The 111,736-nt window shown below is 44.7% G+C and overlaps 7 protein-coding genes and 1 long non-coding RNA gene across 19 annotated transcripts; 7 read left to right on the plus strand and 1 right to left on the minus strand.

Moving 5' to 3' along the window:
• Positions 1-42,406: 42,406 nt before the first annotated feature.
• On the plus strand, positions 42,407-54,816 carry LOC125709074 (uncharacterized). 2 transcript variants are annotated; one of them, XR_007382598.1, is made up of 3 exons: positions 42,407-42,769; positions 51,997-52,673; positions 54,112-54,816. It is a non-coding gene; the product is annotated as an uncharacterized LOC125709074 (long non-coding RNA). The 2 variants fall into 2 exon arrangements; XR_007382599.1 differs by lacking the exon at positions 42,407-42,769 and adding an exon at positions 50,639-50,936.
• Positions 54,469-59,603, minus strand: prdx6 (peroxiredoxin 6). The gene is made up of 5 exons (XM_048977137.1): positions 59,379-59,603; positions 57,076-57,232; positions 55,768-55,914; positions 55,218-55,364; positions 54,469-55,065 (listed from the first exon to the last, which is right to left on the minus strand). The coding sequence occupies exons 1-5, from the start codon at positions 59,468-59,470 to the stop codon at positions 54,937-54,939; spliced, it is 672 nt and encodes a 223-aa protein (XP_048833094.1). The 5' UTR covers positions 59,471-59,603; the 3' UTR covers positions 54,469-54,936.
• Positions 59,604-62,657: 3,054 nt separating this feature from the next.
• On the plus strand, positions 62,658-66,722 carry plpp6 (phospholipid phosphatase 6). Its single transcript, XM_048977132.1, has 2 exons — positions 62,658-63,535; positions 64,108-66,722. Exons 1-2 carry the CDS (start codon positions 63,031-63,033, stop codon positions 64,473-64,475), a joined length of 873 nt encoding a protein of 290 aa, XP_048833089.1. The 5' UTR covers positions 62,658-63,030; the 3' UTR covers positions 64,476-66,722.
• A 105-nt stretch (positions 66,723-66,827) lies between these two features.
• LOC125709060 (flavin-containing monooxygenase 5-like) lies at positions 66,828-72,520 on the plus strand. Its single transcript, XM_048977099.1, has 9 exons — positions 66,828-67,300; positions 68,108-68,242; positions 68,355-68,543; positions 69,286-69,451; positions 70,023-70,165; positions 70,336-70,535; positions 70,617-70,972; positions 71,310-71,382; positions 71,485-72,520. The coding sequence occupies exons 2-9, from the start codon at positions 68,111-68,113 to the stop codon at positions 71,897-71,899; spliced, it is 1,674 nt and encodes a 557-aa protein (XP_048833056.1). The 5' UTR covers positions 66,828-67,300; positions 68,108-68,110; the 3' UTR covers positions 71,900-72,520.
• A 3,202-nt stretch (positions 72,521-75,722) lies between these two features.
• On the plus strand, positions 75,723-81,815 carry LOC125709058 (golgin subfamily A member 6-like protein 22). 2 transcript variants are annotated; one of them, XM_048977096.1, is made up of 3 exons: positions 75,723-77,170; positions 77,243-77,335; positions 80,407-81,815. In XM_048977096.1, the coding sequence occupies exons 1-3, from the start codon at positions 76,841-76,843 to the stop codon at positions 81,715-81,717; spliced, it is 1,734 nt and encodes a 577-aa protein (XP_048833053.1). In that variant the 5' UTR covers positions 75,723-76,840; the 3' UTR covers positions 81,718-81,815. The 2 variants fall into 2 exon arrangements, with proteins under 2 accessions (XP_048833053.1, XP_048833054.1); XM_048977097.1 differs by lacking the exon at positions 77,243-77,335.
• Positions 81,816-83,536: 1,721 nt separating this feature from the next.
• LOC125709065 (golgin subfamily A member 6-like protein 22) lies at positions 83,537-109,930 on the plus strand. 10 transcript variants are annotated; one of them, XM_048977120.1, is made up of 4 exons: positions 86,234-87,068; positions 97,631-98,335; positions 98,873-99,055; positions 109,075-109,930. In XM_048977120.1, exons 2-4 carry the CDS (start codon positions 97,934-97,936, stop codon positions 109,825-109,827), a joined length of 1,338 nt encoding a protein of 445 aa, XP_048833077.1. In that variant the 5' UTR covers positions 86,234-87,068; positions 97,631-97,933; the 3' UTR covers positions 109,828-109,930. The 10 variants fall into 10 exon arrangements, with proteins under 10 accessions (XP_048833079.1, XP_048833081.1, XP_048833085.1 ...); XM_048977121.1 differs by lacking the exon at positions 86,234-87,068 and adding an exon at positions 94,567-95,031 and having other exon boundaries at positions 98,264-98,335; XM_048977122.1 differs by lacking the exons at positions 86,234-87,068; positions 98,873-99,055 and adding an exon at positions 83,537-84,082 and having other exon boundaries at positions 98,264-98,428; positions 109,054-109,930.
• Positions 87,215-92,764, plus strand: LOC125709059 (golgin subfamily A member 6-like protein 22). The gene is made up of 2 exons (XM_048977098.1): positions 87,215-87,791; positions 91,377-92,764. Exons 1-2 carry the CDS (start codon positions 87,372-87,374, stop codon positions 92,664-92,666), a joined length of 1,710 nt encoding a protein of 569 aa, XP_048833055.1. The 5' UTR covers positions 87,215-87,371; the 3' UTR covers positions 92,667-92,764.
• On the plus strand, positions 88,131-89,017 carry LOC125709072 (golgin subfamily A member 6-like protein 6). The gene is made up of 2 exons (XM_048977138.1): positions 88,131-88,307; positions 88,749-89,017. The coding sequence occupies exons 1-2, from the start codon at positions 88,143-88,145 to the stop codon at positions 89,004-89,006; spliced, it is 423 nt and encodes a 140-aa protein (XP_048833095.1). The 5' UTR covers positions 88,131-88,142; the 3' UTR covers positions 89,007-89,017.
• Positions 109,931-111,736: the final 1,806 nt, after the last annotated feature.

The following is a 111,736-nucleotide window of genomic DNA, read 5'->3' on the forward strand; positions in this document are numbered from 1 at the left end:
ATTGTAGGAGTCACCTGGGAGACATCAATGAAGCAGCAAATACTGACATGGCACCGCAGAAAATAACCAAACAGCTTCTTTCACATTTCTGCCACATGTCCACAATCCACCAACCCCTCTCCGCTTGGCTGGCACATCTCTCCTTCTCCCCCCTCCCTCGTTTTCTTTTCTTTTTTTTCTCATTTTTTATTTTGGTGAAACAGAACACCCCGCTGTGCAGAGGCACCCCCCCCCCCCCCCTTCACGCCACAATTCGTAGCAGATGTTTGAGGGCAGCTCACCACAGAGCTCACAGTATTGGGAAAATGCCCTGGGCCACAACAGCAGTGAGGGGGGGGGGGGGGGGGCGGGGCGGGGTGAAAGGGGCGGGGCCTATAAGCCAAAACAACCCTGTTGCTATGATACGCAAATAACAAAATATGCTGGGGCATTACCAAGAGTGCCAGTTTAGTTCTATGTATCAGTATGCAATGAGAGCAGTACCCTATAGATGAGGCTCACATCCTCATCTGCTGCTAGGGCTCTGTGTTTGGGTCACGCCGGTGTTTCAAACTCCAGAGTGCTTCCCCGATTGGGTTCTTTTACCACGCCACACCCCCTGCACTGCCATCCCCACACTGGTAATTGTTTTAGTTTTTTTTCCCCTACTTGCTCATCCTCCCCGATGAGTTAAAGCACCTCTCCACATATACTGAGCTAGAATCAATGTAATTAATTAGCGGCATAATTAACATCTATCGCCTCTGCTTGACTCACTATTGGCCTTCGCATTGCAGGTACCATCCTGCTCATATTTGAACAGTAAAACGTAACGATTGCCCTTGTGACGGCTGTGTGCCGTGCTGCTGGTCTCTTGTGACAGGAAGTCATACAGGAAGTGACACGTCTGCGTGTCTGTCCTTCTTCCGTAGGGCGTTATGCGTTTGTCGTGACCGAAACTACACAACGTAGGGATGGTGAGGGCGGAGGATAGAAAGACATGCAGGAGATAACAAAATGGCTACCAGATTATGGATGGACAGCGGCCTGGTGGGGGTCGGGCATCAGGAGCAGAAGCTGATGGGGGCAGCTTTGAGCAGCGGCTTGGGGGTAAAGGCACTGGGGCAGAACTGGGGTGAAGCTTATAGACTGGTTGGGGGAGCCGTGTGTGGCCCAGTGGGTTAGGAGCTCTATGATTGGAAGGTCACCGGTTTAAATCCCAGAGTTATGCCACAGTTGGGTGCTAGAACAAAACTCTTAACCCTTAACCCCCAATTTCCCCAGGGACTGGCCGATAAATAAAAAATATTTTTTAAATGTAAATTCCCGAGAAGCCCTTCCTCTCTGCTCTAAGACCGCCACAGAATCCATCTCACCTGCATTCTTGTGGTGTCATTTTCACCATGTTCCCCTCCTACAGGTGCTTTATCCATCAGCAAGGGGAAATTGTGTCATTTTCACATTATCCCATCTTGTCTTCCCACAAAGAACATGGACATGTATGCAGAAGTGAGTAAAGTTTGGTGTCAAGAGATTTGTTCCAGCAACCCTGGGGCAGCCACAAGAGCCTTACTCAATGACCCAGCAAAGTTACAATTACTCTGCAAGCTGTGGGATTCAAGCTCACAACCACGTGGATGCAGGCACAGATCTCTAGCCCATGGAGCTACACCCTGCCCCCAATTCTGGGTGAATGTTCAGTGCCCATTAATAATAACGCTCTGACATCTCAGATGCTTTCATGTTCCTTTCCTCCCACTTTATCGGGCTTGCTGTTAGACAGCAAACCAGCTACTCTGCATGATTGATGATGTCATACCATGGCCTTGTGTGTGTGCGTTTTTTGACAGTGGAAGTTTTCCAACACTACCCAGCACCCCTGACCATAAATAAGATCCTTTCCTCATGGATCACGCTTTATCTGTGCCTAGCATCCCTGCTACCCCCCGCTTCATCACAATCTTGGTTGCGTTGTGGGGGAGATGGGGTCACGGTTAGGTTGAGGGTACCTGGTACAGAGCCCCCCCCCCGGGACTCTAAGCCAAGAATCACAGAGTATCTCAATACGGCCAGACCTTCATCCCAGACAAATTAGACAGGGTTTAAAAAACATTAGGGGCTGAATTGCTCTTTATCTCAAGCTTATCTAAGTGGGTCGTGGTTCCTTGCCTGAAACTCACAGTCTGGCATTTCCAGGAAAGCCCCCCCCTTTCTTTATTAAGTGGCTCAGTATCCCCCGGTGAGTCCTGTAAATGAATAATGCAAGTCCTCGATTCCTAGAATCCTGAAGGTAAGGGGAACAGCAGTCAGATGTAAGACGTAGACGGAGGGCCTCTTACTGCATGAACAGACATACGGGTTAATAAAAAAAAAAAAACACACACACACACAGAACAAAGGGTTTCTGTTTGTCACGGACTGGATCCTGACAATATTGTTATAAGTTACCGCATGTTATGTTTATAAAATGTTGGCCGATTAATATTAAGTTAAGCCTAGTGATGGTGATGAAGCGGATATCATATGAATGACATTTAGGTATTTCCCTTCCACTTTGAAGTAGCATTGTTTGAAATATGGATTCGATCCAGGATTGTCCATGGATTGTACCATTACAATTGTGTGATTGGGAAGGGGAAGGGTGTTCACAATTTGTTGGGTAAAACCAAGTTTGGGGGGGGGGATCTTTGCACGTTACAATAACATTGATATTTTTATTGATATCCTTGTTGGTTTTATGAATAAATCTGAATAAAATTGTGGTTTTGTATGGTATATTTGTATATAACTGTGTATGTGGGATGTATTGTATTGAGGATGATAATTGTTAGATTAATTGTCCCAATGAGAGGGGTTGAAATCTGTATAAACCCCGGAGAAGGTGCTAAAGGGGGAAGTTGTTATGGATCCAGGGGCTGCCAGGATATAGCCTGTTTTAGGTGATTATTTTTTGTTATTGCTTTGTATTTGTGCACTTCTGTGAGAGAATAATAGATTTTTGCACCCTTTGGAACTCCATGGCCTTCTCTGGTTCCTGAAGCCTCTGACCTCTCAGCCATTCGTAACACTGTTGCTGTAGCGGCAGGTATCACCTGAGAGGTTATCTTATCTTGTCTTTTCTTAACTTATCTTATCTTAAGCCTGTGTGCAGAAGGTCACTGGTTCAAACTCAGCACATCTGCAGGTCCTTGAGCAAGACCCTTAATTCCCAGCTCCCTGGGCGCCCCAACAGGTGGCTGCCCTTCATGGACAGCTTACTCTTCAAAGAGCAAGTTGAGGGAGGTATAAAGACAGTTTCCCCATGGAGATCAATAAAGTGTCTATCATTATTATTATTATTCAATCAGTCAATCATCATAAATCAACGACAGACAACGACAAACTCTCTCGCACTGGTACTATCAAACACGTCTAAATACACAGAGTAACTGCGGTCATGGTGGCTCAGGTATGAATCCCAGATGTTTGTTTTGCAAGAGAGTGTGACTGAAAGGTGAGGGGAAGATTCCGGAATTTATTTCATGGGCTTCAACAGAACAAGTTGCTATTCAAAGAGATCCCATCTCACATACCGGTAACCCAAAGCTCATGTTTACCCAACAAGGGGTGTCGTTTAGCATGTAGTTCAGCAGGTAAGGGATCCATGACCCGTTCAGAGAGTCGTAGGTCAAATCCCGTGGCCAGCTGAGTAATCATATTACTGTTGGGCCATTGAGCGAGGCCATTAACCCCAACGGCTCTAGGGACAACAGCCGACACAGCACTGCGACCCCAAGGTTTGCGGATATGTACCTTGCTTTAGCTGAAAGAGGCTACTGCGTGAACATAGGTACTTCTTGAAGGTGGCCTTACTGAGTTCACGTTTGGTTGTAATTCAGGCCCACAGCAGACCACGCTAACACATTGTTGAACGTTATTCGCTCCCAAAGGCTTACGAGGCTGCTTACAAGGGACCAACTGTACGGCACGTTAGCGCGCAATTATATGCTTTGTGCTACGAGATTGGGGTAATTAGCCGACGGATGTCACACAAATGGGGCTTCTTGTTCTTGTAATGAAGTGTGTGTTTATGCTGAGCCGCTCCCCCCCAGGGGCTTCACTGCTGAGAAGTTTCTGGAAGAAGAATGGTGCAGAACCCGGTGATGTTTCATGGGATGGCGGGCAGGTACCTGAGCATTTTCTTGGAACAAGGATCCAGTCTCTTAAACTGTGTTTTTTTTTTTTTTTAAATCCTGCTATTGTTAGTTTTCTGTATTTTTTGCATGTTTCTTTAGCACAACCCTGAACAAAGTTAGACTGATGAGTCATTTCCCTTCCTTTCAGGGTGATATAAATGTTTTAAATCAAAATGACGCTTCGTCTCATCTTTTTCCCCACAAAAGATCTTATTTTACTGAATATTCCTGGAATGTGCTTGCAGGTAATGCTCCCGGACACAGTGATGTGACTATTAAAGTTCCAGCCTGTCATGAAGATCAGAGTCTCAGACGCTGAAATTCAGCATCCAGCGTCTGTACTGCAAAGATGCTGCCATTTTCATTTTACTAATAAACCATCACCGATGTTGTACTTATACTGTCATTGCTAATCCAAGCTTTGATAAGAATACTCATCATCACCAGTTAATATGTAATCCTAAAGCCTTATTATACTGAGTAGAATGTCAGCAGAGATTAACAGTCTTTCAGTTGGTAATAACAGAATAATCTTATTTATTACAGAGGCCTCACAGACTGACTTTATTCATGACTAATGAGGATTATGGAAAGTATGGTCATTTGAATTTGAGTATTAATTTTGAGTATCGGGCAGTAAACGAGTGTGACAGCATGAATGTGAGCAGGGGAGGCCGTCTGGATGACATCTCAGAAGTTCTCCCTCTGATACGCAGCTGAATCTCACTCTTTGTCTGGGCTTGGGTTCGAAGGTATGGCTGTGGTGGGGGGGGGCAGGTCCCCTGGCGGGCCCCAGCACGCACCTCCACAATGGCTCTTTGTGAGGAGCGTCGTCAGACCTCCTCCTGCCGCAGTGAAGCCTCCTTTTTGGGGCCGTGGTGTCTTTTTGAGACATCGCATGCCGGCAGAGGCTATGCTGTTCCTCCTCCTTAGCGGAGGTGGCAGGAGATCCCTGTGTGTCTCCTCTGGTTCCAGTCCAAAGATCTCAGTTACAGATACTGGTTAATTCAAGAGCAATTATTTATTACTGCATATAAAAGATATTATTTACTATTGAAAGTAATTTAAAATTCTATTATGAAAGCTTATATACTCAGACAGCATGCATACAACAAGATTTAAGATAGGATTGTTGTTAAATAATCACATTCCATCTAGTCCTCTTAACACTGTTTTAATTATTACATACGTTAATATGTTTTTTGACGAGTGCTTTTTTCCCCCAGTAATTTAGTTTTTAATCTGATAGGTCTATTGATGCTGGTTCTGTGATATTGCCAATATTTAAAATAATAAATGCATAATCAATTACATTGTTTGTTTGGTGTATGGTTTTAAACTGTATGCCTACATGTGAGGGAAACAGAACAAATCTACTGTACGGTGGTTAAATATATATAGTATAGACCTATTATAGGTTAAATAGCCTAATCACAAAAAATAACAGCAGGCTAGACGTTGCATAGTAATCACATTAACATCGTGCTGCTGTTGAAATACATCGGACAGACAGACTCAGTGTCGTTTTAGTCGGCCGGCCATCTAGACGAGCGTCACCTTCTCGGTGTGGCGGGGGCCACCGCGATGGCTGAATGGCGGCATTGTGACGTCGCAGCGATCCCGGCCGCGCTATGAAGTGAGACACTCGCTGCGGGCGGCGGAATGTGAGAATAACAGAGGTCTGTACGGGGGCCTCTCACACCCCCTGTTTCCGAGTGGTACGGGGGCAGAAGGTCACGGGGGGGGGGGGGGGGAGAGAAAAGCAGCCTCAGCTCTGACCACGGGCGATCGCCATTGTGTGGGAGATGCATCAGCAGAGCTGCCTGTGTAGGAAGTGGCCGGGGTACGGGAGAGAGCAGAGATCGAGCAGATCCACCCGCAGATTAGATAAAACCATCAGCCTATGGTCAGGAAAACCGCCTGGCACGTTTGTCGCACGAGATACGGGTCGCGTTCGCAAATGGCTCGGGCTGGAGTGTCAAGTTTGAAGGGTCAGGTTGAGAGCAGCTGCGAGACAGAGAGAGAGAGAGAGAGAGAGAGAGAGAGCGATATTGTACTGTATCCTCGAATCGCAGCAGGGACTGGCTGAGATGAACAGGATGCATCTCCCCAGTCCTCGGCCACATCAGATAAGCTCCTTCCTTCATGTGGAGCTGCAATGGTGTGAAGAGCCTAACAGGAAATGGGGAATTCCTATCAAAACACTGACTAATCCTCCATGCTGAGAGGCAGAGGTAACAGGACGCAATCCCAGCTCCTCACTAACCCCCACTTCCATGCCTATTTGGTTTTAACCAGCTAATCAGGGTGACCTTTTTGTCTGGCTTATCTGTACTGAGACCAGATGTATCCTCCTATAGCACAGCGTTTTCATTCCCCCTTTGGGGGAAGCCGGAGGTGGGAGGTAGGGTACTTCATGGCTTGGTAGCCATCTTTAAAACTCCTTGGATTACTCTCAGGGTCCGTGTTGCTCTCCAGTATAAAAGAAAGCTGGGATGGATAAACAGAGGAGGCTTTTGTTTGCCTAACTGACTGGCAGCCCGTGTAACAAGGTCAAGTCACAGAACCTGAGCATCTCTCAGAGTCCTGACGGACATGTCTTGAGTTGTTAAGAACCTGGACATGCTCTGCTCTCAGATCCATTCAGACGTACCCCTATCACCAAGGTAACTGCTCAGTCTCACAAACCCATGATGAGAATAGCTACAAAGACCAAAAAAACTCAGGCCTAGGTGATTTTCATTGGCTTTTTTAATGTTTTTGCCAAACTCGTTTTATCTGGTTTTAAAGTTAAGAACAACAGCTCCCATCCAAACATCTGAACTTCATCAGGTTCATTAAGGGAAGAAACCTGCTTTCAACCAACGTTTACAACTTCGGCACTTGGATAGCAGCCTAATATGTAGGTCCGTCCAGGCGTGCCTGACTTGAGACCTGACTACTACTGAGTGTTGTAACACAGGCCAGCTTGGGCATAAACAAAGGCGATCATAACGAGAGAGGCAGAGTAAAGTCTGACGTCCTTTCATTTTCATATCTGATGACACCGAGAGCGGATTTCCCAGGGAAGGCCCTGTTCATTGTATGCGTGAAAGCAGCACCTGTTCCTCCAGCAAGGAATGGCGGCTCCAGAGAGCTGAGGGGAAAACCGGAGTCCAGAGGAACAGCTCTGCTGGGAGATTAGATTACGGAAAACAATGAGGTCTGGAAACGACAAGGTCAAGGGTGAGCATCAAAGAACAGCGATGGAGAACTCTCACTAGCGGGCTTGGCGTCGGAGCGTCAACGTCACGCCGATGTCACGCCCTCCGGCGGGCCTGATCCTGTTAGCGGCCTCTCGGGTTACACACCCAGGGGATGGCCCCTTCTCACTAGCGAATAGATTGCCATGTGTGGTCAGTTGTAGACTAGCCCTGAATAATTTAGCAAACAGGCAGGGAGCCGGTAGAGGACAGAGTATTGGCTGGGGTGAGGTGTTTTCTTTCTTGACAAACGAGGAGACGACTGACTCTCCGCCAACCCCCCCCTCGGCTGAGACGTCATGTGACCACCAGGAGATCCCTCTGCGCCACAGTCACATGACTGACTAGAAATGCTCTCCCCCACCAGATCCTGCTTCCCAGAAGAGGCACTGCGCTGAGGTCCAGCACAGCTGTCCTAACTGTGTTCCTGATCCGTACACTGCGCGGGGGGGGGGGGGGGTGTGACTTGCACCTTAGGACACAGCACTTACCGGAAGACCATTCCCCGAAGAAAATTCCCTATCCCAGACCTCCTTAATGATCAGTACGGTTATTTATTAGCTATCTGTTATGGGGCTAATGCTCGGTGTCAGGTGACACATGACCTGTTCAGCGGTGGGAAGGCAAGGTGACCCTGGGGAAGCCTGAATGAGTTAGTAAGCACCTAACCACCTAGCTCATGACGTCCCAAGGGCGCTAAGTGCTAGTCCGCTAGCCTGCCGGTGGCTTATAAATCTGAGAGCAGCTGCGGCCTTGGTAATTCCTACAGCGAGTTTCAGGGGACCCCGCCCCCGTACGCTTTTCAGTCGACTGCACTTACAGTAAGACTCTGTAGGGGATAAAACTCTATCTAAGTCATGATAACTGTCACAAATGCCTGGGGTTACCCTCTGCGAAAACGCTGCATTATTGAAGACTCGTGTACGGTGCTATATCACAGAGACAATTTAATCACAGAGTTATTTAAATCTTAAAAATATGTCGGGCTGGTGTTCTTTTATGGCCATATACTATACTCTGTGTGTTGTATGTTAGGTATTTTTTAATACATGGGGGCTCCCCTCGTGGGTGGGAGCGACGGTAAAAGTCGTTGATGGGGGGTGGGGCTGTGGTTACGGTAAATTTTTCTCTTATGGGGGTCGTCCCAGATCCGCCTCAATTCAAACAATGGTTTTATTAAATAATTTTACCAAATACTGAACTCAAGTGCCCTCCATTTTGTGTTTGCCTTAAAGCCTGTTAACATGTGTGATTTCTCTGAATTCTTCCAAATTTAAATAAGTCAGCCATTTATTTTATACACAAAAGCTGTCATATGCAGGGGTGCATATTTCTGTAATAATCATAACTGACACTTTTTATTGATCCCCGTAGGGAAATTGTCTTTACACCTCCCACAACTTGCTCTTTTTTCATAGAGGAAGTTGTCTGTGAAGGGCTGCCACCTGTAGCCGCGCCCAGGGAGCTGGGGGTTAAGGGCCTCGCTCAAGGACCCACAGGCTGAGGCTGGGTTTGAACCTGTGACCTTCTGATTACAGGCTTAGCCCACTGAGCCACACGCTGCCCCCCTGTAGTGGCTATCACCACTATCACCTAAGTGTAGTTCGATCGTAAGGTTGGGTGCAACACGCACCTTAAACTTTACTTTGAAGCTAGCTAGCTTAAAACTAGCGCCGCATGCTTTGTCAGTTGCACCGCTGATTACACAGAATTGCGTTTTTATCATGGGCAACCAATCAATATCACTGTCTGGTATTTCCAAAACCAACTCGCTGTTCCATACGGTTGTTTTGGTGATATATAGCTACCGATGTATTTTTTATGTATTTGTGAAAAGTATTTTGGGCAAATTTGTATTGGAATCTCGTAATGTGGGGAAGATGGTGGCACAGGAGGTAGTGCTTTCGTTCGGCAACTGGAGGGTTGCAGGTTCGAGCCCTGGTTCCTCCTGACCCCATCAAAGTGTCCTTGAGCAAAACACTGAACCCCAAATTGCTCCCGGTGAGCAGGTTGGCACCTTGCATGGCAGCCTCCGCCACCGGTGTGTGAATGAGTGTGTGGATGGGTGAATGTGAGGCATGAAATGTAAAGCGCTTTGAGTACTCATAAGGATAGAAAGGCGCTATATAAATGCAGTCCATTTACCATAATGTGTCGCCATCAGCGGTGGAATATAAGACGTGTGCTTGTTAGGTGGAATTTGGGCACGGCTGGTGCAGCCCAAACGCAAATGCGTATTTATTCTATGTTCATTCGCGACGTTTTGACAAGAAATGATTGCGCATTTTAGCTTTTACACCACGAAAGAAGTACAAATTAGCCGCATAAAGGTTACAATGCAGGGTAATTTCTTGTCATAACAGCGCGAATGCACATGCAATAAATGCGCATTCGCGCTGCCACAAGAAATCGCTACACTTTGTTCTTACATGGAGCCCTGGATCATATGTCAACCGTTGAATCATCAAACTGTCATACGCTGGGCAAAACTCGCACTGCCAGCCGTGGTGCACTCGTGGTCACATATTTGTGGAACAGTAGTAAAGTCAGTTAGTCGTGAGTCGGCAACGAGTTATACATCTAACAGATAGTGGCAGTCTGATCTTACAAACCCCCCTATTGTAGTCATTCTACATGCTGGCTCAGTTACCTGGGTTACATTAAAGCTCGGCCACTAGTTCACTAACTTTAGAGTCGTGATCGTAAAATACTTGGTTGTCAAAGTTTTCGTTCTTTTAATCATTTTGCCTTCAACTGATTATTCTAGCCATGCTCGAGGAGGTTATCCCGGCTAAGGCAGGAGGCTGGGGTACACCCTGGATGGGGAGCCAGTCTGTCGCAGGACGGACCCATGTATAGACACACACAAACACAGGTCAGTCATACCATTTTTGAAAAATTATATTCACTTACTGTAAATTAACTGATATTTTTTCAATGTAATAAAGCCAGTACATTGATAGTCAGAATGTCTGAGGTCTGGGATGGACTAATGTGGACTGACTTTGTCCCTCTATCAGCCCCTAAGCGCCCACTGTGTTCGACTCAGATAACTTGTCGTCCTGTCCGGCCTTCGCCCCCCCGGCCGCTGACCCCACCGTGGGTGTAATTGGCTTTGTGGAGCTTCAGTGTTCGTTGGCGAGAGCCAAATAATTAATGTTTCTGCAAAGGACCCGTTTGTCAAGGACGCTAAGTGGCATTTGGTAATCCGTGCAGGACTCAAGGACATTAAGCAGAGAAACGGGACAGATTTATGATAATTATGCAGATGGTGACAGCCATCCGAGAATGGCCAGAATTCCGGCCTGAGCTGCTGGATCTTGCATTTATAGGGAAGCAGGTGGAGAAGATGCCAGCAAGATCTGCTTCACTGAAGGTATTCTGTAGCAGTTTGATGCTGCTTAATATTTCATACAAATATTTCCTCCAGAAGGAGATGCGGATGAGGCAGGATTAATGAAATTTAAAAAGATATCTTTTTATGCGAAATCAGTCTCTTAAAGTAAGTAAACAAAATCATTCCATTTCACACACAGTTGACACACACTTCTGCTAAAATGGGGCCATGTTTTCTTGATACTGATGTACCAGGAGCTCAGTACACGGACAGGCCATGTAAACTGAAGATGATGAAGGTCTGGAATGAGCCTCCCAGGGCATTGCGTTGAGCTCCGGGCTTCGCTGGTAATGCATGCAGCGTTGACTCATCATTCTGTCACCACGTTCCTGGAACCCCAGGTGTTGGTCGCTGTCTGGAATATCTGCAGTACCATCACTGCCAGGCAAAGGTCCTCCGTCAGAGTGAATCAGCAGGGTAAGGTGATGGCAGATAGCAGATACACTCAAGCCCGATCATCATAAGGGCAGAAACGCGGCGCATGCGTGACAGAGGCATGAGTCCAGGGTATGTTCACTGATGGAGAATGCCGGCACCAAACCTAACATACTGGGCTCTGAAATGTGACGGAGGTGGATGGATGGATGGATGGATGGATGGATGGATGAATGGATGGATGGAACACACCTAAATATTAGTCCAGTCAATACGCAAAATTATGTATGTCGTAAAAAGTAAATTCATCGTAAAGTAAATGAAGATGATGATTCTGCTGATGCACCTGCTTTGATTAAAGTCACAGTAATTGTTGGGGTGTGAGAAACAAGGTCTACATACTGTATGTTATTCTAAACTAATAAATACTCTTAAATAAAATGTCGTTGGAGACACTTCAGGAAATGGAAGGTATGAATGCATAAATAGCAATAACGAATTTGTCAATTTCGGAGAAAAGAATCGGTCCCTGGAGTGGCATGGAACGTGTGTGTCCCTGCAGGGTGGCTCCCTGGCCTGTGTCCTGCCCCCCCCAGGATGGGCTCCAGGCTTGCTGTGTCCCTGCCTCAAATGGGGTCTGCGGATGATGGATTGACAGATGATTTGTTGATGAGGTGATTAAAGGTAAAGGTGACGGTAAATAAAAGGTTGTGGTTTTATATAATTCAAGGTTGTTACTCATGTTACAAACAACAAATGTTTTTTGACAGCAGATGAATCATCCATCGATCCATCTTCCAAATGTTTATCCTGAGTAGGGTTACTGGGGTAGGTCTGGAGGCTATCCCAGACTGCACAGGGCACATGGCTAGGGACACCCAGGGCAGCATACCAGTCCATAACAGGGAAAACACACGCTACAGGAAATCAGAGAATCCAATTAGTGTAATCGATGTCTTTGTGGGAGGAAACTTGCGTGACACATGAGAAAACGAGAGAGCGTTCGAAATTCACACGCGCAGAAACGAGAAACAAGATTTAAACACCCAGCTCTGGAGGTGCGAAGCAACAATTTTACCTATTGAGTCATCATGCCACCCAGAACAATGAATCAGAGCAAAACCAAGAGAAGATCCACTGGAACCGGGGCGAAAATTCAGTTATGATGTGATTCTTGCTGCTCTGCACTCTTGTCAGAATTTAAATAAAATTTCTCCATCCATAAATGTTTATTCAGTGTAGCGTGAGCAATTAAAGATCGAAACCTGCATCACCACTGGGAGAACGTCGGAGGAAACGCCACATACGGGGTCTATAACGGTGTAGCGAGGAATCAGTACTGAGAGCCTTGTGCCGCCCCTTAAGTAACAAATGAGACACAAAAGAGCCGAGAACCCATGTCCTTCTGAACACCATCTGCTTTCCAGCTGCAGATGCTCACAAACGTGCAAATGCCACACAGAAGCCAAGGAGTGGGATTCGAGTCTATGATCCTTGGAGGTAGGAGTCAACACTCCTTTCAATATTCATTATAATATTCATGGTGAAAGGGCCCCGTTAAATAAAATGCACAGATCCAGATCAGCATGTGAAGCTGGTGGGTGGGGGGGGGGGTGTTTCATCCACCTTGTTGCTGATACTCACTCCACCGGGAAGGTCTGCAGCAGCTGTCCACATCTCTGGCCAGTCACTGGGTCCCAAACACAACACTGCACTCTTTGTGGCTGTTCTAACATCTGTATTTATTACAGCAAACATACACTAATCAGCATCTCCTCCCTTCCTGGGTTTGTGGACATACCGCCATCCAAGCCCACTCTCGAACCCGGGTAAGTAATCACAGCGGCACCACCAGGGCACAGGGTCTTACGTTTTTTTTTTTTTATCGACTGATACAAAACGCCAGACTCTTCCCATCGCTATTGTTTTGTTCCTTAGCTGATAACTTTTTCCTAAAGTCACCTGAAGTCTTTCCATTTGTCAATTTCGACAGCTGGATATTGTACTGGAGCAGTCCAGATTGAGAACTGGGCTTAAGGACACATACAGCAGGTCCTTTCCTGTGGAGTGGAACCAACAACATCCAGTTCTCAGGGGCGTGCCCCTGTAGCGTACTGTGTTGAATATTTACAAAGATGATTACATGATTTGTGTGTAGTGGGTTTCAGGGTTTTTCTGTGAATTTCCCACCTTCTTAATGTCGTATTTTTTCTGTGAATGTTCATGGCAGCTGTATTTTCACACTTGGCTCAAACATGTTTGTGCAGAAAAGCTTGTTTACTATAAAAATCTGCCAAACAGCTGGTACCAAATGACCCTTTTTCTTCCTCAGGCGTAATCGGCGCGGTGCGGCAGGTGCATTAAAAGCCAGCATTACGTAACATTTTCCATCTTATCCCTTTTAGTTCCTGTTCTTTCCGATTTCCCAACAAAAGCACAAGACAACATTGAAACTTCCTGCTTTCGAAGCTCTCAGAGGGCAATATACTGGAAACACACATGGGCGGTGGGGGGGGGGGTTCGGCAGAGGAGTTGGGCCCGTGACCCCTCGTTGCTCGGCAACACAAGGCCCTGACGCTGTTGGGGCATTTCAGGGACGCCCGGCACAAGTTTTGACAGACTCCTCGTGGCGGCAGATGGAGGAAAGCAGGGAGCGAGGAACTTCCGGGTCTTTTACAGCCATCTAGGGAAGACGTCTGCACAGTTTCTGAAAGAAAGACCAGAAGCAGTTAGGACTTCCTGCACTCATGTTTTTGCGGATGAGGCCTGACTTCAAAAGATAAGACTCACCGACAAGCGCAACAAATATTCCCTCAGCAAAACATGGAAGAGGAAAAAAAAACTTAGCTAAAAGAGCCCCCGGTTTCATATAGGACTGTTTAAAAACAAATGGCCCATTTATGACTTCCCTTCCATGGGAACAGAGAAGCCTCAGCATCTGTGATTGCTCTCTGAGATCGAAAATATGCCCTTATTATTAGATTGGTGCGCTTGCCAGTCTTTTGCGTAATATGGAAGCCGTGCTGTGACATCTCAGTCAGGTCCAGTCCTTTTTCCACCGGACGGGAATGCCCGGCACGCCCCGAGGAAAGCCTTCACTGGCGGCTACAGTGCTCATCGCCGTGGATACGCAGTGAAGCCCCTCCATGTCAGGCCACGTGACTCCCCAGCAGGTGGCCTGATTCCAGAGCACTGAAGGACAGATGAAAGAATGGGCGGTGGGCCCAGCTCACAGACAAAACCACCATAGCTAAATTTACCCGGGGCAGTGCTGTCAGCGGAGACGACCACATGGAAGGTACTGCAGCTCTAGCAGGATGCTTCGTATGTCGCGGAAAAAGCCCATGCTGTCAGCACTCGCTAATGCTCAGGTGTTTCCAAAACCACTGCCAGTGATCACTGGCAGCATCTGCTACAGAGAACTGGATTATGGGATCCCATGAAAGGCACGTTCTGCACTGCGGATGATAAGCTGAAATTCCCCTAAATATGGACGTAATATGCACAACGACCATCGATCCCAAGTTCAGTATTCTAATAAACACCATTAATAGCCTCACCTATCCAGCTCGATATGGCGCAGACGTACTGGGAATGATTTGCTTGTCGTAAATTACATGTGATGTAATACTGCAATAAAAAAAAATTTCATATTGTTTGTATGAAGAATTAATAAAATGCAGATTATTGTATAAATAAAACAGCAAATAAAGTATGGCATGTTCTGAAAACTGCAACTGTAAAATTAAGAAAATAAATGCCCTGATGTAACCAAGTATGTGTAATATACCCAAGACAGAACGTTCTGGAAAAATGGGGTCTATATGATTGACAAGAGTCTACATGGACAGCACCTAGTACTAATAATACACATCATATGGCTAAATGAATATATAATCGTACACTATCAGTCAAAGGTTTATGTACACACTGAGATTTTCTGCATTTGCGTGTTACTCAATTAACATTTACAAAAAAAAACACTGCTCAAATATTTTTTGCTAGCAGATAAATTTACAGTATTTTCACCATTTGAATACCTTTATTAGCAAGAAAATGTCATAGCTTTGATTCATCAAGGTGACCTCCTCTGACAGTTATAACAGCTGAGAAAATCTGAGGCATTATTTCTACAAGGGACATCAAATGAAACAGTTTGACTATCCCATCACCACACAACCAGTTAATACGATGTCAGACATGCACTGTTACACACTCTTTCCATGTTAGAGAGGAAACTTGTTTTATTTGACTTATACTTTCATTTATAGTTGTTCACTCAACATTCCAATGCTTAACAAGAATTTAAAAAAAAATCCGGAGTTTATGAAATAAATGGAAAAGTGGTATAAACCTGTGGTGTGTAAAATCCTTTAACTGGTGGTGTATAAATGTATAATTTAATGGTAACTTACCAATGTTTCTGCCAGTGCCTCATTTTACTATTCGGTTGATTAATTTAATGCTCCAAGCCGCTAATGTCACTAAGACGGTTCATGATAACGCTTGAGATTTGCGTGATTTAATTCTGACCTTTGGTTCAAATGGACCTGACCCAAAATGTCAGTGGATACCACAGAAAATCAATTTTCTTAGCAACGAAAGCAAAGCTAGTGTTCGTACTTTTACTATTTGTGTTCTTTGGCCATACGGGGTTTAATGTCAAAATGTCAGCAAAGCAAATGAAAATGTCGCTTATGTACATTACATGCAATCTGATTAGAACATAATTTACCCTTAAATACTTCACCGAAGAAAAACACATGCTATATTAAACAAAACATATTACCCAACTTGAATGTTATGATGTCAGGATGTCTACTTGCGTGTTTAATGTCCTTGGTTCACATTGGATTATCTGTGCACACACACACACACACACACACACACACACGTATACCTTATCCCTGCCTAGTCTGCAATTCAGTCAGAACATCATAGCAGCCTGTTCATGTGCTGCAGACACTTTAAATATGGACGAGAGAGTAGGTTTGGTTTCAGCACTGGAAGGGGCCAAACATACATGGTTCTCCCACAATATTAGTAGGGAAATTTCTCTACCATCCATACCCTAATCTATACCTTTGATTTTGGATGTTTTGGTTTTGCTACATTGCTATCAGCTTGTCATGATATCCCACAATGCCTCTGAAGAAAGAATGAGCACAGATACTCTATAGCTCAGATAGAGTACAGAAGTGGATTCAAACCAACTCCGTATAGATACAGCACTGCTGGATGATATCCATTCAGTAGAAATACCACTTATGAAGTACCCTCGTTACCCCGGGAGGGATTTTCTGAGGCTAAATTCATACCCAGAGCAGCGTATTGCAAAGTCAAGTCATATTAGTATATACTTATCAAAAAAATAAAGTTAAACACGACACTAACATCCAGTACGGATCCGGGCGGCTGGATAAGGCCAAGGGGACGCCGATGTAACACCTGGCTGCGGCAGATAGATGGTCATTTCCAGAGGGTGGGACTGGACTGAGTGTCGGCCAAATGAGAACCAGAGATGTTCTGTCGTGTGAGGGGTGCGGCAGTGCGCCGTACCAGTGTGCCGTACCAGTGCGCCGTACCAGTGTGCCGTACCAGTGCACGCTTCCCAACCTGTTCTGACTATGACATGTTCGCTATTATTGCATCTAATCTTAGACTGGGATTATTAGTGATATCCCTGTAATGGTCCCATTCAGCTTGTACCCCTGCCCAGTGCCCTGACATGCCTGGAACAAGCACCCTGTGAAACTGACAGTTGTAAGATGCATAGATAGTTATTAGTTGTAGCTAAGTTAAGTTTTCGAGCCTTTGAAAATAAACGTTGTTTACAAAACTCTGCTTTCCAGACTTCGGCTGTGCGGTAATAACTGTGTTCGTGGATTAAATTAAGTTGCATTTACAGCTGATTTACCTCTAAAATATCACAAAAATGTCCTGGATATGGCTTCTCATACTTTATGCCTGAATATTATATCGCTACGTCGTAAGGAAGCACAGGAAAGACTAGCAGCATATGAATACCGGCAGCGTATCATTTTATTTAAGCATGGAAGCCACTTAAGATAGCGACAGCCGGTGAATCCGCGCCGCACTCCGCTGGCCGTGCCCAAGTTCAGCTGCCAGGGCTTACTTTTCCGTTTTAGTTTTTCTCAGCTGCTTTCCCTGCTTATCTCAGCCCGCCCTGAGTTGTGCGGAATAAGCATGAAGTATTTGTGAGATTCTCTGTGAGCCTCTTAGTCTGCGATCTCCTGTCGCTCAGCGGACATCAGTGGCGTCCGCGTACTCTGCTTTCTCCGTGTGTCACTCTCATTTTACTGCCCCACGGTTTCACAGCACTTCATACCAGGGACACTCTGCACATTACATGTCGTATTTCATATATTCATTCTTTTTATTTATTTTATACTTATTTCTTTTACGTATACTATACTCACCCAAATGTTCCTTTTTCAGTCGTTTTTGTATTTATCTCATATACATTACATAAATGCCTGTCTCTACAGTAGTCTAGATAGTCTGCCTTGATGGTTTATGAGACTTGTTTTGTGCTGCATAATCCTGTTACATGTTACTGACTGCGTGGCGTCAGTAAGATGTCCTATGCAGTGATGTAGAAAATGCAAATAATCCTGTACACTGAACAAGCCGCGAGCCGTACTGTTCTCCTAAACCATTTGGCCCTATTACACGCAGACACTTTGAAGAAGACTGTATCGCACAGAAACGTTATGCTTTTATACTTTACCCGTTCATGCAATTTATATCCTGATGCCGATAATTTAGTGTGATTAAAATCAAAGAGCCGTTGACCTGCTGAGATTCAGGATGGTCCAGATCAGCGTAAAACATCGTGGAGAGGATGAACCTTGAGGCGTCGTGACGGATGACTTGCTTCCATTAACGTTTGTCTGCTTTACCGCTTCCCTGCTGATGAAATAGTTTGCTTATCTGTATTTTTTTTAATTTATAAAGGATGACAGGTAGGCGTTCATAAATATTGTGCAATGAGGCCTGCTGCAGGCAGGAAGCGGAACCTGTTTTGTTTTGCCCTGTGCAAATCTCTCTCTTACAGGAGCCCCTTTCCACCACATGAATTTAAAAAAAAAACACAAAACTGTTTTTTTTTTTATCTGCAATTATGATGGTTAATATTTATGTTGTCATATTAACAGTTACTGATCTTTGTCTCTGAAATGACTTAACATATGCATGGGATTTGGTTTTCTGAGTTTTGTTTATAACATAGACCTATCCTTATCATAAGAATATAAGAAATTTACAAAAAAGAGGAGGCCATTCTGCCCATAAAGCTCGTTTGGGGAGAACTTAACGAATAACTCAGAGCTGTTAAAATGGCCCCAGTGACTACTTACACACTACATGATGGGCACACACACACACACACACACACTGGCTTGCAGAAGATAACATTAGAGTTACGGGCCTGAGAGTGACAGGCCTGAGAGTGACAGGCCTGAGAGTGACAAGCCTGAGAGTGAAGCGCCTGAGAGTGGGTTTGCAGCAGTGGTAAAGTGAGGTGGTGTGCCGAAATGATGATTACACATATGACATAGAAATACCAAAATGACATTGATTCTGCAAGTTTTGTTGAAGTATATGGCCAGCTTAAGTATTCACCCAATGAATGTGAGTCTGATCTTTTAGGGTGGAAAGCATGTGTACAGCAGCCACAAAATACAGATATTTTCTCTGGTAAGTATATTCATCCCTAAAAAGTGAGCAGCTCCTATAACTCGGAGCTTAATTTCATTAAGTTCGTAATGTCTCAGTATCCTTGACAGCCTGATTATCCGCGTCACACCAATGATTATCAGCTAAAAATACACCGGTGGCATTCCTCCGCAGCTCCGGGTACGGTGGGGAAGATCGGGACGCGACTCCATCTCCGCCGGCAGCCTTCGGCTGCAGCGCAGGCGTGGAGCCAGACCCATGGGAGCAGCTTTGGCCCTGTGCGCTGGCCGGCGGGAGCAGCGACCCCCCCTCCCCCCCCCCAGCTGGAATGCGGCCCAGTGGCGGAGGCCCTCCGCTACGCCACTACCTTATAAAGATTGACTCAGGTTACAGAGAGAAACGTAGCTTTAAACAAACGGCGAGTTGTCAGAACTTGGACTGGTGGCACCGTTACAGGAATATCAGGCTGAAGACAGGATGAGCCACACTGGCACCGCTTGGCTTCAAACCTCCAAATGGATCATCTTAAAGAGCCATAGATAAAGGGGATATTTGGACTATAATTACAGCGATGTCGCTGGTATATTTTCCCCACTGTCTACACACTACACAAACAGTCCCTTTAGTGTAAACATATTCAGGTAGATCTTAAAGTGTTTATGGCGAAGATGAAATGGACATCGAATGTGGATCCATATTCGGTATCTTCTGTCCTGCTCGCGTCGGATGGCTCTCTTTGGTCAGGAGATGTCATAGCTTTGTGTCTGTGCTGGGAAGCTTGTCCTGCCCCCATGAACATGACCCCAAATCCCACTGTTATATGTTTAAAACATTGTCTGAGGTTGAAAGGTGATATTAGGCGCATTCGAAGCTTTATTGCCCGCATGTGGTATATGATGACTACATGTATTGTAGACTTTGGGTTTCCACCTCTGTAGAGAAATCAAAAGCCATCAAAGAGAGCAATTGTACCATTTTGATTGTCTTAAACCAAACCACTGCACACTGAAAATGAAAACATAGAATAAACAGTATCACTGCTGTTTGTCTATTCAGTCTAGACTCTGGTGAGCCACTATGCAAACAGAATTGCTAACTTGGAGCATTTCTTAAAATTGTAGTTTAGCTTCAAAGGTAACTGGCACAGACTAATTTGATGCAGCTGATTTTGTACATTGCAGACTGAAATCAGACTCTGCAGGAGTCCATCCATCCAGCCACACTGTATAACCGTATAGCTGCACAGCGATGGATAAATGGATGGATGGATGGATGGGCCCTTGCAGGGTGTATTTATGTATTCCAGACAGCACATGGAACAGTACTTTTCCATCGAATTCATGCCTCTCCACAGACTTCTCATAGTGAAATACCATTTTTCCTCCAAGTTCCTCCAAGTCCTGGTAGCAAGGCACCAGTATCAACAGCAAGAACAGGAAGATAAAGCTTCCAGGCTGATGACCCTGCAGGCTGAAATCACCTCCAAACTCCTCCTTGTGGTTCCACAAGGTGAATCTGGCTGCTTCTCATTCCAAACCACATTTCTCTCATTCTCACAATGCCACTGATCTCCATGTATGACTGATGCAACCAGCAACTGAATGACACCATCTTCCCAGCCTTGGCCTCTCTAGCCACCCTCCCTCACCTCTGCTCCCCTGCCTAGCTGGGTCACTGTGTGTGGGCTGGGAGGGGGGGGGGCAGCATGTGCTCATGGAGGTCCATCACTTTTGAGCAGCTGGGGGCTGCAGTGGGCAGGCATTGCCCAAGCCTGGGGACACGTCACAGACGGGGCAAGGTCGAAAGATCAACCATGGCTTAATGTGGGACTGCAAAACCAGACCCTGTTGAAGGCAGTAGTTGGTAAACCTTTGTAAAATTTTATGTATAAACAGGTATGTAATTCATTTCTAATTATTGTTGATTATTAATGTTAATTATACTTGCAACATGTAATGGATATGAAGTTGCATACATAGGAGCTCATTGGGTTGGGTGTCTATGTTTGTCTTCGGAAGGTCAGGAGGTTGATTCCTGGGCTCAACAGAGTAACTGCATCTCTGTCGGGCCCTTGAGCAAAGACCCTTAACCCACTGGAAACTGCTCCAAGCTGCCACTGCGCTCCATCTCACGTTTCCCTCTCGCCTCTATATGGGCGTCTGTGTCTTAAAAAGGAGAGTAAGATGGGACCTGTGAGGGCTTAAGCATTCCGACGTGCTCATACAAATGGCAAATAAAGCTTTGTGTCGTCCGTCTCTCTGGAGTTTGGAGGGGGTTCAGATCAGGTAGCTGTAGCATTCTGCGCTATCTCAGCACGCCTTCCCGCCGTCTTCCCCCCCCCCCCCCCCCGAGTCCTGGCGAAGGACAAGACCCGCAGAGCCTCCCCCCCTCCTGCTTTCTGTCAATGGTACGTTCCCTTCGCAGGAGCCTGACTCATTTCCTGGCTGGCTGTGTCAATTAGTTTTATGGATTTGAGATTTACATTATGACTGCTTGGGGAAAGTGCATTCTGTTTTCCCATAAAAAGCTATCTAAGCTCGCAGACGCTTGGGCAAGACGGGTGAAATGTGACCGACTCTTGCAGACAAAACAGAACGATCAAGAAAAGATTTTCAAAAACCAACGGAGAAGTTAGATTTTGAACTGCAAATGTCTTGAAAGAAATTGCTGAAGTATCATGTTTTAAAAACAGTTATACCCTCTACTTGGCTGATTTTCTCCTGCTCTTTTTTTACAGAGGCAGATGAAGCTTCCTGTTTCCCAGAATTCCTCGGTCTCCTGGTTTGCAAAGCACCTTTCCCATTGGAGGATCGAGTCACAATCACCAGTGATCACACTGAGGCCATTCGCAATAAGTGTTTGGGAACCCCAACCCTCAGATAGTCCACATTCTGTCTGGAAGTCCCCCAGCACCAGGTTAGGAAACACTGCATAGAACATGTACTATCTTCATTGAAATTAACCTTTATTTGCCAAGTACACAAGCACAAGAAAATTAGAATGTTTTTTCACTTATTCCATCTCACCCCCTTTTTTAAGACACAGGCGTATATAAACAGAGGTAAAGTTGGGTTCTGAGCATGGGGTCAGTCATTGGCATTTTTTGGGGGTTTAAGGATCTCGCTCAAGGGCCCAATGGACATGTGGCTACTATGCAGACCAGGGGATCCGAACTGGCAATATTCACAAGCACTGAGCAACACATCACCCCCAAATCCTCCGTAAACATGATACATGAAAATCATCCACAGATAGGAACCATATGCTGTGCTGTCAGGGCTCTTGCTCTGGCCCAGCAGACTAGGTCAATGTAGGCAAAGAAAGACCCCACCCCCTGCTGGGGTGATCCGAGACCCTTTGCCATCGCTGGTCTTCTGAGCAAGACTGGGGCATCTACGTAGTCAGATCCCCTCTGCCGTTCCCTGCTGGGGCTTCCTGAAATCCCTGCCCCCCCACCCAGCTGTGTTTACTTTCAGTCATTAAAGATCAAACTTTATACTGCGTAGTTTATTGATTCTTTTTTAAGGTGAGTATATAATTGTTTGCGTTTCATTCTGACTCTGGTTCCCTTTCAAAGCCATTTATGTCGGCTGTTTTCATAAGAAGGCGTGAGCGAGTGTTTAGATGGACGCCGTCTTTCTGCTTGTCGTGGCTTATTTTCCGTAAGCAGCCTCCGTAGCCCGATGCTCTCGCAGGGAACGCAGATAATAAACATGCTCATTCTCCAGCCAGCCGGCATTCCTGAGCTCTTCTTACTCTGCGCTGAGGCCGGGAGCAGATGTAACTGGCACCGGCAACGCTTAAGAGACACGGCTGCCTCCGTGGATCGTTTCATGCTGAAAGAGATCCCTTCTCACCCAAGCTAAAAAGTCCTTTTCTCTACAGTTAACAAAAGGCAGGAGTGAAAACATACCCCCCCCCCAAAAAAAAAAAAACCTCCAGCCTCTGAATGCGGGCCACTATAGCGACCTACGGTGAAACCCGAGCCTTAGACTGTGTTTTCTATTTCGGGAAGGTGATCTCAGCCTTTGCTGAGCGTGTTCCCCTTGGCCAGCCCTCTATGGTTGGCGCACGTGTTTCTGTTTCACGTGGAGGGAGCCCGGAATTAGCCACTGACCCGGGCCTCCACGCAATACCCCGAAACCAGCGGCGAGGAATCGAGCCGGTCATCAGAGTGCCTGAGACGCCCCCGTGGAACATTAAATCACACTTTAGCGCTAAAACGCCCAGGCTGGGAGAGATGGAGCTGGGACATTAAGGCTGTTCCATCCAATAACGTTACTCTGGGGCTTCATCCTGGAAGTGCTACATGTACTTTTTTCAGCAAACACGACATCTACCAAACAAAGCAAGAACCTAACTTAGAAAATGAAGAGCGTCTCGTGCTCAGTTCACACATGAGCAGGATAACCATGGTTCAATACACACACAGACATACATGAGCACAGGCATATAAGCAGCAGTGACACAAAAGACACACACACACACACACACACACAAAGAGAGTTTCCAGCTGGAAACCTGAGCCTCTTGAAAAAGGGTGGGGGGTGGGGATGGGTTGGGGGGAGGATCGGTGCGATAGTTGGACTCTCTCCAATCAGATAGTGTGTAAGTCCCTCCTTTTACAGGCGGACTGTGACATGCAGCAAGGGGCGGATATGGGGAGCAGTGCTGCAGCTGCGAAAAGGTCATGCATGCATACGGCAGGTCACGCACACACAAGGCCACGCAGCGCTGAGAGCTCGCAGAAGCACGTCCGTGCCGGACCGAGGTCCTGCACAGCAAAGGACCCCCCCCCCCCCCCCAAGTGCTACTACACTCTATAGCAATGTGGAAGTAGTAGGTGCTGCTGCGTCCTCATAATGTAACATCATGTAAAATATATTATGAGTATATGGGTCAATAGCCAAAACAGTCATTTATATATATATATATGTATATATATGTTATACATCTATCCATCCATCCATCTCCTAACCACTTTTCTAGGCTAGGGTTTCAGTATAATCATTAAAAATAACAGCATCTGCTACTGGCACAGAATTATATTTGGTATCAGCGAAGCAAATTCTCTGCCACAGAATGATGAAAATTTGCATCTGTGACATTATTTCACTTTTTCGGCACATGGTGTGAAAATAAGAAGAGACCCATTTCGTACGAATGCTCAGCACCGCGCGATTTGCATGGACACTGCTGCTGTTTCGGCCCGCCGTCACGGTCGTCTGGAATTTTGCCTGCAGTAGAGTCAGATGTTCTGGTGAAAACCCCGACGCTGCTGCGCTCCTGTGGCGTGGGGGCCTGTTTGCCAGGGCGTAAAGCGAGCCGGTGAGGGGCTGTTTATTTATTTATGTTGCTGAAGGTCAGAGGTGAAGGCTGCCCCAAGCAGTGCCTGATTATTAATTAAAGGTCCTAGGGCCACGCCTGGCTCAGGCCGGCCGTGTTTTCATTGCCGTCTGGATTTTCTCCGTCAGAGTCAGAAAGGCCTTTTCCAAGCTTTCCCAGACTGTTTTGTTTGCTGGCGATAATTGAAACCAGTCAGTCTGTGGTGTGTGTGGAAAGGGGCTTGGCAGTGTCGTTCACACACACACACACACACACACACACACAGAAACTCCTTAAACATTTCTGCCAGTGCTCAGAAGCGTAAGCAGAGATCGTCTCCATTTTTTTAGCTCACAATTATTCAAATGAATGGAGAGATCACAGTATACGTGCTGACTATGTAACGTAAGACCTTAGCACGCCAACATTATGTTAGCGATGTGTTTCTAGTATTTAGGCACCACTCCCTTATTTCAGCAAAGCTCTGTAAGGTTCCCAGTAAGGTTCCCAGTAAGGTTCCCAGTAAGGTTCCCAGTAAGGTTCTGTATGACCCCGTAAAGCCCTGAATAAGGCAATAAGCTCAACATGAGGCAGTTTGATAGATGGATGTCAAAGCACAGTGGGGAACAACACAGTGGTCTGCTGATGTCTTCCCTCTGTCAGGATTTAAAGACCGAAGCACTTTGAAGAAAATGGCCACTGAGGTGTCAGGAGTAGCTGCCTCAGTGACTGTAGGCATGCGTCAGTGATCAGGCATTTCCAAAGGGTAAAACTTTATACAAGTCAATCTCCAGGTGTTTTTATTTTTTCTAAATTCTCAAGGACCGAGTCGGTGACGTGGGGGTGGGCTATAATTAATGGGGGGGGGGGGTTTGTAACTCGGCTGGGTTTCGCCCTACCATCTGAGTCATGCTAAGCCGGCATTGGCCCGTGGGATTTGCACCGTCGCTCTCCTCAGATCCCCATGAGAGTCGTCGCCCCCCCCCCCCCCACCCCGCGGCCTGATCCCCGCAGCCTGCGGCAGTGTGACAGCTGCCCTTGAACTGAAAATCTGAGTGAAACTCCAGCTCTAAGTACTGGGTAGCATCTGGGCTAACTTGTTGGCAGACGTTGCCTCATGACTGTTTTCCAGAGAGTCACATTGTGGGGGGGGGGGCTTGTTGTCGTTAGACGGTGCTCGGCCCCACTGCTGAGACAGTGGTTATCATGAGTCATTCCCCCCCTGGTTTTAGCATGGTCCAGCATCACTGAATCGGTCACTCCAGAGGACTGTGCCAGGCAAAACAATAATAATTTTAAAATCTGCAAAACACACATGGTCTTGTATTCCTAAAAGCAGAAGTCAGACCCGAAGATGTATTATTTTGTATTATTCAGAACCTTGATTTACCCAAAAGCACTTGATTGCTGTTTAAATGGATGTTCATGTCCTGACAGCAATACTCTGATCTGTCCATGTCATGGGGGGGACCTGTTATCACACTGAGCTACCCGCTGCGGGCGAGTTGTGCATCACCTTGGCCGTGACGGTACCGGCTGCCGCCCCGTTCGCCCGCAGCTCCCGATAATGGACCTCCTCGTCCCAAGAGGGCGTCCACTTTCTGGCTGCGACTGAGCAATCAGGACATGGGGATCCAAATGAGCTGAATGAAGCTTAAATCAAAAGCGTCTTCCGGTACTTTCTGTCAAACGGGTGCATGAGCTTTATCAGGGAAGCTCCTGTTACTACCCCCCCCACCCTCGCCATATTAAAACTGTTAGCTTTGGACAAAACAACATCATCATTAGTATTAAGTGAAGACATGATTATGGGCCTGCCTATGACAAATGTAGATTTAGTGAACTGTACACAAAAGCTGTATAGAGTTACGAAAAAAATGAAATTGGATTTGTGCCCCTGATTCATGGCATTTTCATCTCCTGGGGAAACTAAGATTTTTAAAATCTTGGCCTTGTAACTCCCTCGTATGAAATAAATTCCACTGTTGACCCCTTAATGACATTTCCTTCCCTCATGCAGTGGACCACATGGTTGCAGAACACTTGTAAAATCCAGTGATCACAGGAGAAGGGGAATCCACAGCATGGCAGCCATGCGGGCTCATCATACAGTGCCGGTGCTCTCCGAGGTTAAGTTCTCTATGCTTGTATAAATTCCTTCTTTGCAAACTGCTGTTTCGTGTTGATTTTTTGTACTTTTTTTTTATTGATTTCTGTTTGTTTTTATGTAGTTTTGTTTAGTTTTGTGTTTTGCATGCTGTCATTTTTGTTTGTAATTTGATATTATTATTATTATTGTAATTGGTATTTAATTGTGGCTCTTGAAGTGTTCTTTCGATCTTGGAGCCACATTCAATGGCGAAAGTGAAACTAACCAGATCAGCCCCTGTCTGTCAGTAAGGACTTCACTCCTTCTTCTTGTAATGCGCTCCTTCACCAGAAGGCCACTCCCATTTTGACCTTTAACTGTGGACTTTTTCCCTCCCCTGACTTCTAGTTACACTGGTGTGGTTCCCCGCGCCGCTGGTCTCGCGCAGGACCCCGACTCCCCACCACAGGGGTTCCCGGCCGCTCCGCCGCCCGCTCTCGGCCCCTTTTTGTGGCCCCCCCTGCCCACTCGCCACACGTCTGCGGATCCCGTACTGTGGTGGCCGTGACCTTTTCCATCTTCTAGAAAACCCCATGCACACATGGGTGAATCACTTGCCGGAGCCAGATACACACACATCTACGCAGTTTCCCCAGAAGAACGGTAAAGGCTGGAGCTCTTCCTGAGCAAGTGTGAGAACGTAATGATCTCAGGAGCTTTTGTTCTGTACTGGATACCACGCTACTATCATGGCTGTCATGGTCATGGTCATTATATTTGCTGTCTTTCTTCATATGGGTCTCGAGTCTGTTGGTGCCCCACTGGAGAACAAGTCCCTGGCTGGGGATCCCTAGCAGAACCATGAAACACGTGTGATGCTAATGAGAACGACAGCAGGTCTTTCTGCTGCGGACGGCTCTGCTTTACTCGCACACTCCACGTCTAGCGCTCGGCCTGCCGTGGGCCTGTTCAAACGCAGTGGGGTGAATTCCATCTGTTAGCCAACCCAAATAACCGAATAATAACCGACAAACCTAAAACCAAAAGCACATAAATGAGAGAAAGCTGCCTCTGTTTGAACATCTAAAGGAATGACACTCTCTGTTGTCTTTAGGCAGTGTGTAACGCTCTGTGCTGTAATCTGAAAATCTCTGGTTTAAGTCGGGGCCTCTGCAGAAAAATCATGTGTATGGGCCCTGGAGCAAGGCCCTTAACCTCCCAGCTCCAGGGGTACCGCAATGGTTAAACCTGTGCTGTGACCCCACCCCCCCCCCCCCAAGTTATGAAGAGCAAGATGGGACAGGCAAAGAGATGAATTCCTACAGTATGTACTTGTACAACGGGCAATATAGGATTATACTTTGTTGAAGTTCTTTGTCTTTCGAAGTGGCCAGAAGTCTCTGCGTTCAGTGGGCTTGTTGGAAAAAAACGACCCGGCCGAACCTAGAGCGGGGGGCGCCCTCGGCGACGGCGGTGAATCGCGGGTGGGGGGGGGAGGCACGCAGCTACATGCCTAATAAGGAAGTGGCTTGCTGGTCCTCATGTTTATTTTGCCGGGACACCGCTGAGGGATTCAGGAGCTGCCAGTCCTGCCGGCCTGTGGTCCTTCCTGGCAGCCTCCCACAGAGACCCTCTACCAAGCTGCCCCCCCAGCCCTGCTTCCCGTCATATTTTAGGCTCCGTTTGGTGGGGAGGAGGGGCTTGCGTCGACGCCACGTCCGCCTACCCGCATCGCCAGGACCCAGGTCCAGTGGCACAGATGCAGCGGAGGAAGCGGCCACATCCATCTGAACTATAAATCCAGAAAAGTAAACTTCTCCTGCTCTGAAGGGCTGTGATATCGGCGAAATCCTGGGTGCACTTCAAAGAGGCGTCAGCTGCATCTCGTTCATATGAAAAATATTGACTGAACATTTTTTTGCTCTGACTAGTGGTATTCGGGGTAAAAAAAAAAAAAGATCCCATTTGGACTGAGTGTTCTTGTTTTCTTTAGGATGATTTAGGTCGTTAAATATGAAAGGCCTTTATATACTTTGGACTTAATGTCCCTTTTTTGATTTAAAAGCAGCCCATTTCCAGCAGTATAAGAATTAGGATTATTGTTGCTTTTAAAAATAACGATCACAGCAAACGGCAGTTTAAAAAACCCATTAATTACCCCCCCCACCCCCTGTGTGACTGTCTGCAGGTTAGTCATGCCTGATGGGTGCTGTCACTGCAGGGGGGGGTCGCTCAGTCTGACACGCTTGCGCTCTTTCCGCTTGGGTGGGAGAGCCGCAGTCTTTGTAGCGGGCCACTGAGAGGAGGTGACTTCGGAGTACAGGGTTCCATCCAAAAATGATACATTCAGCAGCTGGGTAATTATATTTTATATTTACATAGCCTTATAAATGCCCGTCCCCAGCACTGCCTGTCCGAAAGGAGCACGTTGTGGGTTTGTTATCCACTTCTCTGCCCCATCCATTCATCCCGCTTCTGTAACTTCCCATCTAGTACAGAATCACAGCGAGCCTGGAGCCGACCGCAGGAAAACACAGGACATGAGGCAGGGGACACCCTGGACGGAACAGCAGTCCATCACTGCAGGTGTCGGTGAGTCACAGACATTCAGGGGTCACTCACAGACACGGCAGCGGAGTCGTGACGAAGCACAATTAGCACAATCCATGGGGAGCCTGGCGACCAGCTTCCGGTTTCTTCTCTGGATCTTTCCATGAAGAAGCCGTCATGATATCCCAACACCTCGTGGCTGGAAACACGTCTAAATGTGGGCAGGTTTGAGCATATCTAATTTCTCCTTCCCTTGGCTTCTTGGCTTAATCGGCCTGCTCCTTGGCTACATTCCTACAGCATCCCAAGCTTCATTAAGCAGACATCTCCATATTGCAGCCCGGGAAGTCCTGCATGTTTCCAGTAAAGGGCACTATTGAGAAGAGCTGGGTATTCCTCACCTTAGCAGAGGTGAACTTGGGGTGAGCCCAGGGAAGGTGGGGCGCGGATAAAGTGCTTTTGGATCAGTGCCGAGGGAATGCAGTGTGTCTGGTAATGAACTTCGGTCAAAATATGTCAGCAGTGTCAGGTAAAGCCGTCATTCCAGGCTCTTCACTTCCTCACAGAGAGGAATAAAAACAAGCAAGCAGAGAGGAGAACTGCTCACTCTTTGACCCCGGAACATTAAATACAGTGAGTGTCACTCTCAACAGCCTGATCCAGTGGGTAGCTTAGTGGGTCACACTGACGTGGCTGTGATCAGAAGGCTGTCGGTTCAAATCCCAGGGTTGATAGATGATGTCACTGTTGGGCCCTCCCACCTGCTGCAGGAATTGGCTGCCCATTCCTTGAAAAATTCCTCAAAAATGCAAATCGCTTGGTATAAAAGCATCTGCTAAATAAGTATGTTTGTGTTAAAGAATCAAATTGTATAAGATGAATGTAAATATGTACAGCAAGTGGGATACATCCTTAGAAAAAAGCAAGCGATTTTCAAATGGGCCTTTGTTCACGTGGCCCGGCCTGGGAGCATATTGGCAGCAGTGGCCTGGGGATGTCGATGCCTCGCCGGGAATCACTCACGTTAGCAAGGCCTCGAACGCACTCTGTCCGTCAGTCCTGCCTGTCTTTCAGAATCTGCAGAAAGGAGAAGAAAAAGAGCGTGACAGCGAGAGAAGGAGAAACTGCAAGCCGCCGCTGCCTGTTCCTGTGTGAAAGCATCTCGTGCGAAAGCGGAGAGAGTGAGAGAACATGGTCAGCGAGTGGGAGACGGACACGCCCCGTCCCCGATTGGCCCAAAGGTGGGGAACCAGGAAGGACCCACCCCAAACGGACTCCCCCCCCCCCTGCCCGCCCTGGATGTGACTGTGAAGAAAACCCCCTGCCTGTGCAGAGATTACCCCTTTTCACACCCCCACCCCAAAGTAATTTTAGTGGGCTTTTAGTGGGCTTGTTACCAGCAAAGCTTACATTCTGGTAAACACTAATCACCAAAAAAAGAAAAAAAAATGTCTTACGTTACTGTCCTGGGCAGAACATTAAAGAGTCACCACTTAGGGCGCTGTCTCTTTAAAAATACAGCCATTCGACTAGAACGATACATGGCCCTGTAATTAGCGAATGGCCTTTAAATGAACAGAACATGCACGTAGCTTGCAATGCCAGTGAATTCCACATAAAACCATGTAAAACCGAAAGAAGCTAAAGGTCATTGGGCTTCTCTAGTCCGAACATTTGGAGAGGATGCACTACACCCCACGCTCTGTGGCGGTGCTAAGGATCCAAGAAATAGCTAAACTTCATGTTTAATGTGTCCCTGCAGCTGCCGCTCTCGCACTGTTCATTAACACCAGCGCCCACTACAGGTCCGCGCAGGAATTTCTCCTTTTTATATATATATTTTTTTTTCTTTTTTTCATGAGCTATTGACTTCAGCACGAGTTAATAAGCATTCATGTCGGTACCCTGACCTTCTGATCATGTCAGGGCCGTGAGAGCACACACACACATTAGGGATCATGGAAATCAGGCATAGATTCCTATTCCTGAGGTTACGGGCACGAGGCAGGGAATACCCCAGGATGGGGCACCAACCTATCACAAGACAGCATCCTATCACATGATACTCTCACACACCATTTACTCACTCATGAGGTAACAACTCCAGTTCCATCTTCTTGGCCCATGGGGGGGGGGAAACTGGAGCATCCGGTGGAAACCTAGCAACGACACCGGGAGAAGCTCCACGCACATGGAGCCATAACAGAGATTCACACCATAGTCCCAGATGTGCGAGGCAGCAGTACTAACCACTGCCCCACTTTGGCCCCATGCTGCCCTATAGATATATATAGATAGATATATGAAAAAAATGTAAGATATACACAAAAACTGACTGAAATCGGAAATATAGCGAAGCGCAAAGTGTCACTGGGTTCTGTGAGGCTGTAGTGTTATTGCTCAGCATTGCAAAGGGACAGAAAGTGTTGGGGGAGCTCGGTGACAAGAAAGTCGAACGGCAGGGCACCAGCTCCGACGACTGTAGGCCGCAGTTTCTGTTTTGTATGATTTTGACGCAGTTTGGTGGTCGGTCGCGACACTGCAACATACAGAGTGCGGAAAGTGCCACGTCAGAAGCGCATTGCTGAGTCGAGGGACCGCTGCACGGCAGCCGCATCCCATAATGCGCCAAGACTAAGCTCAGCGAGACGTTTTTATTCATGCAGATTTTTTTTAAACACGAGAAGTGAAATGTTCCGCTCTGAGGCTGTCGGCACAAGAAACTGAAAAATACATGTCAAATAGCAAGGTGAAGAAATGCATTTCATATAGAAGGGTCACACAGTCTTTTAGAAAGCCTATGAAATGTGGATTAAGTAGCATGTAGCGTGTATATCAGCACAACGTTTATGTTAGCATCACGTTAGCATCATGTTAGCATCAGTTAACCAGCGATTAACTTCACGTTAGCCTGATTGTTGGCAACCTGTGCTGTATCACCCCAGTGTGGTGCTCCTATCTGTTGCCCAGGATCATTGATTCTCGAAGGCTAGTGTGGTGGAGTGAAGGTGGCTGATTGGCTACATTCCCAATTGGTCATTTAATGGGCATTCCTCCGTATAAGAGGGTGTAAGGTGTGGTGCTCAGGAAGCTCCACCCCTATCCGGGTCCTTTTGGTAATACTTCTGCAGTTTGTACAGCGGTGCTTCTGAATGGATTAAGTGGCAGTAGTGGTGACCATCTTGCAGCTTTTAGTAGTTCAGCTTTTAGCGGCGAATGCTGCCGTTCAAGCGAGACCTTATCACAGCTGCAAGCGGCACGATGGTGGGTTAGCTTTTTGATTGATGTTAGTGTACCAGTAAACTGTCCTTGGAGTGGCCTGGATACATTGCTGCTGTTTATTGCTTCTGATGTTGCTGCTGTGGATTCACCTTCGCCGGACACCTCTCCAGTTCGTAGATTTTTGTCATACATTTCGGAGAATTGCTGTGCTCTCTTACAGGCTTCATTTCGTCGTTGGGATGGACTGCAGAAGCGTTCGGGACTGTAATTTTGTGTCCTGTTAAATTGCCTGCGAAAGCGATCTGTCTTGTATCGGTTCCCGTATTTATGCGTATTAACTTTTCTGAACTGACCTGCGGCATTATCTTTTATCAGGTACTGGGGGGTGAATCATGGGGAGGCAGGCGCCCTGGCGGTGAGATTTTGCTCTGTGTATGGTTGCAGTTCTGCATTGTGTGTGTAGTGTGTTTTGATTTTCGTAAGTTTGACTCCCACTGGTGCCTCCCGGAAGTATACGGTAACCTGGGTAATGTGTGTTGCTGGGGCAGAGCCTGGGGTCTGCTTTTTAAGATGGTGACTTGTAAGGGAGTGTGGTTTACCTCACTGCCATAGTCCTGCTCGTACTCAGTGTATTGCTTTTAAAAATAAATATATTTATGTACTGGCATAAATATGGTCGACCCTATATGCCTGTAGCGTTAGGCTCGGAGGAGAGCTGCTGTGTGAATATCCCTGGGCGAAAGCCCTAGGGAAGCATAGTTGGCTATTTTGCTGGCTTATTCCATCTCTTTTATTCTCCACCACTTTGCTACACTAGCATACTCTAACTACTTATGTCTTGCATATTTGGTAAAAAACAGTGAATGAACCAATAAGGTTATGCAATAGATATCTGAATCTTCCAGGGATGTTGGGTGTGATTCCCATTTTCCCGTCCATAGTTTCCCTGAAGTCTCCCCTTTCCATAGAAAAACAGACCTTCCTCTCTCCCATTCTGCTTGCCATGTTGGAGGTTGTCCATCATGGAAAAGCACTGCTGCCTGACTGGCTACTGACACCAACCTAATTGTACAGCAAAGCTCAATTTTATCGAATTTTACTGTTCCGTTCCTCATTTGAGTTTCCCCTCTGGGGGGAAATAGTGGTTAAAAAGGGAATTTGGCCCCTCTGTCACCTTCACAGTGCCTCTGGGATTTGAGACATTGCTAGTCAGTCCTCAATTCTGCTGGTGCTGGTTCAGTATCACATTGTCACCAGGTCTGAATGAGCCCCCAGGATGTCCCCATGCAATCTGACCACGAACCAGACTGTGGTTAATCTCCCACAAGTACACCTCCTCATTTGGGGGAGTGATGTTCCCAGCACACACTGCTGATCAGATCAACATAGTGGAGAGTTCCGTTGGCAGGGGTGGGTGATGAGTAAGGTAATTTGTGATGCAGGTGGGTGGGAAAAAACCCACCTTAATGTCCTAATGCTATTGTTCATGTAGGGCAGAGGGGGGTGTTTTATGGCTCAGTGGGTTAGGCCTCTGTGCCTGTGATCGGAAGGTCATCGGTTTGAAACCCCTTGCTCAGCAAAATAGTGGCATTACCACTGGGCCATTGAGTAAGGCCATAACCCCTCTGAAAAAACTCCAGGACTGACAGATAAATGGCCGACCTTGTGCTCTGACCCAAAGCTTTCACTCTCACCTGTATATTTGTGTGCGTTTCAAAGGGGGGGGGGGCACATGAAGCCGAAAGCATTCCAATGTACCTGTACTCCTGCTTGCATAGGGACCTGATGGAGGCGGTGGGGGTTATCTGTGCCCCATATCCCCATTAGTGAAACATGAGCCAGCGCACTACTCTCTGTGTGACTCAGCCATCCGGGGGGGGGGGGGGGGGGCCTTTCTGAGGGAATTTTCATTGTAGGCGATTCTTCTTCACCTTTTTCTCATAATTTATTTCTTATAATGGAAGCGAGGATGGGACGGATCACCTTACTTAGATACTTAGTTATTTCATTGCGATACGTTTAGAAATTATTCCCAGCATATTTTGCCAGCAAAATTCTTTTTCATAACTTAACAAAAACAACATTTTGGACTTTTCTGTGTTTCGAGAGGAACCCTCTTCATTTGTCTAGGTGCTGTTCTAGCTATACTTTCAGGTTTGTTCCCCCTTTCACCGCCGTCCCACATCGCAACTTCAAGAAAACACTAGTGGAACGTTCCATCGTCGTAAAGCGGGTGCTTCCTGTGCAGGCCAAACGTTTTGCACTAAAGCTATGAGCTCCAAAAAGAAACCACCATCTTTGCATAACCACAGAAACACAGTCTTCCCCCCACCCCCCCGCCAGAACATTTTGGCTGCTCCATTTCTTTTTTTTCCAGACTCTGTCCTTGAACAATACACAAGTAACGGAATGTTGTTATTAAAGATGTTCATGCTTTCCTCTCCGCCTCTCCCGAGCTCCAATCAAAGCATCACCTAACCAGCTTTACCCAGAAGCGTCTGAAGATGTGCATGCTCTCCTGGGGCCAGTTATCTTCAGTTTTGTATATTTATACAAGTAACCAGGAGCGAATGGAACCAGGACAATGACACGCAGACATGATAGCGCTGTGCAGGCTTGTAATCATCTACAAAACCATACTCTTCTTTTCCATGCGAGTCCTCCACTGGATCCATGCCTCACCTTCTGGGCCACCGTCCCCTCAGTCTCCAGCTTACGTGGAACTTCACCCCCATGCTTGGGACCGGCCTTTTATTGCTGGTTCCCCTTATAATGTCTCTGGGGTCCTTACACTCCAATCCCACCCTCCGACACTGACCCTCCAATAAGAGGGTGGATGATTAGGAAGTGTTAGAAATATGATTAGAAATATATATAATATGTTTCGTATGTCCAAGCACTCTGTATACTAGTATGTTTATAACCGAAATAATAATTAATAGTTAAAAGCTAATAGTTTACGACTATTATCTATCCATCCATCCATTTTCCATACCCACTTGGCTAACGCAGGGGTGCAGAAGCTATGGATGTAAGGCTGGGAATAACCCAGGATGGGGTGCCAACCCGTCACAGGGCTCCAGAAATATATGACATAATTATATGTCAGCTTTTATACTTATAAACATCTATTATACTGTCTATTTGTGTCTGCCTTCTTTTGTAAGTATCACAGCATATTGAATTTCCTTGCACAATAAAGATGTTCTATTCACTCTGTTCTCTCTCTCTCTCGTTATTGACCTCGGGATACATGCAGCCCCGACACCCGAGCCCCCACCCTGATGCGCCCCCCCCCCCCCCCCCCCAAGGCCAATTGCCCGCCCTGTCATTCTTCCCTGTTAGAGTGCAGTCGGCCTATTTCCTTTGCCGTTTTGTCAAACCACCTCATTGGCGGCCCCCAGATGAATCGACTTCCTGCCCTCCTTGCGCTACGCGACTTCGCTAGCGGCTCTTACCGACCACCTCGCCGCGACGAGCGTCCCGATGGCACTATGGGATTATGACATTATGTACTTTATTTTACAACTTGACTTGTTTATTTCACACCTTGGAACTCTGTCTCCATGGGGAAAAGCAGTAATTAATTTCTGTGCTGCTGTGGGTTCATGACTCAAGGTATTGCGCTTGAGTCACTCCTATTCTGCGCTATTGTTAATTACATTAGAAGCGCCGCGTTGCTGAGTCAGCGTGCGATCGATACAGCATTCAGGTACGATCATTTATTGATACACAAAGCCCAGTCATTTCATTGTCCCTTCCCTGTCTCGCTGTGATGGTGCTCCAGTATACGTTTCGCACTGAAGTGGTGAGCATTCAAAAGGCTCCTCGGGGATGGAAATACGAGACGTCACGGTTACCACACAGACTGAGAGTAGCAGAAACCTAAGCGTATCTCAGTGTCTTTGGGAGCTGTCTCATCCAGTGCCCCAGTGCGGTGATTAAAAAGTCCCACTAATATAGGGGGGGGGGGGTCCCCTCCATTCTGGAGACCCCCAGAGAAAATTGGATCCTTAGGCGACATTTGATAGGGCCCGTGGCCCCCCACTACGGATACTATAAAATACTACAAAGTACTATAATACTATAAAGTTCTATTTAAAGTACTATTTTTGGTGCACTGTGGCTGTGCCCGGAGACCTCGACACAGTCAATCGCGATAAGTATTTAAAGCTGTGGTTTAGACACGGAATAAAAGTCTTAGCGCTGAATGCTAATTCGCACACACCCAGAGATCTTTTTTTCAGAAGACATGAGGGACGGTGAGAACCTGTTGGGGCCGTTTTAAAATGGGTAAAACCCACAGGCCGCCTTCACCGTGCCTCTTCTGATTTCATTGTGCCGAAACGCTTTAGACCCAGGAAGGCGAGAAATGCGGGGAAGTTAAATCGAGCCTTGCCGCTTTGTGTTACGTCACACAGACTTTCAAGGCGTGTCTGGTGCAGCCAATCGTGTCGAAGTTTCGCATTGAATTTACTGTCCGCCGTCTGAAGTGAAAGCTGACCTCTGGCTGGGCGTTGCCATCCTGCCCACACTTCCCTGTTTCCCACCCCATGTCCAGGTTTGGGGTTCATCCGCACCAGACACGGCGGTCCCTGTGTACAAGAAGGCTCCAGTAGCTGCTGATGGTGACCTTGCTGACCTCACGGGCTCAGAGCTATTTAAACCAAACTAACGCAGAACCCAGAGATGGAGATTAGGCGCCCTGACCTCACAGCTACCTCCACTGTTCTGACGCTTCTCCTAAACTTAACCACTTCCTGAACTGAGGTTCCTGCGCTTTACCGTTCCTTTTTAACTTCAGAATCAGAGATTAAAAGTCTTAAAATTAAGAGAAAAAAGAAAGAGTCAAGGATCTGCAAGCACACGATTAAAACTCAAATACTCAAGTTTATCTTTTTGGGAATATTGTGAATCGCAATAATGACCCCTTTACTTTTCAACTTCTATTGCAACTTTTCACTTTACTCATACGTAAATCCAGACTTGTGCAAAAAGATACATAGAGTTTACAGAAAATCAAAAGCAAAAAGGCAACATATACCTGTAAATAAATTTTATCTTATCTTTTATCTTTGAATTTATTTCACATGTTCCTTAGTACATATAACTAGTATATTTTTGGCTAATGTGTTTTTTTGCCAATTAGCAAAATGTACGTATGGCTTTGTTGATTGGATCATTTACGTCACATGAGAGCTGCCTGTATCACCACTGTCACTCAGATTAATCTCACCTACTGTATATAGTTCATGTTTTTTCTCTTTTTATCATTGGTCTATTTATATTTAAAAAAAGATAATCAGAACCTATTGCTGTCAGCCTTGAAGGGACAGCCTCCTGTTGTCATTCACACAATGAACCCCCCCCCACTCCCACAGAGAGTGCAGGGGAGGGGGGTGTATGAGGCCTTCAGCTCTATCATATTTCATGCTACCAGATGCCGCCGCTGTACTGCACTGTGGCTGTAATTGATTTTGTAATAAACGTCACTGAAACATCCAGGGAGATTAACTGCACTTTTCCTGCACAGGCAGGGGGTATCAGTGGGCAGTCCTACCCCCCACGTTGCTGCTCCCCCCCCCCCCCCCCCCCCACACTGCTACTCCAGATTAGGGGCAGCTTTATTCAGCTCTGCCAATCACTCTGTGGGACCCTGTGGGTTATGATTCTGTGTCTGTCCCCGGTTCGAAACCCAGGGCAAGAAGAGTGATTCCGGTACTGTGCCCCTGAGCAAAGGCCCTAATCCTAATTACTCCAGGGACCACCTGAACCTGCCTTCTCAAAAACGCTCATCACTTTGTGTAAAAGTGTCTGCTAAATAAATAAAATGTATAAATGGAGTATAAATCAGAGTGTGATTCTAGATCCATAGAATCTTTTTGAAGCATTGCATTGGTTTTTTTTGATTGTACACATATTTTATATGACTTGACATTTGTACAAAACTGTACGTCAGTGTAAAACCGGGCCGCCATTGGGCAGCATGGTGGCCTCATTCTGCCGGGGTTGCGGGTTCGAGGCCTGACCCAGCTCCCCAGCTCTCTGCTTCTGGATGTTCTCCCCATATCCATCTGTGGTATCTCCAGTCCCAAAACCAAAGGTTTAGGAGAAATCCTTTGTGTGATTTACTCATACTGAGCATCTGCCCCTGCGATGGACACAATATCCCATCTGGGAATGTCCTGGGCAAAGTACTATATACTACTATACCATGCATTTCCCCAACCAATCCTCCACTCGTCCAGAGGGTCATGGTCTGTATTTTTACTTTCTGGACCTGAACTAACCACCTCTGGCCCAGGATAGGCTCCAGGTTCAGCATGACCCTCTACTGGATGAGTGGTTTGGAAAAATGCATGGTATATCGTAGCTTGCAGAATTATATTCATATTAGGTTTTACAGCACATAAATCTAGTAAGGAAGCTGATAACTGCAACCAGAAGGATGCACTCAAACAAAGCAGAACAACTAAATATCATTTATTAATGATAATCTGCTCCGTTTCAGCAGTCAGAAGATGAATGGATATATCATGTGACGTGGCAGTGCCACACGGTGGGGGGGCGTATCGAACACATCGCCACTGGCACTGCTGCCCCGGAAAGGAAACGTCACAGAGCGAATTCGGCCAATAAACATCCGGGGAAAAATGGAGATTCCGGCTGGTTTGGTGACTCTGGGTTGGCGGCTACTTGCCTGTGGACCAAGGCCAACAGGAACAGCTCAGAAAGCAGTCATGGATGATTCACTGCAGAAGGGAGGGAAAGCGAGCAGCTTTGTCTTCCCCGGTGCCAACGCATCCACCCCTCTCTCCTACCTTGGTACTAAAGCCGAGCAATCAAAAAAAATCACCCAGCATGCTTCATGAAGACCCTTTTCTCCGCCCACCTTCCCATCCATAAGGTCGTTTACCCTTTGATGTGATACGGCGACACTGGAAGCCACAGGCGGACTGTGAACGTCTCGCATATCACCACCCACACGGCCTCATAAGGGTCCTACCTGTAACACACACGTACGAAACACGGCGCAGAAACAAACGAAGGCAGAAACTGAGATGCAGTTCGGTTATTTTTGGTCAATAGAAGGTATAAGACGACAGGAATTGTGTTTCCCACAACCCTGCATTTGTTCTTCGTTAGTAACACCTGACTTGCCCTTGATATTAAAGCCTTTTTTGGTCCTGCGTGTGTGACACACGTCACACAGAATCCCTCAGCAGCGACAAACGGGGGGGCTCAGCTACGCTCCCACACACCCCTGCGCAAATCAGCCAGAAATTTTTATTTGTCACGAATGCATCTTTCTTTATAAACTGAAAAAAACAGAAAATGAACAATCGGAATAAAATTTTTAGTGCAGCTGATTGTCACAGAAACACACCTGTCACAGAAATGTGATGAAACCCATTATCTATAAAACAACATCAGGTGGGTGATTCATCAGGTGGATTTTTCTCGACTTGGCAAAAGAGGGACGCATTTCTAGTCCGTATTTGAAGGAGCCTTTGAAACGGGACGGCCTGGTCTCACCACTGTGACGCATTCAGTCTTCGAACGCAGCCTAAGAAAGATGCTACTCCTGTTGGCATTCACACAATACCTGTTGTCTAATAGCAAGATAGTGCCTTGTGAACTTCTCTGCTATGGACCAATGGGAGGACAGAGATTTTGCAGATTGGCAGATACAGCCAATGTGTCTTAAAGGTAGATTGATTAGAGTCAGAACGGAATCCAATTAGTCACTAGTGGTTTGAACTGTGAGATCAGGGCCAATTCCTAGCCCTGACCAATACCCATATGTTCCTCAAATACGAAGTTTCTAATTTATGTTTTGGCACAAGTCTTTCTGTAACATGGCTTGTGAGTTTTAGACCTGTTTTTATATTCAGCTATTCTTTTCAGTCAGAAGCCATTTTTGTGCTTTCTTTTTAAGGAACTATACCCATATGTTCCTCAAATAGATAGATTTTGGTAAGCAAGCCTTTGGCTTTTCTTTAGTAAGAGCAGCTGACACGTGGAGGCAAAGGTACAGACTTTTCACCCTCAGTCAGTCACTCAGAGCTGGGCCTTACCTCCCTCACTCATCATATCTTACAAAGGTTTCCAGAATATTCCGTGCTCATCTTTTGTTTTATATAAAGTTTTTTATCTTGAAGTTTTCTCTCTGGCCATGTGACCAGTGCTCTTGTCACCCTCCATAAGCCTCCACTTTTCATGCGCGACGTTTTTTGTGTGGTCTGATGCATTTCGCTCATATGTTCCGGGCTCCATCGCATGCGACAAATGGAAGGCGCATGCCCTGGTCGTATCCGCAAAACCGCAACGTCTCTGGTTAAGATGATAGGCTGTCAGCCTCTGGGAGATGTAAAATGGAAAATGGCACCGGCCCAAGATTCAAAAAACACCCCCTTTGCCTGCCAGCTACTCATTTTGCACAAGTGCCCTGGTACGTTCAGCTGCAGATAGATGCCCGTCATTGTCAAGCTGCATTAAGTCATACTTATGGCCAAAAAAATAAAGATCCGTCTTGCGAAAACGCCCGTTTGGTTCAAAGACCCTCTAGTGAGGCAGTATGAGATTTGCAAGGTTCAGCAAACAGTAACAGAGCTCAGAGCTGAGTAAACAGGGCTCATTTAAACTGGATTTCCTTCTCGATGCCAATAAAGATAAACGATTACCGGGCTTCATAAAGTGCAGATTTTCTGGTTAGTCAGTCAAACAAGTTGGGCCCTCAGCGTCAAAGAGATGCATTGTCTGAGCTTATCTTTCCATCTCGACATGGGGGGGGGTCAACTGCATTGCATATAAAGCTCATTGCCTCCCAGGCTTCTAACCTGTGATTTATGTTCACCTCACAGCCCCACGTTGCATAAAGAATTGACAGAAAGAATGCGTTCAAAACAACCCTGAGCCCAGGAGCTCCTTCTCTAACCCCACGGTCCAGGTAGGAGTCTCCACCTCACTGAAAAAGCCCCCACCTGTGTGCGCCTTACATGCCAGGACAGATCTTGATATTTCCCTGTCAGTTGCAGAAAAAATGACAACGATCCTTCTCTTCTTACTGCTGAATGCCCACCAGTGATAGTTTAACATTAGTATCATTCACAAAATAAGAAGGGGTGTTCAAGTTAAATGGCATGGAGAGAGATGGGGGTCCGGATCTCCTCTGGGCCTTTTCTTGGCTCTGAGACGGTGAATGCCAGTACAGTCAAAGTGAACGTCAGTCATGATATGTTAAGCTGCACTTTGCTGTCATTCCCTGCTTTGAACATCTGGATATAGCTGTGGAATCACTATGATTTCGATTATATTTCTTTGGTTATTTTTTTAAGTTAGTATGTGAAGGAAAATCTGAGTGTTCCAGACCAAACTTTTGATCGACTTTCATTGGTCCTTGACATTTGTGAATGAAATGCCTGTTGTCTGATAGCAAGATAGCGTCTTGGGAACGTCTCTGCTATGGACCAATGGAAGGACAGAGATTTTGCAGAGGGGAGGGACCAGGGCAGCTTGCAGCCTATAAAATGGGGTTCAGCTCCGACTCATATGAGGCTTCTGGGGGGGGGGGGGGGGGGGGCTGACAGAATGTGCCAACATCTACATTATTTTGACTGGAATCCATTTCTTTCTCAAATTGGATCCTTAAAGACCAGGCTACTCAACAGATACACATACAGCAGACATACGTAAATATTTATTTATTCATCTGACCCTTTGTACCATCACCTGTCGCCTTACTGCTAATTGCACACCATTTATTTATATTTCATTTATGCTTTTTGTATAATGTTTAATGTCTAACATCTTGTTTCTTTATATTTATGTACCCTGTCCACAGTCCTGGGGGGCATTCCACAAAGTAGGATATCTTCATTAGCCAGATAACTTAAACCAGATGTAAGGATTATCCAATAGGAATGTCACTTACCTCTCTTCCTATTGGACAGTTTTCACATTTAGCTTAAGTTATCCAGCTAACCGGGAAATCCTGCTTTGTAGAATAGCCCCCTGGAGCTTTGTTTGTGACAAATAAAAGAATATTCAGAATATTCACAAGTCTCAAACTTAAATTTTAAAGGTAAATATTCTAAATTAATATGGGTTTGTGTCCTAGAAGATAAAACTTGTGTTTATATCTCATTAGCAGGCTGAGCTTCTGGTCAAATAGAATTTGGCCTGTAATCCTGTTATAAATAAGTCAGCTGGTAAACACAAGCTGGCTTTGGCTGGGTTTTGAAGCTGATGGTGATGGGAAATCCCTGTCAAATCTCCCAGGCCCCTATTTTTAGACCCAATCCTTGATGAAAAGTCACACGGCTTCTGCGGAACTCACCCCCGGTGCCCTGACACACAGACGACTGGACCGGACCCGGCCGGCCTCGTTTCGGGTATCGGTGGATCCGGTGATGCTGGCGCAGAGCCAACTGCGGTCACAGTGCCTGCATCTCACCGCACCGTGTCCCCGAAGCGTGTTTTTAGATGAGGAACTTCCTGTACCTTGACACTTTGTTTTATGGCCGGGTGTTGTCGCTAAACTAAACTCCGCCAAGGCTGGCCCGGTACATCCTGTCACAAGAGCAGGGTTCAGGGCCGCGGGTGCGAGATGCCAGGCCCGACAGAGAAGCCAAGGCAGTATAAAAATCAAGGTGTACTGTACATCCTTCATCGAGCGAGCAAATCAACTCCATAGACGCACATTCACAGAGATTTGGTGAGAGATTTTACAATCTATAAATCACGTAATAAATGCATGTTGGACGCTGCCAGGGAACTTCACGCACTGCTTACCTGCCCAATGGGCCTTTGTTGACTGTGTGTGTATGCGTATGTGTGTGTGTGTGTGTGTGTGTGTGTGTGTGTGTGCTGCATGCAAAAACATCTGTTTATTATCGAATGCCTTCGCCCAGCTGGCTCGTGCTGGAGGTTTACGCCCCCAAGATCGTTCCAGAACTTTGCTGATTTACTGCTATGCTTGACCCATATCCCTTTCCGTACAAGTATAAACAGATGCAGATTTAATTTCCCCAGATGACCTGTCTGTGGGGCAGTCCGCCTTTGTCCCCCCTCCTCCTTTAAAAACCCCATGCTTGAGAAAGAGGGGCTCTTAGCTCACTGGCAGATTACAAGAGTAATTAAGTTGGTGGTGCTTCGTGATGCGTAGCGACTCGCCATTGCTTGGGGGGGGGGGGGGGGGGGGCAGGAGCGGGACAGTAGGGGGTAGCAGAAGGAGCGGAGGCGATCAGGGCAGCGGCCAAGATTGTGGCCTTTCGCTGGGGTAAATGTCAGGCAGAAATAGCCTCAGAGGTCAGACGGGAGCGGAGCGTCGTGGAGTAAGCTGTCGATGGGGCAGGAGGAACCGAGTGACGTCCAGTAAACAGAGTTGGCCACGAAAGCCTCTCAGATACACATCCACCCGGTTGCCCTGCAATGTGGAGAAAGCACACAGTGCAGGGCTCTGCACCAATCAGCCGACCCCAAAGGATGCACCCGTGCGACGGCGCGTGAACCTCAGTGCTAGGGGTCTTTTTCTTAGGGGGGAATGATGCTTTAATCGATTGCTCTGGCCTGACTCAAGATAACCTTTATCCATGTGGGAGGAGTTGCACTTTCAGGGCACATGCTCTGCTGAATCAGGGAAAATGCAGGTTTAACCCAACCCCTTCCTAAACTGAGCACCCGTCCTACAGCAATTTTTATCCGTAGTTTGCGATGTCCGTACAGACGCCTCTCACACTTGCACATCCTCTGAGCACCAAGTGGGAATGACGTTGGGTGTGTCGGGTGACGTGGGGGATCGGCTGAGCTGTTGGTGTAACATTACCTGACTTCGCCTGGGATTTCCTGAAGTGCGCCAGGCATGTTTCATGGCATTTTTTCTGCCAAACAGATATATTATGCAATCATACACTTTATTTACATGGGCAACAGGCATAAATAACACAAGAAAGCGGCCAGTGAGGAGAGTATGGTTTTCCAGCTTCCATCCATCCATAATTCTTCCATCTCCACATCGGATAATAAACGGGAGAAGCAGGGATGGGACCCCAATGGGAAGACGTACTGGTAACCGGGACGGCGACATAAATGGGGAAGTGTCACTTGACAACGCTCCCTTACGTGCTGACTTGAAAGCCTTCAAATGGCCAGGCAGTCTTCAGCAATTATTAATCGCGTCACTTCATTCCCGTCTGTCCAAAGCTGGGCTTGTGTTAGTCCAGCCACAGGGCTAGTTTACCTGATCCGGCTCTGGTGTCCTTCCGGTCCGGCGTCACAGTGAGAGGCCCGGCCGTCACGCACGGATTCACATTCCCGCTCCTGCTCTATATCAATAAGATGAGGGGTTTTCCCTCCACATTTCCACCCCTGTCTTCTCAATTATACCCCTGCGATTGATTTAACCAAAGCTGAAATTCAGTATACATCTTCTAACACACGCTAATCTTGTTTTTCTTTCTCCAAGAAGTGCCCAGGGCCTACGTTCCAGGAGAATGATCTCTGCTGGGTTTTTCCTGAGGTTTACTTCATTGAAAAGCATGTTTACCAATCACCACTTAAATCTTTCACATCTTTCCCAGTCACCGACACCAGTTTTGTGAGCCACTCTGTATCCGCAAAGCTCTTCCTTAAACTTATTCTCCTTCGAAAGGCTTTAGTTGTTTTTTGTGCGTCTGCCTCGTGATTTGTTTTTCTGGCCTTTCGTTTTACGATCATGGGTTTAATTGATTGGTCCCTGTGAGCCTGCTATTCCATTATTGGGATAAAAATGCATAAAACAGCTCTGAGCTTCTCTGTGGTTAATCTGCTCCACAGCCTGCAGTATGCGACCTCCTGTCAAAATTCCTGCACAGCCATCCTGTTCTTGTTAGTGATTTTCTGTTTTTCAGTTCCAAAGTGCCTGAATATGGTTAAGAATCCACTCCAGAACAAAAATATTATCATCACAACCCCGTTCTTCCCTTCCAACACCCTCTGTCCGTGTTTTGAACAACCAGAAACCTTTTGCTACCCCTTTGTTACTAAATAACCAGTAGGCCTGTTTTGTAAGTCTGTGATGAAAGTGTTTGAGGAAAAAACGGTATGGAAATCGCAATGCATCCCATCATTTAAAGCGTGTGACCCTGGCTGTTAGCTGGGTTTGAGTTGTCAGTGTGTTGTTTTCCGTTGCCGAGGATTTGGGGGAAGGAGACGTAAAACAACGCTAATAATCTCTGCCGCTTGGGACTCAAATAATGGGTTTAACAAGCATGACGTGCAACATTTATTAAGTCCCAGGTGTGTCATATAAACGCACATGTAAGCTTTATTTCCTTGAAGTTCTAGTGGTGCACCCGCTCTACTGAGACACCGGGAGGCGCTCCAGTGCACATCACACTGAAGACTCAATCTGCAAAGCAAGACATACACATGTTAAATGATATATATGTTTCTATATATGCATATATATAACATTTACATAAAAACAAACAATTCAGGCATGTCACACATTTCAATCTGTTTTAAGTTTTTTATCTGTTACTATCTACAGCACAGTCATTCACACCTTTGAAAAAAGATTGAATAACAAATATGAATAAATTAAATCAGTTATACTGTCTCAATTGTTTTGAAATACATCCAATTTAGATATTTATAGCCTCAAGATAAGTATTTGAGGTTCTATTCAAGGTAAACGATCTGCTGAGCATCCCTCCAATGTCCACTATGTGAGCGTGGTTAGAGTTACCATATAAGAGGACATGTCCGGGGATCCTAATATTAATGAGCTTTCATGTTCACCAGCCAATCAGGTAGTACATCTCTCATAAATATCAATGAGTTTTCCCTGACCACCCTGTGAAACGAAAATTTGTGTTCAGGGAAACCCGAGCCTTACACATTACTGTTGTTTTACAAACTACGCACCATATACAGGTCTTTTTCAACAAAAGTTGCGCTAAGCTAAAGTTTGTTAGACTTCAAGTAAATGACGCAATTCACTGTTCACATGAAAACAAAAATAAAATGTCAAAGTACCAGTGGTTTCTGGATGCTGACGTCACTCGTGATCAGCGTGACGTGTATATCATTAAATTTTTAAAGTAAACGTGTGCACAAGCCTTACAAACGCTGTGTGTTACAAACGCTTACAAACGAGTGGCTGCTGTATATCAAATATTGGGGCCTTTTCCTTCACTTGGTACTCCACTGTAACTCCACTTGTAGCAGCGCTAAACCTAGACAAACCGCCGATTTTTGAAACACTGCCCGGACGCCTGCACAGGGGCCCAAGAGGAGGATGTGTCCGGGAAAACCCTGACGGACGGTAACCCTAAGCCTGGTGACAGACCAGCTGGGAGAACTGGGGAAAGGCTACCCACGAGTGAAGTGGAAGACCAGCCGTGTGTGGTGTGAAAGTATGGCTGTGAGTGCAGTGAAAAAACCAGCTGTGAGCATTATGAAAGATCAGACGTGAGCGCGGTGAAAGACCAGCCGTTAGCGTGGTAAAAGATTGGCCGTGAGCATGGTGAAAGGCCAGGTGTGAACGTGTTGATGGGCCCAGAAAGAACAGCCATGAGCTTGATGAAGGACAGAGATCCAGGAAACGAGCGTGTAAATGCAGTACCGGTCAAAGCCCATGTGGCAGCCTAGGCACCCCTGTCTGAGACAAACCGAGATCGGTTTGCTAAGTCAGTGCCCTCCAGAAGATGCCACCCTACTTGGTCACCTATGTTATATAATGGATTGGCCAGCACTGGAATATGGGATGGGGGCGGCATGGTGGTGCAGTGGTTAGCACTGTTGCCTCACACCTCTGAGACCCGGGTTCGAGTCTCCGCCTGGGTCACATGTGTGTGGAGTTTGCATGTTCTCCCCATGTTGTTGTGGGGTTTCCTCTGGGTACTCCGGGTTCCCCCCACAGTCCAAAAACATGCTGAGGCTAATTGGAGTTGCTAAATTGCCCATAGGTGTGCATGTGTGAGTGAATGGTGTGTGAGTGTGCCCTGTGATGGGCTGGCCCCCCATCCTGGGTTGTTCCCTGCCTCGTGCCCAATAGGATAAGCAGTTTGGAAAATAGATGGATGGATGGAATATGGGATGCTGAACTCTGCAGATCAAGGCATGCATGCCAAACATCCATCAAAGCTTACAAACGTATAACCTTATGCCACTGGTCTGTTTGGTTGCATTGTGGGAAGATGTTTGGCATCGGGACAGTCGGTTGAAGAAGAAGAGATGAAACTGAAGACGACATAGATGTGCATAGCAGTCTGCCGTCTTACGATCGCAATGTTTCCAGAAGCACATTCCGTTAGCAGCCCCCGTCATCCAGCCGTTACGAAAGGGGATGAGAGAGAAAATGTCTCAGAGACCGGACAACAGAGAGGTGTTCATTAAACTGCATGGGTTTTATAATTACAACTGCGTGTTACAGTCTGATGGCAGAAAACGTTAGCTTGTCAGAAGTACACACCAGAGTTTTGTGTGGCCTCTGAAAGGGGCCTTATACCTTCAGAGAGGCATGGCGCCCGCCTCAGCACAAGTCGGTCCCCGAAAGTCCCTTGTCTGTTGTTAAGATCACAAAGTCTGGCAGCTGGCGACATCATGGCCAGACACCATGTTCCCTGTAGCGAGAGGCTGGGCCTTGCTTGGCAGAAACAGACTGACCCCAAACATACAAAAAAACCCAACCAGCTCCGAACTACCCATAATGATCCCTGGATCGGAACCCAACGGAACATTACCAGACTGGGGTGGAAAAGACTTCGACAAACGGAAAAGGAAAGATCCTAAAGATGTAAAGGATAAAAATCTGTGTGCAAGATTAGATTTGCCCCTATAAATCCCATGCCATGTTTCTCTTTGCCAGTAGAGAAATGGAGACAAAATTTGAACTAGACAACGTTACATATCTGAGTCTCATAGCTAAAATACATAGTATTGCCTGTTTTATTGCTGTTATTAAACTATATAATGCTCAACACTTGTTTTGCATATATGCTTTTGTCATCCTCTTCTATTAAGGTGTGAGAATCATATCAGACTGATTTTCATGCTGTTTTTCTTTGTCAACCTCTTTGTGGTTTGATGCCCTGTTCTCACAGACAGTAGGTGCGAAACATTGGCCGTCCTCAAGATGCTGTTTGCTTGTGTAGGAGAAACAAAAAGTGAAGAGGAGAAGCCAGCACTGTTAAACTTTTAAAGACGTGTAAAAAAAAAAGATACTGATAAATCAACAGTCAGGATTAAGGCTTGATATTCTTGGAGTGTGGAGCTGTTAGACATTATGTGTAAATTTCAGTTACATTTAGATTTCAATTCCATTTTTTTTACAATTACTCTATTCATCTTCCGCTGTATGGTGAGTCCTCTGCAGGAGATTGACATTGCAACAAGCCACAGATGCATTTGCCTTTTAGCAAACTCTTTGGATTACTCAGCGATTTCTCACCGCTCCATGTGTTGACTCTAGATGTTCCCCTTGATTCGGCTTCATGGGTCCTACACCGTCTGTTAGGTAAACCACTCTAGATGTTCTACTGGTGTCCTTTGATCTTGAACAAGTCGTTTGATGTCATGTGATACCACAACCACCTATTTACATGCCCGGGTTCTTAAATTAAAGGCCTACATTACATTGTGTGTAGTGGGCCTGTTTTAGCGTAACAGACCTGTGTTTTTCACATTATTGCATAACCTCTGGCAAGTCATGTAGATAAAATGCATAAACAGATTCCTCGTGGTCAATGATCATCATTTAAAATTGCACCATTTGTAATTCAATATATCCAGCACTTAATAATGCCTCTTACTGGCATTTGCACCCAGATTAAAGTCTTTCCACTGTGTGTCGTGTGTTCACATGTTTGTACGGCCATACATTTGCTCTTATCCAAAGTGACATACTTTTCCTTTTTGAGAACGCAGAGTCAGCCAATACCAGAAGTAACTTGGGCTTCAGGATCTTGCTCAACGGGCCAACAGTGAAAGCACTCTACCAACCCTAGGATTTGAACCAGTGACCTTCTGATCGAAGGCACATTGGTCCAAACTCATATGCCATATGCTGTCCCCGAGGGTCTGTGTGGGGGATGGTTATCTAATTTAGTGTTTCTAAATTACGCTTAGTACGTAAGCTGTGCCCGGGAATGGACCTGCATCCCAACCAGAGTGTTCCGTACACTGGGTCCTGCGCTACCTGGGATGGGGTACGGACTCGCTGAGAAAAGGCGGCGGATTGTCATAAATAGCAGATGCAATGGAAAACCAGCAATAACACTAGCTAATTAGTTAGCTAATTATAGTAAACCAGTAATCACGTTGAACTATTTCTGAAGAAAAAAAAAAAGATGTTTACTGTTAGAAAAATACTTGTTTACGGAAACAGATATCAATAGACCAGCGTGTAGAGTTTGCTGATGATTACCAGAGTCATTGATAGCTGCAATTAGCTATTTTAATACAGCAGACTGGAATTCACCCACATCCCGCTTTCCCTGCAGTAATAAGAGCACCAGTTAAATACATGAAGAAGACAGGTGAACAGGTCCCTTCCCACCAAGAACCTTGCTGATTCAGTCTAGGTCTAAGCCTAAAAATGTATGACATATTCCTGGGGGGAAAAAAAACCTAGACTCACTGGTGTTTGGAAGTCTGGAAGGGTTTTAGTCCAGCAGTACCTGTTTAATCTTAACATGACAAATTTAGGGGGGGAAAAACTCTTTTGATGTTCAAGGATCACAGCGAGCAGGCATGAGAATAGTATGAGTGGCCTGTGCATGTGAACATTCTTCTCATGTTAAGCACTTTCATGTGTGGCTATTCAGAGCCGTATAAGATAATTAGCTGTTCTGGTACCCTGGCCAGGATGAAAATATTTTCTGTATATTTTTATGAGTGTTTCAGCCCTGCTCTTTGTTCCATTGTGCTTAAGGCCTCTGTGATTTGAACGTTCGAGCCATGAAAATGAATGTCCAGCTCGGAGACATCAAAATCAGGATAGGGATAGATAACAGACTCCAACCTACTCCAAGGCTGCAGACATTTCAGTGTAGAAGGGGGGACGGCAACGCTGACCAGTTTTCCAGCAACATAAAGTAATTCACGGGGGAAAGGCCTTTAAAGTCTCACGAGAATGCCAAGATTCCAGGGGAGGTTAATTTCTCGTGAAGTTACCGCAGACCTGCGATCGCTCAGGGCTAAATCAAAACAGTGTGTTTGCAGCCTGGTTGTTTTCCCACATTCCTGTAGAGCAGATAGGGGGCAGCGTGGGAGGCTGGCAGGGCGTGGGTAGTGTGGTTTCAGGGTAGACATTCAGCGTGCGGTTATAAAGATTTCCATTAAGGAGACGCTAACGTGATTCAAGAGTCCACTAATGGCGCTGTTATCTAAACACCGGGACAACAGGATTAATGGTTGGATACTGGAATTCCCCGTAACAGGAGTCGGAATGTCACGTGGCTGAATGCCCCGACAAGGCGAAACCACATAATTCAAAAACAAATGTGTTGAAACCAGACGAAACAGTGGCAAAAAAATGCTAGACATCGATCAAACGGGGAAGTACCGGGAAACACGACAACAACAACAGAAATGTCCACTACTACATAAAAATGACATTTCAGCTCATTGTATTTGTATTGGGACTACAAAGCAGATGAAAGTCAAGCTTTGCGAACGGTTTTATGTTTGTCTAAAGTAATAAATAACAGGATTGTGTGGAGGGTGTTTAAGAGACAGGGATGAGAGAGAGAGAGCAGTAGATGGAAGGAGAGAGAGAGAGAGAGAGAGAGAGAGAAAGAGAGAAAGAGAGAGAGAGAAAGGGAAGGTGCTTGCTGAGGTTCGGCATACTGCCTGGACGACTCTCTCTCTCGCTTCCCTGCGGGTCAGTGCAGTTTCAGGTGAGGAAGCCGATACCTGGGCACCCAACATGGGAAAAACAAAGTGTGGTTAGCAGATAAACAAAGATATGCATCTAATCTCTACTCTGTTGCCGGGGCTGCTTCACTAGTGGTACTAATCTAAGTCTTAGAAACACATTCAAATGTAGCTGGATATTGTATAAATCTACACAGTCAAGCTCACATGCTAACAGTAGCTGTACATGCTTACCTGTGCTCCGGGCAACTTGCTGATGCAAATTTTGATTTCCATCCAGTTTATAGCTACTATTCCCAGTCTGGATCACCTGGAATCTGTCCCAAGAAGCACAGGACACAAGGCTGGGGTCCACCCTGGATTAATGCCAGTCCATTACAGGGCACAAACACACTCATAGTAAAGTTGTGCTCACACATAACGAGTAGTAAGGTTATGCTCATGTGTTTTGAAGTTATACTCATTCATAGCAAATATTCATGCATAGCAAGCCTATAGTCATGCATAGTAAAATTATACTCACGTGTAGTAAAGTTATACTCATGCAATCAACTCGACATGATATCCAACTTTGTGCCTCCTAATGCCTGAGAACTTTACGGCTTCAGCATCCATGCCAGAGACGGGATTCTGCAGGATTGATCTTTTGTGTTAGGAATGAATAGTCAGCATGCTACAAGGTCAACAATGACATACATCAACATTCAGGCTTGCCTGGGTGCTGCCCCGATGTACAGCTTCCCCACCTGGCTTTCCCAGACTGTCCACCTCCACCGTCAGCATTAGCATAACAAGGGAGTGCCCAAACCATCTGTGGGCACCCCTCACCTCATTACCGCCCCAAACTGCCACCAGTGTCAGCCAGTGTCACCCCCTCTCCATCTCTGCCTTCGCTAATCTCCGCCGGCTGAGTGTGTCGTGTTTGGCTTCCCCCCACCAGGCTGCGTGCGCCTCTGACCGTCAGGGCTGCACAAAGACACGATTAGGCCCCGGAAAAATATAAATGTAAAATTCTACTGAACGCAGCTGTCCCCTCCTCATGTCTGGACCCCTGAAAATCTTCCCCTTTCTCTCCCCTTGTAGGCGGCCCTGCTGACCGTCCACATTCGTGACCCTGCTTCAGACTCTTTGCACGAGCCGGCGTCGCAGTTGGCAGATAGGAGGTGCTGTGCAGGCCTCACCTCCGGCAGGCAGCGGCTCGCAGGATCCTGACAGCCCCGACAACACCGCACACGGCCAAGCATTCCTGGCTTATTTCCCACCCTGGTTCTACGGAACAAAGGCTACTTATTCCCCCGCTGATGCCCGGGGTCATCGCGAGCTAATGACACAGTCCAGACTCTTGCTGTCTGTTCGCCGTGGTCGGGGAGGACACCGTCGTGAGTGCTGCCTGACGGATTTCTCCAGAAACCCTCATTCTCCCTGCTCAGCATTTCCACAGCTTTGTAGCACATTTGTTTTCTGTACAAATCATTAGCAGACACCAAGTGGCCAGTTTAATCGCTGTCTGATTTATTTGTCGAATGTTTACTTATAGGGGGCTGTTTATTTTAGCTGTAACTGGGGTATTTCTGTGTAACTCGGTCATATCTCACTAGCTGTCACTGGGAACTCTGACCGGCCAAAGTCGCTGGCTGTACTGATCTTTTCTTCACGAGGGACCCGGATGCTGGACAGCCTCCGTGTGGAACTCCCGGGCCCTGGGGTCACGTCGTGCATTCAGAGCGATTTTGCCACACTGATGGTCATCAGTCAGTCTGGTATGAACACAATGCTTTGATCTACAGTGGGGTGAAGGGTGGTGGGTTCAAGGTTCAGGTCAAAACGAAAGCCAGTTGCTATGTTTGAGTGATAGATCTGGCGGGTGGGGGGTGGCTGGAGTTATTCCCGGAAGTGTGTTATTCGCATAACAGCTGTGTTTGCCCATATTAGCGACATACTCTTTGATAACGGTGCTGGTCTGCAGATGTTGGTCTCTGATATTATCAGCTCTGATGTCAAGATTTATAGTCAGCGAAATAAAGGTGCCGCGACCAGCCAGTCATTTTGGGTGCATTCACAATCGACTGTTCCCAGGCCGTACACATGAGATCCTTTGGAAGATATTTGATAGGGTTAAATATACAAATTTATCATATGTAAGTGGGTTTGGAAAGCAATGCCTGCAAAGGAACTAAATAAATTAAAGAGGAAATGGCAAACAGAGGTCCATAGACTCAGGAAAGCAATGCTGCATCTCAACACCAATAATTGTGGGATTGAATCCTGCCTCTGATCTGTGTACATGTAGTCCTGCACGATCATGCAGGTTTCCTTCAGCAGTCCAAAGACATGCATTTGGACAAAGCGGTATCTATAGATTGACCATAATGCGAATATCCTGTCCAGTGTGTTCTACAGCGTTGTCTTTAGCCCACTCCCACGGACGCATTTCGTAGGAGGTTTAGAAGTAACCCATCCATTCACCGTAACTGGTAATCTGATGTAGGATCGCAGTGATCCTGGAGCCTGTGCTGGGAAGCATTGGTTACATGGTTGGAAGAACGATCCAGGAATGTCCCTAGACGGAGGGTCTGACAAACCAGGCCCATCTGCTATACAAGGACAGCTCTTGTTGGTTTGGATGGACATCCCTGCGCATCTTGGTTTCCTGAACCAAGCGATCATTGTTCTGTGATACAGGGAGGTTTTGTATTTCAAATTTACTGCCACTTAAAGTTAAGCAGCTGTGAGTGAGTTTTGGATAATTATGTAATTCAGGGGTTAGGGTTTTGTACCTGTACCCAGAAGGTTGTGGGTTCAAATCCAGTGGTCGGCAGTGTAATTATATCATTGGCTGCAGGGTGAAACTGCTCTCTGAGGCCAATCTTTCTACACTTGCATGCAGCCTTGGACAGAAGCATCCGCTAAATCGGCAAATGCAATAATGTTTGACCATTTTTCCGCTTTGATGGATACACTGTGTGCTCCCCTTGTGTTTATGAAATACTTTAAAGATTAAATTTTTTGTGCGATTTCCCCTCTTAGCCTAGTTATACAAAACTTTCAAATATCAAATATTTCTCAAATAATTTTTTAAAAACCATATTAATAATACATTACCTTAAGAAATCAGTTCCGACAAAATTTGGAGTTCGGCGGTATGAATTATTGCCAGCAAGCTGACTTATTTGTTTTTTTTTTATTTCTTCACCATAGGTGTGCAGTGATGCTAAATTCCTCCTGAAACCTGCAAGACCAAAGCTTTGCTGTAAGGTGACCTACTGCCATCTAGTGGAAGCTGAACATCTCGGCAGCTTAAAGACCAGCTTAAAATAGTCTCCTTCATAGCTGATCCTGAGAAAACTCAAAAGAGCATCAGTGCCAGCACGGAGGAACATGCTAGGCTTGTCGGCAGAGAGCATCCATGTGATCCTTGCACTCCACACTCCAGTGACATTTTATACAAATTACCGCAACTTTGAACCTGCGCCGATGTGCAGAGGCGACTTCCAAATGATTACCCTTGACTTACGGGTATCATTCCAAATACGGAGTAGACCGAGGAACCAAATGTTTAATAGACTGAAATGAAGATGTTTTATTACAGGACCTCAGGTAGGTCACAGATATGCAAGCACAGCTGATTTACTGGTGAATGGTAAGTGCACAGAGGGTGGAATCATGTATTCCTTAGATGTCCCACCCATCAGCAGGGCTACAGCACTGGATTGTTTGTCAAACAACCAAAGACAAAAATCAACCAGAAAAGCCCTAACTAATATGCAGGCTGCAGCAGACAGAATTAAGTGTGAGCTAGATGCATATAATGGATGCAGTATATTCCTTGTACGTAGATTGTTCCATTTACTCGCCTTTAGTATGAACAGACTTACCATAAATATTGCACCTGGTTAAGGCATAGTGATGTGTGCATGTTCAATTTAGAGAGAAAGTTACAGGTAGCACAGTGGGTAGATCTGGGACCCTGCTCTTCATCAAGTAATCTACGTTGTTTCAAAGTGCCAGCTCTCTGGGGCCCCCTCATGGCTGCGGAGTGTACCGCAGATACTTCTTGCCAGACGGCAGGTCTTTGGTAGTCACACCGGAAGGGAAGAGGGATGCAGCCTCATCATCAGAAAGATTTGGAACAACCATGACATTGTCCCCTGGCTGAGGACGACAAAGAATCAGCGTTACTACATATAATCGGGTCAGTTTTTAAGTTTGACGCTTCCCCCGTTACTGTGCAGAAATTGGCGTGGTTTCAGTCGAAGTGTCTCGAGGCTGTGAGCCTTGGTTTGCCAGGAGAGGGCTGTGGTCACCTTCCAGTCCACTGGCGTCGCCACGCGTTTCTGCGCGGTCAGCTGCAGCGAGTCGATCACCCGCAGCAGCTCGTCGAAGTTGCGCCCCGTTGTGGCCGGGTACAGGATTGACAGCTTCAGTTTCTTGTCTGGGCCAATCACAAACACCTGTGGCAAGCGAACATGTGACACGTACTGCTGACATGCTCATCAAAAAAGAGTCGACGGCCCTCAAAGTCAACTTAGCTGGCCAGTTAACCTTGGGATACCTCTTTCAGGGACTCATCGCCCCAAGAACTTACACACTACTTGTTGCTCACTCTTCAGTACCAGTGCTGGTTATGGTCATTAGAGAATTATACTGATGGCCATCTAGTCAGGAGAAAATTTTATATTTTAAGGAAGATCACCAGTTACCAGTGTGTCCCTGACGTCACACGTGCATCTGGGTGGAAAACAGACTTCATAAGCACTGCAGGAGTACAGAGACTACCCCCAAAAAAAGGGCCTGAGACACAAAGCCGCACTCTCGTGTCCGGCAAGCAGGGGGCGCTCATGGTAGATGACTCACGCAGCGTGCTGTGAGCGGCATGCCGTCCTTGTCCCTCTCGTCCGGATCCAGCATGCCTAGCTTGACGGCTAACTCCCGCTTGTCGTCCGCGATGATGGGGAAGGGCAAGGCATTGCAGGAAGAGTCGCTATTGTAGGCGAGGATGTCCTTAAGGGCACAGACGAGGTGAAGGTTAACGAAACAGCACCGATGGTCGAGGGACTAGTTCAGGAAAGCGAGCAAGAGCACATTAATCAGGTTAGCTGGAGGGTGGTATGCAGAGTCATACTTTATACATCCCTGTGAAGAACGCCTCCTGCCACATCTGGCTCCTCCCCAAGACAAAATGTATAAAAATGAGAGCAAGCTTGGGACACCCAAGGTCAGCCAGCATGCAGCATCCTCAGAGCAACTGGGGGTTAAGGGCCTGAAGATGCCATTGGGTCTGCGATTCCGGGATTCGAACCAGCAACCTTCCAAACACAGACACTGACCCTCCTAACCCGCTAAGCCACACACCACCCACAATAACCACCTTTCCAACATGGTCACTAATCATTTAATGGTAAGGAACAACCACACGCGCACACACAGCGAACACCTCGAATGTTGTAATGAGGGAGAGATAGGACTTAAATTACAGGAAACTAAATAGCCGAAAAGCACGACCATCTTCACCACTGCACTACTGCTCAGGGAGATATACAAGTGGATCACTGCCAGACAGCTATTTTTTTTAAAAAATTTTTAACACAGGAATCAAGAAACTTTGACACACCCCCATCAACATCCAAATCAAATTACCAAGCAGATGAGACACGTTCATCAACAACCGTGTAAAATTACCGGAACTTAAATGGATCACAAACACTACATAAACGGCCAAAAGTCCATTAACAGACTATTTAAAATTACAATATAAGGTTCCAAGCTTTGAGTTCCAGTTGGAATGAGCAACTGCAGCTGTGAATCTGGTAAAAGCCTTCAGGATTACATGCCTCCCCCCCCCACCCACGCACCCCCAAGGGCTTCATCAACCCAACAACCCGAGTGTCATGTGGACTTTTCCAGAAGTAACGGTCCAATGAGGCAGGCCGTTTTCAGGCTTGCCATGTGACCAAGCACTGACTTACTGACATGTGACTTAGCAACCTAAGGATTTAATCCAATCACTAGGGATACCGGCTGTTTCCGGGGTTTACTGCCCAGTGATTGGCTGCCTGAAACAGCTAAAAATACAGTTACCACTAGCATATTTCCACAGATATGATTAATAAGAACTGCAATCATGAAGGCTAAGTTAATCCAAGATCTTGCGGGTGAACAGACCTTGCTCCAACCTAGATGGTCCTCCACGGAGTCGAGGGACAGGGCGATCATCTTGACGTCACGCTTGCGGAACTCGGCGCTGAGCTTGGCGGCCCGGCCCAGCTCGGTGGTGCACACCGGGGTGTAGTCACGTGGGTGCGAGAATAAGACTCCCCAGCTGTGAGGGGGGGGGAGAGAGAAGAGGGACACTGAGCTCCAGCAGAGGAAATCCTAAATAATCACAAGCTGGAAGAACGCATGACAAGGCCACGTAGGTGTTCCCAGGACGGCGACTCCCACATCCTCGGAATGTGTTTTCAAACCAAAGCCTCTAGACCTAAAGTGCTTTTTACTCTATTATCTCCCTTTACCCTGCCTGGATTTCTAAGTAAAACAATCACCAATTAAAAAAACAAATCTAAATCTAAGTTGTTTTATGATATTCACATCATTTCAGCAGTATGACCACAGCCTTTAAAAATGAAATTTGACCAGTATTTAACCTCCTACCAACAGTGACTCAACTCAGATTTCCTCCCCCCAGGTAACATCTAATCCTTAAAGTTAATGAAAAACAGGGACTCATTCCTTCGATCCCAACACTCGCTTTTCAGTAAAATTCCATCAATGAAACCTTAACTTAAACCAAGAATGCAAGTGATTATAGAGAAGCAATACCTACGGGACGAGGCCCAATGTTAAGAGCTTACTGGTCTCATTCGTAGAAGGTTCTTTTATGTGTGTTTTTCTGCTGATGGTCATGTGATCACCTTCATAAGGATCTCTTTTGGCTGAGTCTCGCTCTGCAAAGGTGAAGCCGTCCATTCTTTACCGAGAGGAAACACCACCTTCAAACTACACCAGCAGACATCCTGACAGGCCCAATCGCTTTCACCGGCACAGCTGAGCTATCAGTTCAGAGCTTTCTTCCAGGTTCCATTGGTCTGTAAGCATCGCCCATTTTTAATATACAAGGTGATGTCAGAAGAAACACGACCTCTTTGTTTCATACTGTTGAAATTAGTAGGGAACCTCAATTTTCCGTTCGATGGTCTATAGGCTTTTCCATGCACAAAATCTCTCAACATTGGTTCCCTCCTCCCAAGACCTGTTTGTCAAATACATCAGAGATAAAGAACTACAGTGATTTCAGTTAAATGGCAAAAATGATAAATCACTGCTACGATTCTGTTCAGAGGACAGAAACCCTCAACAGCGTAGGAGATGAAGGGAACCCAGACATGCCCTGAGATACAGCCAATGATTAAGAAACATGGCACCATTTATAAAGCAGCTTAGAAGAGAATTACATAAAAAGTGCACTTAACCAAAACTAGCCTGGATTAACCTTATGAGCATTTGAGCACGTGCCCAGGGCACCATGCCCCTGGGAGGCATCACGAAGAGCAGCCCCCCCAATAGCCCAGGTCCCATTCACGAATGAATATTGTACTTTTAATACGGCACTCAGCATAAAGCCAACGTGGCGTTTTAGATGCACTTCTCAGTTCCGCGAGCCACCAATTACAGGTTCGTTTCATTCTGACGTGACGTCACGTGTAGGATAAATGCGTGTTTTTGCAAGTCAGTTTGCGAATCAAACGGCTGTGCAAAAAGAAAACGTTAAAAATGAGTGCAGAAATGTGGTTACTTTGTAGACTTTTGCATCTTTTTGCGAATTCCGTACTTGCAGTGTCACTCTGTAATATCAATGTTTCAGAAAACAAATCTTGATGAAAGATAAGGATTTACCGAACACACAGAAAGAATAAAGCAGACCCTGCAAAATACTTCCTGAGTTACAAAAAAGATTGAATCTCACTCTCAAAAGCAGACATGCGAGGCACCTTGCTTATCGCACAGAGCCGCTGATTAAAGTCGCTGCAGACTAATTAATTAAAATGACTTCCACTGCGACTTTGTTGAGCTGCCAAGAAACTTGAGATGAATGTAGATACTGAAACCCAACCATTTAAAATGCAATTGATTTTTCTCGCTGAGTATTTTACAAATCCTAGTTTAATTAATATTTAATCAAAAGAACCCAAAGTTATGCAAGTAAGTTTAAAAGCAGCAGCTTCTGCTGTCTGTCAGCTTATCAAGGCAGATATGATGGACTTTGATACCACAAAGATGGTTTGTGGTACGACAGCTGCCATCAGGTACCTTTCAGTGCAGGATTTCACGTGTGCATATACATATATAAGCTCAAATCCTGACAGAATGAGTCTGGAAAGGAAATCCACGTACAAAATGAGCACGAAGTAAAAACACGTTCCACAAGTCCATCAGCAAACGGCTGCTGAGCCCCACCAGTCACTCACGAGTTTCCCAGGAAAGCGTGCAGGCTGATCCTCCCGACGGTGGTGTCCGCCTCGAAGTCCGGGAAAACGTCTCCCAGCAGTATCCCGGGCATCCTTGCGGCTGAAGTTAGTTTGCCAGTAGACAGGAAAAGAAACGTCTAACAATCATAGACCAGAACAGAGAACACAGTCTGCACTGTCAGCGTGGAGATACGCACCGACACCCGGAAGTGATATCGGTGCTGCTGTGCACGTCACGCTGACACACCCACCGCCCGGATGGACTATCAAGGATCAATGATTTTTTTTTGGTCAATTTTCAAGTGGGATACACAAATAGTGACAGCTCTTGGGTAACCGCTGCTCCTGTCTGAGTGGGAATTTATGTTCCTGTGTATTTCACCTGGTGGCAAAAGATTGAATAGACCATGAGTTGGGTCACAGAGGCCCCCTGGAGGCAGCAGTCAATGCATCAGGTCTGCATTCACGAACGTGACAGGTCATAGCCATAGGTGGAGGGGGGATATTAATTATATTTTGCACACTGTGTGCAGGTAAATAAGGGATATACTCCAGCCGTGGAGATAGAAGACAGACAGACAGTTATTTATGCCATACAATCACCAAATTATAATGGAATAAAGAGTAACAGATTATCCAGCAACAGCAAAACTTTAGTGGGCAACCAACTGAGCAATACAGCTGCCATGAAAGTGTTAAGTATTATTAACCTCCTGGCGGGTTCAGCCCCAATGAAACATTGGTAAACGTTTATTTAAATTGAAACAGCGGTATTTTCAACACCCTATTGTGTAATGCAAGTTTTCCAACTATGGCAAGGATCCATTACGGCCACCGCCTTCATCATTCGGCGGAGTTTATATACACATCGCTGCTGATTGGGTAACACTTCTGACACACCCACCAAACGAGAGAAAGCGTGCCAATAGTATACGGCTGCAGCCACCCCTCTCGGGCCCCACAGCAGTCTGTTGCGTTGTTCATTCTGGAAATCATGGAGAAGCTCACGGCTTCGCAAAGGCTTTTGGATGGCGGAGACCAGCATTATTAGAAGAGCTGTGAAATTACAGGGCGAGATCCTATCTGGTTTTGGCTCCCCCCCAATCAGCACTGCTGAACTAACAACTCCCCCAGAAGAACAAGGCAGTGAGACTCTCTTGCATTCCTCTCCCCCAATCCCAAGGACTCACCGCACCCTCCCCCCATCCCACGCCTTCGCCGCTTCATACCCCCAGTGTGAACAGGCGGGTCTGTGACCAGCGCCTCCATGGCTGCAGGACCGGATGGCTGTCTGTCTGTGCTGGACTACCTCCACCACCCCATCTCCCTCACCTGTTGCAAGTTGTGTCATTTTATGTTGTTAGGTGTAGTGACCATGTGCTTATGTTGCTGAGGTGTTTTTTTCGGTCCCTACAATGTCCTCCCCACTGGAGTACAGTCTGGGGGCTGTTTTTTTTTATTCTCCTCCTCTCTCCTCATGTTATTCTGTTTCTTTTCTTCTCTCTGTTTGCCCCTGTCTTCCCGACCTGTCTACCCCCTATACTGTGATGTTTGTGTATATGTATGGTCGGGTTGATGGACAGTTTTTTCGCTGGTACTTGTGACTAGTGACATGGTGTATTGCAACAGCAATAAAGGGGTTCATCAATCAATCAATCAATCAATCAAATACATTTAGATCAGGATTAAAATAGCACTGAAGCAATATGGTTACATGATCATTCCATTCAGGTACATTATTCTCTTTTGCATTGTTCTGTGCTGCAGCTTCTCAAACGTGATGTTTCAAGGAGTCATCCTTGGGGTGAGGTTGGCCAAATTTTTTTGTGTAATTTGTGACACGACACCACCCCCCCCCCCCCCCCCGCCCTATTAAATGATTTCATTTTTAGGAAAACTGGTTATTTTAAATGTAGTATGCTGTTGCCGTAGCCTGTAGTACTGGCGTAACCAGGGGTAGGGCCGTTGTGCTTGAAGGTAAGAAGTCGGCTCACTTGACGACGCAGGAGCATGAGCATGCAGCAGTGAGCCGTAACACCAGGCCCCGTAACAAAGAATACACTTTAGTGTTGTTTTACAGAATATTCCATCCAATTACATTTTTTCAGTTGCTAAGATACATTCTGCAATACTGAAGTCACTTTCTCAAAACTCTTCAAAGTTGCCCTAACATCAGCTTACGTGGGCTGAACTGTGAATCACTTCTCATTGCCTTCATACAAAATGCATTCAATGATAAATGTGTCAAAATTCATGGATTCCTTTCTCACTCGAAATGCACCACCATCAAATCTTAATGTTTTTCAGAGGCCATTTTGCACATTTTACACATTGATCCCAAACCCAAATCATACATTCAAAACTGAATGACTACAATTTGTAACAGTACTAACGAGAGGCCCTTCCAAAATATATTGTAAAAATGACAGGATATAAAATAAATAAAATGAAAATGAACCTTAGCACAGCCATCCATTCCAGGTGATTCCCTGTGTTGCCAAGAAGTGCTACCTTAGATGTATCTCTAGAGAGGACATCAGATGTGATGTAGATGAGAACTTGCTGCCGGATCCAGAGGAGAAGATGGATTAGTAGTATACTATAGTAGTATAACTATAGTTGTAGGGCAACTGCAAGTGTGTATTTATATGTGTTTGTGTATACATACTACCAGTGAAAGGTTTTTGCATACCACAGGTTTTTACCACTTGTATTTCATAAACTGCACATTTTTAACTGCATATTCCTGTTAAATATGTTAAGTTGCATGAAAAACTATAAATGAAAGACATAAGTAAAGCAAAACCAGTAACAGTGCATGTCTGGCATTCTATTAACTGCGCGGGCGGCGATGACATAGTCAAATTCTTGTCTAATTCCAGCTAGTCTAATTCTAGCTGAACTGCATGTTGGTATTCTAGACAGTGTGAAGAGTTTTGAGAAAGTGACTTTAGTATCGCAGAATGCATCTTAGCAATTGAAAGAAACTGTAAACTGTGTAGCTCCAATGCACACTGAATCTGCTTCTGTATGGTTGCGACAGTTGCTCGCCGTTATCAGGCTGTGTGTGTGTGTGTGTGTGTGTGTGTGTGTGTGTGTGTGAGAGAGAGAGAGAGAGAGAGAGAGAGAGAGAGAGAGAGAGAGAGAAAAACGGGCGTCACTAGTTCTGTTTAGGAGGTCTTGTGCTATTATAAAAATAATCAATAGCAAATATAATTAAAAGACTTCTGTGCGAAACGAGTCAGTATGCTCTTTATAAAACATTAACAGAAACATTATTGTAGAAAATTCTAGCTAACAATTGTAGGCTAAAGGAAATGTATCTCTGAACCTTTTAGCTAAACGGAACAAAATCATTAAGAACGCTAACTTCCCTCGCTTAGCATCCGCACGCTCTTTTGCTTTGTTTCTCTTCCGGTCATGTGGCGCAACACCGGCCGTGTTACGGAAGTGACGCAGAACCCTTTGTATCCGGATGTTGTGTACGCGTGAGCCTTGCGGCAGACAGTGCGGTGACTGATGTATGGTATGGGAGCTATTGTTTTTACATGGGAGAATAAAATGAAAATCATTAATTAGAGTGCAGATTGTAGATTTAACACTGCAGCGTGGTCACGACAGCCAGTCGCTGACGTAAAGATATATTTTAAAAATGCCTTCCCCCAAAGCGAAGGGTAACGGGGGACGCAGTGGCGGTAGCCCGGGTATCGGCAGCGGCGGACGCTACGAGTTCATGTCACTCAGCCGGTCTCCGTCGCCCCAGCTGCTTCAACGCCAGGGCTCGGATCCGACGACGGCTCGCCTACGAGCCTCAGAGAGCCCGACGCGCCGCAGAGGCTCGGGATCGCCCTCGGGATTCTCGGGTGCCCCGTCGTCTTCGGCTACTGGCGCACAGCAGCTGCCGGAGGAGGACTGTATGCGACTTAACCCGTCATTTATCGGTATCGCGATCAGCTCACTGCTCGCCATTGACTTGTGGCTGTCAAAGCGCCTCGGGGTTTGCGCCTGCGAAGACTCGTCATGGGGCAGCATCCGGCCGCTGATGAAGCTGATCGAGATCTCCGGCCACGGTATACCCTGGCTGGCCGGTGTGCTGTACTGCCTGTACAAGAGTGACAGTGCCGCAGGCCAGGAGGTCATGCTTAATCTCCTCATGGGTAAATCAACTTTTATGCTGCTAGGAGTGTGTTTGTCTCTTCCGCTTTTATTTATTTTCACCGGTTTCCCTTTAAGATATGCCACCCATTACGAAGTCCGATCTTTTTTGCTTCTACCCAGCGGTGTCTGTTGGCTGTTAGCATGTGCATCTGCTGATTTCCCCCAAGGGATCCAGTCTCTGCCCAACCCCATATGGCTGCTTTTCTCCATGCCTTCCTTTATATATCTATGACGGGAATTATTGTCCATGGATCTCGTGACATCGTTATACTCGTAATTAAGGGCTCTGTTTTTGTTCTGGTCGTATACCTTGTAATAAGCAGTCAGTGTGATTTCTGCATCTTTACATTGTTCCGTGATGTTTTTTTCCCCCTGCAAATATAAATACATGTAGTTCAGTGTGTATTTTTAGGGTGAAGCTGAGGATACAAGCCTGCCATAGCAATGATGGTTTATTCCTTCTATCTGATGGTACTTTGGAACGTTCGGTTCTTCCGTGGGCCCCTGGCTCATCTGGATCGGTGCGGACGAACTGTGAGCCCACTGACCCTGTGTTTGTGTCCCCCCCCAGCGCTCATCCTGGACCTGGTCCTGGTTGCTGTGGTGAAGGCCATTGTGCGCCGCCGCCGGCCCTCGCACAACCGGATGGACATGTTCGCCACCTTCTCGGTGGACCGTTACTCGTTCCCGTCGGGCCACGCCACACGGGCCGCCCTGTGCGCACGCTTCCTGCTGGCGCACCTGGTGCTGGCAGCGCCACTGCGTGTGCTTGTGCTGCTCTGGGCCGTCACTGTGGGCCTCTCCCGCGTGCTGCTGGGGCGCCACAACGTCACTGACGTGGCCTTCGGCTTCGGGATGGGCTACTGCCAGTACAACCTGGTGGAGGCGCTGTGGGTCTCGCCGGTCGGCCTACACCTTGCCATGGGCCAGTGGAGCTGAGGTGGGGGTGGAAGGTATAGCAGGTATGAGAGGGGAACCAGCCCCATCCGCCAAAATGCCCCGCTGCCCAGCTGTAACATCACTGTGCACATTGACCATTGCCTAAAATACACAGGCACTTAAAAGCGTCACATCGCACTAAATGCTATAAATATCTCGATGTTAATTGCTGCCGTTGTGAATGTTGTCCTTGTGTCCACCTGTGTGCATTTGGGTGGGTGAATATCAGTTTGACTTGTAAACCGCTGCGATCTGTGAAGCAGATCAATTCGGCAAATCCAGACCTCTGGCTAGAGCGTATAGGCTGAGCTTTTAATCATCTTTATTTACCCGTCGATCAAATACATTTCACTTATTGACCATATAAAGAAGATTGAGATCAGGCTGCCAGCTTTTGTTTCAGTCTAAATTTAAAATTGACTGATGTATACATGATAGATGCTGGCTTGGACAGTTACTGCTCTTAGGCTGAGGACTCGAATCCCGTCGCTGCATGAAGCGCTTGGCGGGAATGTAAAGAAGAACACCCTCTGAGCTGTGAGGCCTGGACTCACCAGCCCCCTCTGTGAAAGATTATTAAGGGAAGTATTTTGCAGAAACCTAAGGGGAACAGCTGGTATAGAACTTATAATAATACGGTCCTATTCCATTGCTTTACAACATTCCTCACGCACTATGAAGTGTCCTGTAGTCTCGTATTTGGGATTATTTTGGCGTGCCTTTGTTTTTTTTTCTTGTGTATTATGTGTAAATAGTAACTTATTATGACAGCCTCCGCCCTGAGGAATAACCAGGTCGCCTCCTAGCTTGTCGTGTTTTATTGTGATTTAAAGTGCGTCGCTATTTTGATTCATGGTGACCTCTGTTAACGCTAATTTCCTTGTTATGAAGGCTGGTTTGTGGCAGTGGAGGGTGGGGGCACTGGCCTTTGTTTTTTGTTTCTTTTTTGTTTTGAGGAGTAGGTGGATATACTGACTTCACTGGGCCAATCCGGGCTGCTGCATGTGTTCATCGAGCTCAGTTTCACGGTACCTGGATTTTGAACTGTCGTCTTTCCTGCAGAGCGAGGACCAAACGCAGGCTGTGCACTCGGTTTGCCGCACTGCAGCCAGTCGGTTCCTGTTCAGCCGAGTCTTTTACAAGCGTCTCCTCTGATTTCTGTAAGGGAGCAGGCCTGCATGTGTGCGTGGGTGACGTGTCGGTCCATTGCAGCTTTTGCAAGCCTGTGTGGGGGGATGTGTCATTTTGAGGTCTACAGTGTTGACCACGGTGCTGTGTCCATCACTTGCGCACTGTACTCGTATTCTGGTGTTGCTGTGTTTGTCAATTATAAGATAGGGTACGTTTAGTGTATTTTGTAGTTTTATATGATATGGAAATGTAAAGACTGCTTGATAAACTTGTACTGGAGAGTCAATCTCCAGAATAAAATCAAAATTAATGTGCACATCAGTAATGAGTGGAGGCTGGGGGACACGGCTGTCGGTCTAGGAAAGCTTCACGTGTAACTGTCTGACAGACACTGGCAAGCTCTTACAAACCACCTGTTTCTGGCACTTTAGGGTGTTACACTGTATAAAGGTCGAAGAGCTGTTATAGTCTCTGTGGAATTTGGGTTAACTGCCCAATGCTGTGATTACCTTTTGACCCTTGAAATCTTGTATAACTTAAAAAAAAAAAAAACTAACCAGATTTGAAAACTTGACGGTTTTCTTCCTTTGAATTATTTGAAATCCATTTAATTTTTAGATCTGAATCTTCCTGCACTCTCAAACAACTGTTAAGCCTAAAAATATTGCAGTCAGATTAAATCTAAAGTTAGGGTTTTCCAGTTAGTGACATCAGGAGTCTGCAGAGGTGCCCGGACACCTTAAACTGATCCAGGTTCTGGAAGACTGTACATATAGAACATTCACTACAAATCGGAGTTTACAGTTTGGCCTGTAAGATAAAAGTTTCACTGTTTAAAGAGGGAAGCAAGTATGATGGTTTTCCAGGAGGAGTGGATATTTCAGTGTGTGCTGCAAACGGAATTCACCAGCTACAGACAGTCCATTTAGTCAGTGACCTTTGCTTGTCTTTACTTTGACACAAACTGTATTTGTAAGCGAAATTGTCTGTGTATTTTATTTAGTAGCAGAAAGGACTGTTCATTTTACTTGGTGGATGTGCCAAGAGGACATTGTATTGTGATTCTAATATTCTTTTTTTAAAATAAATGTAATCACTCCTTGCCTCTTCCTTAAAGTGTAATGTGTTTGTGGGACTGTTATTTCACACCCTCCATTTCCTCATATATATATATATATATATATATATATATATCCGTTCATCCACAGATGTTATTGATCACAGTAGCAGCAGTAAAACATGGAACTTTGATATTTTCTTCATCGTTTTGTAAGTAGTACCACTGGTGTCAGTATTGCATGTCAATGACGGCTTGCTCTCTGCCGAGGGGTTGGGAGGACACAGCGAATGAAAGGAGAAAAGAGCCTCTTCCAGTTGTTTTGGTTAAATGTAATTGCTGAACGGCATGAAAAAAACCTAATCAGAAATCCTCCCTGACTGCGATCCAAACCACCCCCGCCCCAAAATCCGGCAGAAAAATATACAGCGGGGCCCTGTTCTGGCTACGGGCCTCCCATGCACATTTAGCTTTTCAATTAAACAGAAAAACAACTTCAAGTGAAAACTTGAAGAGCGGAGCAAAGAGCAAAGTTCGTGGCCGAGCCCCTGCGTCCGGATCAAAGGACATAGCTGATTTCTTAAGGAACGCTGCGGCTCTCTGCAATCGCGATCGGAAGACGCCCATTCACAAAAAGGTTAGTAAATCTGCTTCTTTTTTTGTTTACTCGGCTATTTTCTACAAAACAGCATAATCGACGTGAGTTTCTTAGGAATTAGTCCCTATTTATCGGCGATCGTCTGATGAGCAGATCCGGTTGCGTATCTTGAGTCTGTTTATAATGTGGAAACGAGATGGATACTTTGGAGGTTTGGCTGTTACTGTGGTGTTTAATATCTGCGGAACATGGTGCGTGCTTATTTCTGAGCGCGTTATCTTACCGCACATGGAAAAGTACGTAGCAGAACGAAAAGAAGGGACAGATCACGTCATTAAATGGGATTATAATCTTAGCGTCAACAGGGCGACATATAGGCTATTTATAATGGGTTGGGCAAACTGTTGGAAGACAAGATTTTAAGTAGTTTACCTGTAGAGCATAGCCAGAATATTTCATATACGGAAAGAGCCTTCGTGTAAATAATTAATTTGAAGCGTTATAATATGGCATAAAATATAAAAATACGATCATAATTAGTTAGTAAATAAAGGAATATATCGCGGTCCGGATGCGAACCAGAATTCAGCAGGGAATGAGTTAGGGAATGAAAAAGAAAATTGCGAGCTGTTCTTAAATAATGTGTTTTTTATATTTTTGCAATCGTTGTTTGGTATTTAAACAAATAAGCATTTTAAGTTAGTCATTGTAATTTGAAGATGGATTTTTCGTCGTGATTGAAACGCAAACGCAATTCCTTTAGAGACAACATCATAGAATTTAATCATCGTCTCAAAACCTCACTGCAAGACACGGGCTGCTTTTGGTAAAATCTATTATGTGCAGGTCATGGTTCGTCGCGTTGCTGTGGTCGGAGCGGGAAGCTCCGGACTGGTTTGTATCAAGTGCTGCCTGGACGAGGGACTGGAGCCGGTGTGCTTCGAGAGCAGCGATGACATCGGGGGCTTGTGGAGGTTCAGGGTATGTTCTGCCTTCTTCCAGAAAATTTCGTATGAGACGCAAGCCTGGCTGTTATTTAAAATGAGAGCAGATCAGAATATTTATATGATCAGTCTAACCCTGTATTTCTCAGGAGAATCCGGAGCCAGGGCGTTCTAGCACATACCGCTCTCTTGTCGTCAACACCTCCAAGGAGATGATGTGCTTCAGCGACTTCCCCATGCCGGCCCACTTCCCCAGCTACATGCACAACTCACAGCTGCTGCAGTATTTGCGTCTGTATGCTGCTCATTTTGACCTCCTTCGGCACATCAGGTTCCAGGTGATCCGGTACCGACGGACCCCATAGTGCATGCAAACCATTACCTACAGAAATCAGTGTTTGTCTATATGCTGACATACTTTCTGGATGAGTCTAAACTATATTATGTAACCCTGTTTCTCACTTCAGTCCCTCCGAACCCACAATTTTGCTTCCTCTGAGCTCCCAACATACCTGTATCAGGTATTCGGTGTTTTTCATTGGCTGGGAGGGAGCAAAAATGTGGACTGTCTGGGGGTCCCCGAGTACTGGGTTGAGAAACAATGATGTAAACTCTGTAACAAGAACAGTATGGAGTTACATCTAAAATATATTCCCTTAGAAAAATCCTTCAGATTAAGGGCCATATTTCCTAAATCCCACCAGTATACCACAAAGTAAAACATGGAATTTTCCCAGCGGGTGTTCCAGTACAGAGCTTGGTTAGCGTGCATCAGATAGTGAGATCGATGCCCACATTCTCCTAGTGGGTGTCTGGTCAGTGGGTTAGCATGCTGCGCTTATGACCGGAAAGTGATTGTTTCAAATCCCAGGGCTGGCAGAGTAGATGTCATCATTGTTAACCCCTACTGTTCCCAGAACTGTCTGACCCTGCTTTGTCAACTGCACATTGCTTTATATAAGACCATCTACTAAATAAGTGTAAATGCTGCAGGATTCCCGGATAGGGTAGCCCACTATGTGAGAGCCTTTGCCGTGAAGGAGCATTAATGCGCGTAATTGATTGTGGCTTTATTTTCAGACCACTGTCCTCAGTGTGAAGCAGAGGCCTGACTTCTCAAGCTCAGGCCAGTGGGAGATTGTCACAGAGAGCAGAGACGGTCATCGGGAGCAGCAGATTTTTGACGCGGTTCTGGTGTGTTCAGGCCAGTACACCTCCCCAGTGACTCCACTGAAAGACTTTCCAGGTGTGTGGCCACTTGGTTCAGAAGGTGATTGAAATATCACAAGAGCAAAGAACGTTGCGTCTTCATATCATTTGTTGTCTGCCGTCAATTATATATTTTTCCCTGTTGAACTAATAATATTCATCTACGACTTTGACAGTTTTTAGTTTCTTTGGTCAAAGGTAGTTTCAGTTTCATATGCAGTGTTGCTGCAGAGGCGGTAAAAGAGATGAAAATGCATTCTTAGGAGAAATAAAATTGGACAGTGTTTCTTTTAAGAACTTACTGGTCCAGTGGGTGGCGCTGTGGAGTCACACCCGCAGGTCTGTGGGTATGATTTTCTGTGGGTTTGATTCTCTCTCTTCATGTGGGTTTCCTGTAAGCAGTGAGGTTTCCTCCCCCAGGCAGAAAGCATGTATTTTCAGCAGGTTGATGTCTGTAAATTATCAGTTCTGAGTGTATGTCCAGAAATTGACTGATGTCCACACTTATGCCCTGTCATTTCTGTAATCCAAAGAATCCTGTAATCACTGCAATCTAGCAGATAAGCCATTACAATAAAGGTGTTTAAGAGATGATGATTCTTTTAAAGGGTTTGAGACCTTCAGGGGCCAATACTGCCACAGCTGGGAATACAAGGATCCAGAACCTTACCAAGGGAAGAAGGTTGTAGTGGTGGGAATTGGAAACTCAGGAGGAGACATTGCTGTTGAGATCAGCAGAGCTGCCAAGCAGGTGAGGCTCTCCCAGGCTTACAAGCCATCTGGGATCCACACATCTGTTATGTCGCTTGTCTGCTTCACATTGGTCTTAAATCCAATCTACACCTGGGATTGACCCTACAGTTTTCTGGTGGCCATGTGCTTTTTGAGTGGCTCACTGGGCTCGATATGCCTTCCTCCCAGACATTGCTCAGTACTCGGCAGGGAACTTGGGTCATGGGGCGCACATCCAGCCGGGGGCTCCCCATGGATATGAGTGTAATCACCCGTCCGGTAGCCCTGCTGACTGCAGTGCTGCCTCGCCATCTGCTCAGCTGGGTCATCGAGAGGAGTTTGAACCAGAAGTATGACCACCAGTTATATGGCCTCATGCCCAGACACAGGTGAGATCCTAAACCGGAGTTACGGCGACTGCCCTGGTCGATCTTAGTTGACCTATTACATAACTGAGCACCTTCCTGCAGGATCATGGACCACAGACCTCTAATCAACGATGAGCTTCCTGTCCGCATCCTTACTGGCCTTCTGGTCATGAAGCCCAACATTCGGGAATTCCAGGGTTCTACCGTGGTCTTTGAGGATGGAACAACAGAGGAGCAAGTTGATGCTGTGGTGTTCTGCACCGGGTACAACTACGCCTTCCCCTTCCTCCCCAGCTCCATCTTCCCTGGCCCTGGACATGAGCTAACCTTATACAAACATGTGTTCCCACCATGGATTGAGTGCCCCACTTTGGCCATATTGGGATTGTTTCAAGTCATAGGTTCCATGATGCCTGCGGTAGAGATGCAGGCTCGATGGGTCGCACGAGTCATCACAGGTAATCCCACTACACCAGTTATAACTTTGAGAGGTTTACTTAACATTTAGTTTACTAATACAGAATAATGTTTCAGTCTATAAATGCAGAAACAACACCCTAGTGAGGTTCAAGGCAGAGAATGTTTCCACACGTTTTCTAGGTGGGAAGAGCTTCTTAAGCAGCTGAAACTGTAAATAAAGCAAGCAAGAAATCTTTAATATTAATAGAAAAGCTATTACTTCTTTTAGGAAATTAAAGGAGTAATAGTCTGGGGTCTGATGAAGACCAGTTCAATGCATAAAATGACTGAACAACTCTAATTCTAGTCAGTACAGTTATTTATTTTTCTTTATAGGATTCATCCAACTCCCACCGAAGGAAAAAATGCTGAAAGATATTGAAAAAGAGAGGAAAAGATTCATTAAGGGGTAATCAGCACTGAACACTGGATTAAAGCCAAGTTGTTCATTTACTGTGAATTGAGTTCAGAGGTGTCATACTGCAATTGTCCTTTCTTGCTTGTTTCCCAGACATCCTTGTCCCAGAGTTGCTGCTCTCCAGCTGGACTACGTCCCCTATCTGGACGACCTGGCAGGACAGCTTGGGGTGCGGCCCAAGCTCCTCCGGCTGCTGCTGCGGGATCCTCGCCTCGGCCTCAGCGTCCTGCTTGGGCCCTGTACCCCGTACCAGTACCGGCTATACGGGCCGGGTCAGTGGGCGGGGGCCCGGCAGGCCATTCTCACACAGTGGGAGCGGGTGGCCCAGCCGATGAAGACCCGGGCCGTGCCGGAGCTCCCGTCTTCGAGGCTGCCATTGCTGCTCGCTCTCAGTGGCGCCGCCCTAGTGGTAGCAGCTGTCTGTGCCAGAAATAACCTTCAGGACCTCTTGGCTTCCCCGAGCAATTGGAGGATGTATGTGCCAAAGCTATTCCTTCACATGGTGTAACGGAATGACAGACCCTGGAAAGCCTAACAAGATAACATTTAACAACCCACTGATTTTAGGACCCATGTCCATCCAGGCAACTTCTTTTGCTTTCAGCGTGACTGGTCTGCTGGTGGCCCTCCAAACCCGAGGTAAATTCTGTGCGTTTGCCTCCAAAGGATGCTGAGGATCTCCCACATCTATTCACTCCATCACTGGGAGTCCTTATACAAATTTCTGATGGCTGAAATTTCTCATCACTGTTTTACACGAAATGCTAACTTTTTATGTTTAAAAATGTCTATGTTTTGGAATTAATTCCCTTTGAAAAGTATCAAGAAGATGGTCAAAACGGCCGTGCAAATTGTGAAATGTATGCTGTCCATACAGTTTTTGCCCGGTACCATGAACTCTACAAAATGAAATTCTAAAGAGATTCTGCACAGACCAAAAACCAAGCAGACCTACCACCAGTATTTACTTCCTCGTATATGTTGCTAAATGAACATATTTTATATTTTATTAATAGTTGATTAATAAAATAATCAACTATTTAATTCCAGACTAGTGTAATGACTAAAATCACATGAAATATCATTAACTCATCCCATGTTTCAATCCAATAAAAACTGCATTTCTAAAGTGCTGTGTAAAGTCATTGTAATTTGACACCTGTATTGACAGAGATGCAATCTAAGTCCCTTGTGGTTTGATGTCTCAGTCCTTATGTTTAAGCACAGTACAATATACAAAATGGTAGTTAGTAATGGGAAAATAGTAAACGAGAAACACCACCTTTTAAAAAAACGCTACCACGGAGATTCATCTTTTTTTACAGCGATTGTGTGTGAATAAACCCATTTTATTTATTAGAGTCAAAGTTTGCCCCGACACTGCTGAGAAGAGTCCATAGATGATAGCCCTAGCTGGGTCTGTGACTTTTACCTATTTCATCCTAAATCACCTAAATGACGTTAATTAAGGTCAGCTAACAGCAAAAACATCTCAGGTTATTTACAAGTGAGCTTCTCACTTCTTGTTTAACCAAAAAATATGACGAAATATAGGGTGTTCTGAAATGTCTGACTGGTGTTGCAGATTACAAGTGAATAACATCGAAACGCACCACGTGCCCAATCCCGGTGTCCACACTCACGGACTGACTGACTTGGAGACTCATTCCTGCTACGTCCTAAAGGACTTGGGGGCTGTCGTCCCCAAGTGCATAAGGCATTTACGTAGAATTTCTGTTAGTCCACATTTCTGCAGACTGTGTCTGATGGAATTACCCACAGGACATGGCGTTGTGACATAAAATACAAGGTTGCTGGGTGCGTAAACTGTAAATCGATTTCCTTTATTGCTTAATGATGTTGTTCTCGCAAAAAATTGAGTAAACTGATTATTTGACAATTACTTCTTGTCCACTCACAATAAGTGCAGGGTTGTAAGCTTTGGTCAGCTGGTTTTATTACCTTCAAAATAGTCTGTAGGAGTTGCACATTTTCCCAAAGCTTTTGATGCAGCTAATTTTAGGTGTACAGATGTAGCCACTTGAATTTTCCCCTGTTTCCATGATGGGGCCTTGGCTGGTCCTTGGCTGGCCCCTGCTGGGTCCTGGGTGGAACCTTGACTATAATAAGATCCCCCACCATGATGTAATGAACAAGGGGGCCGGCATGATCCGCCCCTTGCCTCTCTGTGTGTAAAGTACTTGCAATGATTTATTCATCCACCAGGGAGAGCAGTGATTATGAAAGCTGAAGTGACTTATCTTGACTTCACTAAAATAAAAATCTGAGCAAGTATAATTTTCTTATATTTAGACAAAATTCCAATTTCATTAATAAACGGACTACACTGCAATAAATGGCCTGTGAAATTTAAGAAATTGTTTCTGTTGTAAGGCAAAGATGGCCTAAAACTATCAAAATGTGTTTTTTGTCAGTTTATTGATGAAATTAGAATTGTGCAGTATAATAATTACAGAGCTAAACAAAGTAATAAGATTGATATTGTCGAGCAATGAGGGACAGTGTGATATAACAATTAAACAGATTTTAAGCCCATTGAGCTTGTTTGGCACATGATGAAATACTTCATCTGCAAGGAGGCCAAACCAGGTACAAAGCAGCACTGTGTCCAAGCAATAGATTTATTTTGGGAGAGGAGAGTGACCCAAGATGTGTGTGACAGACTGATTACAGGCCTAAACAAAGTAATAAGGTTGATTGTGGAGAATAAAGGTGGACAGAGTGGAAAATGAAAAGTAAAAAAACATATGGTTCTGTACTGTGCTTGAATAAAAGACACATTCCTTAGTGTGTTCTGCCTGGCTAACAGTCTGAAAGGCTGCTGATGGCTGCATATTCACGGGGTGGGGATGGGGGGCAGTCACAATGACGTGTGAATGTGTCATTAACTTCTCTGCTTGGCCACAATGAAAAGAGATATGTTTGCAGGGGATCAAGGTGAGGTTGCTTTCTTAACCTAAGAAGACTGAACCAATGGTCAAGCAGGGTGGTGGTAGTATCATGCTGTTTTGCTAACAGTACTTTATGTCACTACATTGCACAAACAGGATGGAATGAAGAAGTAGCACTAGATAGATAGACTGGGAATTTTTTGTCATAGTACCAGACTCAAAAAGAGGAACGTAAAAGAAACATAGCATAATAAGTATTTACTGTAACCCTTTGGAGTCTGAAGTCTGAGGCCTCTCAACCACTTTCAAAGTAGTCTGACATGCCTTGACATTTTACAGTTTTTCTGAAGTGCTAAAACACATTTCCTAAAATATCCTCTCCTTTAATCAAACCACTAAGCTCAAACCCTAAAATTCAAGCTAAATGACAATACTACCAATAGTTGTTGGCATGTAAATTGGAAACTGTAAGACTATAATAAAAAAAAAGTATGGTTGTCTACCAAAAATATTTGTATACTGTACAGTTATGACTGATAACTAATATGTAACATTTGCCGTATTCAGTACTCCAGAAAAGTTACTGTAAAGGACAAAGCCAAAAAATAAACAGATGAAAGGCATATTACAGTAAAATGTTGTGCAACTGCCAAGCCAGAGTCACGGAAAGAAAGAATACTCTGTGTGACCCATTTGTGCGCTCTGAAGTTTATAGACATAGGGGCTGGCTACACAAAGGTGAATGAGACATTCAAAGAATTGTATGAGGTTTGATTACTAAAGTGTTACAACTTTGAAGTGACTTTGGAGTCACCACACCTTTGCATACTGTCAATGGCCCATCAGTCTGGAATGTCTGTCACTGCTCCTCACACTAATCAGTTTGGAAAGGCAGTGTGAATTTTACAGTTTTTTTCAATTGCTAAGACAGATACTGCAATACTGAAGTTGCTTTCTCAAAACTTTTCATACAGTCACCACAACATTAGCTTATGTGGGCTAAACTGTTAAGCATTTTGCTTTGCTTTCATACAAAATGCAATCAATAACTAAATTCTTCAAAAGTTTTTCTTCAATTAATTTATCAGAGGCCATTTTGCACATAAGTACATACTGACCCTAAACTGCTAGTAAAACAGTCAAAACTGAAATATATCATTTTACTAAATTACTATCAAGACCCTTTCTAAAATAGATTGTAAAACACACATAAAATAAACAAATTATGTTAATTGACACAAGATCAAACAATGAATGCTGTATGCCAAGATATTTCTCCAGAGCAATGCCAAGGATGGACCATGTATGTGAAGAGACAGTCTTAGCAATTGAAAAAAAACTGTAAGAAAACACACAATACTAGCCTTTTCACAGTTTATAACATGCAACAGATTAAACGTTGATGTATAAAATGTGCAATCACATTATATTACAGGAATAATACAAAACTATAAATGAATATTAGAACAACAAATTAGTTAGCTGTTAGTTGCTGAGCTATTAGTTAAGTTCTCCTCAAACGAACTTGATGGGCCGAATGGCCTCCTCTCATTTGTAAATTTCTTGATTCCTGATCAGGATTCCAAGCTTCAAAACAGTTGTGGGTTATGCTGAAAAGCCAGGTCCGTGCCAGGAACCCAACTAATTTAAATGAACTAGAAATTCTGAGAGGCTTGCTAATGGCTACCAAAAGATTCTGGTTGATACCCGCTGTACTTGTGTATGTAAACTTGTGACCACAACTAAAATGTGTTTTTGTAAAGAAAGCGCCATCTCATGGTAACACCCCGCAAGTGAATAAATGGGCAGGTTTAGATGAGAATTTAGGCACACCCCCAGAAGGAGGGGAGTCAGTCCCTTTGGCTGGCTTTAGGTGGTTCTTTGGTTAAAAACTGGCCTCCACTACCATTGCTAATTATAGAATCATCTCACTTATATAAAAGTTTTGAAGAGCCAACAGGATTCGAAGTCTCTTACGCCTCAGGATGAATCGGAAGTCATCGGTCACGTGATATTGTATAAACTTAGCAAGCCCCGGTTCCCAGCTTGAAGTCGCTGGACCACACTTTGAGGATCAGAATCTGGGTATTAACTGTCTCATCACTAGGTTCAGCACCTTTCACAATATAGCACAGCATGGCCACGGTCAGAAAATGTGAGCCTGTCCTCCTCCTGAGTAAAGTAAAGCTCACCACGCTCTGTGAGCACAGGAACGGCCCGGCAATGTTTGGTAGGTTTCTGCATTGTTTGCAAGTACAGAATATTATCTGCGCGTAAACTAATTAAGGTAAATATGGAAATTCATACAATATATGCTGCAGAATATGAGCTGAATGAAGCATATTAAAAATGCAAAGAATTTAAAAAAAATTGAACCACTGACCAAATATGGCACCTACAGTTGTTTTTCAAATAGAATTCTAGAACAGAATGTTACCGTGACAACTCTGATGTCATCATTCTGAAGGTATAAATTGAGCTGTAGGCACTAACACCACTTCAAAAGAAATCAGACATTGAGCGTGCTGCATCTTAACATGAAGTGGTGTATTCTGAACTGTATTAGGCCGCCAGCGGCACCAAATGACCCTGGGGAAGATACAGAAATGAAGGAGGAAAGAAAAAGGAAGGCCAAAGGAGGAAAAATAAAATCCTGGCTAAAGAAGTTTTTCACAAATAAAGGAAAAGGAAAAAAGGCAATGGAGGAGGAGAGCCAGGCAGTGGTGGTGGAGGAGGAGGAGAGCCAGGCAGTGGTGGTGGAGGAGGAGGAGAGCCAGGCAGTGGTGGTAGTGGAGAGCCAGGCAATGGTGGTGGAGGAGGAGGAGAGCAAGGCTTTGACTTTCATAATGGAGGAGGAGGAGTACAAGGTGATGGAGGAGGAGGAGAGCAAGGGATTGGAGAAGGAGGAGAGCAAGGCAATGGAGGAGGAGGAGTACAAGGTGATGGAGGAGGAGTTCAAGGCAATGGAGGAGGAGGAGAGCAAGGGATTGGAGAAGGAGGAGAGCAAGGCAATGGAGGAGGAGGAGTACAAGGTGATGGAGGAGGAGTTCAAGGCAATGGAGGAGGAGTTCAAGGGATTGGAGGAGGAGTACAGGGCAATGGTGGAGGAGAGCAAGGCAATGGAGGAGGAGGAGAGCAAGGCTTTGACTTTCACAATGGAGGAGGAGGAGAACAAGGCAATGGCAGAGGAGTGCAAGGCAATGGCAGAGGAGTGCAAAGCAATGGCGGAGAAGTGCAAAGCAATGGAGGAGGAGGAGAGCAAGGCAATGGAGGAGGAGGAGTACAAGGTGATGGAGGAGGAGTTCAAGGCAATGGAGGAGGAGTTCAAGGCTTTGACTTTCACAATGGAGGAGGAGGAGAACAAGGCAATGGCAGAGGAGTGCAAGGCAATGGCAGAGGAGTGCAAAGCAATGGCGGAGAAGTGCAAAGCAATGGAGGAGGAGGAGAGCAAGGCAATGGAGGAGGAGGAGTACAAGGTGATGGAGGAGGAGTTCAAGGCAATGGAGGAGGAGTTCAAGGGATTGGATAAGTGGTACAGGGCAATGGAGGAGGAGAGCAAGGCTTTGACTTTCACAATGGAGGAGGAGGAGAACAAGGCAATGGCGGAAGAGTGCAAGGCAATGGCAGAGGAGTGCAAAGCAATGGCGGAGAAGTGCAAGGCAATGGAGGAGGAGGAGAGCAAGGGATTGGAGGATGAGTACAAGGCAAGGGAGAAAATGATGGAAGAAGTGTAGTGTGTAGTGTAGTATAAGACTGAACATAGTCAATATGTTCTATCAGTACTACTTAAACATGTAAATACTTGTAAATACTTATAAATAAAGCATTAAAAATGAAGACACAGGTGTTTTCAATTGAATGTGAGTAGATGTGAAATGTCAGGAATATTCCAAATGTCTATTACGTGTTGCCGATAGGGGGCCATATGATTTGGGTGATAAGGGTTGCCTTTAAACTTTAATAGAATGAAAATACATTACATGTATTTGTTGTATTTTTAATTACGTTAAGGAATAAAACATAACGGGATGAATGTAAGACACACGTCCAGCGGGAACCCGTCCGGTCGCAGCCATGTGTTAGGAGTAGGCACAAGCGCCACGGCGTATTTTAAAAGAAAGCACCAAAATGTTTAAGAAAAACTTTAGCAGTATTTATCAGTGTTAGGTTGAAGAAAGCATTTGAACAGCAAACTTTTAGAAGAAATAAATAAGTAAATAAGTAAGAATAAGTGGGCTAAACTGTTAAGCATTTTGCTTTGCTTTCATACAAAATGCAATCAATAACTAAATTCTTCAAAAGTTTTTCTTCAATTAATTTATCAGAGGCCATTTTGCACATAAGTACATACTGACCCTAAACTGCTAGTAAAACAGTCAAAACTGAAATATATCATTTTACTAAATTACTATCAAGACCCTTTCTAAAATAGATTGTAAAACACACATAAAATAAACAAATTATGTTAATTGACACAAGATCAAACAATGAATGCTGTATGCCAAGATATTTCTCCAGAGCAATGCCAAGGATGGACCATGTATGTGAAGAGACAGTCTTAGCAATTGAAAAAAAACTGTAAGAAAACACACAATACTAGCCTTTTCACAGTTTATAACATGCAACAGATTAAACGTTGATGTATAAAATGTGCAATCACATTATATTACAGGAATAATACAAAACTATAAATGAATATTAGAACAACAAATTAGTTAGCTGTTAGTTGCTGAGCTATTAGTTAAGTTCTCCTCAAACAAACTTGATGGGCCGAATGGCCTCCTCTCATTTGTAAATTTCTTGATTCCTGATCAGGATTCCAAGCTTCAAAACAGTTGTGGGTTATGCTGAAAAGCCAGGTCCGTGCAAGAACCCAACTAATTTAAATGAACTAGAAATTCTGAGAGGCTTGCTAATGGCTACCAAAAGATTCTGGTTGATACCCGCTGTACTTGTGTATGTAAACTTGTGACCACAACTAAAATGTGTTTTTGTAAAGAAAGCGCCATCTCATGGTAACACCCCGCAAGTGAATAAATGGGCAGGTTTAGATGAGAATTTAGGCACACCCCCAGAAGGAGGGGAGTCAGTCCCTTTGGCTGGCTTTAGGTGGTTCTTTGGTTAAAAACTGGCCTCCACTACCATTGCTAATTATAGAATCATCTCACTTATATAAAAGTTTTGAAGAGCCAACAGGATTCGAAGTCTCTTACGCCTCAGGATGAATCGGAAGTCATCGGTCACGTGATATTGTATAAACTTAGCAAGCCCCGGTTCCCAGCTTGAAGTCGCTGGACCACACTTTGAGGATCAGAATCTGGGTATTAACTGTCTCATCACTAGGTTCAGCACCTTTCACAATATAGCACAGCATGGCCACGGTCAGAAAATGTGAGCCTGTCCTCCTCCTGAGTAAAGTAAAGCTCACCACGCTCTGTGAGCACAGGAACGGCCCGGCAATGTTTGGTAGGTTTCTGCATTGTTTGCAAGTACAGAATATTATCTGCGCGTAAACTAATTAAGGTAAATATGGAAATTCATACAATATATGCTGCAGAATATGAGCTGAATGAAGCATATTAAAAATGCAAAGAATTAAAAAAAATTTGAACCACTGACCAAATATGGCACCTACAGTTGTTTTTCAAATAGAATTCTAGAACAGAATGTTACCGTGACAACTCTGATGTCATCATTCTGAAGGTATAAATTGAGCTGTAGGCACTAACACCACTTCAAAAGAAATCAGACATTGAGCGTGCAGCATCTTAACATGAAGTGGTGTATTCTGAACTGTATTAGGCCGCCAGCGGCACCAAATGACCCTGGGGAAGATACAGAAATGAAGGAGGAAAGAAAAAGGAAGGCCAAAGGAGGAAAAATAAAATCCTGGCTAAAGAAGTTTTTCACAAATAAAGGAAAAGGAAAAAAGGCAATGGAGGAGGAGAGCCAGGCAGTGGTGGTGGAGGAGGAGGAGAGCCAGGCAGTGGTTGTGGAGGAGGAGGAGAGCCAGGCAGTGGTGGTAGTGGAGAGCCAGGCAATGGTGGTGGAGGAGGAGGAGAGCAAGGCTTTGACTTTCATAATGGAAGAGGAGGAGTACAAGGTGATGGAGGAGGAGTTCAAGGCAATGGAGGAGGAGGAGAGCAAGGGATTGGAGGAGGAGGAGAGCAAGGCAATGGAGGAGGAGGAGTACAAGGTGATGGAGGAGGAGGAGAGCAAGGGATTGGAGAAGGAGGAAAGCAAGGCAATGGAGGAGGAGGAGTACAAGGTGATGGAGGAGGAGTTCAAGGCAATGGAGGAGGAGTTCAAGGGATTGGAGGAGGAGTACAGGGCAATGGTGGAGGAGAGCAAGGCAATGGAGGAGGAGGAGAGCAAGGCTTTGACTTTCACAATGGAGGAGGAGGAGAACAAGGCAATGGCAGAGGAGTGCAAGGCAATGGCAGAGGAGTGCAAAGCAATGGCGGAGAAGTGCAAAGCAATGGAGGAGGAGGAGAGCAAGGCAATGGAGGAGGAGGAGTACAAGGTGATGGAGGAGGAGTTCAAGGCAATGGAGGAGGAGTTCAAGGCTTTGACTTTCACAATGGAGGAGGAGGAGAACAAGGCAATGGCAGAGGAGTGCAAGGCAATGGCAGAGGAGTGCAAAGCAATGGCGGAGAAGTGCAAAGCAATGGAGGAGGAGGAGAGCAAGGCAATGGAGGAGGAGGAGTACAAGGTGATGGAGGAGGAGTTCAAGGCAATGGAGGAGGAGTTCAAGGGATTGGAGGAGGAGTACAGGGCAATGGTGGAGGAGAGCAAGGCAATGGAGGAGGAGGAGAGCAAGGCTTTGACTTTCACAATGGAGGAGGAGGAGAACAAGGCAATGGCAGAGGAGTGCAAGGCAATGGCAGAGGAGTGCAAAGCAATGGCGGAGAAGTGCAAAGCAATGGAGGAGGAGGAGAGCAAGGCAATGGAGGAGGAGGAGTACAAGGTGATGGAGGAGGAGTTCAAGGCAATGGAGGAGGAGTTCAAGGCTTTGACTTTCACAATGGAGGAGGAGGAGAACAAGGCAATGGCAGAGGAGTGCAAGGCAATGGCAGAGGAGTGCAAAGCAATGGCGGAGAAGTGCAAAGCAATGGAGGAGGAGGAGAGCAAGGCAATGGAGGAGGAGGAGTACAAGGTGATGGAGGAGGAGTTCAAGGCAATGGAGGAGGAGTTCAAGGGATTGGATAAGTGGTACAGGGCAATGGAGGAGGAGAGCAAGGCTTTGACTTTCACAATGGAGGAGGAGGAGAACAAGGCAATGGCGGAAGAGTGCAAGGCAATGGCAGAGGAGTGCAAAGCAATGGCGGAGAAGTGCAAGGCAATGGAGGAGGAGGAGAGCAAGGGATTGGAGGATGAGTACAAGGCAAGGGAGAAAATGATGGAAGAAGTGTAGTGTGTAGTGTAAGACTGAACATAGTCAATATGTTCTATCAGTACTACTTAAACATGTAAATACTTGTAAATACTTATAAATAAAGCATTAAAAATGAAGACACAGGTGTTTTCAATTGAATGTGAGTAGATGTGAAATGTCAGGAATATTCCAAATGTCTATTACGTGTTGCCGATAGGGGGCCATATGATTTGGGTGATAAGGGTTGCCTTTAAACTTTAATAGAATGAAAATACATTACATGTATTTGTTGTATTTTTAATTACGTTAAGGAATAAAACATAACGGGATGAATGTAAGACACACGTCCAGCGGGAACCCGTCCGGTTGCAGCCATGTGTTAGGAGTAGGCACAAGCGCCACGGCGTATTTTAAAAGAAAGCACCAAAATGTTTAAGAAAAACTTTAGCAGTATTTATCAGTGTTAGGTTGAAGAAAGCATTTGAACAGCAAACTTTTAGAAGAAATAAATAAGTAAATAAGTAAGAATAAGTGGGCTAAACTGTTAAGCATTTTGCTTTGCTTTCATACAAAATGCAATCAATAACTAAATTCTTCAAAAGTTTTTCTTCAATTAATTTATCAGAGGCCATTTTGCACATAAGTACATACTGACCCTAAACTGCTAGTAAAACAGTCAAAACTGAAATATATCATTTTACTAAATTACTATCAAGACCCTTTCTAAAATAGATTGTAAAACACACATAAAATAAACAAATTATGTTAATTGACACAAGATCAAACAATGAATGCTGTATGCCAAGATATTTCTCCAGAGCAATGCCAAGGATGGACCATGTATGTGAAGAGACAGTCTTAGCAATTGAAAAAAAACTGTAAGAAAACACACAATACTAGCCTTTTCACAGTTTATAACATGCAACAGATTAAACGTTGATGTATAAAATGTGCAATCACATTATATTACAGGAATAATACAAAACTATAAATGAATATTAGAACAACAAATTAGTTAGCTGTTAGTTGCTGAGCTATTAGTTAAGTTCTCCTCAAACAAACTTGATGGGCCGAATGGCCTCCTCTCATTTGTAAATTTCTTGATTCCTGATCAGGATTCCAAGCTTCAAAACAGTTGTGGGTTATGCTGAAAAGCCAGGTCCGTGCCAGGAACCCAACTAATTTAAATGAACTAGAAATTCTGAGAGGCTTGCTAATGGCTACCAAAAGATTCTGGTTGATACCCGCTGTACTTGTGTATGTAAACTTGTGACCACAACTAAAATGTGTTTTTGTAAAGAAAGCGCCATCTCATGGTAACACCCCGCAAGTGAATAAATGGGCAGGTTTAGATGAGAATTTAGGCACACCCCCAGAAGGAGGGGAGTCAGTCCCTTTGGCTGGCTTTAGGTGGTTCTTTGGTTAAAAACTGGCCTCCACTACCATTGCTAATTATAGAATCATCTCACTTATATAAAAGTTTTGAAGAGCCAACAGGATTCGAAGTCTCTTACGCCTCAGGATGAATCGGAAGTCATCGGTCACGTGATATTGTATAAACTTAGCAAGCCCCGGTTCCCAGCTTGAAGTCGCTGGACCACACTTTGAGGATCAGAATCTGGGTATTAACTGTCTCATCACTAGGTTCAGCACCTTTCACAATATAGCACAGCATGGCCACGGTCAGAAAATGTGAGCCTGTCCTCCTCCTGAGTAAAGTAAAGCTCACCACGCTCTGTGAGCACAGGAACGGCCCGGCAATGTTTGGTAGGTTTCTGCATTGTTTGCAAGTACAGAATATTATCTGCGCGTAAACTAATTAAGGTAAATATGGAAATTCATACAATATGTGCTGCAGAATATGAGCTGAATGAAGCATATTAAAAATGCAAAGAATTAAAAAAAATTTGAACCACTGACCAAATATGGCACCTACAGTTGTTTTTCAAATAGAATTCTAGAACAGAATGTTACCGTGACAACTCTGATGTCATCATTCTGAAGGTATAAATTGAGCTGTAGGCACTAACACCACTTCAAAAGAAATCAGACATTGAGCGTGCAGCATCTTAACATGAAGTGGTGTATTCTGAACTGTATTAGGCCGCCAGCGGCACCAAATGACCCTGGGGAAGATACAGAAATGAAGGAGGAAAGAAAAAGGAAGGCCAAAGGAGGAAAAATAAAATCCTGGCTAAAGAAGTTTTTCACAAATAAAGGAAAAGGAAAAAAGGCAATGGAGGAGGAGAGCCAGGCAGTGGTGGTGGAGGAGGAGGAGAGCCAGGCAGTGGTTGTGGAGGAGGAGGAGAGCCAGGCAGTGGTGGTAGTGGAGAGCCAGGCAATGGTGGTGGAGGAGGAGGAGAGCAAGGCTTTGACTTTCATAATGGAAGAGGAGGAGTACAAGGTGATGGAGGAGGAGTTCAAGGCAATGGAGGAGGAGGAGAGCAAGGGATTGGAGGAGGAGGAGAGCAAGGCAATGGAGGAGGAGGAGTACAAGGTGATGGAGGAGGAGGAGAGCAAGGGATTGGAGAAGGAGGAAAGCAAGGCAATGGAGGAGGAGGAGTACAAGGTGATGGAGGAGGAGTTCAAGGCAATGGAGGAGGAGTTCAAGGGATTGGAGGAGGAGTACAGGGCAATGGTGGAGGAGAGCAAGGCAATGGAGGAGGAGGAGAGCAAGGCAATGGCAGAGGAGTGCAAGGCAATGGCAGAGGAGTGCAAAGCAATGGCGGAGAAGTGCAAAGCAATGGAGGAGGAGGAGAGCAAGGCAATGGAGGAGGAGGAGTACAAGGTGATGGAGGAGGAGTTCAAGGCAATGGAGGAGGAGTTCAAGGCTTTGACTTTCACAATGGAGGAGGAGGAGAACAAGGCAATGGCAGAGGAGTGCAAGGCAATGGCAGAGGAGTGCAAAGCAATGGCGGAGAAGTGCAAAGCAATGGAGGAGGAGGAGAGCAAGGCAATGGAGGAGGAGGAGTACAAGGTGATGGAGGAGGAGTTCAAGGCAATGGAGGAGGAGTTCAAGGGATTGGATAAGTGGTACAGGGCAATGGAGGAGGAGAGCAAGGCAATGGAGGAGGAGGAGAGCAAGGCTTTGACTTTCACAATGGAGGAGGAGGAGAACAAGGCAATGGCAGAGGAGTGCAAAGCAATGGCGGAGAAGTGCAAAGCAATGGAGGAGGAGGAGAGCAAGGCAATGGAGGAGGAGGAGTACAAGGTGATGGAGGAGGAGTTCAAGGCAATGGAGGAGGAGTTCAAGGCTTTGACTTTCACAATGGAGGAGGAGGAGAACAAGGCAATGGCAGAGGAGTGCAAGGCAATGGCAGAGGAGTGCAAAGCAATGGCGGAGAAGTGCAAAGCAATGGAGGAGGAGGAGAGCAAGGCAATGGAGGAGGAGGAGTACAAGGTGATGGAGGAGGAGTTCAAGGCAATGGAGGAGGAGTTCAAGGGATTGGATAAGTGGTACAGGGCAATGGAGGAGGAGAGCAAGGCTTTGACTTTCACAATGGAGGAGGAGGAGAACAAGGCAATGGCGGAAGAGTGCAAGGCAATGGCAGAGGAGTGCAAAGCAATGGCGGAGAAGTGCAAGGCAATGGAGGAGGAGGAGAGCAAGGGATTGGAGGATGAGTACAAGGCAAGGGAGAAAATGATGGAAGAAGTGTAGTGTGTAGTGTAAGACTGAACATAGTCAATATGTTCTATCAGTACTACTTAAACATGTAAATACTTGTAAATACTTATAAATAAAGCATTAAAAATGAAGACACAGGTGTTTTCAATTGAATGTGAGTAGATGTGAAATGTCAGGAATATTCCAAATGTCTATTACGTGTTGCCGATAGGGGGCCATATGATTTGGGTGATAAGGGTTGCCTTTAAACTTTAATAGAATGAAAATACATTACATGTATTTGTTGTATTTTTAATTACGTTAAGGAATAAAACATAACGGGATGAATGTAAGACACACGTCCAGCGGGAACCCGTCCGGTCGCAGCCATGTGTTAGGAGTAGGCACAAGCGCCACGGCGTATTTTAAAAGAAAGCACCAAAATGTTTAAGAAAAACTTTAGCAGTATTTATCAGTGTTAGGTTGAAGAAAGCATTTGAACAGCAAACTTTTAGAAGAAATAAATAAGTAAATAAGTAAGAATAAGTGGGCTAAACTGTTAAGCATTTTGCTTTGCTTTCATACAAAATGCAATCAATAACTAAATTCTTCAAAAGTTTTTCTTCAATTAATTTATCAGAGGCCATTTTGCACATAAGTACATACTGACCCTAAACTGCTAGTAAAACAGTCAAAACTGAAATATATCATTTTACTAAATTACTATCAAGACCCTTTCTAAAATAGATTGTAAAACACACATAAAATAAACAAATTATGTTAATTGACACAAGATCAAACAATGAATGCTGTATGCCAAGATATTTCTCCAGAGCAATGCCAAGGATGGACCATGTATGTGAAGAGACAGTCTTAGCAATTGAAAAAAAACTGTAAGAAAACACACAATACTAGCCTTTTCACAGTTTATAACATGCAACAGATTAAACGTTGATGTATAAAATGTGCAATCACATTATATTACAGGAATAATACAAAACTATAAATGAATATTAGAACAACAAATTAGTTAGCTGTTAGTTGCTGAGCTATTAGTTAAGTTCTCCTCAAACAAACTTGATGGGCCGAATGGCCTCCTCTCATTTGTAAATTTCTTGATTCCTGATCAGGATTCCAAGCTTCAAAACAGTTGTGGGTTATGCTGAAAAGCCAGGTCCGTGCCAGGAACCCAACTAATTTAAATGAACTAGAAATTCTGAGAGGCTTGCTAATGGCTACCAAAAGATTCTGGTTGATACCCGCTGTACTTGTGTATGTAAACTTGTGACCACAACTAAAATGTGTTTTTGTAAAGAAAGCGCCATCTCATGGTAACACCCCGCAAGTGAATAAATGGGCAGGTTTAGATGAGAATTTAGGCACACCCCCAGAAGGAGGGGAGTCAGTCCCTTTGGCTGGCTTTAGGTGGTTCTTTGGTTAAAAACTGGCCTCCACTACCATTGCTAATTATAGAATCATCTCACTTATATAAAAGTTTTGAAGAGCCAACAGGATTCGCAGTCTCTTACGCCTCAGGATGAATCGGAAGTCATCGGTCACGTGATATTGTATAAACTTAGCAAGCCCCGGTTCCCAGCTTGAAGTCGCTGGACCACACTTTGAGGATCAGAATCTGGGTATTCACTGTCTCATCACTAAGTTCAGCACCTTTCACAATATAGCACAGCATGGCCACGGTCAGAAAATGTGAGCCTGTCCTCCTCCTGAGTAAAGTAAAGCTCACCACGCTCTGTGAGCACAGGAACGGCCCGGCAATGTTTGGTAGGTTTCTGCATTGTTTGCAAGTACAGAATATTATCTGCGCGTAAACTAATTAAGGTAAATATGGAAATTCATAAAATATATGCTGCAGAATATGAGCTGAATGAAGCATATTAAAAATGCAAAGAATTAAAAAAAATTTGAACCACTGACCAAATATGGCACCTACAGTTGTTTTTCAAATAGAATTCTAGAACAGAATGTTACCGTGACAACTCTGATGTCATCATTCTGAAGGTATAAATTGAGCTGTAGGCACTAACACCACTTCAAAAGAAATCAGACATTGAGCGTGCAGCATCTTAACATGAAGTGGTGTATTCTGAACTGTATTAGGCCGCCAGCGGCACCAAATGACCCTGGGGAAGATACAGAAATGAAGGAGGAAAGAAAAAGGAAGGCCAAAGGAGGAAAAATAAAATCCTGGCTAAAGAAGTTTTTCACAAATAAAGGAAAAGGAAAAAAGGCAATGGAGGAGGAGAGCCAGGCAGTGGTGGTGGAGGAGGAGGAGAGCCAGGCAGTGGTTGTGGAGGAGGAGGAGAGCCAGGCAGTGGTGGTAGTGGAGAGCCAGGCAATGGTGGTGGAGGAGGAGGAGAGCAAGGCTTTGACTTTCATAATGGAAGAGGAGGAGTACAAGGTGATGGAGGAGGAGTTCAAGGCAATGGAGGAGGAGGAGAGCAAGGGATTGGAGGAGGAGGAGAGCAAGGCAATGGAGGAGGAGTACAAGGTGATGGAGGAGGAGGAGAGCAAGGGATTGGAGAAGGAGGAAAGCAAGGCAATGGAGGAGGAGGAGTACAAGGTGATGGAGGAGGAGTTCAAGGCAATGGAGGAGGAGTTCAAGGGATTGGAGGAGGAGTACAGGGCAATGGTGGAGGAGAGCAAGGCAATGGAGGAGGAGGAGAGCAAGGCTTTGACTTTCACAATGGAGGAGGAGGAGAACAAGGCAATGGCAGAGGAGTGCAAGGCAATGGCAGAGGAGTGCAAAGCAATGGCGGAGAAGTGCAAAGCAATGGAGGAGGAGGAGAGCAAGGCAATGGAGGAGGAGGAGTACAAGGTGATGGAGGAGGAGTTCAAGGCAATGGAGGAGGAGTTCAAGGCTTTGACTTTCACAATGGAGGAGGAGGAGAACAAGGCAATGGCAGAGGAGTGCAAGGCAATGGCAGAGGAGTGCAAAGCAATGGCGGAGAAGTGCAAAGCAATGGAGGAGGAGGAGAGCAAGGCAATGGAGGAGGAGGAGTACAAGGTGATGGAGGAGGAGTTCAAGGCAATGGAGGAGGAGTTCAAGGGATTGGAGGAGGAGTACAGGGCAATGGTGGAGGAGAGCAAGGCAATGGAGGAGGAAGAGAGCAAGGCTTTGACTTTCACAATGGAGGAGGAGGAGAACAAGGCAATGGCAGAGGAGTGCAAGGCAATGGCAGAGGAGTGCAAAGCAATGGCGGAGAAGTGCAAAGCAATGGAGGAGGAGGAGAGCAAGGCAATGGAGGAGGAGGAGTACAAGGTGATGGAGGAGGAGTTCAAGGCAATGGAGGAGGAGTTCAAGGCTTTGACTTTCACAATGGAGGAGGAGGAGAACAAGGCAATGGCAGAGGAGTGCAAGGCAATGGCAGAGGAGTGCAAAGCAATGGCGGAGAAGTGCAAAGCAATGGAGGAGGAGGAGAGCAAGGCAATGGAGGAGGAGTACAAGGTGATGGAGGAGGAGTTCAAGGCAATGGAGGAGGAGTTCAAGGGATTGGATAAGTGGTACAGGGCAATGGAGGAGGAGAGCAAGGCTTTGACTTTCACAATGGAGGAGGAGGAGAACAAGGCAATGGCGGAAGAGTGCAAGGCAATGGCAGAGGAGTGCAAAGCAATGGCGGAGAAGTGCAAGGCAATGGAGGAGGAGGAGAGCAAGGGATTGGAGGATGAGTACAAGGCAAGGGAGAAAATGATGGAAGAAGTGTAGTGTGTAGTGTAGTATAAAACTGAACATAGTCAATATGTTCTATCAGTACTACTTAAACATGTAAATACTTGTAAATACTTATAAATAAAGCATTAAAAATGAAGACACAGGTGTTTTCAATTGAATGTGAGTAGATGTGAAATGTCAGGAATATTCCAAATGTCTATTACGTGTTGCCGATAGGGGGCCATATGATTTGGGTGATAAGGGTTGCCTTTAAACTTTAATAGAATGAAAATACATTACATGTATTTGTTGTATTTTTAATTACGTTAAGGAATAAAACATAACGGGATGAATGTAAGACACACGTCCAGCGGGAACCCGTCCGGTCGCAGCCATGTGTTAGGAGTAGGCACAAGCGCCACGGCGTATTTTAAAAGAAAGCACCAAAATGTTTAAGAAAAACTTTAGCAGTATTTATCAGTGTTAGGTTGAAGAAAGCATTTGAACAGCAAACTTTTAGAAGAAATAAATAAGTAAATAAGTAAGAATAAGTGGGCTAAACTGTTAAGCATTTTGCTTTGCTTTCATACAAAATGCAATCAATAACTAAATTCTTCAAAAGTTTTTCTTCAATTAATTTATCAGAGGCCATTTTGCACATAAGTACATACTGACCCTAAACTGCTAGTAAAACAGTCAAAACTGAAATATATCATTTTACTAAATTACTATCAAGACCCTTTCTAAAATAGATTGTAAAACACACATAAAATAAACAAATTATGTTAATTGACACAAGATCAAACAATGAATGCTGTATGCCAAGATATTTCTCCAGAGCAATGCCAAGGATGGACCATGTATGTGAAGAGACAGTCTTAGCAATTGAAAAAAAACTGTAAGAAAACACACAATACTAGCCTTTTCACAGTTTATAACATGCAACAGATTAAACGTTGATGTATAAAATGTGCAATCACATTATATTACAGGAATAATACAAAACTATAAATGAATATTAGAACAACAAATTAGTTAGCTGTTAGTTGCTGAGCTATTAGTTAAGTTCTCCTCAAACGAACTTGATGGGCCGAATGGCCTCCTCTCATTTGTAAATTTCTTGATTCCTGATCAGGATTCCAAGCTTCAAAACAGTTGTGGGTTATGCTGAAAAGCCAGGTCCGTGCCAGGAACCCAACTAATTTAAATGAACTAGAAATTCTGAGAGGCTTGCTAATGGCTACCAAAAGATTCTGGTTGATACCCGCTGTACTTGTGTATGTAAACTTGTGACCACAACTAAAATGTGTTTTTGTAAAGAAAGCGCCATCTCATGGTAACACCCCGCAAGTGAATAAATGGGCAGGTTTAGATGAGAATTTAGGCACACCCCCAGAAGGAGGGGAGTCAGTCCCTTTGGCTGGCTTTAGGTGGTTCTTTGGTTAAAAACTGGCCTCCACTACCATTGCTAATTATAGAATCATCTCACTTATATAAAAGTTTTGAAGAGCCAACAGGATTCGCAGTCTCTTACGCCTCAGGATGAATCGGAAGTCATCGGTCACGTGATATTGTATAAACTTAGCAAGCCCCGGTTCCCAGCTTGAAGTCGCTGGACCACACTTTGAGGATCAGAATCTGGGTATTCACTGTCTCATCACTAAGTTCAGCACCTTTCACAATATAGCACAGCATGGCCACGGTCAGAAAATGTGAGCCTGTCCTCCTCCTGAGTAAAGTAAAGCTCACCACGCTCTGTGAGCACAGGAACGGCCCGGCAATGTTTGGTAGGTTTCTGCATTGTTTGCAAGTACAGAATATTATCTGCGCGTAAACTAATTAAGGTAAATATGGAAATTCATACAATATATGCTGCAGAATATGAGCTGAATGAAGCATATTAAAAATGCAAAGAATAAAAAAAAATTTGAACCACTGACCAAATATGGCACCTACAGTTGTTTTTCAAATAGAATTCTAGAACAGAATGTTACCGTGACAACTCTGATGTCATCATTCTGAAGGTATAAATTGAGCTGTAGGCACTAACACCACTTCAAAAGAAATCAGACATTGAGCGTGCAGCATCTTAACATGAAGTGGTGTATTCTGAACTGTATTAGGCCGCCAGCGGCACCAAATGACCCTGGGGAAGATACAGAAATGAAGGAGGAAAGAAAAAGGAAGGCCAAAGGAGGAAAAATAAAATCCTGGCTAAAGAAGTTTTTCACAAATAAAGGAAAAGGAAAAAAGGCAATGGAGGAGGAGAGCCAGGCAGTGGTGGTGGAGGAGGAGGAGAGCCAGGCAGTGGTTGTGGAGGAGGAGGAGAGCCAGGCAGTGGTGGTAGTGGAGAGCCAGGCAATGGTGGTGGAGGAGGAGGAGAGCAAGGCTTTGACTTTCATAATGGAAGAGGAGGAGTACAAGGTGATGGAGGAGGAGTTCAAGGCAATGGAGGAGGAGGAGAGCAAGGGATTGGAGGAGGAGGAGAGCAAGGCAATGGAGGAGGAGGAGTACAAGGTGATGGAGGAGGAGGAGAGCAAGGGATTGGAGAAGGAGGAAAGCAAGGCAATGGAGGAGGAGGAGTACAAGGTGATGGAGGAGGAGTTCAAGGCAATGGAGGAGGAGTTCAAGGGATTGGAGGAGGAGTACAGGGCAATGGTGGAGGAGAGCAAGGCAATGGAGGAGGAGGAGAGCAAGGCTTTGACTTTCACAATGGAGGAGGAGGAGAACAAGGCAATGGCAGAGGAGTGCAAGGCAATGGCAGAGGAGTGCAAAGCAATGGCGGAGAAGTGCAAAGCAATGGAGGAGGAGGAGAGCAAGGCAATGGAGGAGGAGGAGTACAAGGTGATGGAGGAGGAGTTCAAGGCAATGGAGGAGGAGTTCAAGGCTTTGACTTTCACAATGGAGGAGGAGGAGAACAAGGCAATGGCAGAGGAGTGCAAGGCAATGGCAGAGGAGTGCAAAGCAATGGCGGAGAAGTGCAAAGCAATGGAGGAGGAGGAGAGCAAGGCAATGGAGGAGGAGGAGTACAAGGTGATGGAGGAGGAGTTCAAGGCAATGGAGGAGGAGTTCAAGGGATTGGAGGAGGAGTACAGGGCAATGGTGGAGGAGAGCAAGGCAATGGAGGAGGAGGAGAGCAAGGCTTTGACTTTCACAATGGAGGAGGAGGAGAACAAGGCAATGGCAGAGGAGTGCAAAGCAATGGCGGAGAAGTGCAAAGCAATGGAGGAGGAGGAGAGCAAGGCAATGGAGGAGGAGGAGTACAAGGTGATGGAGGAGGAGTTCAAGGCAATGGAGGAGGAGTTCAAGGCTTTGACTTTCACAATGGAGGAGGAGGAGAACAAGGCAATGGCAGAGGAGTGCAAGGCAATGGCAGAGGAGTGCAAAGCAATGGCGGAGAAGTGCAAAGCAATGGAGGAGGAGGAGAGCAAGGCAATGGAGGAGGAGGAGTACAAGGTGATGGAGGAGGAGTTCAAGGCAATGGAGGAGGAGTTCAAGGGATTGGATAAGTGGTACAGGGCAATGGAGGAGGAGAGCAAGGCTTTGACTTTCACAATGGAGGAGGAGGAGAACAAGGCAATGGCGGAAGAGTGCAAGGCAATGGCAGAGGAGTGCAAAGCAATGGCGGAGAAGTGCAAGGCAATGGAGGAGGAGGAGAGCAAGGGATTGGAGGATGAGTACAAGGCAAGGGAGAAAATGATGGAAGAAGTGTAGTGTGTAGTGTAAGACTGAACATAGTCAATATGTTCTATCAGTACTACTTAAACATGTAAATACTTGTAAATACTTATAAATAAAGCATTAAAAATGAAGACACAGGTGTTTTCAATTGAATGTGAGTAGATGTGAAATGTCAGGAATATTCCAAATGTCTATTACGTGTTGCCGATAGGGGGCCATATGATTTGGGTGATAAGGGTTGCCTTTAAACTTTAATAGAATGAAAATACATTACATGTATTTGTTGTATTTTTAATTACGTTAAGGAATAAAACATAACGGGATGAATGTAAGACACACGTCCAGCGGGAACCCGTCCGGTCGCAGCCATGTGTTAGGAGTAGGCACAAGCGCCACGTCGTATTTTAAAAGAAAGCACCAAAATGTTTAAGAAAAACTTTAGCAGTATTTATCAGTGTTAGGTTGAAGAAAGCATTTGAACAGCAAACTTTTAGAAGAAATAAATAAGTAAATAAGTAAGAATAAGTGGGCTAAACTGTTAAGCATTTTGCTTTGCTTTCATACAAAATGCAATCAATAACTAAATTCTTCAAAAGTTTTTCTTCAATTAATTTATCAGAGGCCATTTTGCACATAAGTACATACTGACCCTAAACTGCTAGTAAAACAGTCAAAACTGAAATATATCATTTTACTAAATTACTATCAAGACCCTTTCTAAAATAGATTGTAAAACACACATAAAATAAACAAATTATGTTAATTGACACAAGATCAAACAATGAATGCTGTATGCCAAGATATTTCTCCAGAGCAATGCCAAGGATGGACCATGTATGTGAAGAGACAGTCTTAGCAATTGAAAAAAAACTGTAAGAAAACACACAATACTAGCCTTTTCACAGTTTATAACATGCAACAGATTAAACGTTGATGTATAAAATGTGCAATCACATTATATTACAGGAATAATACAAAACTATAAATGAATATTAGAACAACAAATTAGTTAGCTGTTAGTTGCTGAGCTATTAGTTAAGTTCTCCTCAAACGAACTTGATGGGCCGAATGGCCTCCTCTCATTTGTAAATTTCTTGATTCCTGATCAGGATTCCAAGCTTCAAAACAGTTGTGGGTTATGCTGAAAAGCCAGGTCCGTGCCAGGAACCCAACTAATTTAAATGAACTAGAAATTCTGAGAGGCTTGCTAATGGCTACCAAAAGATTCTGGTTGATACCCGCTGTACTTGTGTATGTAAACTTGTGACCACAACTAAAATGTGTTTTTGTAAAGAAAGCGCCATCTCATGGTAACACCCCGCAAGTGAATAAATGGGCAGGTTTAGATGAGAATTTAGGCACACCCCCAGAAGGAGGGGAGTCAGTCCCTTTGGCTGGCTTTAGGTGGTTCTTTGGTTAAAAACTGGCCTCCACTACCATTGCTAATTATAGAATCATCTCACTTATATAAAAGTTTTGAAGAGCCAACAGGATTCGCAGTCTCTTACGCCTCAGGATGAATCGGAAGTCATCGGTCACGTGATATTGTATAAACTTAGCAAGCCCCGGTTCCCAGCTTGAAGTCGCTGGACCACACTTTGAGGATCAGAATCTGGGTATTCACTGTCTCATCACTAAGTTCAGCACCTTTCACAATATAGCACAGCATGGCCACGGTCAGAAAATGTGAGCCTGTCCTCCTCCTGAGTAAAGTAAAGCTCACCACGCTCTGTGAGCACAGGAACGGCCCGGCAATGTTTGGTAGGTTTCTGCATTGTTTGCAAGTACAGAATATTATCTGCGCGTAAACTAATTAAGGTAAATATGGAAATTCATACAATATATGCTGCAGAATATGAGCTGAATGAAGCATATTAAAAATGCAAAGAATTAAAAAAAATTTGAACCACTGACCAAATATGGCACCTACAGTTGTTTTTCAAATAGAATTCTAGAACAGAATGTTACCGTGACAACTCTGATGTCATCATTCTGAAGGTATAAATTGAGCTGTAGGCACTAACACCACTTCAAAAGAAATCAGACATTGAGCGTGCAGCATCTTAACATGAAGTGGTGTATTCTGAACTGTATTAGGCCGCCAGCGGCACCAAATGACCCTGGGGAAGATACAGAAATGAAGGAGGAAAGAAAAAGGAAGGCCAAAGGAGGAAAAATAAAATCCTGGCTAAAGAAGTTTTTCACAAATAAAGGAAAAGGAAAAAAGGCAATGGAGGAGGAGAGCCAGGCAGTGGTGGTGGAGGAGGAGGAGAGCCAGGCAGTGGTTGTGGAGGAGGAGGAGAGCCAGGCAGTGGTGGTAGTGGAGAGCCAGGCAATGGTGGTGGAGGAGGAGGAGAGCAAGGCTTTGACTTTCATAATGGAAGAGGAGGAGTACAAGGTGATGGAGGAGGAGTTCAAGGCAATGGAGGAGGAGGAGAGCAAGGGATTGGAGGAGGAGGAGAGCAAGGCAATGGAGGAGGAGGAGTACAAGGTGATGGAGGAGGAGGAGAGCAAGGGATTGGAGAAGGAGGAAAGCAAGGCAATGGAGGAGGAGGAGTACAAGGTGATGGAGGAGGAGTTCAAGGCAATGGAGGAGGAGTTCAAGGGATTGGAGGAGGAGTACAGGGCAATGGTGGAGGAGAGCAAGGCAATGGAGGAGGAGGAGAGCAAGGCTTTGACTTTCACAATGGAGGAGGAGGAGAACAAGGCAATGGCAGAGGAGTGCAAGGCAATGGCAGAGGAGTGCAAAGCAATGGCGGAGAAGTGCAAAGCAATGGAGGAGGAGGAGAGCAAGGCAATGGAGGAGGAGGAGTACAAGGTGATGGAGGAGGAGTTCAAGGCAATGGAGGAGGAGTTCAAGGCTTTGACTTTCACAATGGAGGAGGAGGAGAACAAGGCAATGGCAGAGGAGTGCAAGGCAATGGCAGAGGAGTGCAAAGCAATGGCGGAGAAGTGCAAAGCAATGGAGGAGGAGGAGAGCAAGGCAATGGAGGAGGAGGAGTACAAGGTGATGGAGGAGGAGTTCAAGGCAATGGAGGAGGAGTTCAAGGGATTGGATAAGTGGTACAGGGCAATGGAGGAGGAGAGCAAGGCTTTGACTTTCACAATGGAGGAGGAGGAGAACAAGGCAATGGCGGAAGAGTGCAAGGCAATGGCAGAGGAGTGCAAAGCAATGGCGGAGAAGTGCAAGGCAATGGAGGAGGAGGAGAGCAAGGGATTGGAGGATGAGTACAAGGCAAGGGAGAAAATGATGGAAGAAGTGTAGTGTGTAGTGTAAGACTGAACATAGTCAATATGTTCTATCAGTACTACTTAAACATGTAAATACTTGTAAATACTTATAAATAAAGCATTAAAAATGAAGACACAGGTGTTTTCAATTGAATGTGAGTAGATGTGAAATGTCAGGAATATTCCAAATGTCTATTACGTGTTGCCGATAGGGGGCCATATGATTTGGGTGATAAGGGTTGCCTTTAAACTTTAATAGAATGAAAATACATTACATGTATTTGTTGTATTTTTAATTACGTTAAGGAATAAAACATAACGGGATGAATGTAAGACACACGTCCAGCGGGAACCCGTCCGGTCGCAGCCATGTGTTAGGAGTAGGCACAAGCGCCACGGCGTATTTTAAAAGAAAGCACCAAAATGTTTAAGAAAAACTTTAGCAGTATTTATCAGTGTTAGGTTGAAGAAAGCATTTGAACAGCAAACTTTTAGAAGAAATAAATAAGTAAATAAGTAAGAATAAGTGGGCTAAACTGTTAAGCATTTTGCTTTGCTTTCATACAAAATGCAATCAATAACTAAATTCTTCAAAAGTTTTTCTTCAATTAATTTATCAGAGGCCATTTTGCACATAAGTACATACTGACCCTAAACTGCTAGTAAAACAGTCAAAACTGAAATATATCATTTTACTAAATTACTATCAAGACCCTTTCTAAAATAGATTGTAAAACACACATAAAATAAACAAATTATGTTAATTGACACAAGATCAAACAATGAATGCTGTATGCCAAGATATTTCTCCAGAGCAATGCCAAGGATGGACCATGTATGTGAAGAGACAGTCTTAGCAATTGAAAAAAAACTGTAAGAAAACACACAATACTAGCCTTTTCACAGTTTATAACATGCAACAGATTAAACGTTGATGTATAAAATGTGCAATCACATTATATTACAGGAATAATACAAAACTATAAATGAATATTAGAACAACAAATTAGTTAGCTGTTAGTTGCTGAGCTATTAGTTAAGTTCTCCTCAAACGAACTTGATGGGCCGAATGGCCTCCTCTCATTTGTAAATTTCTTGATTCCTGATCAGGATTCCAAGCTTCAAAACAGTTGTGGGTTATGCTGAAAAGCCAGGTCCGTGCCAGGAACCCAACTAATTTAAATGAACTAGAAATTCTGAGAGGCTTGCTAATGGCTACCAAAAGATTCTGGTTGATACCCGCTGTACTTGTGTATGTAAACTTGTGACCACAACTAAAATGTGTTTTTGTAAAGAAAGCGCCATCTCATGGTAACACCCCGCAAGTGAATAAATGGGCAGGTTTAGATGAGAATTTAGGCACACCCCCAGAGGGAGGGGAGTCAGTCCCTTTGGCTGGCTTTAGGTGGTTCTTTGGTTAAAAACTGGCCTCCACTACCATTGCTAATTATAGAATCATCTCACTTATATAAAAGTTTTGAAGAGCCAACAGGATTCGAAGTCTCTTACGCCTCAGGATGAATCGGAAGTCATCGGTCACGTGATATTGTATAAACTTAGCAAGCCCCGGTTCCCAGCTTGAAGTCGCTGGACCACACTTTGAGGATCAGAATCTGGGTATTAACTGTCTCATCACTAGGTTCAGCACCTTTCACAATATAGCACAGCATGGCCACGGTCAGAAAATGTGAGCCTGTCCTCCTCCTGAGTAAAGTAAAGCTCACCACGCTCTGTGAGCACAGGAACGGCTCGGCAATGTTTGGTAGGTTTCTGCATTGTTTGCAAGTACAGAATATTATCTGCGCGTAAACTAATTAAGGTAAATATGGAAATTCATACAATATATGCTGCAGAATATGAGCTGAATGAAGCATATTAAAAATGCAAAGAATTTAAAAAAAATTGAACCACTGACCAAATATGGCACCTACAGTTGTTTTTCAAATAGAATTCTAGAACAGAATGTTACCGTGACAACTCTGATGTCATCATTCTGAAGGTATAAATTGAGCTGTAGGCACTAACACCACTTCAAAAGAAATCAGACATTGAGCGTGCTGCATCTTAACATGAAGTGGTGTATTCTGAACTGTATTAGGCCGCCAGCGGCACCAAATGACCCTGGGGAAGATACAGAAATGAAGGAGGAAAGAAAAAGGAAGGCCAAAGGAGGAAAAATAAAATCCTGGCTAAAGAAGTTTTTCACAAATAAAGGAAAAGGAAAAAAGGCAATGGAGGAGGAGAGCCAGGCAGTGGTGGTGGAGGAGGAGGAGAGCCAGGCAGTGGTGGTGGAGGAGGAGGAGAGCCAGGCAGTGGTGGTAGTGGAGAGCCAGGCAATGGTGGTGGAGGAGGAGGAGAGCAAGGCTTTGACTTTCATAATGGAGGAGGAGGAGTACAAGGTGATGGAGGAGGAGGAGAGCAAGGGATTGGAGAAGGAGGAGAGCAAGGCAATGGAGGAGGAGGAGTACAAGGTGATGGAGGAGGAGTTCAAGGCAATGGAGGAGGAGGAGAGCAAGGGATTGGAGAAGGAGGAGAGCAAGGCAATGGAGGAGGAGGAGTACAAGGTGATGGAGGAGGAGTTCAAGGCAATGGAGGAGGAGTTCAAGGGATTGGAGGAGGAGTACAGGGCAATGGTGGAGGAGAGCAAGGCAATGGAGGAGGAGGAGAGCAAGGCTTTGACTTTCACAATGGAGGAGGAGGAGAACAAGGCAATGGCAGAGGAGTGCAAGGCAATGGCAGAGGAGTGCAAAGCAATGGCGGAGAAGTGCAAAGCAATGGAGGAGGAGGAGAGCAAGGCAATGGAGGAGGAGGAGTACAAGGTGATGGAGGAGGAGTTCAAGGCAATGGAGGAGGAGTTCAAGGCTTTGACTTTCACAATGGAGGAGGAGGAGAACAAGGCAATGGCAGAGGAGTGCAAGGCAATGGCAGAGGAGTGCAAAGCAATGGCGGAGAAGTGCAAAGCAATGGAGGAGGAGGAGAGCAAGGCAATGGAGGAGGAGGAGTACAAGGTGATGGAGGAGGAGTTCAAGGCAATGGAGGAGGAGTTCAAGGGATTGGATAAGTGGTACAGGGCAATGGAGGAGGAGAGCAAGGCTTTGACTTTCACAATGGAGGAGGAGGAGAACAAGGCAATGGCGGAAGAGTGCAAGGCAATGGCAGAGGAGTGCAAAGCAATGGCGGAGAAGTGCAAGGCAATGGAGGAGGAGGAGAGCAAGGGATTGGAGGATGAGTACAAGGCAAGGGAGAAAATGATGGAAGAAGTGTAGTGTGTAGTGTAAGACTGAACATAGTCAATATGTTCTATCAGTACTACTTAAACATGTAAATACTTGTAAATACTTATAAATAAAGCATTAAAAATGAAGACACAGGTGTTTTCAATTGAATGTGAGTAGATGTGAAATGTCAGGAATATTCCAAATGTCTATTACGTGTTGCCGATAGGGGGCCATATGATTTGGGTGATAAGGGTTGCCTTTAAACTTTAATAGAATGAAAATACATTACATGTATTTGTTGTATTTTTAATTACGTTAAGGAATAAAACATAACGGGATGAATGTAAGACACACGTCCAGCGGGAACCCGTCCGGTCGCAGCCATGTGTTAGGAGTAGGCACAAGCGCCACGGCGTATTTTAAAAGAAAGCACCAAAATGTTTAAGAAAAACTTTAGCAGTATTTATCAGTGTTAGGTTGAAGAAAGCATTTGAACAGCAAACTTTTAGAAGAAATAAATAAGTAAATAAGTAAGAATAAGTGGGCTAAACTGTTAAGCATTTTGCTTTGCTTTCATACAAAATGCAATCAATAACTAAATTCTTCAAAAGTTTTTCTTCAATTAATTTATCAGAGGCCATTTTGCACATAAGTACATACTGACCCTAAACTGCTAGTAAAACAGTCAAAACTGAAATATATCATTTTACTAAATTACTATCAAGACCCTTTCTAAAATAGATTGTAAAACACACATAAAATAAACAAATTATGTTAATTGACACAAGATCAAACAATGAATGCTGTATGCCAAGATATTTCTCCAGAGCAATGCCAAGGATGGACCATGTATGTGAAGAGACAGTCTTAGCAATTGAAAAAAAACTGTAAGAAAACACACAATACTAGCCTTTTCACAGTTTATAACATGCAACAGATTAAACGTTGATGTATAAAATGTGCAATCACATTATATTACAGGAATAATACAAAACTATAAATGAATATTAGAACAACAAATTAGTTAGCTGTTAGTTGCTGAGCTATTAGTTAAGTTCTCCTCAAACGAACTTGATGGGCCGAATGGCCTCCTCTCATTTGTAAATTTCTTGATTCCTGATCAGGATTCCAAGCTTCAAAACAGTTGTGGGTTATGCTGAAAAGCCAGGTCCGTGCCAGGAACCCAACTAATTTAAATGAACTAGAAATTCTGAGAGGCTTGCTAATGGCTACCAAAAGATTCTGGTTGATACCCGCTGTACTTGTGTATGTAAACTTGTGACCACAACTAAAATGTGTTTTTGTAAAGAAAGCGCCATCTCATGGTAACACCCCGCAAGTGAATAAATGGGCAGGTTTAGATGAGAATTTAGGCACACCCCCAGAAGGAGGGGAGTCAGTCCCTTTGGCTGGCTTTAGGTGGTTCTTTGGTTAAAAACTGGCCTCCACTACCATTGCTAATTATAGAATCATCTCACTTATATAAAAGTTTTGAAGAGCCAACAGGATTCGCAGTCTCTTACGCCTCAGGATGAATCGGAAGTCATCGGTCACGTGATATTGTATAAACTTAGCAAGCCCCGGTTCCCAGCTTGAAGTCGCTGGACCACACTTTGAGGATCAGAATCTGGGTATTCACTGTCTCATCACTAAGTTCAGCACCTTTCACAATATAGCACAGCATGGCCACGGTCAGAAAATGTGAGCCTGTCCTCCTCCTGAGTAAAGTAAAGCTCACCACGCTCTGTGAGCACAGGAACGGCCCGGCAATGTTTGGTAGGTTTCTGCATTGTTTGCAAGTACAGAATATTATCTGCGCGTAAACTAATTAAGGTAAATATGGAAATTCATACAATATATGCTGCAGAATATGAGCTGAATGAAGCATATTAAAAATGCAAAGAATTAAAAAAAATTTGAACCACTGACCAAATATGGCACCTACAGTTGTTTTTCAAATAGAATTCTAGAACAGAATGTTACCGTGACAACTCTGATGTCATCATTCTGAAGGTATAAATTGAGCTGTAGGCACTAACACCACTTCAAAAGAAATCAGACATTGAGCGTGCAGCATCTTAACATGAAGTGGTGTATTCTGAACTGTATTAGGCCGCCAGCGGCACCAAATGACCCTGGGGAAGATACAGAAATGAAGGAGGAAAGAAAAAGGAAGGCCAAAGGAGGAAAAATAAAATCCTGGCTAAAGAAGTTTTTCACAAATAAAGGAAAAGGAAAAAAGGCAATGGAGGAGGAGAGCCAGGCAGTGGTGGTGGAGGAGGAGGAGAGCCAGGCAGTGGTTGTGGAGGAGGAGGAGAGCCAGGCAGTGGTGGTAGTGGAGAGCCAGGCAATGGTGGTGGAGGAGGAGGAGAGCAAGGCTTTGACTTTCATAATGGAAGAGGAGGAGTACAAGGTGATGGAGGAGGAGTTCAAGGCAATGGAGGAGGAGGAGAGCAAGGGATTGGAGGAGGAGGAGAGCAAGGCAATGGAGGAGGAGGAGTACAAGGTGATGGAGGAGGAGGAGAGCAAGGGATTGGAGAAGGAGGAAAGCAAGGCAATGGAGGAGGAGGAGTACAAGGTGATGGAGGAGGAGTTCAAGGCAATGGAGGAGGAGTTCAAGGGATTGGAGGAGGAGTACAGGGCAATGGTGGAGGAGAGCAAGGCAATGGAGGAGGAGGAGAGCAAGGCTTTGACTTTCACAATGGAGGAGGAGGAGAACAAGGCAATGGCAGAGGAGTGCAAGGCAATGGCAGAGGAGTGCAAAGCAATGGCGGAGAAGTGCAAAGCAATGGAGGAGGAGGAGAGCAAGGCAATGGAGGAGGAGGAGTACAAGGTGATGGAGGAGGAGTTCAAGGCAATGGAGGAGGAGTTCAAGGGATTGGATAAGTGGTACAGGGCAATGGAGGAGGAGAGCAAGGCTTTGACTTTCACAATGGAGGAGGAGGAGAACAAGGCAATGGCAGAAGAGTGCAAGGCAATGGCAGAGGAGTGCAAAGCAATGGCGGAGAAGTGCAAGGCAATGGAGGAGGAGGAGTGCAAGGGATTGGAGGATGAGTACAAGGCAAGGGAGAAAATGATGGAAGAAGTGTAGTGTGTAGTGTAAGACTGAACATAGTCAATATGTTCTATCAGTACTACTTAAACATGTAAATACTTGTAAATACTTATAAATAAAGCATTAAAAATGAAGACACAGGTGTTTTCAATTGAATGTGAGTAGATGTGAAATGTCAGGAATATTCCAAATGTCTATTACGTGTTGCCGATAGGGGGCCATATGATTTGGGTGATAAGGGTTGCCTTTAAACTTTAATAGAATGAAAATACATTACATGTATTTGTTGTATTTTTAATTACGTTAAGGAATAAAACATAACGGGATGAATGTAAGACACACGTCCAGCGGGAACCCGTCCGGTCGCAGCCATGTGTTAGGAGTAGGCACAAGCGCCACGGCGTATTTTAAAAGAAAGCACCAAAATGTTTAAGAAAAACTTTAGCGGTATTTATCAGTGTTAGGTTGAAGAAAGCATTTGAACAGCAAACTTTTAGAAGAAATAGGCCAAAAGGCGAAACAAGCGAGTCCCAGAGTTTGGTTATAACCGGCAGGTCTGTGAACGCGGTCGAAATAAGCCCGTTTCAAAATGGAGACACCAGCGGAGCGCCTATTTCAAATAAAACACGTTATGGTTATAGGGGTTTAAGTAATTTATTCACATTGGCAGAAAAGTGCTTCATTACTTAAACCTCTATAACCGTAACGTTTATTTGAAATAGGCTGGTGTCGCCATTTTGAAACGGGCTGGCCCTTTTCTGCCAATGCGAATAAGTAAAACGCTTTAACCATTTCAACAAGAATCAAGGTATAACGGTTAATTCTTGTTTAAATGAGCGCGCGCGCGCTCCTCTCTGGCTCGCTCTCATGTAGCGCATGCGCGTTGAGCCACAGTATTTTCTTTAAAGAGCCAACAATCTTGCGTTAATTTATTTAAACAAGAATTAACTGGGTTAACTTGATTCTTTTTTTTAATACCGCTAAAGTTTCTTTAACACACTCCGGTGCTTTCTTGTGGTGCCCAAAGCAAAGAATACCCACACTGCTCTCTGACTACGCTACCTCCTGATAAGGGCAGGAGGAACCCCTAATGTTCCTTCTGCAAGTTCGAACCCTCCCCGCAAAGGGACAACAACAAAGGGGCATATAAAAATAAAATCCAATCCACTTTATTACAAATATCTAAAAATCAGACAAAGAAGGTTGCTGGGGGGGGCGGGGCGGCTGACTATCCTCCAGATAGTAAGGTCAGATCGGCACGCGCAGCTCAGGAGGCACCTGGTGACAAAGAAAACAGCAAAACACCACACAGCATACAATACGACAAACATTACACACAACAGTACAGTGTCCGCTCAGTGTGGCACCCCAACAGCAGAGAGCAAAAGCCTGTGCGGATCCGGCCTTGTACAGAAAGATCCCGTTGTACAAACATAAGAGGGTAGCGGCCGAGGTCCACCGCCCAAATTACAATACTAAAATTACACTTACAACTTAGCCCATATCAACAACCAGGGCACTAATAAAAGAAAACCAAAAGCCAATCAAATAAGCCTAAAACAGTGGCTAGTCTGGTCCTTTGCAGGAATGCTTAATGTCCTCGCAACACAGCAACACCAAGAGGAAGCGTTCCAATGCTACAGGTACAAAGAAACAATCAACAAAGAAACACAGACCCTTTTAAATCCCACAGTATAACCCATGTTACCAGAGCCTCAGTGTCTGTAGCCCAGCAGCCCGTAGGGGATCACGTCAAATAGCCCGTTCAGATCCCCACATTCTTTTAAAATACGCCGTGGCGCTTGTGCCTAGTCCTAACAGCCCGTGTCTGCGGCCAGACGGACCCCGCTGGACGTGTATGCGCTAGCTTGCATTGATCCTGCCATATGTTTCATTATTCCTTAAAAACGTAATTAAAATTAACACAAATAAATACATGTAATGTATTTTTATTCTATTAAAGTTTAACTGCAACCCATGTCACCCAAACCATATGGCCCCCTATCGGCAATGTATGATATATGGAGATAACCCCTCGACCAATCAGAATAAGGGATTACGCTCCCCCTCCCGTCGTCATAAGCGGAGCCAAATTTAAGCTCCTCCCAATGTACCGCATACTTTTTTTAAGTACAAATTATTTAAAAATACGATTATAATAATTTTAAAATACATTATAACATGTCATAATTATAAACTATTATTAAACTGTAATAAACCAAATCGTGCTAAATACTATTTTTAAATAAAATAATCTTTGTAATTTAAAAACACATACAGATGTAGCCGCTTGAATTTTCCCCAGTTTCCATGAAGGGACCTTGGCTGGTCCTTGGCTGATCCTTGGCTGGCCCCTGCTGGGTTCTGGGTGGGACCTTGACTGTAATGAGATCCCCCACTATGATGTAATGAACAAGTGGGCCGGCATGATCCGCCCCTTACCTCTCTGTGTGTAAAGTACTTGCAATGATGTATCCATCCACCAGGGAGAGCAGTGATTATGAAAGCTGAAGTGACTTACCTGAAATCAGGTAGATTCAGGTATCAACTTCACTACAAAAAATGAAAATCTAAGCAAGTATAATTTTCTTATATTTAGATAAAATTCCAATTTCATTAATAAACTGACTACACTGCAATAAATGGCCTGTGAAATTTAAGAAATTGCTTCTGTTGTGAGGCAAAGATGGCCTAAATGTGTTTTAGTCAGTTTATTGATGAAATTAGAATTTTGTATTTTATTTCACCATTTGGAGATGAGGCGGACCCACGATGTATGCAGTATAATAATTACAGACCTAAACAAAGTAATAAGATTGATATTGTCAAGCAATGAGGGACAGTGTGGTATATGAAAATTAAACAGATTCTAAGCTTGTTTGGCACATTATGAAATACTTCATCTGCAAGGAGGCCAAGCCAGATACAAAGCAGCAGCGTGCCCAAGCAAGAGTTATGTTGGGAGAGGAGAGTGACCCAAGATGTGTGTAACAGACTAATTACAGGCCTAAACAAAGTAATACGGCTGATTGTGGAGAATAAAGGTGGACAGAGTGGAAAATGAAAAATAAAAAAACATATGGTTCTGTACTGTGCTTGAACAAAACAGACACATTCCTTAGTGTGTTCTGTCTGACTAACAGTCTGAAAGGCTGCTGATGGCTGCATATTCACGGGGTGGGGATGGGGGGCAGTCACAATGACGTGTGAATGTGTCATTAACTTCTCTGCTTGGCCACAATGAAAAGAGATATGTTTGCAGGGGATCAAGGTGAGGTTGCTTTCTTAACCTAAGAAGACTGAACCAATGGTCAAGCAGGGTGGTGGTAGTATCATGCTGTTTTGCTGACAGCACTTTACATCACTACATTGCACAAAGAGGATGTAATGATAAAGTAGCACTCAATAGATAGATTGGGAATTTTTTGTCATAGTACCAGACTCAAAAAGAGGAACATAAAAGAAACATAGCATAATAAGTATTTACTGTGACCCTATGGAGTCTGAGGCCTCTCACCCACTTTCAAAGTAGTCTGACACGCCGTAACATTTTACAGTTTTTCTGAATTGCTAAACATTTCCTAAAATCTCCTCTCCTTTAACCAATCCACTAAGCACAAACCCTAAAATTCTAGCTAAAGTCACAAAGAAATGAAAACACTACCACTCAAAATAGTTGTTGGAATGCAAAGTAGAAACTGTAAGACTATAATAAAAAAAAGTATGGTCGTCTACCAAAAATATTTGTATACTGTACAGTTGTTACATATTAGTTATCAGTCATTTTTGCCGTATTCAGTACTCCAGAAAAGTTACTGTAAAGAACAAAGCCAAAAAATAAACAAACGAGAGGCATATTACAGTAAAATGTTGTGCAACTGCTGATCCAGATTCACGGAAAGAAAGAATCCTCTTTGTGACCCATTTGTACCTTGACATTGAAATTCAGCTCCTATTCACCTGGTGAAGTCAGGTGAGATACCTGAAATCAGGTATTGTAACTCCACTGCACAAAATATTGGTGTACTGGTCCTGGCACAACAGCAACAAACACTGAAGCAGTGTTCCTCTCTGTCTCCATTGTCTTTTGCTGCATGAGCAACAGAGAAGTGCAGTAAGTGCAGAGAAGTGCTGCAGACTATGGAAATATGGAACAATATTGGTTTAAAAAGTCAGTGAGAGATTGACTAGCTGTATGGGGTGTGCTAGTGGCCAAGTCAAAAAATACATGGCTGCACTGGACGGTCGCTGCAAATACCAGGATGATTTTAGCAGAGGTTCTGAAATGGCTAAGCTGACACACTTTGACAGGCATAATATCATAGTTTTACACCAACACGAGGATAATCAAAACATCATTTTCTAAAACTTTTGCACAGTACTGTATATGGCAGGCTTTTGTGAAGGTTTTCATTTCACAAACATAGGTTTAGGCTGCCTTGGATTTGAGCTAGCAGTCTGAGTAAATGCAAATGTGCCAGGGTTCACAGTGTGCTTGCACAACAGAGGCAGGAGGACAACGGAGCTGAAGGCCCGTGTTAATTTGTGCAGCCTTGGTTCTAGTTCAACATAAACTATTCAAAAACCTATTTTCAGTGGTGCTGAGAAATTGTAAAAAAAAAAATCACATTATAAACATTTCTAGCCAAGACTTTTGAGCTCTGAAGCTTATAAACATAGGGGCTGGCTACACAAAGGTGAATGAGACATTCAAAGAATTGTATGAGGTTTGATTACTAAAGTGTTACAACTTTGAAGTGACTTTGGAGTCACCACACCTTTGCATACTGTCAATGGCCCATCAGTCTGGAATGTCTGTCACTGCTCCTCACACCAATCAGTTTGGAAAGGCAGTGTGAATTTTACAGTTTTTTTCAATTGCTAAGACAGATACTGCAATACTGAAGTTGCTTTCTCAAAACTTTTCATACAGTCACCACAACATTAGCTTATGTGGGCTAAACTGTTAAGCATTTTGCTTTGCTTTCATACAAAATGCAATCAATAACTAAATTCTTCAAAAGTTTTTCTTCAATTAATTTATCAGAGGCCATTTTGCACATAAGTACATACTGACCCTAAACTGCTAGTAAAACAGTCAAAACTGAAATATATCATTTTACTAAATTACTATCAAGACCCTTTCTAAAATAGATTGTAAAACACACATAAAATAAACAAATTATGTTAATTGACACAAGATCAACCAATGAATGCTGTATGCCAAGATATTTCTCCAGAGCAATGCCAAGGATGGACCATGTATGTGAAGAGACAGTCTTAGCAATTGAAAAAAAACTGTAAGAAAACACACAATACTAGCCTTTTCACAGTTTATAACATGCAACAGATTAAACGTTGATGTATAAAATGTGCAATCACATTATATTACAGGAATAATACAAAACTATAAATGAATATTAGAACAACAAATTAGTTAGCTGTTAGTTGCTGAGCTATTAGTTAAGTTCTCCTCAAACGAACTTGATGGGCCGAATGGCCTCCTCTCATTTGTAAATTTCTTGATTCCTGATCAGGATTCCAAGCTTCAAAACAGTTGTGGGTTATGCTGAAAAGCCAGGTCCGTGCCAGGAACCCAACTAATTTAAATGAACTAGAAATTCTGAGAGGCTTGCTAATGCCTACCAAAAGATTCTGGTTGATACCCGCTGTACTTGTGTATGTAAACTTGTGACCACAACTAAAATGTGTTTTTGTAAAGAAAGCGCCATCTCATGGTAACACCCCGCAAGTGAATAAATGGGCAGGTTTAGATGAGAATTTAGGCACACCCCCAGAAGGAGGGGAGTCAGTCCCTTTGGCTGGCTTTAGGTGGTTCTTTGGTTAAAAACTGGCCTCCACTACCATTGCTAATTATAGAATCATCTCACTTATATAAAAGTTTTGAAGAGCCAACAGGATTCGAAGTCTCTTACGCCTCAGGATGAATCGGAAGTCATCGGTCACGTGATATTGTATAAACTTAGCAAGCCCCGGTTCCCAGCTTGAAGTCGCTGGACCACACTTTGAGGATCAGAATCTGGGTATTAACTGTCTCATCACTAGGTTCAGCACCTTTCACAATATAGCACAGCATGGCCACGGTCAGAAAATGTGAGCCTGTCCTCCTCCTGAGTAAAGTAAAGCTCACCACGCTCTGTGAGCACAGGAACGGCCCGGCAATGTTTGGTAGGTTTCTGCATTGTTTGCAAGTACAGAATATTATCTGCGCGTAAACTAATTAAGGTAAATATGGAAATTCATACAATATATGCTGCAGAATATGAGCTGAATGAAGCATATTAAAAATGCAAAGAATTTAAAAAAAATTGAACCACTGACCAAATATGGCACCTACAGTTGTTTTTCAAATAGAATTCTAGAACAGAATGTTACCGTGACAACTCTGATGTCATCATTCTGAAGGTATAAATTGAGCTGTAGGCACTAACACCACTTCAAAAGAAATCAGACATTGAGCGTGCTGCATCTTAACATGAAGTGGTGTATTCTGAACTGTATTAGGCCGCCAGCGGCACCAAATGACCCTGGGGAAGATACAGAAATGAAGGAGGAAAGAAAAAGGAAGGCCAAAGGAGGAAAAATAAAATCCTGGCTAAAGAAGTTTTTCACAAATAAAGGAAAAGGAAAAAAGGCAATGGAGGAGGAGAGCCAGGCAGTGGTGGTGGAGGAGGAGGAGAGCCAGGCAGTGGTGGTGGAGGAGGAGGAGAGCCAGGCAGTGGTGGTAGTGGAGAGCCAGGCAATGGTGGTGGAGGAGGAGGAGAGCAAGGCTTTGACTTTCATAATGGAGGAGGAGGAGTACAAGGTGATGGAGGAGGAGTTCAAGGCAATGGAGGAGGAGGAGAGCAAGGGATTGGAGAAGGAGGAGAGCAAGGCAATGGAGGAGGAGTACAAGGTGATGGAGGAGGAGTTCAAGGCAATGGAGGAGGAGGAGAGCAAGGGATTGGAGAAGGAGGAGAGCAAGGCAATGGAGGAGGAGGAGTACAAGGTGATGGAGGAGGAGTTCAAGGGATTGGAGGAGGAGTACAGGGCAATGGTGGAGGAGAGCAAGGCAATGGAGGAGGAGGAGAGCAAGGCTTTGACTTTCACAATGGAGGAGGAGGAGAACAAGGCAATGGCAGAGGAGTGCAAGGCAATGGCAGAGGAGTGCAAAGCAATGGCGGAGAAGTGCAAAGCAATGGAGGAGGAGGAGAGCAAGGCAATGGAGGAGGAGGAGTACAAGGTGATGGAGGAGGAGTTCAAGGCAATGGAGGAGGAGTTCAAGGCTTTGACTTTCACAATGGAGGAGGAGGAGAACAAGGCAATGGCAGAGGAGTGCAAGGCAATGGCAGAGGAGTGCAAAGCAATGGCGGAGAAGTGCAAAGCAATGGAGGAGGAGGAGAGCAAGGCAATGGAGGAGGAGGAGTACAAGGTGATGGAGGAGGAGTTCAAGGCAATGGAGGTGGAGTTCAAGGGATTGGATAAGTGGTACAGGGCAATGGAGGAGGAGAGCAAGGCTTTGACTTTCACAATGGAGGAGGAGGAGAACAAGGCAATGGCGGAAGAGTGCAAGGCAATGGCAGAGGAGTGCAAAGCAATGGCGGAGAAGTGCAAGGCAATGGAGGAGGAGGAGAGCAAGGGATTGGAGGATGAGTACAAGGCAAGGGAGAAAATGATGGAAGAAGTGTAGTGTGTAGTGTAGTATAAGACTGAACATAGTCAATATGTTCTATCAGTACTACTTAAACATGTAAATACTTGTAAATACTTATAAATAAAGCATTAAAAATGAAGACACAGGTGTTTTCAATTGAATGTGAGTAGATGTGAAATGTCAGGAATATTCCAAATGTCTATTACGTGTTGCCGATAGGGGGCCATATGATTTGGGTGATAAGGGTTGCCTTTAAACTTTAATAGAATGAAAATACATTACATGTATTTGTTGTATTTTTAATTACGTTAAGGAATAAAACATAACGGGATGAATGTAAGACACACGTCCAGCGGGAACCCGTCCGGTCGCAGCCATGTGTTAGGAGTAGGCACAAGCGCCACGGCGTATTTTAAAAGAAAGCACCAAAATGTTTAAGAAAAACTTTAGCAGTATTTATCAGTGTTAGGTTGAAGAAAGCATTTGAACAGCAAACTTTTAGAAGAAATAAATAAGTAAATAAGTAAGAATAAGTGGGCTAAACTGTTAAGCATTTTGCTTTGCTTTCATACAAAATGCAATCAATAACTAAATTCTTCAAAAGTTTTTCTTCAATTAATTTATCAGAGGCCATTTTGCACATAAGTACATACTGACCCTAAACTGCTAGTAAAACAGTCAAAACTGAAATATATCATTTTACTAAATTACTATCAAGACCCTTTCTAAAATAGATTGTAAAACACACATAAAATAAACAAATTATGTTAATTGACACAAGATCAAACAATGAATGCTGTATGCCAAGATATTTCTCCAGAGCAATGCCAAGGATGGACCATGTATGTGAAGAGACAGTCTTAGCAATTGAAAAAAAACTGTAAGAAAACACACAATACTAGCCTTTTCACAGTTTATAACATGCAACAGATTAAACGTTGATGTATAAAATGTGCAATCACATTATATTACAGGAATAATACAAAACTATAAATGAATATTAGAACAACAAATTAGTTAGCTGTTAGTTGCTGAGCTATTAGTTAAGTTCTCCTCAAACGAACTTGATGGGCCGAATGGCCTCCTCTCATTTGTAAATTTCTTGATTCCTGATCAGGATTCCAAGCTTCAAAACAGTTGTGGGTTATGCTGAAAAGCCAGGTCCGTGCCAGGAACCCAACTAATTTAAATGAACTAGAAATTCTGAGAGGCTTGCTAATGGCTACCAAAAGATTCTGGTTGATACCCGCTGTACTTGTGTATGTAAACTTGTGACCACAACTAAAATGTGTTTTTGTAAAGAAAGCGCCATCTCATGGTAACACCCCGCAAGTGAATAAATGGGCAGGTTTAGATGAGAATTTAGGCACACCCCCAGAAGGAGGGGAGTCAGTCCCTTTGGCTGGCTTTAGGTGGTTCTTTGGTTAAAAACTGGCCTCCACTACCATTGCTAATTATAGAATCATCTCACTTATATAAAAGTTTTGAAGAGCCAACAGGATTCGCAGTCTCTTACGCCTCAGGATGAATCGGAAGTCATCGGTCACGTGATATTGTATAAACTTAGCAAGCCCCGGTTCCCAGCTTGAAGTCGCTGGACCACACTTTGAGGATCAGAATCTGGGTATTCACTGTCTCATCACTAAGTTCAGCACCTTTCACAATATAGCACAGCATGGCCACGGTCAGAAAATGTGAGCCTGTCCTCCTCCTGAGTAAAGTAAAGCTCACCACGCTCTGTGAGCACAGGAACGGCCCGGCAATGTTTGGTAGGTTTCTGCATTGTTTGCAAGTACAGAATATTATCTGCGCGTAAACTAATTAAGGTAAATATGGAAATTCATACAATATATGCTGCAGAATATGAGCTGAATGAAGCATATTAAAAATGCAAAGAATTAAAAAAAATTTGAACCACTGACCAAATATGGCACCTACAGTTGTT

Source organism: Brienomyrus brachyistius, chromosome 15 (genome assembly GCF_023856365.1).
Source record: "Brienomyrus brachyistius isolate T26 chromosome 15, BBRACH_0.4, whole genome shotgun sequence".
NCBI classification, from domain to species: Eukaryota; Metazoa; Chordata; class Actinopteri; order Osteoglossiformes; family Mormyridae; genus Brienomyrus; species Brienomyrus brachyistius.

What these genes read in the sequence shown, in the direction of transcription:
- LOC125709060 (XM_048977099.1), top strand. Translation starts at nt 68,111, where the DNA reads ATGGTTCGTCGCGTTGCTGTGGTCGGAGCGGGAAGCTCCGGACTGGTT. An exon ending in GGGGCTTGTGGAGGTTCAGG is followed by an intron (nt 68,243 to 68,354) that starts GTATGTTCTGCC and finishes TGTATTTCTCAG; the next exon opens with GAGAATCCGGAGCCAGGGCG. An exon ending in TTCGGCACATCAGGTTCCAG is followed by an intron (nt 68,544 to 69,285) that starts GTGATCCGGTAC and finishes CTTTATTTTCAG; the next exon opens with ACCACTGTCCTCAGTGTGAA.
- LOC125709059 (XM_048977098.1), top strand. Translation starts at nt 87,372, where the DNA reads ATGAAGTGGTGTATTCTGAACTGTATTAGGCCGCCAGCGGCACCAAAT. An exon ending in CAATGGAGGAGGAGTACAAG is followed by an intron (nt 87,792 to 91,376) that starts GTGATGGAGGAG and finishes GAGGAGTACAAG; the next exon opens with GTGATGGAGGAGGAGTTCAA.
- LOC125709065 (XM_048977120.1), top strand. Translation starts at nt 97,934, where the DNA reads ATGAAGTGGTGTATTCTGAACTGTATTAGGCCGCCAGCGGCACCAAAT. An exon ending in TGGAGGAGGAGGAGTACAAG is followed by an intron (nt 98,336 to 98,872) that starts GTGATGGAGGAG and finishes GAGGAGTACAAG; the next exon opens with GTGATGGAGGAGGAGTTCAA. An exon ending in CAATGGCGGAGAAGTGCAAG is followed by an intron (nt 99,056 to 109,074) that starts GCAATGGAGGAG and finishes GAGGAGTTCAAG; the next exon opens with GCAATGGAGGAGGAGGAGAG.
- prdx6 (XM_048977137.1), bottom strand. Translation starts at nt 59,470, where the DNA reads ATGCCCGGGATACTGCTGGGAGACGTTTTCCCGGACTTCGAGGCGGAC. An exon ending in CACGCTTTCCTGGGAAACTC is followed by an intron (nt 57,233 to 59,378) that starts GTGAGTGACTGG and finishes CCCCCCTCACAG; the next exon opens with CTGGGGAGTCTTATTCTCGC. An exon ending in CGACGCCAGTGGACTGGAAG is followed by an intron (nt 55,066 to 55,217) that starts GTGACCACAGCC and finishes TGTCGTCCTCAG; the next exon opens with CCAGGGGACAATGTCATGGT.
- LOC125709058 (XM_048977096.1), top strand. Translation starts at nt 76,841, where the DNA reads ATGAAGTGGTGTATTCTGAACTGTATTAGGCCGCCAGCGGCACCAAAT. An exon ending in TGGAGGAGGAGGAGTACAAG is followed by an intron (nt 77,171 to 77,242) that starts GTGATGGAGGAG and finishes GAGGAGTACAAG; the next exon opens with GTGATGGAGGAGGAGTTCAA. An exon ending in TGGAGGAGGAGGAGTACAAG is followed by an intron (nt 77,336 to 80,406) that starts GTGATGGAGGAG and finishes GAGGAGTACAAG; the next exon opens with GTGATGGAGGAGGAGTTCAA.
- LOC125709072 (XM_048977138.1), top strand. Translation starts at nt 88,143, where the DNA reads ATGGAGGAGGAGTTCAAGGCTTTGACTTTCACAATGGAGGAGGAGGAG. An exon ending in TGGAGGAGGAGGAGTACAAG is followed by an intron (nt 88,308 to 88,748) that starts GTGATGGAGGAG and finishes GAGGAGTACAAG; the next exon opens with GTGATGGAGGAGGAGTTCAA.
- plpp6 (XM_048977132.1), top strand. Translation starts at nt 63,031, where the DNA reads ATGCCTTCCCCCAAAGCGAAGGGTAACGGGGGACGCAGTGGCGGTAGC. An exon ending in CATGCTTAATCTCCTCATGG is followed by an intron (nt 63,536 to 64,107) that starts GTAAATCAACTT and finishes GTCCCCCCCCAG; the next exon opens with CGCTCATCCTGGACCTGGTC.